General features: G+C 36.1%; 1 long non-coding RNA gene across 1 annotated transcript; it reads left to right on the top strand.

Annotated features, from left to right (window-relative positions):
- Positions 1-4,108: 4,108 nt before the first annotated feature.
- Positions 4,109-63,626, top strand: LOC146400023 (uncharacterized). The gene is made up of 3 exons (XR_014815896.1): positions 4,109-4,637; positions 53,179-53,248; positions 60,277-63,626. It is a non-coding gene; the product is annotated as an uncharacterized LOC146400023 (long non-coding RNA).
- Positions 63,627-112,802: the final 49,176 nt, after the last annotated feature.

The raw sequence follows: 112,802 nt of genomic DNA, 5'->3' as shown, positions 1-112,802 counted from the left end.
TCACTTGCCCCAGTATAATAAAGAAGTTATTTGGCAGAGCAGTAATCTAGACCAAAAGAAATCTCAAGGTAGTAACAACTGCATTACTGACATAATGTTACATAACACACACATTGATTTTGTGTATCTATGGTTACAGGTAATAAATATTTTTACATAAATTGACAAAATTTTCTATGATGGGCAGGCAGGCTTTGTGTCAAAAACATATTCTGAAGCCACAAATTATTTTGTGCTCATTACAACATACAATTATTTCTTGGCTAGCTTTTATGGTATATAGTTTGAAGGCAGCAACAGTTTGTGAATCAATCTGTGCAGTGAAAAGCTGTTGAATAGACAGTGAGATGAGAGAAATCAAACAACCTGCCTATAAGACTTCAGTAATTGAGATAATGGGATGTAGCTTTACTTCAGTGTAGCGATATAGCGATAATTAGTGATAATCGTAGTTAGATTTTCAGTTAGTAGGATTCACTGGTACCAATAATAAATGTTCAAATAGGAATCAAATCTACTTTCCCCCACTCATTTTCTAAAGATACTGACTAGTTTGCCCTTCAAGTACACTACCCTTGGGACTTGGAAAGTAGTTTTAAAAACTTCCTTTGATATCAGAGGAGGTATTCACCCCATTTTAATGACAGCTACAAGTGAAAAAAATATATTTTAAGAAAAATTTCAAACTGAAAGCTCTATGGTAGATAGAAATATTAAATACCAAATGTTAACTTTGTAATCTGGAAACTCTTCTTATGTGTGTATGGGGAGTGTTTGTGTTCTGGAGCAACCTCTTTTCAGTATAGTTGCATAAAGGTTTAAGTGGATGAAGCTCTTAGGTAAAAATTAAACTGAGATTGTAAGGGTCAGAGGTAAAGGGGAAAAGAGATAGCACTTTGCTAAACATTGTCATACACTGAGTGGATAAATAGAGATAGATTCCAAAGGAAACCTGGATAACCGTGCTTCTAACAGAAGAGGAGATGTGTGTGAAGAACCAAGAATTTTAAAGGTCATAACCACTTACATGCATATACCATGTGTCTCTGATGCTAAGAGTGCTGGTCAGTTTATTGTGGAAGAAGAACATATTTTGTAGAAAATGAAGAAAATAGAATTTTTAAGCAGTTTTCTTTTTTAAAGATTACGTGATTATAGCCAGGATAAAGCAAAATACTCAGATATTTAGTGTATTCTACTGTAGGGGAAAATTTATATCCAATGAGAATAAATGAATGGCATATATACTTTTGCATTTTGTTCTTTTTTCCTCATTTCAGGGGATGGGAAGCAATTGCAGTTTTCAAGGAAGAATCTTTTTTGAATCTCAGACTGCATTCTATTTGAATGAGACAAAACTTTTAAATGGCCACATTCCTTTTTTGTGTCAGGTAATTCACTTTTAATTGGTAATAAAAAGGAAAATGTACCTTTCTTGACACATATAACCCCCAAAGAGCTATTCAAATACAGTATATATACTCTAAATTAAAATATTAAGCTCTTGTAATATATATTGAGAATGTAAAATTTAAATAAACTAATAAAAACTTGCAAAGGAGCTTTTATTTTGTGAAATGTAGAAATTACCCCTTCAATCTCTTACTTTAAGTGTATTCTGTTTAAATAAAATTTGAATAAACATATTTAAAGGAGTCTATATGTCCTTATTGTGTTTAAAAACATGGAATTCATTTAATTATACTATCTTTTTTGTTTGTTTGTTTGTTTTGTTTTTTGTCTTTTTTCCATTTCCAGGCCTGCTCTCTCAGCACATGGAGGTTCGCAGGCTACAGGTCTAATCAGAGCTGTAGCTTCCGGCCTACGCCAGAGCCACAGCAACTCGGGATCCGAGCCACATCTGCAACCTACACCACAGCTCGCAGCAATGCCAGATCCCTAACCCACTGAGCAAGGCCAGGGATCGAACCCTCAACCTCATGGTTCCTAGTCTGATTCGCTAACCACTGAACCACAACGGGAACTCCTAATTATACAATCTTAATTATTTTCTAAAAAAGTGTTATACACAGTATCCTGCTTTTTAAAATAAAAATGTTAACCATGCAGTCATATGGTTAACAGATTTTGTCTTTTTACCCAAATTTTGTCCATAGGTGAACTCTCCAAGTAATTGACAGTCTAGCCCAGTGACTATCCACTGGGGGTTCTAGACAGACCACCTGTATTTTGTGAGAGAGGAAGGAGCCTGGATATTTGAGTACTGAGTTGGGTGTCATTGAGGATAGAATCGTTTATGGTGCTTTAGCCCCAAGTTGCTGCTGAACATTATTCCACCAATTCAGAGATTCCAGGAATGCCAGCAAACCAGATGGTAGAATCGTGAGGACTGAAAGAATAGAGTGAGGGTTCTATGAGGCCTTACACTGAATTTTCTGGATGAACTTGATTTCTAATTTTATTTTGTGTAACAGACCTTAGCAGGTATCTCATAGGTACAAGATAGTCTACAATGGAGCTATAGAAATTAAACTTTTTTTTTTTAAATGATGCAATCTCTTCTCTAAGTATCTTTTCATCTATTGGGAGAGTTAAGTAAATTAATGACCAAGGTAAGAAGCAAGGTAAGTCAAATATATATTTAAGTGAGAAAATATGATTTTGTTGAAAGAATTTTAAAAATCCTCTAGAGAAAATAAATCTGCAAATGGCTTTTCAGGACACCTAGACTTTGACTTGAAGATAGAAATAGAAGGAACTCCTGAATCAAAAATGACCTAGGGCATAGGGATAGAAAGAAGTGATGTCCTGGATGCTCCATTGCCTCAATCCATAAAAAGATTAGGGAATTTATACATTAGGCATTTAATTTCTACTTAAAATTATTAGGAAGGAGGAAAAGAAGAGGTATAAGAAGAGGGGAAAAAAATGAAGTAATGAAGAGAGAATATAAACAAACCTCCAAATTAGAATTAAGTGACTGTCAGAAGTAAGTTTGCATTCCAGAAGAAAGAAATAACTCCCAAGGAGAGTGGCTTAGAAAACCTCAAAGTAATATCTTGATATTCTACATTTTCAGAGAGTTTTGATGGCAAAGTATTTTAATAATGAAGTAATTTTCTAAACTCTCTAAAACTTAACAGAAAAATAAAGTAGTAGAAAATACTAATTGTAAAATGTGTTAATGCTAAAAGTATAAAAATTAAATATTAAAAAACCCACATAAAATAACAAGCCAAAAATTCATAATAAAATAATAGGCTAGAATAATGGAAAAATCCCTAATAGAATAGTCTAACATCCTACAAATGGAAGCAGAGCCGTAGCAGGTCCCAAAGTCTCTCTTATTCCATTTTTTCTATCCAAACATCCAGTTGATCTCAGAAAAAACATTGCTGATTAAAGTTGTGTCAATAGTACTAAAATTATGAGAGACTTTATAGCATGTTGTTGAAAAATAGAAAACCCTCAAGGGTTTGTTCACCTCATTTTGGAGGGATTTCTGGAATCACCCTGGTATTTAGTTTTTCGGGTGAATGTTGTTTATGTTCCTTTACGACTTGCTCCCCTCTGCTAAAGTTCTTATACTCTGTATTTTAAATGGTTACTTCTTTGATTCTCTCATTAAACTTGAGTCATTTGAAAGCCAGTCTTGAGTCCTAGTCACTACTCTTCCCCTGGGGCCTTCCCATATATTAGATTATCAATTAATCCTTTTTTTTTTTTTTTGGCCACGCCCAAGGCATGAGGAAGTTGCCAGGCCAGGGATCAAACCTGAGCCACAGCAGTGACAATGCAGAATCCTTTAACAGCTAGGACAGTGGGAACTCTGTTATCTTTAAATACATAAATAACAGACACCCACCTAGCCAACTCCCTAGTCACCATAAAATGTACTTCTTGTTTCACAAGAAAAAATATAAAAAGAAAAGGAAAATATAGTCTATATTTGGTAAATCATAAAAATTGAAATCAGTACCACAAAAGAAGTATTTTATTATCCTTTAAAAACTTTGTCTGAATAAGCTTACACTTCCTCCTAATGGCCTTCTCATCTCTTGTCACTCTGCCCTGCTCGGTAGTACATTTCCAACTTTTCGGTGAATTCAATAGCCAATAGGACACCTCAATTCACAGGTGGGTATTATTGGGCCAGCACAAGGGCTGCATGCCTGTGCCGATAGTGGGCCTAGTGGGCAGCTGTCTTCTGTTTTCCAAGAAATTCTGGGGAGATGGTAGAGGCAGAATAAGGGCCCGCCCCCAAAATGTCCACATTCTAATCTTTGAAGCCTGTGACTATGTTATGTTTCATGGCAATAGGGAATTACAGTTTTGGGTTAAGGATGTAAATCAGCTGATTTTAAGATGATAGTATTTTGAATAAGCCAGGTGAGCCCAGTGTAATCTCAAGCGTCCTTTAAAGTGGAAGAGGGAGGCAGAAGAGGTCAGCGTTGAAGAGGGATTTGAAGGTGCTGTGCTGCTGCCTTTGAATCCGGCAGAAGGGTGATTACAAGTCAAGGAAGGTGGGCACATCTAGATGCTGCAAAAGGCAAGGAAATAGATTTTTCTCTGCAACCTCTGGAAGGAACACAACGCTTTGACTTCAGCCCTCTGAGACCCGTTTTGGACTTGCGACTTGCAGCACTGTGAGATTGCTTGAAGCCACCAAATTAGAGGTAATGTGTTAAAGCAACAATAGGAAACTAAAATAAGGAGTAGGCAAGTAAAATGACCATGTTCAGAGCTGTTGCTACATATTGATGTCTTTTAAGATAGAGTAAGAATTCTCTGACTTTAATCCTTAATATATTTGAATCGCTTAATCCTCACTTAAATGCATTTGGGCTCCCAGAATTCAGTATGCATGTCTCGTCTTGGACCTTGTGTAGATAAATTGATGAGAGAAGGTAAGAAAGGAAGAGAGATTTTATTTCCCAGTTCTTTGTTTTTGAGTGATGCCACTAGAGCAAGAAAAAAGTGAAAATATAAAAGCGTCTGTTCTAATGAGACCTATTTTGCTGAAGACAATGATCTAAATTTCTTCTGGTGATATACTTAATCCTGGCTTTAGTTATTTGATAGTTTGTGATATAATAATATTTCCCTCTTTTCGGGACACTTAAGACAATTTCTACTTTTTGCCTGTAGAAGTAAGAAAATAATAAAAGGTGGCTGTAAATGAGAGGTTTAGAGTACTTCTCTCCAGTTAAATTATTTGTTATGTCTGCCCTACATTTTCCTGCACATTCACTTGGCAAGTTCAGCTTCAACGGGAGCAATAGCTGAACAGAGTTGGTAATGAACTGGCTCCTATGCTCTGGGTCAGAGCCCTACTTTTGCTTTTGGATTGCTATCCCAGTTTGAAGCTTTTGAAGAGTATGCTTGGCAAATGCTAATCAATTCAAACTGGTTTACATTTAAATTATTAGGTGTTTGGAGGGAACAGTAAAATACTTTGCAAATATTTTACAGTGTCAAAGACTTTATGGGCCTCTTAACTTATTCATAGATCAGAATTTCCCAAGTCAAAGGAAAGTTGCCAGCTAGATGAAAACTTAGCAAAGCTTTACCTTGAGTCCTTTTCCTATGTCCCGGCCTTTACTATTGTGAGTTTTACACATAGCTATTATTTACCACTCACATACATGAGAGAAATGGATCAAATTAGTGGTCTTTTTGATACAGTTCAGTGACAAAGATTCTCTCCTTGAACTTCAGGCCCCCCTGAACTCTTCCAGCTAGACCTCAACTTTTGGACTTCTTTGTCTTTGCATTGTCTAGGTGTAGCAAGAATCTTGCTAATTCAATTTAGCTGGATTTTGCAGCCTCCAAATCTGATCACTTATGATATCTAATTAGGTTCCTTAGCCCCCAGCTTCCCCCACGTGACATCTGATTACCCTGCCTGTCTTCAACAAGAATGTCCCCTTGCCCTGGATGTTGTTTCTTAGTAATTTTCCATCACTAATACTGGTCCTTAGCTATAAATTCCATTTGCCCATGCTGGCTTTACAGTTGAGTCCAGTCTCTCTCCCCTGTTGTAAAATTCTATGAGCCAGCCAAACTTCAGCTTTACTCTGCAGGCAAGCAGACCCATCGACTAACACTGGATTTTGGTCAAGGCAAGTACAGCATTTATTGCAGGGCACCAAGCAAGGAGTCAAGGAAGCTAGTGCTCAAAAGGCCTGAACTCCCTGATGGCTTTTAGGAAAAGATCTTTAACAAGGTGCGAGAGGAGGTTACAGGGTTTAGGATCAGCTCTTGGGCATTCTTACTGATTGGTGGTAAGGTAATTGGAAGTCTGACATCATCAACTCTCTGGTTGCAAGAGGTCTGAGGTCTCTGTGCTGGTGGTTAGCATGCAATTAACTTCTTCCACCTGTGGGGGTTTCAGTATCTGCAAAACACCTCAAAGGACATGGCTCAGAATGTTATCTATAGCCCTTGAGGAGGAGCTAAAAGCTCCTGACTTTGTTTAAAGGCTAAACTATTACTGTTTTGTCTTGCTTGACTCTTTCTGCATTTTCTCACTTCTCTAATTAAATTTATTCTTTGGAACTTGGAGAAGGTCTAGGAGGCTAAGGTTTTTCTACAAAGAAGAAGCTGATAGAGAGCACAGATGGGGGAAGTCTGTCTCTGGAAGACCTCACAGGGTCCTTTTGCCTTACAATTCCTATGTCTATCCTGATAGCCCTCCCCTAGTAAAGTCTTCCTTACCTTGCTTTAACAAGTGTCAGGGAACACTTTTTCTTTAACATTAGTCTTTGGTATAATGACAGTACATTATCAGAGTGTAAGGACTGTCTCACAGTACCAGTCATATAAAGTAATATTCGCTGATGGAAATTCATCTTGCATTCCAACTGATAGAGATTAAATACAATCAAAAAATAATTTTTAAAAATCAGAATGTAGAAATATTGTTATTGCCGTGCAGAGATTTAAGAAATTAATGATTTGCAGTTCCATAGTACAGGGAAGTTGTAAAAGGATCCCCCCAAAGCCTACCTGAGTTTACCTGCAGCTCTAGAAAGTCCTCTACACACTGACCATCCTCTGCCTGAGAACACTCTCCTGCAAGGAGGCAAATGTGCTGAGGCATGCCTAGGCTCTACCCAGAAGCACAGCCTAGTAATAACACCAAGCTCAACTTTCAACCAACTGGGGATGGGAGTCCACGATAAATGTCCCAGCCTTCCTTGTTCTTAGAGGGCTGACGGTTCAGAGGTGTGGTTTCTGAGAGGCTTGTCAGAGGGACTGATTGCCAGTTGTCCACAGCAGTAGTCCCCTCACCAAAGTTCCCTTCATTAGCTTATCTTGGGCTTCTTATCCCTGTTTTCACTTTTGCTTCCTGGCATTAATCTTCCAAATAAATGACTAACACCCAATCTCAAGCTCTTCTTTGGAGGAAGCTTTGAACTCAAAGACAATATTAATGTCCCACTTAAGTTTGCTGCTTTTGGAAAGAGAATTATATATATCAAAGGTTAAGGGAAAGAGGCCACAGGGAAGGGTGTTAAATGATAAACTGAGGCATGTTAGAAATAGTTAAGTATTTATTTGAGCAAAAACCAATTCAAATTGGGCAGCATTGAATTTAGCAGATAGAATGGAGCTCTGAGGTGTTGAACAAAATGGAATACTTGCATAGACAGAAGGGAGCAGGTACAAAGTCAAAAAAAGCTGAGTGGTTATTGCAAGGTTATTAAGGCAAAAAAGCTGAGAGTTAGTGTAAGGTTACTTACCCTGAGTGAATGGCAGATATTTAACTAGTGCTGATGGGGTGATTCTTGATTGACTGGTTTGAGAATCCATTTCTGTGAGAGCTGAAACTACATTTAAGTCTCTATTTGGTGATGAGAAGCTTAACATAAGCAACTCCATTTGGGGCCTGTTTATGTTTTTAAACAAAGGTAACATAAGGAGTGTAGCCTACTGGGTAAAGCTTTTAAGTGGGAATTGGGTAAAGATGAAAACTGTGTTCAACAAACATACACCTGGTTGATAGAGGACTGTAGCCACTTAGGGCAAAGTGCATTGTTACCAAATGAGGAAACTACACTGGTACTGCCTTTTCATACCATCTTCCAAGAGAAGTGGCAAACTAAGATTTTTATATGCAGGCTTTTGTATACAAAATGCTGTGGCTAACAAACTAAGCAAAAACACATCTATAAATTTTGTTCAGCCCATGGGCTCTTAAGTACTCACTACCTTTTACTTAAGGATTTTTTTCCCTTTGAAAAATGTCAATTGTGTAGTCAGAGGAACTGTTTGTCTACTTCATAATAAGACTCAATACTGTGTAATCCTCAATTTCTCTGCTGAGAAATCTGATCAGTTTTGTCATGGTTTCAACTGAGATTAAATATGCCAAAACTCTTGAACAAATTTAATACATGCCTTTTAAATGCCTCTGGGTCAGGAAGCATCTGTGACTTAAGTCCACTGTCCTCATGTGAGTTATATTCTAACTGAAAGGGCCATTAAACAATCTACAGGCCATTTCAAATGGCAATATCCAGAAGTTATAATTAAAAACTTTCATGAGGCTGTACTAGGGGAACTTAAAAGCAAGTATTTTGGAGTTCCCGTCGTGGCGCAGTGGTTAACGAATCCAACTAGGAACCATGAGGTTGCGGATTTGGTCCCTGCCCTTGCTCAGTGGGTTAATGATCCGGCGTTGCCTTGAGCTGTGGTGTAGGTTGCAGACGCGGCTCAGATCCTGCGTTGCTGTGGCTGTGGTGTAGGCCAGTGGCTACAGCTCCGATTCGACCCTTAGCCTGGGAACCTCCACATGCCGTGGGAGCGACCCAAAGAAATAGCAAAAAGACAAAAAAAAAAAAGCAAGTATTTTATAAGATATAATAACTTTCATATATTATTAATGAGTTTGGGATATTTTTTATTCTTTACTCAGTTTTCCTAAAATTTTATTGACTCTTACGTTCACCCAGGGCTTGTCTAAAAGGACCTTACATACTAAAAAGAAAGGGACAAAAAAATTATTATGGCAGATTTTTGTTGATACTATATGATGTTCCTATTTTTAGCTATTGGTTGAAGATAAATCTCCTTATGTTCATACAGCCAAAAACTAGGAATTGAATATAGGCTTTTGACTCTCTACAAAGTATTTTTTTCACTACTCACTGCCTCCATGCCTTTAAGGTAGGGTAGTAATGTGCAAGGAATGAATGAATATCTTGGGAATATTACATTTACCTAGGATTTGGGGAAAAAAATTTTATGTAAAAACCAACACAAATAGCACATACATGTATAAGTTGGAACAATATTAAAATGAAACTTCACCATGCTGTATAGTAGAAAAGAAAAATGTATTGGGAAAATTTAAAAAAATTAAAATTAAAAAAATAAAATAAAATGAAATCTTAAGTTTACAATAGGTCCCTTAAAATACTCCCCAAAAGTTCCCTAGTTTATGCAGTCAGAACTTTGAAAAATACTCTGGGAAAAGCATGACCCTCAGGCAAATCTTGACAAACAGCTAGATCTTATTTCTAAGCAGCAGACCTACTGGTAAATCTATTTGGATGTTCCACAGACATCACAGACACAACTATGCTTGAATCTTACCACATTTTCATATGACAACCTTTTCTCCTCTCTGTATTTGATTTTTCACTTAATGGAAATGGATGACCATTCCTTCATACCTCATCAGTCATCCATTCTTTTCAGTTTTGTTCAAATCTTTTCATTCATTCTTCTCCTTCTATTCCCACTGCTGTTGTCTAACTTTCAGTCCTTAAGAAATAAGTTCTCATTTGAACTTTTTTGCAGTAATTACCTAAGTTAGCTCCCTGCTTTCCCTTTGTTCTGCTTTCAATGATCCTACCACATGATGGAAGAGTTATTTCTAGACTACCAACATTTGGGGGTTCCCTTCATGGCTCAGCAGTTAACAAACACGACTAGGACCCATCAGGACATGGGTTTGATCTCTGGCCTCACTCAGTGGGTTAAGGATCTGGCACTGCCTTGAGCTGTGGTATTGATCGCAGACATGGCTTGGATCCTGTGTGGCTGTGGTATAAGCAGGCGGCCATTGCTCTGATTCGACCCCTAGCCTGGGAACTTCCACATGCCACAGGTGTGGCCCTAAAAAAAAAAAGCAAAAATAAATAAATAAAACAGCAATATTATTCTAACACCTAACATTGACTGTATACTGAATAAAGTTAATTTTTTTTCATATAAATGGGAATAGCTTCAGGGTTCTTAGATGGCAATGTCATTCTCCTGCGTTAGAATAAGCTATTTTGACTGGAGGAAAGAACAGAAATAATAGAAATACACAGCATTCATCTTACCAAATCACAGTCCAGTGCTAGCTAGCTGCATGAGGTGTGTGATAAGGATGACCGAACCTTATCCGCCACATGGATAGGAAAGCGTGGAGTAATAGCTGACCTAGAACACTTCCAGCACAACTCAGAGCTCTCCAAGCAATCCCAAGGTCTCTCCCTTCATGTTTCCTTTACCCTCTAACATCTTTTCAATCTTAGAAAATGCGGAGCTTTTAATATTTTACTGTTTATTAGAGAATTGGTTGAGAGATTGCAAGCTTGTTTCACTGCCTCTAGTCATTAAACACATTGTGACTTATAATGGAATTGGTGCTAGAAATAATGGACAAAATAGGAGTTTAAAGCACTTAGCATCTGTAGAGAGCTGCAGATGGGCTAAACAATATTTTCAAAATGTTTATACATATTTGTAACTTTTACTATGCTCTATAGTAACTGCATGCTGAGAGCTCAGTTCTCACATCCATGAGGAATAAGTTGGGTTTTGCCTTGTAATATTTTAGATTACCTTAACAGATGCAGTTCTAAATATCTGGCATTTATTTTAAAGTTGTTAAAGCAAAGGTAACTTTTTTTTCTTGTTCTCAATATGTGTATTCTCCCTTTTAGAGATTTTTTTTTTTTAACAGAAAGAGGCAAAGTTTGTCTAACTCACACTTATTCACACACATAACACACGCCACTTCACACAAAATTGGCAAAGTCAATTTAATTGAAGAATGTGATAATCAGGTATAGCCTATATTAATTTCAAGTGCATTCAACTATATAGTATAGAAAGGAATTTAAAATAATGGAAACTTCTCATTCAGTTATTAATTTGTTGTTTATTTTCATACAAGAACATGCAGGCAAAATAGAAGTTCCCTTTCATTCATGCACCTGGAAGATCAGTGATGATCTTTCAGTAAAAAAATAATTTTGTTACTTGATAAATGCATAAGCTAAGGTTTCTAAATGATCCTTTGGTTTTAAGCAACTTCCACGTTTGCTGCTAAACACACAGTATTAACAATGAAAAACAATGACATTTATAAACTAAAGAATGACATTTATAAATTCAAAAATACACAACTCTTTAGATCTAATATTGATTTTATCCTCCTCATTTATAACTGCTCTTAAACAGAAAATTTCCGTCAGCTTTAAAGACAGGGTGATAGGCATTTGAAAGTAGAAAACAATAACATCAAATACTGCTTCCTAGTTTCTAGTCCATATATTTTTGGAAAAGCATAATGTCTTATTTTATAGCTATTAAATTGTTAGAAATTACCATTTCATTTTAGAGCTATTTTGGAATTTTACTTCTTTGAATTTAAAAAATAATTTTTAAGATCTCATTTTAATTTTTTCTGAGTCTTGGGATATGTACTTTAGATATGTAAACAGAATTTTCATTCTCTGTGTCTTTATCTGGACAAAAGTATCATTTAATTTCATTTTACTTTTAATTCTCTAAGCTAGTCCAAGTAAAACTTTGTACATTTTAGAATCAAAAAATATTTAGACCTGTAAGAACCCCTCATTAAACATATTTTGAAAAAATGTGCCTAAATAGCTTAAATTCGTAGACTACATTCTCACAGTTATCTAGGAACAAAATAGCCACATAAGGAATTCCCGCTGTGGCTCAGCCTTAAGAACCTGACATAGACTCCATGAGGATGCAGGTTCAATCTCTGACCTCACTCAGAAGGTTAAGGATCTAGGCTTGCTGCAAGCTGCAGTGTAGTTTGCAGATGTGGCTCAGATCCAATGTTGCCATGGCTGTGGTATAGGCTGGCACCTGCAGCTCCAATTCGACCCCTAGCCTGGGAATTTCCATACGCCACAGGTGCAGCCATAAAAAGAAGGAAAATAAAAAATAAATTTAAAATGAAAAATAATAACACCCACCTATTCCAAAACTACTCCCATCTCTACAAATAGTTCAAATTGTTTAAAAAAAAAATGTGAAACAATAAAACGAATCCTAGTCAAGTCTGCATTATCCAATAAAGTAAAAGCATATGGTAAAACAGTTATTTCTAAAACATTTGGTTTTGGAGATTGCTGTTTAATTTTAGAGGCAATTTGTATAATTATGTTTTATTAGCAAATATTAAAATTACTTTGCTTCTCCTGAATAAACAATGCCTGATAATAGGGATAAATGAGGCATGGGGTTGACAAAAGTTGGCAAGGATTTTCAGAATAATATGTCTTAGATAAAATGCAAAACCCCAAATCAGGTAGTTGAAAGTCAAAATTGTAATAACTCAAAATAATAACCACAAAAGAACCTAATATGCACATGCTTATATTAAATATTAGGATTATTTATTTTAAAAGTATAGGCTTCCAGATTCTTTGGAGATTTTTTTTTTTATTTAGAAAATTTGATTAAGAAACCTTACAACCAGGTATGGTATTATCTAGTCAAAAATATAAAAATAAAGTTATAAGTTATTAGGTTTTTTTTTTTTTGTCTTTTGTCTTTTTTAGGGCCACACCGCGGCATATGGAGGTTCCCAGGCTAGGCATCTAATTGGAGCTGTTGATGCCGGCCTACACCAGAGCCACAGCAACACAGGATCCGAGCCGCATCTGAGACCTACACCCCAGCTCATGGCAATGCTGGATCCTTAACCCCCTGAGTGAGGCCAGGGATCGAACCTGCAACCTCATGGTTCCTAGTTGGATTAGTTTCTGCTGCACCACGATGGGAATTCCACAAAAGTATTAGATTTTTAAATAAAGGAATATATTCTTCCTTATTTTAAATATGTTTTTAAAAAAATTGATCTGAAGCAGGTTTTACCAATAAAATAGAGATCTTAATTTAACACTTGCAAGAGAAAATACCTCATAGATTTTGTAATATACTCACTTTTAGCTTCTCTGTACTAACGTAACATGGATTGTATGTAAACTAAGGTCAACAGTCATTTACAAGGCTTGTTGTCAACTTTTGGTTTGCATGGAAATGACAGGAAAGTGTCTCTCCTCTCTTAGACCATGTCCTATGCTTGCATGGTCACACATCCCCTATTCCACTTTTCTGTTCATGGTGTCTGGATCACTTGCTAGGGATCTTTCAGTGGGGTAGCTATTGCATTTTTGACCTTCTCTATCAAGTTAGGTTTCAAATATTGTCATTTATCATTTATTTTATATTTGCTCATGTTTTTTCATTTCCTGTCAGCACAGAAACCAAGCCAAACCTCCGTCAGGTGCAGGAATCACCAGGGCCTTGTAGTGTTAGGAGAAGGAGATGGGGAGCTGGCACAGAGAGAGGCCAAGATGATGAGTCTTGGCCTGTGCAATTGCGCTGTTGTTTGTTTCAGCCACTGAAGGGTACCAACAAGCTCCTGGAGGCGATACCTGGACTGGTGCAGATTTCTGAGCACTATGGGAGTGCTCCCCAAACACAGGTTCTAAACCTGTGTTGCTTTTCCTTAATTCACTGTGTTTGGCCATTTTCCCCTAAAGTAAAACACCATGCAACATTTGTTTTGTTGTGATGGGCTTCCTCCTCCAGGTAAAAATTGTGTTCATACCAACTACTCCTTCACTACTGCTTAGCCCTTTCTCTTAACATAAGTACTAGATGAGATTCTACCTTTCCTCACAGCTATTTTATTTAGGAGTGAGATTTCCTTTTCCTGCCAGTAGGTCTTTCTGAAAACATCCTGTTCTACTCCAGTCTCTTTACCGTTAAATCTCAGAGAGCGAGAAGTGGAGATTTCTGTCTAATCTCCCACAATTAGGCCTGACGGTTCCTTCTTTTTCTACTGAGTCTAGTAAGTAACCTCAGGAAATCAGTCATGATAAAGTCATAAGAGGTTCTATCCTACTATTTTGCAGGTTTCCTATACCCTAGCTCCTCCTTGTCACAATTCCATAATGTATATCTACTTATCTGCAGCGTGTACATATCTTGGAGTGTGCGTATATACATGTATACATTCATGCATGTATACAATCATAAATACTGCTTGATCAAGGGAGCATCTTTTATTCCAATATGTGTATACTCTTCTGGCCTTGGTGAAGACTGTAAATTTAGGAAAACTTCTCTTTCTTCACTGCTTCTCATCTTCTTTCAGGGTCTCCTTTTCAATGCCAACTATAAATGGTTGCATTTGACCAAAAACTCTTAACATTTTCCACTAAAGCAGAACTTACTAGTCTCCAGGATCAAGAAAGTGATAACACATACACAAGAAAATGGGAGTTACTGTCATGGTTCAGTGGAAATGAATCTCTCTAGTATCCATGATGATGCAGGTCCAATCCCCAGCCTTACTCAGTGGGTTAAGGATCTGGCATTGTTGTGAGCTGTGGTGTAGGTCACAGACACAGCTCAGATCTGGCATTGCTGTGGCTGTGGCATAGGCCAGTGGCTACAGCTCTGATTCCACCCATTTCCTGGAAACCTCCATGTGCCACGGGTGCAGACCAAAAAAAAAAAGAAGACAAAAAAAAAAAGAAAGAAAGAAATAGATAACACATTCCATGTCTGCAGGGAATATTTATAACCAGATCTTACATATTTAGGGATTGAGTTTTTACAGAGTACTTCCTTTGAGAAACATCCTCGGGTAGCAAAAAGCTCTCTGGGTTTACAGTCATCCTGACACAATTCCAAATTCCTGAGCAAAAGAAAATGATGAGAGAAAGAAAAGAAGGTACCAAATAAGAAACTGAAGACAAATGAGAAAAGGAAACTTGTGCTCTGGTTATTATTGTATTTGGACTCTATCATTTGGAAACTAAATTGCATGATAGGGTATTTATAACTACAAAAGTTTGCCATGTACTTGAGCAGTATAAATAATAAATATTGAATATTTAAGAAGGTGGGCATAGTGAAATTTTAAGGAAAATTTCGGGAAAATATATAATGATTTCAATGTTTAAAATCTTTGCTGCGTAACACATCAGATGTCATTGGAAGCAAATGCCAATGAAATTTCTCACTGCTGACTTTAATACAAGGAAGCATCATCTGTGACCATTTCCTTCCATGAAAAAGAGGCTGACTAGGTCCTTGGGTTTCAAGTTCATGGTTTCTAAAATGGAATCCACAAATAGAAGCCAATTTAAATAAAAATTCTTGAAGTAGTAAAAGAAACTGCTTTAAAAGTAAGGATAATGACTGTTATTTCATAGAGCAGATTGAAATGCCTTACACGGACTTTTCTAGTAAGTGGCCTGAGGTGACCTCTAAAAATGGTCCACTATTCACTTGACTCAGAAAACCCCACACAGTCATGCAAATCAGAGATTCAAATCTTCGTGTTCACATTAAGAAGTCTTATGACACTGCCCAGGCCGTTAAGGATATGCATATTTGAAAAGCCACCAAGTATTGGAAGGATGTCACTATATAGAAGCAATGTGCGCCATTCCATTTTTACAACAGTGGAGTTGGTAGGTGTGCCCAGGCCAAACAATGGGGCTGGACAGAAGGTCAGTGGCCCAAAAAGAGTGCTGGATTTTTATTGCACATGCTCAAAAATGCAGAGAGGAATGCTGAACTTAAGGGCTTAGATGTATATTCTCTGGTCATTGAGCATATCCAGGTGAACAAAGCCCCCAAGATGCAGTGTAGGACTTACAGAGCTCATAGTCAGATCAACCCTTATATGAGTTGTCCCTGCCACATGGGGATGATCCTTACTGAAAAAGAGAAATTGTTCCTAAGCCAGAAGAAGAGGTTACACAGAAGAAAAAGATATCCCAGCAGAAACTGAAAGAAACAAAAACGTATGGCCTAGGAATGAATTTCACAAAAATAAATGCAAATGAATTTTTTTAAATGTATTACATGAAAAAGACAATTCAAGAGAAATTTTTCTGTAACTAACTTGGGTTTGGAGTAGCTAGATCCTAATTGATGGAAGTTGACACAAAGAGTGGTTTTCATGGTTGTTTTTTTGTCAATATCTTTCTCAAATTTGTATATAGATATTATTTATTAAGTCTATGTACAATTTATACACACATCTAGATTTCTAACTTTTCTGTATTTGTATGTTTACTACCCTGGGTGCTATAGTGCATTTCATAAACACATCTCATGTTAATTTATACTGAAGTAAGTTTGGCTATTTGTTAAGCGTTCTTCAGTTCTAAAAAAATACATATTTTTAAGTTCTTAAAAGATATGTACACTTTGCTTTAATATCAAATCAGAAAAATGATTTTTCTTTTCCCATGTGGAGCTTGTTTAGTCATGTGTTAATTGTCTACTTTTATCACCATCAGAAACGTATTCTTTGGGAAGTAATTCAGAGTAAGTAAATTATCCCCATTACTGTGTTTTGGTAACCCAAGTGTTAAAGTTTAGCAAATACCAAAATCTGCATTTGATTTCTAAGCTTTTCATGTTTTTACCAAGTGTCATCTTCAGTGCCATAAATAATTTAGAGTTCAAAGTGAACTTTGCCAATAAGTGCTCAAGAGCTCCAAATCACATTTATTTAATTTGTTAATATTTCCTTCATACAACCAAACTCTGAAACTGTTGCAGTTGTCCACCAGTCTTCTTATAAATAAAGCCAGATATGAGCTTTCTTCTTGCAAGGGGTAGAGGAATAAATTAAACATCCAAAGTGAATTGATTATAGAACAATCTTAATATATATTCTTACTAATGACAATATGATTATCTTACTATATGTGATTCATATAGGAAAATCTGCACTTAACATGGCCAAAACCAAGAATATGAATGCTCAATATTTATTGATTTAGAAATAGTGTTTTTATTAATAGGTTATTCAAGAGTGGCATCTAAAATGTAAGAGAGTTAAATTTACTGTATTTTGAGTCAAAGTGTACATAACCAAACTGCTGCCCTTGAAAGAACAGAATAACGATTTAATTGAATATTTCTTAAAACAATGTCTCATGAATAATCTAAAATATTCACTTCAGCACATTGTGAAAAATGACATAGAAGGTTCTTGACAATAGTAGGAAACATTTGGTTACTTTATGATAGTGGTTTCCTGAGGCTAAAAAGCAGCCATTTCAAATTATTTTTTTTGTTTGTTTCATGTGTATGACCTTGAAACAGTTGTTAGAATGAGACGGGATCTAACAAAAAATCTAGATTATACATTCATTTAATGATTGTGAAGAAAGAGGTTCAAAACATTTTCTCTTTGCCCAAGTTATAAAGGCAAACTGTAACTGCTTTAGAATTAAAACCCCAGGAATCTGGTGGCCTGCTCTGGCCGCTCCACTTCACCAACTCATGCAAGGTTTCTGAAATTCTAAAACCCTTCTTTTAAGAGTGGGTACCACAGACAAGTTTAAGATATCCTTAGCAAGGTGCCATTAAAAAAAAAAAATAGTAATTCAAAAGATTATCTAACTTTGTCAGTCATTTAAATATCTTACTTGAAACTAAAATATGGAAAATTATTTCTCTTCCATTTTAAGTCAGATTAGAAAATACAGGATTTTTGGAGTTCCTGTCATGGCTCAGTAGTTAATGAACCTTACTAGCATCCACGAGGACACAGGTTTGATCCCTGACCTTGTTCAGTGGGATAAGGATCTGGCGTGGCCATGACCTGAGGTGTAGGTCACAGATGAGGCTCATATCATACATTGCTGTGGCTCCGGTTCGACCCCTAGCCTGGGAACATCCATGTGCTGCCAGTGAGGCCTGAAAAGACAAAAAAAAAAAAAAAAAAAAAAAAAAAAAAAGAAAGAAAATACGGGCTTTCAATGGACAAGACAAGAAAGCAGGAATTGCAATACTCATATCAGATAAAATAGACTTTAAAATGAAGGCCATTAAGAACGACAAAGAAGGACACTATTTAATGGTTAAAGGATTTATTCAAGAAGAGGAATTACAATTGTCAGTATATGCCCCTGATAGAGGAGCACCCAGATACCTCCAACAAATACTAACATACATAAAAGGAGAAATTGATGGGAATATACTCATGGTAGGAGACTTCAACATGCCACTCACAACAATGGACAGATCCTCTAGACAGAAAATCAATAAGGAAAAAGAGATCCTAAATGACACAATAGAAAAGTTAGACTTAATCAACATTTTCAAGACATTACATCCAAAAAAAAAAAATCAGAATATATATTCTCCTCAAGTGCACATGGAACATTCTCAAGAATTGATCACATCCTGAGGCACAAAGCTAACCTCAACAAATTTAAGAGTGTGGCAATTATTTCAAGTACCTTCTCTGACCATGATGGCATGAAATTAGAAATCAACCACAGGAAGAGAAATGAGAAGAAACTGACTACATGGACACTAAACAACATGCTACTAAAAAAGCCAATAGGTCAATGAGGAAATCAAGAAGGAAATTAAAAAACACCTCAAGACAAATGAAAATGAAGACACAACCACTCAAAATTTATGGGATGCCACAAAAGCAGTGCTCAGAGGGAAATTCATAACAATACAGGCCTTCCCCAAAACAGAAGAAAAATCTCAAATCAACAATTTAACCTACCACCTAAATGAATTAGAAAAAGAACAAGAAAAACCTAAAGTCAGCAGAAGGAAGGAAATCATAAAGCTCAGAGAGGAAATCAATAAAATAGAGGTTAAAAAAAAACAACAGATAAAATTAATCAAACCAAGAGCTAGTCCTTTGAAAAGGTAAACAAAATTGACAAACCTCTGGCTAGACTCACTAAGAAGAGGAGAGAAAAAGCCCAAATAAAAAAAAATCAGAAATGAAAAAGGAGAAGTCACAATGGATACTACAGAAATACAAAAAACCATGAGAGAATACTATGAACAACTGCATGCCAACAAATTTGACAACCTAGAAGAAATGGACAACTTTCTAGAGACTCACAGCCTGTCAAAACTGAATCAAGAAGAAATAGATCAACTGAACAGACTGATCACTAGAAATGAAATTGAATATGTCAAAAAAACACTCCCTACAAATAGAAGTCCAGGACCAGATGGCTTCACAGGTGAATTCTACCAAACATACAAAGAGGAACTTAAACTTTTTCAAAATGTTGAAGAGGAAGGAACACTCCCAAAGACATTCTAGGACACCACCATCATCCTGATTCCAGAACCGGACAAAGATACCACCAAAAAAGAAAACCATAGGCCAATATCTTTCATGAATATAGACGCAAAAATTCTCGACAAAATTTTAACCAACAGAATCCAAAAACATATCAAAAAGATCATACACCACGACCAGGTGGGATTCATCCCAGGTGCACAAGGATGGTCTGACATATGCAAATCAATCAACATCATACACCGCATTAACAAAGGAAAAGTCAAAAACCACATGATCATCTCAATAGGTTCACAAAAAGCATTTGACAAAGTCCAACATCCATTCATGATAAAAACTCTTCCCAAAGTGGGTATGGAGAGAACATACCTTAACATAATCAAAGCCTTATATGACAAACCCACAGCAAATATAATACCCAGTAGAGAAAAGCTGAAAACCTTCCCACTAAAATCTGTAACAAGACAAGGATGCCCACTCTCACCACTGTGATTCAACATAGTACTGGAAGTCCTAGCCACAGCAATCAGACAAACGAAATAAAAGGCATCCAAATAGGAAGAGAAGAGGTAAAACTCTCACTGTATGCAGATGACATGATACTATACATAGAAAACCCTAAGGACTCAACCCAAAAACCACTTGAACTGACCAACAAATTCAGCAAAGTAGCAGGATATAAGATTAACATTCAGAAATCAGTCATATTTCTGTATACTAAAAATCAAATATTAGAAAAGGCATACAAACGTACAATACCTTTTAAAATGGCACCCCCAAAAATCAAATACCTGGGAATACACCTGACCAAGGAGGTAACGGTGTATGCTGAGAACTCTAAAACATTAATCAAGGAAATTAAAGAGGTTTCAAAGAAATGGAAAGATATCCCATGCCCCTGGGTTGGAACAATAAATATTGTAAAAATGGCCATACTACCCAAAGCAATCTACAGAGTCAATGCAATTCCTATCAAATTACCCATGACATTTTTCGCAGAACTAGAACAAACAATCCAAAAATTGATATGGACCCACAAAAGACCCAGAATTGCCGTAGCAGTTTTGAGGAACAAAAGCCAAGCAGGAGGCATAAATCTCCCAGACTTAAGACACTATCACAAAGCCACGGTAATCAAGACAGTGTGGTACTGGTACCAAAACAGACATGTAGACCAATGGAACAGAATAGAGAACCCAGAAATAAACCCAGACATTTATGTATTTGGGAGGGTTTGGGAGCCTGGGTTTAACGGATGCAAACTATTGCTCTTGGAATGGATTAGCAATGAGATCCTGCTGTGTGACACTGGAAACTATGTCCGGTCACTTATGATGGAACATGATGATGTGAGAAAAAAGAATGTATACATGTATGTGTAACTGGGTCACCATGCTGACCGTAGAAAATTGACAGTACACTGTGAATCATTACAATGGAAAAAAATAAAAATCATTATATATAAAAAAGAAAAAAGAAATATATATGTATTAAAAAAGAAAATCGGGCATTTTAAAATGGTTAGAACTTGTTTACTTACTTATGTACGTGGAGTCATCTGTTATTTTCTTTATCTTATGTGTAACGAGAACAATGCTTAGCATCACTGCCAACTCTCTCTAGGCTTCTTTCTCATTTATAAGATATTTGCTGATATTTAGGGCTTTCGTGTGGTCTAGCTATGAAGAGGCATGTATAAATACCTATGCTGGTTTCAATTAGTATTACTAAGTGATTGGCTTTACCGAATCATTAGCTCCTAAGATTATCTACTTGAATTACTCTTTTCCATTAAACATCATTTCTTTTCACATCCATAAGCTTTCTAGCTACTCCATCTCCCGAATTAACATTGAGAATTCCAGTATGAAAGGGGAAGACTAACACAAACCCTCTTAAACACCTGCAATAATGAAAGCACTATCATAGGTGTTTCATATATTATTTACTTTGATTCTCTCAAGTGTCCTATCAGGTGGGTATGAAAGTCTCCCATTCTCTTCTCATGGGCACTCAGTTCAAAGCAGCTGACTTGACTAAAACTCCATGGCAATAAAAGAAGCTGAATTCAAATTTAGCTTTGCCTCCTTTTGAAGTCCATCTATTTTCTGATCTATCAGGTGACATCAAAATCCAAAAGATCATGTAATTTTAAAGATTTTAAAAAGAAACTATTTACTCCTATGGTAGAAAAACAAATTTTGTTAAAATACGTGAAATTCAAATATATCATCCAACATCAATGAACAGCAAACTGAGAATCAATTTCTGAAATTTCTGAATGTTGTTCCCAACTCTCCTGAGCTGTAAATTTTAAGATAGGACTTAGGATTGTTGAATTTCTGTCTGATACAACTTCACATGCTTTGCACTTCCCTTCCTTCAGCAAGTCAAAAATGAACACTACACTACACTACACTACACACACACACACACAGAGTCATCTGCCTCATTTCCCTCATGAGAAACTAGAGCTTTCTTTGTATGGTAAGACCCATATGAATCATGATGCAACATGGCTTGTCCACCTATCAAGTCCCTTTTCAGGAGTTCCCATTACAGCCTTCAGACCACTTTTTCCACCTTTTTGTATGCCCTGATCAAATAAGTCCCAATTTCTAAACATTGAAAATGAGCTCATGAAATTTCTTCAGCTTTCACATGAATAAGATGAGATATTGGCTTTCTTAGCAATATGTTCCTGGTGATAGCTAAGCACATTGCACACATTCTAACAGTTACAATAACTGTATACAATAAATCGTGGTCCCTCCCCCTAATTTTCAAATGGGTAGCCCCCAGAAAGGCAAAAACAAATCACACAAAACACCGGGATTAATAAGAGAAGATTCAGGAATGCCAGTCAGAACTAGTAGGGATGGTCTCACATTTGACCTTATAGGATTAACTTTGGAAAAGCAAACTCCTTAGCTGGTCAGACGTGAGACCAGGAACATCACTTTGGAGACTGTCCATAAGCAATGTGGAGCATTTTATCCTCTCCATGTCCCCAACTTTGCCCAACAAGAAAATAAAAAATTGGATACTGAAAACTGTGTGTGGAAAACAGAAACCTGTGATACATGATCATTGCCATCACAGTGTTAGTTCAGGTTAGTCTTACTGTCCAGGGTCTCTATAACAATTTTGGGCACTTTATTTCATAAAAGCAACTCCATTGCCATTTTCATTTCTGTTTATTAAATGTGCCGTCATTTGAAACAATGATAATTATGCAAAACAAAAGGAATACAAATCTCCAACAACTTTACACTCAAAATGTATTATATATACTGTCAAACTTTCCAACTGATGATAGAAAAATCATTTTAAAGTTTAGTTATGATGCATGTTGTTTAGGAAATTTTGGATTGGTTCTATTAGTGCTCAGATGGCTGTAATGAAGACAGCTGCCGGGGAAATTTGGCAGGTGTACAAATGAAGTTAGAAACATAAGTGTTTATCACTTAGATGCTGCATATACCTACTGTTCCTCTTTGCCAAAAGATAACAATTCCACATTTTATAGGCAATTGTCATTCCTTTTTTTGTCCCAGAGGCTTGCCAAAATTCAGTAAGTTTATTTTAGTGGAAACCACCTTGCTGCACTCAGCATCTTGCCTAAGCAAAGTTCCTTAAAATAAAATGAGCAGGAGCAATTACTGCAGCGTAACAAAGCCAAAATGATCATGAGCCCATTTCTTTCCAAATGAGCTCATTACTATTAATTTCTCATATCCTTAGAGAATATTTGGAAGCACAAGTTCATCAGGAAAGTGAAAGAAATGTAAAAACAAAGTTGGTAAAAATATCTTCCCTCTTCAAAGCTGCATCCTAAGTAAGGCAATCCCATAGGACCCTGACTTGCCAAAGCACAGGTCTGAATACATATTTTAGATGATTAGCTGTGCATGATTCTGGGATGTTTTGACACTGTTATCAAACAGGAGCTAAATGTTTGTAGAACCACCTTAGTAAATACACATAATGAAACAGTTTCCATTCTCAAAACTCAGGACTTTCCCTCCTTGGAAATCTAGTGAGACTCTGTAATGGCAAAGAATATTAATAGTAGATACCAAAAGTTAAAGATAAATGGTTACATTTAGAGACTCTCACTGTGAGTGAAATTCTGACAGTCCCCACCCTGCCCGCAGGATGGCTTGTGGCTGTATAGTGTGCATGGGCTGCATGAGGCTAGAGTGAAGGCTTGAGGTTGGAAGAGGGGGGTGTATACAGTATTTGCTTTCCTTGGTTCCTCTTCACACTTCTTTTGAACCCCAGCTCCTCCACTTTCAAGCTGTTTCACATTGGACTTTTACTCAACTCTTAAGTATGCTCCATTTTTTCCTTTGTAAATGAGAATGGTTATAGTTCTTGCATTATACAAATAAAATATTAAATGTAAAGAGCCTAGAGCAGTACCTGGCACATGGTAAAAACCAAACAATTGTGGTCATTAATTTCATGAATTGGGACAGCATGTCCTGCTTTCTCCATTTCTTTCCAAATGGAGAGCATAGGAAGGTAAGCACAGATCTGCTTCCCTGCATTTGAAAAGTGGAGCAGGATGAGATGGGTTTGGGAGCCACAAAGTGGGAGAAGTGGCAGACTGCATGCATGAGTTTTTGATGGAGGTAGGTATTCTTTCCCTATGAGCTAGATCTACCATGCTTGCTTTCTTCCTGTTGTCTTTTTAGGGCTGTACCTGAGGAATATGGAATTTCCCAGGCTAGGGGTCTAATCAAGAGCTGCACCTGCTGGCCTATGCCACAGTCACAGCAATGAAGGATTCAAGGCACATCCATGACCTACACCACCTATGCCAATGCCAAATCCTTAACCCACTGAGTGAGGCCAGGAATCGAAGCCACATCCTCATACATACCCAGGATCATTACCGCTGAGCCACTACAGGAACTCCTAAGGACAATATTTTAATTCTCCCCCAGCCACCTCTTGTTCCCTGTCATGAATCTGTCTTTCTCCAAATGATTCTTTCTTTCTCAGAAGAGAGAATTCAATTGTTATCAAAACTTCCAGCCCCTTTTCCTGGTGAGTTGACTTAATGGAAGACAAGATGAAGCATCCAGGCACCCAAAGCTAGAATGCTGCTGCTTAGCTCTCTGTGAGCAATGCTGTTAATTATTTCTAGAACAGAAACACACATTTCAAAGTAGTGGCTGCTCCTCGTTAGTAGTATTTAAGCTGTTAGAGGTAGTAGAAAATGGAAATTGAGAAAGTATTGTCTCATTTAAAAGCTAGGGGTGGCCAAGTATTAGAAAAGCGTCCCGCTAATGATACATGCATGTCAAAACCCAAAGCAGAAAATTCCATTTAACATTTGACTTCCAGTGCCTGAGATTCTAGTTTTTTGTTTGTTTATTTGTTTGGTTTTTTCTAGGGCTGCACCTGCGGCGCATGGAGGTTCCCAGTCTAGGTGTCTAATCAGAGGTGTAGACCAGCCTATGCCACAGCCACAGCAATGCTGGATCCGAGCCGTGTCTGCAACCTACACCACAGCTCATGGAAATGCCGGATCCTCACTGAGCGAGGCCAGGGATCAAAACTGCAACCTCATGGTTCCTAGTCGAATTCATTAACCACTGAGCCACGATGGGAACTTTGAGATTCTAGTTTAAATGTTTATATAGCTTGACATCGCTAGAGATTTTCAAAGCAAATGCTTTAAACCAAGGATGGGGTGATTCTTGAAATGTGCATACATTTTTCTTTATTCTAGAAGACTGAAAAATGTTAAATCAGAAATGATCTTGTCTTAGCCTACTTGACAGGGATTGAGTTACTAATAATATCAAGTATGTTAAGCGTTGAATGGAAGCTTCCATCCCAGACTACACACTTGCCTAACATCTACAGTGTTTCCCAGAGGATGGCCTTGAAGAACACCTTGCAGGAAAAGGCTCTGCTCCTGATCAACCAAAAAATAGAGGTGGTTTTGAATAATTTATCCAAAGCTGTCAATTCACAGGTCTTAAAATACTCTTTCAACATGAATACCTTGATAGGTGAGCCAATTCATGGCTTTCCTTTGTGCTCAAACATTTTATCTCTGGGAAATATCCCAACAGTGGCTAAAACCTTTGCGTAAAGGAGAAAATATGGGACGATTATCTAATAATGCAATCTCTGAATTTTTTAAAAAAGATTGTACCTGAATTTTTTTAAAAAGATTGTTCCTTCTCCTCCCCCTCCTCCTCCTCCTCCTCCTAACACTACTTAGTATTTCTTCGTGGGCATCAAGCAAATGCATAAAATGAGATGCATTTTACAGAGAAGGGTTTCAAACTCCAGAAATTTAATTCTTAAATTCAGTGCATTGCTCACATTTTATTTGATTGATTTTTTTTTCATAATATATATTCCAAGGTGCAACTATTGTTCCTCAGCTATAAACAAAGCACATTATGCAGCTTTTGCCTAACTTCCTGGGTAAACCACAATCCAGTCCAAATGCTTTCTATACATGATTCAAGATATTCAAACTGCAAATTAATTCTCAGTCATAAATGTTGGAAGAGAGAAAGTTGAGACTGCTCTGCATGATTCTGTTTATTAGACATTATGATGGTACAATATAAAATGATCACATAGAAAGTAAGAAAAAAATCAATCTGGGTTCCAGAGAGGAAAATCAGGGTATCAATACGTGCAAGAGTATAAGAACATGGCACAAGTGGCTTTCAAACTTTTGACCTCAGACCAAAACCAAGAAATAAATTTTACTTCATTATTCAGTACACAGTCGCAAGCACACATAAATGAGAAAGATCTGAAATACAATTTTCATGAAATAACACTTGCCATTATTACCTGTGATATATTCTGGTATTTTCTATCTTATCCTATCCCATGTCATCTCATTCCATCCTATTCTGTTCTGTTTCACTTGTCTTGGGATGACTTAATTTTCCACATATTGACTATAGTCTTTGTTGTGGACCTAGGTGCCAGTATTTGCCTTGTCAGTGTCGGACTCTTCTCGTTTGTGCCCTGGAGCTTCTCAACCACATCTACTTAGGACTAGATGAGAACAACATCAACTATTTTGATGCATAAAACTAAAACTGTGAGGTAATTACCTCATTTTTTGAATATTCTTCGATGAGGGCACAGGAGTCAGTGGAAAGATATTCTTCCATGCCTCTTCCGAGGCACAAGACTCATGGCTTTTCAGAGTTAGACCAGTGAGCTCTAGCCCCTGGTGCCCATCATAATGACCAGGATATGATACCTGTTAGTTTTTTCTCTTCTTGGTTTCACAATTCTGAAGTCCCTGACTACTGTTTCTTGGGATCAAAACCCAAATAATTCACTTGCTCATATACTCGAGACTCGATATCACCCTTTTTTTTTCTTTTACCAGCCTAATATGTATTTGGGTATGGCAGAAGAATAAAAATTTGGAATATGCAAGCTATGGCAAACCATTGGCAAGTCTGCAAAACAAAGGAAAAGAATATTATAGAGGAAAAGGAGGAAGGTGGGAGGATCTGCTTTGTTTTCTTTAATTTTAATTTTTTAATTAAAGTAGAGTTGATTTACAATGTTGTGTTGCTTTCAGGTGTATAAAAAATTGATTCAGTCATACATTCACATATCTCTACTTTTTCAGATTCTTTTCCCTTATAGGTTATTATAAAATATTGAGTATAGTTACCTGTGATCTATATTAGGTCCTTGTTGGTTATATATTTTATGTGTAGTAGAATGTATATGTTAATCCCAAACTCTTAATTTATCCCTCACTCTTCTTTCCCCTTTGGTAGTCATAAATTCAATTTCTCTATCAATGAATCTGTTTCTGTTTTGTAAATAAGTTCATTTGTATCTTTTTTTAGATTCCTCATATAAGAAATATATTCTTTATCTGACTTAGATCATTTAAAATGATAATCGCTAGGTCCTTCCATCTTGCTGCAAATGTCATTATTTCATTCTTTTTAATGCTTGAGTAATACTCCATCACATACACACATGCACACACACGCACACACACATATATATAATACACTTCCCACATCTTCTTTATCCATTCTTATGTCAATGCTTGCTTAGGTTGCTTCCATGTCTTGACTCTTATAAACAGTGCTGCAGGTATATGTACCTTTTTTTTTTTTTTGGCTGCACCTGTGGCATATAGAAGTTCCTGGGCCATAAATCAAATGTAAGCCACAGCTGCATCCTACACCACAGCTGCAGCAGTGCCAGATCCTTAAGCCACTGTGCCAGAGCAGTAACTCCCATACATCTTTTTGAATTATGGTTTTCTCAAGATACATGCCCAGAAATGGGTTTGCTAAATCATACAGTAATCTCTATTTTCAGTTTTTTAGGAACTTTCGTACTGTTCTCAATAGTTACCACTTGACTTTAAAAACGCTAGTTGTAAATTGATTTCATGATTTATTAATATTAGTTGGCAAAACAGTGATCCAACCTTTGGGAAGGAGAACTCAAGTGAAAAGAATGAGTCCTAGGTGATAGGAGAGATGAATTTCGTTACTCAGAAAATTTGCAAAATACCCATTGGTGAATGATACTCAAGAGGCAAGGGTAGCCCAGTTAATAAGAAAGTATTATCTATCCCTGTTTATGATATCAACTCCACTCACTGCTACCACCTTTGTTACTTCATGTGAAGACAGGATGTACATCATGCATTTTAATTCAATTAAATAAGTATTTACAATGCTGAAGGTTGGAATGTTTCTAGAAAAGAGCTGAAACATGCCTCTTCATAATAAGAAGTTGAAACCTTCATAGGCTCTATTGGTGCTTTTAAACTTTTGGTTAGGGGAAATGAGGGGGTTGTAAAGGAAATAAAGAGAAATGACAGTGTTTGTGTATGTATATATGATTAGAAAAGACTGAAATACAATGTGATGGTTTGAGTTAAAATTCACGGAAAAAGAAATACCTAGAAAAGGAAAACAGAGAAGCCAGTACGGAAAAAACTGAACAAGTGTCAGGAATAAAAATTTTACCATCACATTCTTATTGTACATAAATACCCAGGGAGTTAGAAATAAGACAGACATGAAAAGGAGCTACATATGTCCACATAGGCATTACAGGGCTTCTCTGATGACTGAGGAAATTTACTGGCCACAGGGTTTCCTTTTTTATAAATTTTATCATCTCCTCATTGCCCATCAGTCTGCAATTATTTTTCTATGGGTCTCTAGAATTTTTTTTTTTTTTTTTTGCATATTGTGAAAAGTAATCTACTGTCACTGATGTGTGTTAGATGAAGGAGTCTTACTTCATTAGTATTCCAAAAGAGGCCCATAGCACCTAACAAACTCTTGCTAGGATGAGTTTAAGTAAAAAATAGATACGGAGCCTTAAAAGAGGACACTGATTGCTTTAAGCTTTTATCACTTTTTGGTCAAAGGGTCCAAACTTCCAGTTATAAGATGAATAAGTTTTAAGTAACTAATGTACAGCCTGGTGATTATAGTTAACAGTACTGTATTATATACTTGAAAATTGCTGAGAGGGTAATCTCTAATGTTCTCATTACGAAAAAGAAACGGTAATATTGTGTGATAGAGATGATAGCTAACACGGTAATAATCATTTCATAATATTAATGTATCAGATTAAGGCATCGTACCCTTTAAATTTGCATAATGTTATTAAATTTTGTCTCAATACAACTATAGAATAAAGTTTTATCTCTGATCCAGAAACATAATGTCCAAGGGTTCAGATAAAACTCCTAGAGCCCCATCATTATATTTGAGGAACTATGACGACTAGTGGAAAGATCAGAGGCTAAAAAACATACGCAAACAGTGCTGATAGATCAAGGGTCTTGTCATCCATCTCTACCTAAATTTCAGCATACTTAAAATAATTGATGAACACTTACAAAAGATAGGGGGAAAAAGAAAAAGCAAAGATATCCTCGTCCTGGTTCAGCACAGGGCTTACTGGTGTCTTGCCCAGTGCAGTGGCATGCAATAAGTGCTAAATAAAGTCTTGCTGAACAATAGAGTGCTGCTGTGGGCATTGCTTCTTAAGAGGGATGCCAACAACTGGGAGTAAATCCAATGATGGACAGTGAAGGTACTGAAGAGTCCAAAGGCCATGCCCTGTGAGAGTCGTGGAAACAGCTGAATTTATTAAGCCTGAGAGAAAACATGAAGACAGTGGTGAGGGGGTGTACCATGACTTGGATTTGGAGGTCATATTAGAATATTAGTTTCCCATTGGCAGAAGAGGCCCATTGGAGGAAATTCAAAAGGAGAAGATAAACTTTCACTTTCAACTTAACAGCAAAAATGTAAGCATTTATTATTTGCTAAACAATGTACCTGGTGCTGAGGTACAAAAGTATATGAGACCTAATATCAGTTCTCAGAGGTTTCAATCAGGTAGAAGAGATGGTATCTAAACTATTAAAATTAGTAAAATGTGATCAAGTAATGTAATATACTAAGAGAGAAGAGAGGATCTGGAGATTAATTCATTTAAATACATTTAATCAGTTAATGAGTTACCTTGAGAGGCACAGAGACCCCAATGCAGCGGCCATTTGAGCCAAATGTCATTGGACTCAAATGCATTTGGACACGGACAATAAACAAAATTGTTTAAAAGCTGATTGCGTTTAAAACAACAGAATCTAAGGTGACTGTATTTCTAAGAATGTGTTTGCTTAATGGATTTAATTCTGAAAAAAACAAACAAAAAACAGCCATGAACTCAATAGTAATCAAAGAAAATTACTGTTGTTTTCATGTTAGGCTGGGGTTGCCAGTTTATGATCCATAGTCTAAACTGGGGGTTGGAAAACTATGGCTCATGGCTCAAATCCAGGTGTCTGCCTGGTTTTGTAAATACAGTTGTATTGGAACATAGCCATGCTCATTAGTTTATGTATTGCCTATGACTGTTTTTACATTACAAGAATAAACTTGAGTACTTGAGTGAAAGAATGCCTTGTCCTCAGATCTAAAATACCTAGTATCGGGCTCTTTCCAGAAAGAGCTTGCTGCATGCTGTTCTAGCTACCTGTTACTCATGTTGAAGCAGTGGAGGGAAGGGGGATTATAGGGTTAAATGCTGGACTGGATTATTTTGAACTATACCTTACAGTTGTGATTATTATGGGTTTTTATTGCTTGATCTTGAGCAAATTATTTTGCTAATATAGATAATCAAGTTCTTACCTGTTAACGAGTAAAAATAATACTAACTCTCTGAGAGTTATGAAATTATCAGTGTAATCAATCCAATTCAATTGGATCATGTGAGTTTCTTCTTCCAACCTAAAAATTACATTATAAATATACAGATTACTTGGGTTTCACCACAATTTCCGCTCAAAAACATATTTATATTGATTAAAAAACAGTTGACCTGATGGCACTACATCAGCAGGACCTATATGATAAAATAGGTAATGCTTGCTAGATATTTAATGTTAAATTATTGAGAATTATGCAACCATTACTACTCTTGGAGTGCCAGCAATGGATGTCTTATTATTATGTGAGTAGAGAGATACCGTCTTCTCACTATTTTGCTCTTACATTGATTGATCTGCCAAGCTTCCCAGAGAAATTGAATGCTGAGTTATATTTTGAATGCAGATAAGGAAGTAGGAATTGAAAACTACTATTTATACAAAAACAGGTAAGTTAAAACAGATAGTGTTATAACATTAGAAAGAAATCCATTTATCCAAGCCTCAGCATTCAGACCCATATTCTCATAAATAGAATGTTTTGCTAGAAATGTGAGATTTGATTCTCCTGTGGGCAGCTCTAGGAGCCAGCCTCCAAAATGGCCCTTGATGGTCTTCATTTCCTGATATTCACACCCTGGTATTGTGCCCTCCCATATTAAGTGGTGCTGACTTGTGTCATCAAGAAGATACTGCACAAATAATGGAATGTGGTGTCTAAAGCTAGATAATAAAAGACAATGAGACTTCCAGGTTGCTCTCTTGAATCACTCACTCACAGAGAAGCCACGTTTTATCACAGAGGGATACTCAAGCAGCCCTGTGGAGAAACACTGTGACACAGAAATGAAACCTCTTGCTAAGAGCCAACAGCACCTTTCCAGCAACCTTCAGATGATTGCAGGTATCTTGACTGCAACGTCAAAAGAGACTTCAAGCCAAAACCACCTAATTATGATGCTTCCAGATCCATGAATTACAGAAACTGAAATAAATAAAAATGTTTATTGTTTTAAGTCACTAAGTTTGGAGATAAATTGTTATGTTTTAGTAGATGACTAAGATAGCAGCAATACCCTATGTTGAGCAGTTACAGAGCCCTGCCTCACTGACAGAATCGATCCACCCTAAAGAGCCCTTGGTACCTTGGAGCAGAATGTCCCAGCCCAATTGTGGTACAGCAACTTCATGCAACAGGGATGAAGACCCCTCTCTCCGGGTATCTTCAGCCCAATCAGGGTGCCTGTCTTACTGCCTAGAAGGATACAACAGGAAACATTTTGAACTCAGAGCCTGGAAAAGATACCATTTCTACTCATTTAAAGCCATATGACATTGGATGTGGCACATAACTCCTAAACTTCATTTCTATATAGTTGAAATGAGCCTTTGCCGTTTTCCAAGTCAAATAAGGGAACACATGTGAATATATGTTTGAAAACATCAAAGAGTTATGCCCACATCAGTGACTGCTTTTCCTTGGCACCTTATATAAAAGATGAATGCTGGCTCCTTCTTAGTTATAAATATTGATAAAACTACCCATTTTTCTTGGTCTGAATCACTGGACAAATGGGTAGCTCATAAAATTATCTTCCATACCTGATGTTCCCTGCTATGTGGGTACCTGAATTTATTCAATTCAGATTTAGCTCAGAAGTTAGAGTATTCCTTTCCTATGGTAATTGTCCTCATGTTTTCTAAGCATTTTCATGCTGGCCTGCCATATCTATCCAATTTCATAAGATCTTATATGTCCACTCTTATTCATTTCTTTGCCCTGTGCTATGAACCACTCAATGTTCAACACCTCTGAAAGAATAAAAGGCACACACTTTTAGTATATGTGCTCATATATCATGAATATAAAAAAAATTCTGCAATATTAATTGAACTCATTTATTACTTTGTGTAATATAGCAAACACTACTAATTCTGTGTCAGGCTCTATTCTGTATTAGGCTCTATTCTAGCTGTTGATATAGCTGTGAACACAGCAAAAATCTATACTTCCACAAGGCTTTTAGTTTATTAGTGAGTGAATGCAGGACATAAATTATATAAAATACATAGTATACTAGGTGGTGCTCTTAAAAATATGAAGGAATTATAGGGAATGCATGAAAGGTGCATTTTTAAATAGAGTTGCCAAAAGTCTTCATAGGGAAGGTGATGTTTGAGCCAAGACTGGCAGAGTCTCCAAGGAAGAACATTGCCATCAGAGGAAAGCCGGAAAAAAGGCCTTTGTTTGCAAGCATGTCTGATTTGTCTAAGGAAGAGAAAGAAGGTTAATGTGGATGAAACAAAGTGAGATAAGAGAGGTTGTAAAAAATGAGGGTAGAGGTTTTAACAGGAGTCAAGATCTTTTCCAATGATTTGGCTTATTTATGGAGTGAAATGAGAAGCCACTGAAGAATCACGAGCAGAGGGTTGATCTGATCTGATTGATATTGTATAAGAAGCACTCTAACAACTGTAATAAGAGTGAGGAGGCTTGATGGGGAAGGGGAAGGGGAAGGAGTGGAATGGACTGGAAATTTGGGGTTATAGATGCAAACTGTTGCATAATCTGCATTACTGTTTATATCTGCTCTTAATTCTTTTATATTCACCCTTAATTCCCTCAGTGTTTTCACTATCTCACTCTTGAACTGAGGGAACTATATCCATTCACTTGCGATGAAACATAATGGAAGATAATATGAGAAAAAGAATGTATATATATATATATATACATATATATATATGTGGGTCACTTTGCTGTACAGTAGAAATTGACAGAACACTGTATATCAACTATAGTGGAAAAAATAAAAATCATAAACCTATGCTTCTGCAATTGGGCACACTAAGTACTTCATTTGAAGAAAAATGTCTTTACTAGATTTCCAGAAGACACACTCTGAGATATTCAGAGGGTATCTCAGTCCTCCATTGAACCATTTAATTTATTGTTGCAAAATCTAATCTACTTTTGTAAATAAATCTCTGTGAAAAATAATTTTAAAGAAAAAGAAGATGATTCAAAAGATTTTTGGCATGAGCAAATAGAAAAATGGGTTTGCCTTTAAGTAATGATATAGATTACAGGGAAATCTAATTTTAGAAAGTAGAACATAAGGGGTTCATGTTGTAATATGTTAACTGGAAAAAGCCCACTAGACCATTAGATGTCCAGGTGAAAATATCAAATAGTTGTCAGGAATTGGAGTTCAGGGATAAGGTCTGGTTTGAATACGTTCATTTAGAATTTGCCTAGATTTAAATAATCTTTAAGTTGAGATTTATGGGAAAAATGTGTTGATTAAAAAGGGAAGTGGTCCAAAGATTGAGCCCTGAAACACTCCAATTTTAGAGATAGGCAAGTAGAAAAGAGTGCAGCCAAAAAAACACCCAAAACAAAATAAAACAAAAAAACTTCAGAATGAACAACCTGTGACTTAGGAGAAAAACCATTGTGCATACTGGAAGCCAAGTTAAGGCAGTGTTTTAAGGATGAGAGACTCTTTAAATCTGTCAAATGCTTTTGATAGGTCAGTAGATGGAGACTGAGAATAAAAGCAGTACAGAGCTTATTGGTGACATTGACAAGAAAAATTTTAGTGGCATTGGAAGCATGAAAACTTGAATGGAATGAGTTCAAGGTAAAAAAAAAAGCAAGAGAAATTAGAGAGTGCTAGTGAGGACTAGTATTTTGAGCAGCAGAACATATATGATGTATTATCTAGGGAAACGAGAAAAACCCAAGGAGAATTGTTTTAAGATGAAAGATACAACAATATTTTGAGTTCATGAGAAAATCTTAGTAGAGTAGAAAAAAGCAATGATGGAGCAAAGGGGGAAATTTGTAGAAGCAATGTGCTTGAGTGGCTGAGTAGAAACTGCTATGCAAGTGGAATGCTTGGTCATTATTTGGCATACAAACACTTTATGATAAAAAGACCATTCCTAGGCACAGACAGAGATAGTAGGCATATGCATTTTGTTGGGGCTTTTTGGAATTCTCTTGTGGTGCTTCAGCATTTAAGAAAAATTATCATGCTATATCATGGACTAGGAATTGGCATAAAAAGTAGATGTTGGAGATTTGAGAAGAGAGAAGGCAATTTGAAATAGTTACCCAGGAAGATGAGAGAGCTAGATTGAGGAAATACAATGTGAATTTCAGGCATCCTTAAAAGCTCACTTGACATTTGCAGTCATATTTAAAGAGATGTGGTGTGTTTTTCTCCAGTATATTTAGCTGTACTGTCTGGGCAGGAGTAGAAAATGAGACAAGTTGGATGTCAACAGATACATATAGGCTTTGTGAAGAATGTAGAGCAAAATGAGTGAAAGGCAAGATGGAAAGTGGAGGTCAGGGAGTGGTAACAATGACCCAACATGGAATTTAAGCAGGATAAGGAGGGAAGTAGAAATTATGACAATGGATGAGGATAATAAAAGGTGGTGGGGTCAATGGGTTATAGACCTATGAGTTAAATAAATTGTTGGAGTTGGGATTTTAGACCAGATGAACTCGAACGATGGGATGTGGTTGTTGGAGGGAAATGAATGTTCATAAATGGAATTTGGCAGAACTATAGTTATTGGTAATGACAAGTTCTAGAGTGTGAATACCTGGAGACACAGGTATTCAAAGGATGTCAAAGAACGTTAGACAAAGATATTGAAAGGACTGTCTATGTGAATATTGCAATTCTTTCAAAGTACGGCAAGAGTAGTGTCAGAGAGACTGTGAAGCAGGAACTAAAATTTTCAAGGAAGGAAGGAAAGCGATGAGAAAGCCAGATACCAGCTGCAGCAAGGAGGGATACCAGACAGGATATTCTCAAGACATGGAATTGTGGGAGTAAAAACTGGATTTTTTTCAAGAGTAAGAAGCAAGAAAGTGGCCTGTTGCACCTCTAGGAGAGGAATATGCAGTATGTGAATAAGCAAACCTATGCCACTTGAAATGACTCCAGGGGAGGCTGATTACAATTTTTGCAAAAAGAAAAAAATATTGAAGAATGCAAGGGGTTTTGCTGATGATCTACGGTCAGTGGAACAATCAGTTAAATATTTTCATATTCCATTCTTTAGTAACTTGATTATATATCCAAGAAAATAGGCGTAGAGGAGAAATAACCCATACATGTGCAGTTATTCTTGAAGCAGAGCTCAGTTCAGTTGTATTAATTATTCACCTTCAATGATGCCCTCATGACCCAGGTGATAGATTTGAGGGCACAGTCAGAATAACCTCTGATCTTTCTGAACCATTTTTAGTTCTGTAGCTTCATAGTGTTTTTATGAGAAAGAGCGGCATTTTCCATTAGCCTAGTCAGATGGAAAGTAAGAAAATGGTATAAGATTTTGAGAATAAAATAGTAACTCTGACATCAAATGCAAATTTGGCAAGCTGATAAAAATATATCAAAAACAAACAGAAAGATAATAAAGATGTGAGAACCTCTGCTAGATGAATTCTAGCATTATTTCCCCCATCTCTTTGGACTTTGATTTTTTCTGTATATAAACTGTGAGGGTCAGACCAAATAAAACCTAAGGTCCTGGCTCTAAAATTCTAATATCTTTACCCACTGACAAAGAGAATAATTTTTAAGTGCTTTAATGTAATAATAACTTTCCTTTATTCTACTCTGCTTTAAGGTATTTGAAAATTGTTTATGTGGTTTAAAAGTTGGAATTCTCAGCTAATATTAAATAAATATTTTTTCTTTAGAAACCAAGTGAAAGAATGACATAAAACAAATGCCTATACTGAAGAAAAAAGAATAAAATTTATCTTTCTCCAACCCTCAACAAAGGAAAGCATTTCCCTAGATATTTCTCTCCCCTAACCATTCTATTTAATATCAGCAATATAACTATTTTCCTATTAATATGAAACCAACATGAATCTTTGAAAAAGTATAATAGAAATAATGGTTGATACAGATGAAAGGAAAAAATAGTGTAATATTAAAAATTTTTGAAAGAAACCATTTCTGTGAAAACTATTGTAAGATTTCACCCTTCATCTACCTCATGAGGTGGATATGGTCCCAAAGCATACTCTGCACTGGGATTTTTCAGCACCTTTTATGTTAAAATTTAGTCTTTCCTAATGCATGCACTCAAATTATAGCCTTTGTGAGCTGATCATACTGTGGATAACTCTCAATAATGCGGGAATACAGTCTAGAGCCATAGGATCCAAAACAAGCTCAGAAGACTGGCTGCCCATCAGGAAATTTTTTCTTGTAAGTCTGCAGTAAGATAAGGACTTTTGTAGAATGTTCTTGATGAGACAAGGACCTTGTACCAGAAGATAAATAACCCACTTCATGAGGCACACTCTTAATTTCCAGCTGCTTTTTTTTTTTTTTTTTTTTTTTTTTTTCTTAGCATCAGTGTATTGGTTTCCATTCAGGCTCACTCATGGAGTTTGTCATAGAGGAGAACTTGGCATAGCATGGACAAAGAAAGTAAATGCAGAGGGCTTTCCTGCTAGCTACAATGTTTCATCCCTCCAAATTCTTCATATTATAGCATAAGTTAATTACAGATTAACTTTGTAAACTCCTTAATGTTGGCATTGTTCACTGCTAGATTCCCAATACCAGGCACAGAGCTGGACTTTAATACGTGTCTGTTGAATTAACTGCAAAAACAGAAATAAGCACGATCCTTAAGATGGTTTATTCCATCATATCCAAAAGCCATCTTTACTATGAATTCATATTTGTTTTCAATTTATTTTTCTTTTACAGTTTATGTAGAGAAATATAAGAACAAATTTCATACTAGAATACATATGTATAAAATATTTATCTCCATCAATTCGGAGTAGATGCTAAAGAATGAAAATATTAACATCATGACTAAGTACTAATTATTTATTGATGTTTATAGGACTTCCAGTACTATGTTGAACAAACATGGTGAGAGTGGGCATTGCCTTGTTCCAGATCTTAGAGGAAAACTTTTCAGATTTTCAATATTGAGTATTATTGTAGCTATGGACTTGTCACATACGGCCTTTCTGTTAAGAAATATTCCTACTATATCCTCTTTGTTGAGGGTTTTATTATGAAAGGATGTTAACTTTTATCAAATGCTTCCTGTGCATCTATTGAGGTGATCATATGTTTTTTATCTTTCATTGTATTTATGTGTTATATTATACTGATTGATATTCCAGGTATCTAACCATTCCTGTATGCTGGGGTAAATTCCACTTGATCGTGGTGTGTTACAATTTTATATTGGGTTCATTTTGCTAATATTTTGTTTTTTGAATTTATGCTCAGCAAGGATATTGGCCTGCAGTTTTATTTTCTTATAATGTTCTTGTCTGGTTCCCCCAAAACTTTAGTCTGAAAAAAGCAACATAATTTTAATATCTTACGATCTCTATGGGTCCTAAATTCAAAAGCAGCTTGGATGGACATTTCTGGCTTCATATTTTTAATGATATTGTAGTTAGATGTTGGTCAAGTCTGAAGTCATTGGATTCAATGACTAGAACAGAAATATCCAATTCCAAGGCAGCTCACTTATATGACTGGTGAGTTGGTGCCAGCAGTTGTCAAGAGACCTCAGATCTCCATCTAAAGCTTCCTCAAGCTGCTTAAATATCCTAATATGGCAGCTGGTTTCCCCTAGAAGTGAAACAAATAAAGCTGTCCTTTTTATGACCTTGCCTTGATTTTTAATCACATTCTATTTATTAAAAATCATTCACAAGTCAGCCCACATTCAAGGGTAGGCTCCTCCTTTTAAAGAAAGGAATGTCAGGAATTTGCAGAAATATTTTTAAATCACCAAGATTATTTGGGAGATTAAAATTTGCTCATTTTTTACTTTACTTAAAGGCTATTTAGTCTACTAGCTAGTAAATTCATGAAACATAATTGGCTTTTTCAATAAATTGATCTTTTTTTTCTTTATTTCTTTCCTTTTTCTCCTCCTCCTTCAACTCCCCACTTCTCTAAAATCTGATGCTTTGCTCAACTGACCACCTCAGTTGTCTATCTGGAAATCTAGGAGGCATAACTTAAGTACTTCTTCCAAGGTCACCCAACATAATGTGGAATTCATTCAGAGTTTTCCAAGTGACAGATTCAATTCATATTATTTTTAGTTATTTTGAAATAACCCATCAACAACAGCAACTTTAACATTTTTTCCAAGGCTTTGTGATTGTGAATATAAGATTCAGGGAAGTGAGTTCCTGATGAATATGGGGTTGGGAAACTTTATGAAAACTTAAATTGACAAGGTCAGAGAGAGATTTTGTCACCCAGATAGTTTAAGTCTGGATGCATGATGTGGTAAAATAAATTGAATTGATGACTACATAATGCACTATAGACTTTTCAAATAGCAGGAGCAAAAGTCATTTTTTCTTTTATTTCTTATTTATTTTAATTAATAATGCATGATGGTGATCTCAGCAGTTTAGCACAGCAAGTTCCAAGTCTCTCATTTTCTATCTGCAGTAGAGCGATGTGACTCTGCCATCGATACAGTTTGCGGCATTTGTTATATTATAAAACCAAAATCATATTTAGCATGGCTAACTTTTTGAATCTCTCTATAGCAAAAGGATACATTGTTGTCTTAGGCAAAGAGATGATGTCATGCCTTGCTTGAGATAAAGTGATAAAGTTTATATACTGAGCAGAAACAGGGGTTGAGAGAGCCATTCTCTGAATATTAAGAATGTCAGAATGTCATATCTAAGCCATAATAAAGAAAAATAAAAAACAGTGATTCTTTGATAACTGCTATATGTCCTATTATCATATTTCATATTTAATTTCTAGTAAGTTAGATTTGGAAACTAAAATGTTTAGCCAAGACCAGCAAAAATTTTCAAACCTATAAATATCTTTGCTTCTCTCAACCTAGGTTTATGCTGCACTTTTTTTTTTATTACTCAATATGCTGTACTTTCCAACTGAATTTCAGTGCACATGGATCAAAGACTGGCATCAAGAGAAATTTCTCTGACATTGAAGGTCAGAAACTTCAAAAATAGTGCTAATAATATAAGAAATAACAGAAAGGAGCTATCCAAGAATGTCTCTGTTGAGTGTATATCCAGACAGCTGAGGACTTTTCCCAGAGTTTAGTTATTAAATAGATATTCTCATCTCAATTTGCATTGGAAGACATTTTAAGTGATTTCTTATGAAAAAGTATTTTGTTCCCAATTGCTGACAAGCAACATGATTGTCACTTTTATTCTATGCAACTTATAAGAATAGGAGTGGCCTGTGGGCATGAAAGCAGAGCTAACTTGTTATTATAGCATAGTGCATCCTAATATAAGATAGTTCAATATGATAGACAGTTTAATAACTTACAGAAAAGAAATTACCAACCGATAATTAATTTTTAGACTCATCCTCCCTTTTAGGGCTCTGGATTTTAAGAGGATTATGGAGAAGTTGAAAAGTTTCATTCAAATGTTTCTAAAGAATAAAGAAATAGTAATCTTTTTGAGCAGGCTAGAGAAGATTACTGCAGGAATGTATCACTGAGTTTATATTTAAACATTTACCAGAAGATGCATTTTAGATCGTGAAAAATTCTGCCTGAAAAGACTGTCTGAATTAAATAATTGAGCCACCCAGAAAATTATTCCAGAACAAAAACGAAAAATTCAAAGGCTTAGGTAATTCTTGAAATCTGAAGAGCTAATTCCCATTGCTTTTTTTTTCTCCTCAATCTTTTCCCTAACACGGAAGAAAGAAAAACTCAAACATGTAACCTAGGAAAGACAAGAGAAGCCCAACCTGAGCTTTATCAGACTAGGCAAGAGCAGAGTTCACTGCTAACAGGACACATTGCCATCATTTTTTTTTTTTAATAAAGAGAAGAGGGTCTGCTAATAAAATGGAGGCTCTCTTTGATGAGCCTTTTCCTAATTAAAATCTTTGTGATTTGGCTGAATATGGAATCTATTGACATAGCCTACAGAGACGTGGGCAGGAAATAGTTATGCTATAAAGTTTTGTGCCATTTTAGGTACAGTAGAGAACGGAAGTGCTGTTTAATATTGCAATCCAAGAAGTATCAAAAGAAGGCTCAAGGTCAAAGACAATCTGAAAGCTTCTTTCTTTTATGTAAAAGACAGGTCAGACCATACTATTCCTCCCATTTTTATTTTTTTTTTTCTGAGTGGGAGAAGCGTATAGAAGAAAGCAAAGAAAATATTCAAAGTGAAGATACAGACAGGCAAAGAGAGAAGACCCTATACTTTTAAAGGGTCAAAGAAGAATTTTAAGCAGAGTGTACAATGAAGGCACAAATGGTGTTACTGATTCCAACAGTGTCCAGAGCAGCTAGAACCAGAGAAATATTGGTAACAAAGTCTGAGCAATTGCAGAAAGAAACAGTTATAGAACAGCAGCACTGAGAGCCACACAAGTGGGACCAATAATGCAAAACTCGGAACAAAATACAAAAGGGATTCAGAGAAGAACATCTTGTTTACACAGCAATTCTTCCTTAAGATGTTGATTTCACCACAGTAAGAGACTGAAAGAGTGAACGTGTGTGTGTGTGTGTGTGTGTGTGCGTGTGTGTGTGTAGAAGTGAGCAGATGCTCCTGAGAGTATGTGGTGGATTCAAAAGGCCATACTTTTAATCTTCCTTGACTAGGAAGGGAAGAGGTTTTTGTGAGGTTAATATAGTATTTTTGGTGATAATGTACAGCCCCTGTTGGTTCTCATCAGACCAGAGGAACAGTGGAGACAGGATATTGTGAAGCCTGGCTCCTAAACATGAGACCCTGAGAGCAGCAATAAGTTTCTTTATGGCTAAATTTGCTGTGAGTGAGATTCATCTCTGAGCCTCTGAGAGGAATCCTTGCTTGAGAGAATGAGGGAAAAGGTGTTCATTCGCTGTATGTTGGAAGTAGAAAGAGCAGTGATGGGATTTACTGTGGTTTTAGGAGCAAACCCACTTGTGTTCAAGCACCTTGTAAACCTCAACGATTCTGTTGCAGAGCAATAGAGAGATTCAAACTCTTCATGACTGGGAATCTCTGTCAACCTTAATTTGCTTTTACATAGTCATAATGGTACTCCTTGCTCTTGAATGTTGAACACATACCCATTCACTATATAAATTATGCTTAGTACTTTGCTGTCTGAGTTTTATTTGTACAATGAAAACAATGCTAAAACTTTGGAGACTTTTAGACAATCTTTTAGAGGTTTCTTTTCTAAAGGAAAGGGGAAAAAAGTAAAATGGCAACATAAGCTTGAGAGTATATCAGAAAAAAAAAAAGATTGACGTGATGCACTGTAAAATGAAAAATAAAATGAAGGAATGATAATTCCTGGCTCCTATCTCTCAAATCTTGAAAAAGAAGGTAGAGACAATGATATTTGCAGAAGGTGTAGAGGAAATTGGATAGTCCTCAAAAATCATTCCATAATATGCAATTCCTGCCTCTTCTAACGCTTTTTGTTTACTTTTTTTGCCTCTCTTCTGTTAACTCTCAATTCCATTTCTTTAAATGTTAAACTTTTGTCTTTTGTCTATCAGATATATCTTAACTTTACCACTTAAAGATAAAATTCTTGACTTTTCCTATTTTTCTTACAATAAGTATTGTTTTATTCTAACATAAATTCTTAGTTTTAAACTTTTCTAAATTTTAGTATTTTGTTTTAATTTTTGGTTATCTCTTTGTCATTTGTATCAATCCTGTTTGGTTTAAAATTTTGCTTTCATATTGCTTTAAAGTTTTCCCTTTTCATAACCATATTTCTTCTTCTTGAAGTTATCAGTTTATTATCTTTATTTTCACAATTTATCTGGATCATAGCTGAACAGTGGAGAGAATATCCATCATGTGTAGGCAGATGATATCTTTCTTTTTATACAAATTTTTATTAGAGTGTAGTTGATCTACAGTGTTGTGCCAGTTTCTGTACATCAAAATGACTCAGTCATACATATATATACATTCTTTATGTTTTATTTTTCAAGTGTAAATAGATGAGCAAGAATATGATTTATTTTTCATGTTTACTAAAAAACAAAATAATATGGCATGCAAGGTAGGGATGTGAGCGGAGAAAAGGAAAATTCTGTTTTGTTCAGTTGAGTTGAAGGTAGCTATGAAATAGCTAACTGCAGACAGATATCCATTTATGGAGCTCAAAGTAGAAGTTCATGCTGGTAGATATCAGCTTAGAAATCGCCAGCCTGTAATAGGTATTTAAGCTGGGAATGAATGAGTTTAGAGGAAATGGAGTTGGTTCAAGACTGTGCTTTTAAGGAAACTTCCCTTCAGAAGTCATGGAGAGGAATCCAGCCAAAAGATAGGAAAATCCCTGCCACTGAATTAGGAGCAGCTTATTTCAGGGTAGCCCAGAGGGGCTAATAGTTCAAGAAAAAGTCAATGGACAAATTTAGTAAATTATGTTGAGAGATCAAGAAAGACAAGTTCAGGTAAGTGTTTGTTTTTTTCCCCAAGGAAGTTACTGTACCCCTGACAGGAGCAGAGGAGTGATGGGAGCATTTTGGAAGGATTAAGGAGTGAGTAGAGAATTTTATCCTAAGAAACTCCTCCCCCAATCTCTCTCTTTTCTCCAGGAGTAAAACTCATGACAAAATTTATAAATAGTAGTCAGACAAGCAATAATAGCCTAAATTAATCGATAGGAAAAAGAAAAAATTGTAGGACTCTATACCAGAGTAGAAAGAGAAATTGGCATAGATCCACTCCTTCCATATGATAATTTTGACTGTCAACTTGGTGAGCTAAGGGATCCCAGACAGCTGGTAAATCATAATTTCTAGGTGTATTCGTGCGTATGTTTGTGAAGGAGATTAGCATTGAATCAGTAGATTGAGCAGGGAAGATGGCCCTCACCAATGTGTGTGGACCTTATCCAGTCCTTTGAGGGCACAAAGAACAAAAGCCAAAGGAGAGTCAGACCATCCTTCTCTCCTCAGCTGGGACATTCATCTTCTCTTGCCATCAGACATTGAAGCTCTCAGTTCTTGGGCCTCCAGACTCTGGGTACATCAGCAGCCTACCCATTTCTCAGGCCTCTGGACTCCAGCTGAGTTATACCACTGCCTTTCTCATTCTCCTGCTTACAAACAGCAGATCTTAGGACTTTTTGTCTTCCATGATGACATGAACCAATTCCTATAATAAATCTTTTTTATGTATATCAGTATGTGTCTTATTGGTTCTGTTTCTCTGGAGAACACTAACCAAAACATGCTGGCATTTGCACAGACAATCCTGAATAAAACTACAAAATCTTGAGTTAAACCACTAATAGTGGTATGTTTTTCTTTTTCTGATTATGAAGCAAAGGAAATAGCATCTGTCAAGGACTGTAGAGTGCTGGAAAGTAAGGAAAGAAAACGAAGAAAATGACTGATAGGAGGAAATCATGACTATATATTGCTTGAGAAAAGAAATCTTGAGTCACAAGGGTACAGAATTAAGGCAACACCTAGTTAAGGCAGATTTACTGGAGTCTAATAAAGCTTAAGCTTCAGATTTTCTTCACTTAGGTGAGTCCTTTCTGAGGCACTAAACGTAATTTTGTTTTCATAATTTTGTATAATGTTCCACAGCAAGAGCCCTAAAATTTGTATAAACTCACTGAACTTCCACTTAGCCCTTGTCTACAACGAAGAAGAGTAAACCTCGGTAGTACATACCAAAAAACAAACAAACAAACAAAAACCCATAAAAGAAAGGGCAGAGATTCTGCAAATGGCACCACAATCTCTACCCTTCATGACGGTTCCCTGTCTCACAGAAATTGAATGGAGACAATCATCCAGCCTTTATAGCATATCTCAGGGAGAAAATAAAGCAAAGCTGGCTTTAATACTGCAGGAAGAAAACCAAGTTACTTTCACAATTACCTGAGCAAAAGCATGCCCAGATAGGGACAAACCATAATAAGAAAGAAAAAATAACTGCCATGGCAATTAAGAAAATACTCTATGGTAGACAATTCCAGATAAGAAAGCAAGCACTGTAAAGCAAGAAAAAGAGCCCATCCAGAAGGAATCACAGCTTGAAGGAAGTTCTTCACAATCGTGTCATATTTAGAACAAATTAAGAAAGGTGGTTTCTATAAAGTAAGAGCTCCAAGATGAAATAAGGTAACAAATGGCTTAAAAATGATTGCAAAGGTAAAGGGAGATAAAGATTAAAACATCATAACAGAATTAATACATTAATTAGAAGCAAAGAACAAAAACGACACAACTAAATATAAGATTGCTGATATAAAGGATTTGAAATAATCACAGTAGATAAAAAGGAACTTAAACAGAATGAAACAATTGGACATTGATATTATAGTAAAATAAACTGACATTAGGTATAATTTTTGTTCTTAAAGTAGAAAAATCCAATATTAAAACAGATGATTATTTTAAAATTTAATATATTCCCCAAAATAAAGTAGTAATTAAACCTACAGATTGAAAGAGAACCCTATTTAAGGATAATTGGGTATAGAAATCTCAAGATCAAACTATATTCTAAATCAGATATTTAAGTAGTATTTTAAAGAAAACTTTTTAGGGCATCTAGAATTAAAAATCAAATCACCTACAGCAGGGGAAAATCAGGCACACATCAAAGTTCTCAGCAACTTTCAAAGCTAGAAGACAATGAAGTGGTTTCCATAACACTCTTAGAAAAGTATTACCCAGCAATATTATACCCAGCCAAAGAACATATCAGGTACTTTGCAACAGGAATATATTCTCAAATGTGAAAAATATCAGGAAATACACAAACCTGAATATTCTTCTTGGAGGGAAAGATGTTTGACAAAGAAATCTAGAAAATTAAGAAAAATGTGAAAGAAAAAAGCTGGAGAAAAACAAAAGCTCAAAATCATTATTGGTAAACATTAAAAAAAAACCCAAACTGATTATAAACAATATTGAGAATAATTATTTTTATAGAAGTCAGTCATAGGTTTGCAGAGTATAGCATTTTAATAGCAAAATTCAAATGAAGTAAAATATATAAAATGCATACAATATGATTCCATTTTTATAAAAAATATTAAGTATTCATATTAATATATAGAGAACGATACATGCATTTGTGTAAATGAAGATGATTTCAGGGGAGTGGTGTTTGGAGATTTTTTTTCAAAACTTTCATCTCCATCATTTCTTTAGAAAAGTTGAGTACTTAATAATTTGTATTTATCCCTTTGAAAAACAATAAAGTGAGTTTTTAAAAGTCAAATAAAATGGCTCAGATCCCATGTTTCTGTGGCTGTGGCATAGGCCAGCAGCTGCAGCTCCAATTCGACCCTTAGCCTAGGAACTTCTATATGCCATAAGTGTGGCCCTAAAAAGAAAAAAAGAAAAAGAAAAAAAAGGGAAAATAAAACAATTAAAAGTATAATTTCATAATGTTAACCAGCATTAACTAAGAGTGGCAGAGATGTGAATTTTCTTTTTTGTTTTTTTTTTCTCTCCTGTGCTTTGAGGGCATCCCTCACCCCACTTTCATGTTGAAAAATTTATAAAACACGCGTGAAAATAAAGTGATAAAAGGGGTAAATGTAGAGAGTATTTGAAAAGATTTGGTTATGAGTGAGTTGGAGAAAATGCTATAGTTGGAAGGAAATGTGGACTCAAGTCAGGGTTTTTATTAAAATAAATGAAACATTTTTCTATTCTGACAGGAAAGATCCTAGATAGTTAGAAACTGATACTGCTGGTGAGATGGAGATAACTAAGTGAAGGACCAGTTTGTTAAAGAGGTTATAAAGAATGGAACCCACAGTTCTAGCTCTAGCAAATAATCCTTAGAAACAAGGAAGGCTAATCATTCCATTGTAACAAAAGAGAAGAAGGAAAAAATGGGTACAAATGTAAACAGGTTGTAGGGTTAGGGATGGAAAATGGAGGTAATTGGATGGTGGTGGCTTCAGTATTCTTAATGCATTGTGTATTACCTGAAAATACAGTAGTAGGAAAGGATGTTGTATTATAATAAAAATACTAGTTATTATAACAAAACAAATCCCAAATTCTCAGCAGCTGAGAACAAAAGACATGTATTTATTGTGTACAGAAAATCACTGTAAGTGTTCCTAATAGGCAAGTTGTCTTCCTCATAGGAACTCAGGTCCCAGGTTCTTTCCAACTTGGGACTTCATCTTCTAGGTGCTCCTTGTGCTCTTCCATTCAATTAGCAGGTCAGGAAAGAGAAGGATTGTATGCAGGAGATTGTTATGGGCCAGTTCCAAGGTGATACATATATCTTCTGCCTACATTCCATTGGCCAGAACTCAGGAACATGACTACTTCTAACTGCAAAAGAAGCAAGGGAATATAGTCACTTGTGAGTTCAGGAGAAAAAGAAAATGATTTGGAGAGACGTTAGCCAATTTCCACCTTAAGATAGTGGTATAATATTATTTCAGGTACTGGGGAAGTCAGTCTGATATGTAATATGACTATTGGGCACACCAAGTGCAAATCAAAAAATCTTAAATTAACAGTGTTAAATCTGCAAAGGAAAATGTCAAAATGTATAGCAAAAATTTCTTGGTTCAGGTGGGTGATTTCCTCTGTCACTACAGGACAGTTCAATTTAGCTATAGAAAAGGAAGATGGCAGAGCTCATCGAGACCTAGTGTTTTCCTAGATGAGTAAAATGGAGAATCTTACAACCAACTGAGAATACTTTCAAAAGAGAAATGTTATTTATGGACCATAGAATCCAGACTGATCTAGGAAGCAGATGGGTATTGAAAAAGTGACGGAGTTAACACATTGGCTATCTCAATGAGGTCAGATATTTGTAGCCAAAGAAATACTTGATAGAAAAGCTATAAAAATGAAGTTGTTGATCTCACAGTGCATTACTTTAAGTCTCTATTTTAAATGTTTCTGGTGATAACAGGGTTTATGCATATTATCATAAGATGGAATGACAGCAATAGAATGGATGAAAAGGTCGTTGGAAAAGAGAACAGTAAAAAAACTGAAAGGCCAGGGAAAAGGATTTGTGCATACTGAAGTTTTAAAGAAAAATGACATAAATAGGGAGAAAATTGTTAGCTATAAGTTTTAGCCTTGGGTGAAAAGAAGACTGTTAGGTAGCAGCATGAATGAGGATGAAGTAATTTATCCAGAGGAATGAATCAGAAAAAAATGATGTTGAAGTAATGGATTGTAAGGAATAACAGAAAAAAATTCTAAGTGGTATGCCTCAACCCTGTGGTGAGTGAAAAATGAAACAGCCTCAAGTTAAGAAAAGGAAGAAGTTACTCTTATAGATAGATGGGGTCATACAAGGCAAGGAGGACAAAAGAAAATTCTAAGAGGGAGTTAAAAATACTGGGGAGCTTTCTGATTACAGTGGGTGATCTTGTAGTTGTGGAGGGTTTGTGAAGAAGTTTGTGTGGATGCTTAGGTCAGACAAGAGGATATCAAGCATGGAGATAAGACTAGAATGGAATATAATATATAGCCTAGAAAGCTCTAACATCTGGTGGTGACAGAGAAGAAGAGATAGAAAACATGATGCAAGTATAAGATTATAAGTGTTATAGGCAATACTCTTGATATTATTCTGTATTGTTCTCTGAGGAGGTGACTTCTGGCATGAGTAGAGAACACAGAAAAATAAAAGAGACAGATGTGAGACTATTTGCAGGGTAAAAGAGTTATTGGTGATTGACCAGAAGAGATTAAAGAAATAAAAAAGGATGACTTTCTCATTTCTGGTTTAAACAATGGACTAGCTATTGATGTAATCATCAAATGTAGGGAACATTTTCCCAGGAGCATAGATGATAGGGTCTGGTTTTTATGTTTTTGTTTTTTGTCTTTTTAGGGCCACACCCACTGCACATGGAGGTTCTCATGCTAGGGGTCGAATCGGAGCTGTAGCTGCCGACCTGCACCACAGCCACAGCAATGCCAAGTCCGAGCTGCATCTGAGAACTACATCATAGCTCACGGCAGTGCCAAATCCTTAACCCACTGAGCGAGGCCAGGGATCGAACCCACGTCTTTATGAATACTTGTCGGGTTCGTTAACCACTGAGCCACGAAGGTAACTCCAGTCTGGTTTTGTTTTTGAAAGAGGAGAAGGATAAATTAATCATTCAAACGCAGATGGAGATGTTGAGTTAAATAACTGCACGAAAGTTTAGGAGAGCTCCCTGGGCTGCGAATATAGAAGGATGTCAACATTTATGGGTTGAGTGGAAGGAGAAGACAAAAAAGACTCAGAAGGCACAGCCAGAGAAAGAAAAGAAGAGCCATACCGCAAAAGGAGAGCTAAATCAACAGGGAAAATGTCAAGAGATATATAAGCAAGAAAGTTCAAAAATGTCAATTGATGTTTATGACATGGGACACATATGGTTTCTACTTCTGTAATTGCCTAAAATTTTCTGGGATGAAACTCTACCAAATTTTCAGATTTTCTAAATCTTTCTACTAAGCACAAATATATCTTAATTTCATCACTATATACATAACCTATTTTTTAAAAGATTGCATCAGACACAGTAATTTAAATAACACAATTATCAGATAATATATTTAAGTAGAGTAGTTTAAAAATGCATCGCCCTCTGCAAGTGCCATTTTCAATATAGGTGCCAGTTCAGTTTTTTAGAGTATACTCCAAATGCTCACCAGTAGTGGAGAAATAATCTGTAAAGTAAACTAATCCATCACAGATAATCATCATGCAGCATAGTTTCTACATGAAATACAATACCTATGGGAATTGAGTATAAGACCTTCTGGATTAGCAATACCAATTTCCATTTCCTAATAAACATTATTATACATATAGGAAATATACCTTAAATGACTATTTTTGTTAAAGGCAAGAAAAGTACCACCACTCAAAGTAACAAAACTATAACTCATTCAGGAAAAAGAATTTAACTTAAAACTGCTAGAGATCCTCTCAGTTCCTCAGATTCTTGTTGACAATAATCGGAGTTTACCAAAGAGAAGCTGAAGTTGAAGCAACAGGAAATCCTTTGACGACTTAGGAAATGCCTCTATCAAGTATGACAGCTTTATTAACACTCCTTTTTTTTCCTACAAAATTACATGCAGCACAAATGCCTATTTATTATTCACTCAGTACTGTAATGACTTATGGACCCAGTAAATTCAAAATTTGCTTTACAATGCAGGGCTTGATGCCAAGTATGTGTCTACTTTTTAGCCCCTTTTCCCCCTTCTTTTCTGTTTCTTAAGACAGACTGAGATTCATACTATATTTATTCCACTGCTGAAATGCAAGGCAGCAATCTGCTTGGGTGGTTTACAGGGAGTCCCAGATACTAGCTCTTTGACTGTCTAGAATATTTTCAATTTGGGAGGTCATAGAAATCAACATTATTATACTTTTATTCTCATTTTTTCAAGGATCATCAGGCAGCCGATACAGTATTGGAAGGTCAGTAGGGTAAGGTGAAATGCAAAAATCCTATTGGCCAAGTGTATGAAAATTTGTAAAGCTTTCTTGACTTTGGTCATTGAGTCAACAAACTTAGCTACAATAGAAATATGCAGAAGAGCTAAGTAAGTATACTTTCTCGAATTTGCAAACCAAATTCAATGGCAAGAGTTTTTTGCAAAATAAATCCTCTTTCTAAATGGGGCAATCCTTTACATTTATCCTACAAGGGTTAATTATTTCTTTTTAAAAACAACACCAAAGGGAATATTTTAAAGCAGTGTAGCTGATTAAAGATTCCTCTGAATGATATATTCCAATTGTAATAAATTAAATAAGCTTTATTAATTGCAAAATTATGGATCCACCTGACTGGCAATGGAGTATAGCTGCAGAGAACAATAGCACAAATGAACATTGTAATAAGACTGTAGTTTGAGTCCCACCTCTACCAATGTGTGTATGACTTTGATGAATTTATTTAGCCCCTCTGTGTCGTAGGTTCTTCATTTGTAAATGCCAATAATAGTGACATCTTTCACATGTGGTTGAGTAAGGATTAGTTAATATAGGTGAAGAATTTAAGACCAAGTTTGGCAGGAATTAAGCTCTATCTGAATACTAGCTACAATAAATATTAGCCAGAATGAATTTTTTCTCTCACTTGCAAGAAGATGGCCTCACTTTCTCTTAAGTTTTGGCAATTAATTTGTTGGGCAGAGTTCTACCATCACCTATTGCAGAACTTCTGGAAGGAAATTCCAGAGGATGTAAATGGAATCTAGGGAACATTACTTACAGGTTTATTCAATGAGCATTTATTAAGTGCCTACTATGTGCCAAGTGGCTCTTACTTTGTCAAGCAGAGAAAATCAATAAGTCTGTGCTTGAGGCCTGTCCCATCATATTTGCAAACATATGATGAGATGGGCAGCATCAACATATGATGGGGGCTAAGGTGTGTGTTTGCCACATGGGCTATGGAGAGAACAGTTGAGTCTGTTGAAAGGAGGCAGGTAAGGTTCAGACAGGGGTCCAATCTGGACAGCCCCTGAAGCCTGACTATAAACTCCAGCCTATTTCAGTGATTAAACATGTTAGTTATCAAGGGACATTATTAAAAAAAAAAAAAAAAAAGGCTCTGCCCTTTAAAATTAAATGTGTCTTGAAATCTTTCTTGCAATTTTAGCTGAAAGCCTGAGGCTCGCACTAGCTGTAGATGACATGCTTCTTATAATTCTCACAAAAGTCACTGATGAATATAGAGCATAAGTGTTTGGTTGGATGAAACCCATTATTCCCCATCCCTACATTTCTTCACAAACAAGTTGCCACAAACTATTCTCAAGGATAAAAGGTTGCAGAGGGCAGGGGAGCTACAGTCAAATTTGAATATCGAAATGGATTTAAGTGACAGAAACCTATCCATTAACACTTAGTTGAAGGGTAGATGGAAACGCAGACAGTTGTCATAGCATGTAACTTTTTCTGTAGTGTATGCTTATGTTCAGATACACAGTTTGAACATGTTTGACTTGGCAGGCACATCCCACACACTCTGAGGGCTTGCGGCAGAGAAGGGAAGCCAGGCTGCTCAGAGTAGACGGATCCCAATCTCTTATCTCGTGACAGAAAGGCTTTTTATTTAGTTGTAGGAATGCCAACATGTAAAATGAGGAGCAGCTGGAGTGACTTAGAATCATCTGCAGATACTTTGGGACACTGTTTTTGTTTTGTTTTGTTTTTGACAAAGAACAGCAAAAAATATCATGGCTGCTTAGAGTTAGGAGGTAACTTATCTACCCCATGCCTCTCCTCTGCAGTTAAAAGACAAAGGATCCAAACCCTGGAAAAATCAAGTACCCTGAACAAAATCACACCTCTATCTGGAACCAAAATCAAGGCTAGAATCCAGATTTCTTGGATTCCATTCTTGTTTTATTTCTACTACACTATGAATTCTTCCTGATAATTATGAGTGAAATATGGAGAACCATCATGTTCTGCTCTCTGAGACCTTCTCAAATTCAGGAACACAGCTCTAAGCATATATTTTGTTCTTTCAAATGCAGCAGAATATAGCTAATAAATGTCATTGATACCTTCAGACTTTTAATGTATCTATAATATGTGACTATGATTTTTTTTATATATAGCTATTAAAATGTCTCCAAAAGCTCATTTCTTTCTAAAGTTACATGTTTCATACTAGGAGTAATTGCTTTTTCAGATTTTACTAAAGTTTTATCTTTCACAATAAGAACAAATTTGGGTCTATTTTGAACATCCGCTGAATCAGATTCACAAATCACTTTTTCTTGTCTTCTCATAGAACTTAACAGTGGGCTTGACAACTTCAGTTTTCTAAGCCACCACATAATTTGACAGTCCATTTTGAATTTATCCAAAATGTGAATTTATGGATAAATGCATTAATATTTGTACTGAATCTCTACCACCAGAAGGTAGATTTCTTTTCAGATTCATTTTCCATAATGGAATACAGTTCTGTAGCACTTTGCTAGGATTTTATAAACTATAAATATAAGACAAGAACTCAAATCCAGAGTGAACGTTGGTGCTCTGTGGTCATCTCACTCACTAACTAAAGCTCATTCCTCCCTACTAGCCTGGTGCTGTAAGTCACTCTCTCTCACAATTAGGAAAATTAAATATTGCTATTTAATATATATGTATAAAATCTCTCAGTGATCTAAGCAGTGTGTTAAATGTGTCTCATCAAGGTATCCTCTTATTAAATCCATATTCTAGCCTGTACCTCAGAGAGCGCAGCATTTCCCCTGTTTCACAGGTGGAAACTGAATTAGTATGAAGTTTGATTACATAGAATATGTCCCCATGTACCTTTTTTAACCTGTATATATAGACACAATAGACAAGTTTTGCAAATCAACATGGTACATTACATAACAAAATCCTTTCCTCTCCCTCTTTCAACTAAAGAACTTTTAGCTGTTAGGTAGACTGAGTCTCTGAAGAAAGCCTTCAATGACATATTCAGAGTATTTTTAGAATGATGTAAAAAAAATTTTCTAGCAAGTTCATTCCTATAGGAGAGAGCTTATCTCTATGATCACCTCCCCAAATTTTCTTTTTGCAGCTTTTCTCTCTGTTGTTAGGACTTTGATCTTTTTCTAAAATAGTCTTTTTTATCTCTAGGTTACGTGTCTTCAATGCAATTGTCCCAGGTTCCTGCTGATCTTCAAGATTTTTATTCTACTTCTCACTGGTTAGTAGTGATCTCTTTGTACTGAAAATATTCCTCTCTCCAATAAGCTAGTCTTTCTATCATTATCAACATAATTTAAGCTATAATTGTATTGATGTTTTGAACTTTGGATGATTTATAGATTTGGTAGTACATGGAAGAGGTTGTGAAGAATAATCTTTCTTTGAGGCCATAAATTATACGCAGTCTTTTAAAATTTCCAGAACTCAGATTGTATAATAAATTTGAGCTTATGAAACAATCATAAAAATAATTGCTTCTTAGTGTTTGCATTCTATATTTGTGCTAATGTTCCGTACATGTTCATAAATGAACTCCCAAATTTAGGAGATGTGAAAAAAGGTAACTTTTTGCATATTAACGGGGGTCTTACCCTTTCATTGTCTTGTTCCACCAAGATAGCTGTCCAATCTTTTGGTATTTATTAGTAGAATGAGAAGCTTCCTTATGACTTCATAGTGCATCAAAAAGCAGAATTTTTAAGTCTTTAGTTACATGGGAAACAGCAATTTGAAAATGAAAAATTTTCTTTTCAAACATCATTGGAAAAAATGATTGACTTCATATAACACAACGCTTTGGAAAAAATATATATCTTATGGTTTGAAACAAGAGTGAGAGGTCTATTTTTAAAAATAATATTGTATTTAAGATTGAAATGTGTTATAATATGTATTTCCTTGGTGTTTCTTCAAAAATGGGCAGGATATATGATCTAAATCAGACTGAACAGATTATTTTCTGGGGCATTTGCTGAAGTTTTCAAAAGTAAAGCTAGTGTTTTGGGGTTGCAAGTGCTATTATTAATCTGGATTATTATAGCCATCACTGCTAGAAGATTGGTGCCTAAAAATAAAAAGGACCCCTAAGAGATGGAGATCAGAAATGGAAGAAAGAGATCTTGTTTCAGCATGCTGCTCACTCCTATACTTTTAATTTATGAAAGTCAAGATATTCCCATCATGGCTCAGTGGAAACGAATCTGACTAGCATCCATGAAGACATAGGTTCAATCCCTGGCCTCATTCAGTGGGTTAAGGATTCAGAGTTGCAGTGAGCTGTGGTGTAGGTCACAGATGTGGCTGGGATCCTGCATCGCTGCGGCTGTTGTGTGCCAGCAGCTACAGCTCCGATTAGACCCCTAGCCTGGGAACCTCCATATATATCCAGGGCCACAGTAAAAAGACAAAAAAAAAAAAAAAAAAAGATATTCCACTTATCACTGAAGCAAAAATAAACAATTAATTAAGATTTATCTGTCATGGAACATCAACGACAGAAAAGAGAAACACCAAGGTGAATAAATAAAACAGTTAAGCCCATAGAAGGGGATATAACACAAGAAGTAAAAGAAAATTTAAGAATTATAATATTCTTAGAGTAATTTGAGAAGTTACTATAGCTAGAAAAATAATAAAGAGAAAACAAGATTATAGGAATGAATCAATGTATGAACAATAAACAGTTGAAATGTCAATGCCAAAGTAAAATTTTACTGGAGTAAAATGATAGAATAAGTAAATGAAGAATAAATACTACTACATAAGGTAAAATCAAATTTCTATAATATAAAGCAAACCCAAGAAAATTATAGGAATCAAGTAGAAAGCATAAAGGATGTTTTCAGAAAATACAGAATCTTAAATGCAAATCAAAACTATAATGAAGTATTACTGCACACTGGCAGACTAGCCATCATTAAAACGTCTACAAATAACAAATGCTATAGAGGGTGTGGGAGAAAAAGAAACCCTCCTCCACTGTTGATGGACTGCAAATTGGTGCAGCCACCAAGGAAAATAAAATGTAGGTTTCTCAAAAAACTGAAAATAGGAGTTCCCGTCGTGGCGCAGTGGTTAACGAATCCGACTAGGAACCATGAGGTTGCGGGTTCGGTCCCTGTCCTTGCTCAGTGGGTTAACGATCTGGCGTTGCCGTGAGCTGTGGTGTAGGTTGCAGACGCAGCTCGGATCCCGCGTTGCTGTGGCTCTGGCGTAGGCCGGTGGCTACAGCTCCGATTAGACCCCTAGCCTGGGAACCTCCATATGCCGTGGGAGCGGCCCAAGAAATAGCAAAAAAGACAAAAAAAAAAAACAAACTGAAAATAGATATGATCCTGCAATCCCACTGCTGGGCATATACCCAAAGCAAACTATAATTCAAAAATATGCCTGCACCCCAAATTTCATTTGAGCACTATTTGCAGTAGCCAAGACTTGGAAACAACCTAAATGTCCATTGACAGAAGAATGGATAAAGAAGATGTGGTACATACATACAATGGAGTATTACTCAGTCTTAAAAAAGAATGTAATAATGCCACTTGCAGCAACGTGGATGCAACTAGATATTATCATACTAAGTGAAGTAAATCAGAAAGAGAAAGACAAATAGGATCTGACATCATCTATACGTAGATTTTAAAATATGACATAAATGAACTTATCTACAAAACAGAAACAGACTCACAGACATAGGGAACAGACTTGTGGTTGCCAAGAGAGAGGGAGCTGGGAGAGGAATAGATTGGAAATTTGGGATTGGCAGGTACAAACTGTTACTAAAGTATAGAATGATTAAACAACAAGGTCCTACTTTATAGCACATGGAACAGTATTGAATATCCTGTGGTAAACAGTAATGGAAAAGAATATAAAGAAGAATTTGTGTGTACATATTTTTAAAAGAAAATACATCATCTCATCCCCAGAGGATTAAAAAGAAAAGACTGAACAGGAAAATTTTTTAAAGAACAGAGAAAGAGAGGAAAAACTAAAGAATGGTTTTCCCAGTGTGAAAAAAATGCCCAAGTCTTAAGATGGAAAGGAAATATCAAAGACAAAATCGAAATAGAGGGAAAAAAAAAAAAAAACTTGTATGTAGGTAGATATTATATTGAAGTTCAGGATTAAAAACATAAAATATCTTAGAGGCTATTTATTACAATTCACCCTCTGCAATCCAAAATTCTCAGCATTTGCATAGGCAAAATATTCTCATCCCCTTCCAAGGTCCCCCAAATTCTCATCTCATTAAAGTATAAGTTCCAGAATTCAGAATCTTATCATCTAGATCAGTTCCAGGTACGTATAAAACTTCTCTGATGTAGTTCCTTATTCAAATTACTGAATTACTATAATCATCACATTTCATGGAAGGGAATAAAAATCTTAACTATTTAGTATAGCCACACAACAGGTCCTGGGAAGACACTGACTAGACCTCTTTGGGAAGTAACACAGAGATCTAAGGCCACTTATGAAGCTCCAAGTTCCTAGACAGAGCTAATGATTTGGGGGAAAAAAAACAGGAGGACTTCTTTTCAAAATTAATAGCATATGACCTCTTCAAAAAAGGAAAATAAGAAATCAACATCAGGCTTCTCATCACAACCAGGAAGTCAGATGAAAATGAAAAAAAAAATCAAATACATGAAATCAATATGATCACCATCATTTTACAATGTTTTTAGAGGCCATGGCCAATGTAACATAGTAAGAAAATGGGGGAAAATGTGTCTTAGCCTAAGAAGCTGACCTTAAGGTAAAAGTTCTTGTGCTACTATTTTTTTAAGGAGTGCAATCATAAAGAAGCAGGAGTAAATAAAGGAGAAAAATAATAAGTACAAGTTTTTAGTTTTAAGCAACACTTTTTGCTTAAAACATCACTTAGTTTTAAGCACAAATTGGTTGCTTTGTCTCATAGACAATTCTGGTCTGGGAGAAAAATGGAGTTAAGGATTTATCCAATGACTCCTATGACCCATTGGTCTCCCATAGGAAGTTAACACACCTAAACTTTTTGTTTTCACATGCTCGAGAACTGAAGCATTCCATACTTTCATTATGAAGAAGGAAGCACTGAAGTCTGAAGCCAGGGGTGAACAAAGGGAGCATTAGACAAGACTGGAGGTGAATGAGTGAAAGAGGATCTAAAGCAGCACATAAGTTGTGTCTCACACAAATGGTATAAGTATTAAAAAGTAAGAGATAAAACTAACATTATTTACAGAATTTATGACAACTTAGAAATCTAAGGCACATCAGAATCTGATACGTGGTTACTTCTGAGGAGAAGATGGAATTTAATGGGGACCAAAAGAGGATTTTTATTTTATTCCAAACATGCTGAGTTTCAGTTCTATAATGGGTAATTTCACTGTATAATTATTATTTAATATGAAAAAAAGTTTAATGTATTTTTAAGAGGGCACAATCCTAGGGGGACTCACATATTTATGATTTTTATCTCCAGGAGCCTCACCAGGTTCTCATGGTTAAGATCAGAGAAAAGTCCCCTTGAGCTCTAGAAAGGTATAAGGAGGAAACTAGTCATTTCACAATATTCCTAGAGCATTCAAGTCTCCTTGTTGGAAGTGTACTCTCAAGGTAAACTACCTTTCCAGAGCCTTATCTGGCCTAGGGGAAGAGCTATTGGACCACACCAAGCATGCTATCCTTCCTGTCTACATAAGGGGAGGAAAAAAAAAAAAGACTAAGAAACTCTTCTGAAAGTCATATACCAGATGTGAAGGATCTCTTCAAAACACTGATATTTAAGCAAAATATTACAGAATGCTTCACCTCCCCAGTGCCTACCAACACATCAACAGAGCCCAATATAATAACAGTGGATTATAACTAAGAGAGGTGAAAGACATAGACTTTAATTTAGAAGGAGTTTCTATGGAAGCTCAAAGATAAAAACAAGAACACAAGAAGATAAACATAAAACCTCATAGTAAGGTCTGCTTATCTCCATTCATATTACCTGATTCATCTTGTCTGGCTTTAAACAAAAATGTTATAATGCAACTAAAAGATGGAGAAAATACAGTTTGGGGAGACAGAGCAAGCATTAGAACAAGATGTAGAAACGGCAAAGATTTTGGAATGATCAGACTATGAATTTTAATGTTATGATTAATATGCTAAAAGCTCTAATGGAGAAAATTGACAACATGTAAGAACATATGGGTAATGTAAGCAGAAAGAGAGACACACTAAGGAAGACTCAAGATGGACTGCTGGAAATCAAATCATTATAACAGAAACAAAGAATGTCTTAGATGGCCTGGTTAACAGACTCAACACAGCAGAGGAATGAATCGGTGAGCTTGAAGATATGTCAATAAAACTTGTCCAGCTGAAAAGTAAAGAGGAAATAACAATAGCAAAAAAGAAGAATTAAAAAAAGAGAAGATCTAAAAACTGTGGGACAGTTACAAAAGGTGTAACATGCAATGGGAATAACAGAAGAAGAGAGAAAAAAAGCAGAAATATTTGAAGTAATATTGCCTAAAAAAATTTTTCAAACTCAATCACAGATGGCAAACCTCAGATCCAAGAAGCTTAAAGAATATCAAACAAGATGAAAACCAAGAAATCTATACCTAGGCATATCATGTGCAAACTGCAGAAACCAAAGACAAACAGAAAACTTTGACCTATACAAGCAAAGAATAAGAATTACATCATACATTTCTTCAGAAATCATGCAAGCAAGAAATGAGTGGAGTGAATTATTTAGTATTGAAAGAAAAAGAAAAGGGTGGATCTGAATGAGTTTGAGTTTTATTAACTCAATGGGATTAACCATTACTAGGTTTTGAGATAAGAATGTTAAAACTTCTACCCTGTGGAGGTTCAAAATATGATATCTATCTTGAGACAGAGGAGCCCATGAGTTTGAAGCAGTCCCTCTTGGAGAACTTTCTCTTAAGTGTCACAAAGCTAAAGAATATTTCACTCTGCCTTTAAAATATTTCTAACCTAGTCCCCTGCTTCCCACACCACAGAAGTCAGCAAATATCCCAAGATAAAAGCTAGCCATGCATTTATGATTCCTTAAATATCAGTTCATAATTTGAGAATACATAATTGTTTAAAGCTCTGCTGGCTTCCCCTTCCCCCAGCAGGGATCCTCTACCTAAACGAAACTAACCACAGTTCATACCTGGCAAATATTCCCAAGAAAGATAGTTTTCACTAATCCAGAGTACTCTGATAGTCTCAAAATTATTTTTATTTATGTTATCCTTTTTTAGTTTCAGTTGTTACAGTAGGACCTTTTGCCTATCACAGTTTGTTACATCCAACAAAGAAGCCATTTAATCCTTTAAAACATAAATATACAATACATATGAAATATATCAATGTATATATGTTGAAAGTCATTTGGATCCTGGAATAGAAGCACAGGTTTATTCTTTACTATCAAAATTAAAACACATATACTGGGTTACAGACTTTTAAATGTTTCACAAACATTGATATATGATCAAGTGTGTTTAAAGATCAATTTATGAAAATTACTGTTACACTGCTCCAAACGCCAATAGTTGATTTCTTAGCATGTTCTCAATTCTACTTCAGAAGAAATTAAGATTTTCTATTGTCTTTGCTGAAAAGTATTGGTAAATATGTAGAATCTGACTTAATAGGACATAGTCACAGAAATTTGCACCTGTCCTTAAAGATGTAGCAATGTTCTGCATTAGATGATTTTTTTTCTTTAAAGAATGGTGAAGTATAGGACCATTAAAAAAAAGATAAGAATCACGTTCCTTTTGCTGAGAATAGTTTTACTTCTTTAAACAAGTAATGAACATATTAGTTTTATTCTTGTTGAATTCATGATGTTCACAACTAATAGCCTAGTAAAAGAAGTGTATTGTTTTTTAACTATTCAAGTTAAACAAATTATCAAGATCTTTATCTTTCATAAAGAAGCCTAAACCGTTTCTATGTCCCAGTACTTCTCCATATCTTCCAGATGTTCCCATCACCAAAATATTTTGAATATCCACTCCTTTATGGTAGCTTCATATTTCTCAAACTTCAGTAGTTTTTTTTTTAATCTCTTGTCTTATTTTACTTTCTTGGAGCTATTCTGTCAAGCTTTTTGTGCTGTTTGAAAGGCGCTCAGCTATCTGAACATCTGGAAATAAAATTTTGCAATTAGCAGTCACATTTTCATCACTGGAAGTCTGTTAGTTTATGAACATCTTGTTCTTGCCTTTCTACTAGGTATGTTGAAAAACTGCACCATCTGGGTCCAAAGAAAAGAATGAAAACTGAGCATCAGAATCTCATGGCATGGATGCCCAAAGCATCCTTATGCCTTATTTTACCTGTGCATTTGTTCTACCTTTCTTGGACTAAGTGCTTTCCTTATTCCATATTACTGAATTGCCATTGACACAAAATGAGTATTAATGTCCTTGCAAAAATTATTTAAAATTTAAATGCTTTGATGGAGCTCTGGTTCTCAACATGAGTTCTGAATTTTAATAAGAGAACATATTTCTTTTGTGTATCTAGACTTGTTTTGACTTGAAAAACAATTTAGAAATCATAATTTCTCTTGGCTGTCACACAAAAAATGGAATCTACTTTAATTTATGAGCCTCTAGGCTACTGTATCTCAAATTCTGACTCTCTTATTCCAGAAATAGAGAAGATCACATTGCTGTATATTTATGATACTTTGTCCTGAAATCTTGCAGGACAAAATATAAAATGACATCTTATTTAATTCCTTTAAATGATTAGAAATTTGATGAAATATTAGATTGATTTTAAATGAATCATTTATATGCAAATTCAATTTCGTACTTGGGATTTTAAGTCAATAAATGAAATTGAAAATAGTTGAATCCACAGGTTTTCAAATTGAGGTAAGCAGATCACCAGTAATTTCAAAGCAATCTTTGGGTGGGGATTTAATAGAAACAAGGGTGGAGGGTTGTGAATAAAATAAGCAAGCAGGGGTCCTCTAGGCTTTCCCATCATGATCAGAGAAGACTGGCTTTTATCTGTTTTGCATATTCAGTTTTTTGTAAGATTTTCCAGGACCTTAACAAAATTAAAATAATTAATATTATCAATGCCTCACTCTGGAGATTAAAAAAGAGAAGGAAACCTGGAGATGATGAGGTTCCCCAGAGGCTAATTCACAGCTAATTCATGAGCAAGTTAGGACAGTTTCTCCTAACTTTAAGTTTTATGGTCATTCAAATGAACCAACTGGAGAATTGAGGAAAGTACACAAAAGTATAAAGAAATATAAGAAAGCATCAAAGTTATAACATCATTTAAATTGATGAAGAATTTTGAGGCATTTATAAAATGTGCCACTTTTGAGGAAAAGAGTTGTTTTCATTGTTTAAAGATTTAAGTATAGTTAATTTACAGTGTTGTGATAATTTCTATTGTACAACAACATGAGTTGGTTATATATGTATATACACATACCATTCTTTAGGAAAAGAGTTGCTGTTGCTATAGACAACTATAGCTTCAGTTCTGGAAATCTATGGGCATGTGTGTGTTTTTCTTTTAAAACTAGCCAAATAATTATATATGTGGTAGGATTTCTAATAGAAATATTTGCAGCACTTTTTTCTCAAAAGTTCTTTTTATCCCTCAAAACCATTCTTAAAGTCCCCAATATGCTCAATAAGCATCTCACCAAAAAAATTTTTTTTAAATGCATCAGAGTTAATATTCATTATCTAAAATGATACTAGCTATTCTAACTTGGGCTAAAAGTCTCAAACCCACTAGGGTAAATGAACAGACAAGTCTTTTAGTGAAAGTAGAAAAGGCAATAATAATTGAGTACTGTAACTCTACCATCAATGTTATAAAAGTATATAACAAATGGAAAATGTATCACATTTTAAAGTAACTATTTTACCAGTTTAAATCATTTACTATGAATGAAGGAATTAGCTTTTCCACAATATTCTTTAAAATCTAACAAAGTTTTAGCAAATCTATCAGCATGTCTGTTCTTAAAAGGAAGACTAGAACTAGGAAGTAGAAATCTCTTTCAAATAGGAAAATGGGTCACAAAGGACGGTTATTCCCACGTCTACGTCATTTTACACAAAACAGTAGTACTGGGAAACAATATATGCAATTTGGGCTCAAACATGCATGTATTATGATGAAATCATACATTCAGGAGTGATAGTGATTTAATTAGTCATTAACTATCCACTTGCCTTACAACACTGCATAATTAGACAATTAATATGCCCTAAAGATTACATTTTGTACTTTTGTAATATCCCCTTGAAGTTGATAGGGATTTAAACAGATAGCTTAATCATTTGATAACAGCACACATTTTCTTGTATTTTTGTACTAACTTATATTTCTTTTGTATCTCTAATCTTCAGCCATCTGTACTTTATGATATACATCTACTGAGTAATTAACAGCTATAATAAGTCTTAAAAAAAAAGTCTATCAGTAATCAAGTCTGAGTCTTCTCCAGAGCAATTCTCCATAAGCCTAATGACCTGAGATGGTTTTCTTTGAATCTACCAGTGCATTGGACATCAATACCAGTGTTTTTTTTAATTGGAAGAAAAAAAATAAAATTCACCCTCTTAACGATTAAAAAAATTTTTTCTTTTTTTTTTCTTTTTAGGGCCATGCCTATGGCACATGGGAGTTCCCAGGCTAGGGGGTGAATCCGAGCTGCAGTTGCCGGCCTATGCCACAGCCACAGCAATGCAGGATCTTTTTTTTTTTTTTTTGTCTTTTTGCCATTTCTAGGGCCGCTCCCTTGGCATATGGAGGTTCCCAGGCTAGGGGTCGAATCGGAGCTGTAGCCACCAACCTACACCACAGCCACAGCAACGTGGGATCCGAGCCACGTCTGTGACCTACACCACAACTCACTGCAACACCGGATCCTTAATCCACTGAACAAGGCCAGGAATCGAACCCTCAACCTCATGGTTCCTAGTCAGATTCGTTAACCACTGAGCCACTATGGGAACTCCAGCAATGCAGGATCTTAGCCATGTCTGAGACCTCTACAGCAGCTCACAGCAACCCTGGATCCTTAACCCACTGGGTAAGGCCAGAGAGCAAACCTGTATCCTCATGGATACTAGTCAGGTTCACAACCCACTGAGCCACAAGAGGAACTCATCTTAACCATTTTTAAGTGTACAGTTCAGTCATGCTATGTGTTTAATGGCTACATAACAGATCTCTAGAACTTTTTCATCTTGTAAAATAGAAACTCTATAGCCATTAAGAAGTCAACATTTCCCCCCTCATTACCCAAGTCCCAGAAACTACAATTCTTTCTTTTTTCATGATTTTTACTATCTAGATATCTCATATAGCAGAATCATATAGTACTTGTCCTTTAGTTATTGACTTATTTCATTCAGCATAATGTCTTCAGATTTTAATGATACTGTGCCATGTAAAAGTATTTCCTTCTTTTTCAAGGCTGATTAATGCTCCATTGTATGTATATACCACATTTTCTTTATTAATTCATCTGTCAGTGGACATATGGGCTTCTTCTAGCTCTTGGTTATCATGAATAAAGCTGCAATGAAAATGTGTATAGATATTTCTTTGATATTCTGCTTTCAATATTTATATATATATGTATATACCCAGAATTAGAATTGTAGGGTCATGTGGTAGTTCTATTTTTAATTTTTTGAGGAGACTTCATATATTTTTCATAGCTGCTGCATTTTCTATTCCCAGCAAAAAAATGCACAACTGTTCCAATTTCTCCACATCTTCATGAACATTTGTTGTTGCTGTTGTTTTGTAGTTATCATCCCAGTGGGTATGTGAAGTGATATCTCCTTGTGATTTTGATTTATATTTCTCTAGTGATTAGAAATTTTAGTATCTTTTCATGTACTTCATGGCCATTTGTATATGCTCTTTGGAGAAACGTCTATTCTGGTGCTTTGTTAATTTTGTAATCAGGTTACTTTTTTGTTGTTGAGTTGAATAAATATCAGTTTTATTATAAGTTTTATTAGCTTTTACAATATTAATTTATATCCATAATAATAGGGCAATTAGCTGTTTTTGGATATAATATTATTACAGTTGGGACACGCAGCAGATAATTCTATATGAGCAAATCTCAGCACACTGAAAAATTTTTCATCATCACAATTAATGTCTACACAGTGTTTATTCAAATTATTACGAATTTGTATTTTCCAGATTGCAGTCAGTAAATATTCCCTCTTATTTCCTTCCATTCATGGGTCTTTGGTAATAGACACATCCTGGAAAATGAGAATCAAAGTAAATAACCATATTAATATTGTTTCCTGTGATCCTAGTCAGAGCTCCTATCATTTTATCCACTTTGAAGGCATAGACAACTCCTGAATAAGTGTTTGTTAAAACAGCTGTCATCCAGCTCACTACCTAGTTCTTTATAAAGGAGGGGGCAGGGTGTCAACAGAATGCTTCCCTCCATGTGCATATGAGTCAAAGTTTGGGAAACTGTTACTCTTTTTCTCCCAGCTTCTCTCAAGTCACCAAAATTATATTAGCATTTCCCTTTGTTACATGCATAGACTCACTCCTCCACCATCAGTAACAATCTCTACTTTCTTTTGTTTATCATTAATTTTCATCTAAACCTTTCTCACTGAGATAAGCTCAGGCTTTGAACCTTCATGTTGCGGTTAGCAAGTTGAAACCTCTCTTATTCCATTCTCACTTACAGGTGGTCAGATTGAAAACATATATAGAAATGGGACTATCACATTCCCTAGACTACAAAACATTTACAACCATCAGCCCCAACTTGGCAAGGCATGGGGAAGAAATGATCTATCCCATCAATTCTTTTGGAATGTTTTTAGTTAGGTTCAGATTAGTAGATATATTTTCTTATTTTGGAACACTGTAAACTCTTGGAGACTAGCTCTAGTCTAGGTACTATTGAGATTGGCATTGAAAAAATTGTGCTTATATACAAGAGAAGACTTGTATACAAGCTCCTGTGCTGACCCCATCCCCCTACCCCCAATTTCACCACAAATTCATATCAATTTAGTTAATGAAGACCCATAATTAAACCTCTTGGTATTAAATTGCAAAATATAATGCTAGAAGTTTGTAAGCTAGCCCTTTAAACTTGGTCACCATCCATCATTTTAAACAGATATTTTAATTTACCATGTCAATTAATCTACTACCTTGAGAATGATAAGGAATATGAAATATTCATTGAGAGTAATGTTTGTATACCCATTGTTGCACTTTGTAGGTGGAGAAGTAAATGCCTTGATCTGATGAAATGTAACTGGGAGGGTCAAAATAGTATAGTGACTATTTTCTTTTGCCACACCCACAGCATATGGAAGTTCTCAGTCCAGGGATTGAAACCTGGATCCTTAACACACTGAAATGGGCCAGAGATTGAACCCATGCCTTCATAGTGACCTGAGCCACTGCAGTCAGATTCTTAATACACTATGCCACAGCAGCAACTCCTGTTTTAGTCTATTTATGATGTTAACATTGACTCTTTTTTGTCACAGTCTTTTAATAGTAATAACAGCATTAGCTTCAATTTACTGGGTATGGAAACCCAAACCCAGAATATGGATCAAGTCCTGTCAGTGTCCATTTACATACCCTTTCATATCCCCAGCAATAGGAAAAAGTAGAAGTAATTTACTTGCCAACTATGTACAGGCAAGGATGAACTATAGATTTTGCCTTTTCTGGTTGTTAGAAGTTTGACTTTGGCGGGACTCGAGTATATGCCACCATTTGGCACGTTTTTGAATGACCTGAGTTCCCTTATGTCTGTTCATGCTATGGACCTAAGCTTCCACCTCAAGAGATCAAATTAAAGGGTCAATTTCTTGATTCCAGTCATCTTCAGATCCTGGCATAGGGTTGTTTTGGTTAAGTATCAGCATGCCTTCCTTTGATTTTATCTCAGAATTTCCATAAAGATTTTCAAAGAGTGGTATCCCATATAAAGGTCCATTTCTCAGCCCATTTGGTCCATTTTGCAGAACAAATTGTAAGCCCAAGTGTCAATTACCCAAATAGTGGGTGTTTTATTTGTTTTTAGTTCTTATATCATTGTAAGAACAGAGCTCATAAGTGAGCTCTTCCAAGAAGATTTTACTGTTTGATGTTTGCAGGGTAGATCATTTTTACACTGAGTCATGGCTCTTGCTTCTGGAACTTCCCTCTGTAAACTGGCCAATTGCCTGGCCTTCTTAAGCAATTGGTCAAAAAAATGCCATTTAGCAATAGCTATGGTTAAGTCCTTGGGCTGTTATGGGAGAAAAGAGACTACTTGCTTATGAAAACAATGACTTTTTCTTGCAGAAAAAAAGCATCCTCATGTATATACCATTTCTGTTCCATCATATTAGGGAGCTTCTTCAGGCATTGCTCTCTGTTGGAATGCATTTCTGATAGCACCTATGGTAATAGGTATTTCAGATTTTCATACAGTCTTAAGCATTTACTTCTTTTGGCTGTAGACACTCAGAAACTGTCTTTCAAGAGGAGTACACCCAAAAAACCACATCTGATAATTTTCTAGTCCAAAAGACAAGACAGGTTGCCACTAAGTAGTAGGAGGTATAAGCTTTTGTGAGAGACTCCAATTGGCATTAACATAGGTGACTAACATTTGTTAATGTCATTTCAGCCTTAGGACTATGTAGTGATAAAATAATAGCTTGATTTATAACCTTGCGTAGTTCTAAGAAGACTTGTTTTTGCTCAAGCCCTCAGTTAAATATAACCTTTTTTCAATAATTTTTAAGGATTCTAACCAACAGTATCCCAAAGTGAGGTGTGCGAATTCTGACAAGTCAAGAAATTCCAATAGGCCTTGTTCATGCTGAGAGATGGCCAGTGAAAATGATTTATGTTTAGTGATCTTTGATAAGTCATAGATTGCTCCTATCCAAGTAATCCTTAAAAGCCTCACAGTTTATGTGAGATTCTGGATTTTTGTGGGGTTAATCAATAATCCCTGATTATTGTGTGATTTATTACCAGAGTAAGGTTGCTTTAAGTTTGACATTCAGCTTCAGAAATAATTATAATGTCATAATCATAGTATATTAAAATCCTGCCAGTTATATTAGATCCAGGTTCCACCTCATTACAGTGTGACAATAAAAGAGAGAGTTCAAATATTCATCAGTTGACTAGCGTATCATATCACAAACTGAGAACATTGGGGATACTACTATATTGAGTTTCAGAATTCACCATTGGCCTCTTAATCCCATCAGCTTGCTTTATTGTCCACACCAAGCTATTGTACAATGAATTTTTGAGCACTAATACACCTGGATTTAACATTTTGAGTTGGCTTTTGTAACTCTAATTCAGTTTTGCATGTTTAATTAGTATTTCACAGAGAAAAAATTATATTTTCATTTTTACCTGGTTAGGAGGAATTTTCATTCAGATATTATGTCTATACCAACTGCCCATTCAAGTAATATAGACACCACCAGGACATATATTTATTTTATCATACATTCCAAATTTTATCCAGACATTAATTTTTCCCTACTCCTGTAGCATCTCCATATCCCCATAAATTAATTCTACACCCAAAAGGCCTTTAGCAGGTCTAGACAGTACTCTACGCTTTTACTCCTTTATTTAATAGAACTAAAAAAAAGTTCTATTCAACCCTTAAACCATTTCACCCAATATTGAGGTAACTTATTGGAGACTGGATCAAGGGACCCTGACCTTCATGTCAGTTTTATTCTTACATTACAAACAGTGTTTAAAAAAAGAACATTTTGGCATTAATAGTGGAGGCTCATCAAAACTTTTCTTGGTTATTGGTGTAAGCTAAGATTGACCATATCTGCCTTGAGGTTTTCACATCCTAGAAATTTCAAGGATAGAGAGCTGTAAGTTCTGGAATTTCCTATAAAATTCCACCAAGCTTTTGGTGAGCATGCTGTCAATCTTCTCCTTTTGCATATCATTTATAATTAACCATATCAAGATTTCCATCTGTTAAGGTCCTGAATAGCTACCTCCTTTTATTATGTTAAAGTCCCCTATGAGGAAGCTGGGATAAAGGATCTGTGACTGCTTCTTTTACATTTTCCTGATGTCCCAAGAGCAGAGTCACTTACATGCCTTGCTAATAGGATTCCTTTGGTTACAAGTATAAAATTAGGGGCCGTAGGTGTAGATGGTCACAAGCAGGAACCTGTTGGCCTGAGACTTTCCTCTCCTATTGAGCAACACCAGGCAGCCTGGTTTGTTTAAAATCCCTGCCCCATCCATTCCCTCAGGCGATATCAACATGTAAGGGCCCCAGTAGCATAAGATAAACCAAGAAGACCAAAAAAAAAAAAAAAAAAAATTTAAACTGTCATTGGAACAGCAGCCCACAAAACTAATTTGGAATCTGAATGCTAAACAGAGTGACTGATTCCTAAAATAGAGGATTTAAACTGGAACCAGACCCTCCTAACATAATGGACATAGCTTATTGGATACAAGCAACAATGACTTATCATAGTAAGAACTAGAAAAATTAAAACTTGAATAAAAAAGACAATTATGTGAACACCAAGATGAATCAGATGTTGGAATTGTCAGCAATTTAACTGTCATTCAAGTTAAAGTTGTTCATAAAAACACTTAGGAATTCTTGCTCAGTGGGCTAAGAACCCAACATAGTGTCCATGAGGAAGCTGGTTCAATCCTTGGCCTCGCTTACTGGCTTAAGAATCCACCATTGCCACAAGCTGCAGCAAAGGTCACAGATGTGGTTCAGATGGCACATTGCTGTAGATGTGGCACAGGCCTGCAGCCGCAGCTCCAAATTGACCCCTAGCCCAGGGAACTTCTAAATGATGAAGGTGTGCCCATAAAAAATTCATTTGTTCATTCATTTAAAAAAATAAATAAGGAGTTCCCATCGTAGCTCAGTGGTTAATGAATCCGACTAGGAACCATAAGGTTTCGGTTCGATCCCTGGCCTTGCTCAGCAGGTAAAGGATCCGGCATTGCCATGAGCTGTGGTGTAGGTCACAGACACAGCTCGGATCTGGCGTTGCTGTGGCTGTGGTGTAGGCTGGCAGCTACAGCTCCAATTAGACCCGTAGCCTGGGAACCTCCATATGCTGCGGGTGTGGCCCTAGAAAAGACCTAAATAAATAAATAAATGTGTAATATCAATTATAAATTGTCTTGAAACAAATGAAAAGACAAAACTCAGGAAAGAAATAGAAGCTGTTTAAAAAAAAAGAACCAATGGAAGAAAATGGAAAATAGGAACTGAAAATTTCATTAACAGAAATTTAAAAAAAAACTTGCTGGATTAGTTCTATACTAGACTAGAGATGACAAAATATAAAATTGGTGAACTTCAGGACAATCAATAAAATATACCCAATCTGAATAATAGGCAGAAAAATAGACTGAAGGAAAAAAATAAGCAGGGCTTCAGGAACCTAGGGACCTCCATATGCCATGGGTGTGGCCCTAAAAAGACAAAAAAATAAATAAATAAAGAATGAAGAGGAAGGGAATTCCAAGCACAAAGAGTCTTCTGTGAAATGCTTTGGAACTGTCCCTGAGAGAATGGAAATGAGAAAGCTGTCTTAGGCCAGTGGGACAGATCAACAGAGTCATGTCACTTGTAGGAAAAAATGGGCAATCTCAAGTGAAATGGACGTGGGGTAAAAAGGAAAGGAGCTTAAATAAGTAAAATTGGCATCACCTACAGAGAGTTTTACACTCCAAATCAAACTTACCTCTGAAGGTCTATGGGAAGCATTATGAACACTGGAATAGAATGAAGAAAATTAAATAAGACTATTCTGGAAGGAATGAGTAGGCTGATTAAACTGATAATTATGATCTTTAATTTTCACTGTCATGTGTGTACAGAAATTAATGCTGCTGATGGGATACTAAATAAACAAGGTTGTATTCTGGCAGTATTGAGTGGTTATTATGCTACTAGAATATACACTATTCTGGAGTTCCCATCATGGTGCAGTGGTTAACAAATCCGACTAGGAACCAAGAGGTTGTGGGTTTGGTCCCTGGCCTTGCTCAGTGGGTTAAGGATCTGGCGTTGCCGTGAACTGTGGTGTATGTTGCAGACATGGCCCGGATCTGGCGTTGCTGTGACTCTGGCGTAGGCCGGCAGCTACAGCTCCGATTATACCCCTAGCCTGGGAACCTCCATATGCCGCAGGAGCGGCCCTAGAAGAGGCAAAAAGACACACACACACAAAAAAAAAAAAAAAAAAAAAAAAGAATATACACTATTCTAAGCATTCTATATGTACTTCTTCAATACTCACATAACCTTATGAGGTAGGTATTATTTTCCCATTTTACAAGTGACAACTAAGGTACAAAGAGCTAAGAAAATTATTCAAGTTCAGCCAGATGTGGAGCTGAGTGGAGTTTTATACTTTCCTAATATTTGATGCTATCCTTCTATAGTCCTGTGGAAATAAAAGGCTTTTAGACTTTTCAAAAGAGCAGGAATGCACATTTGGACATGAAGAATATTTCAAATTTTGACTCAGTAGCTCTAAGGAATAACTGAGTTCTTTTTCCAAAATATTATCTCTTAGCTCTTGAGTTATATTTTCCAGAAATACAATTATATAAAGCAAGGCATAAGAGTTTCCCTTTCTGTATATATTTTCATTTTGTTCTTTCTATTTCTTTTTACCTGGAGCCTGAGTTAAATATTTAGTATTTTCCACAATATCTTTTTTCTTTTTGCATATAAGTGTTTTTCACTAACAACATATAATTCTTACTCTTGAGGGAGTTTTCTTTCAGTATTTCTTTTTTATTTTGATTTTGTTGAACACTTAAAATTTCTGAAACCTTTGATTTATACCCTAAATATGTAATTATACTTATAAATAAGATGTTTAAAAAATATCCCCACAAAATATTGCATCTTTTTTAGGATAAGAATATTTGTATTAGAAATTCTTTATTCCATTTGTTCATAAAATATATAGTTAAATAATATCTATGTGCTTTTTAGTTCAGGAGTAGTAGTTTCTCTGGTAATCTAAATTGGTTCTTCACTTAGCAAAATGCTCATGCTTTTATTCTTTTTACCTCAAGATAGTCAAAGTGTTGATCTCAGTTGAATGGCATTTCAGGAATATTTTTTAAGGTGCTTGAAAACCTTTTTCCTTCCATTTTTTTTTTTTACCATAAAAAAAGTAAATTATTCAGGAAGACATTTTTTAGTGAGTTCTTTCAATGTCACTCTCTTAACATGGCATGGCCTAACCATACTTTTCTTTGAAATGGTTAATATTTCAGTACTAATTTTTGATGTTCTGCAAACATCATATCGATTGCACACTATGTTTAATCAGCTTTTCTAAGCAGAAATGGTCTTTATCTTTTTATATTCTATAAGATGTTTTACCTGTAATTAAAGAGTCAGCTATACTGAAAATCACTGTACTTTGCTCTTTCCACTATTATTGCATCATTATTGATTGTTGGACTGCTTTTAATTCTCTTTTTAGAGTACATCATTTAAAAATATGTATTATATAAAAAAATCCCCAAAGTAGTGAATTATACCCATTTGGTTTTTCCCTAAACCTATTATTTTTGTATCAATGCTAATGCAAAAAATAAATTGAAGAGCAAAATTTTAGCCTGTTAGTTGATATAATTAATGACTTAGCATATTTAAATCATAGAATGGGTTGATACATCATAGAAATTTCATTCCAAATCTCCATCTTTTAAAGTTTTCTTTGCCAAGGTGGACCAATATCAATGAATCTAATTTTGCGGAAATTTTTTAGACATACGTCTTAATGAAATCAATCATTAAACAACTAGACATTTTGTGATTTTTTTTTTCTTAAAGAATTAACTCACAGCCCCAGAGCATATTAGTATATCAGGAAAATTACTTTCTTTCTCAAAGGCTAAATTAACCTACATGACTAATAATCCATAAGGGAAACTTGAGCAAATCCTATTTTGATATTTACTCTTTCTATATTATCTTTGCTCTAGCTTATTGATTCATGAACCTAAACAGAATTAAAATAAAAATAGACACATTAAGCTTCTCTGAGTCAGTTATTCCACATACCCTTAACCTTAATTATATTGGTTTGCCCTTCTCCTGTGGTTGTTAAATATTATAGTATGCAAAACTATTCCTGGTGCTATTGACAAATATGTCAAACCTTGTGTCATCAAAACTGATCTGAGTGTTCTGTACCTTGGCATGTGCACTCAGATCTAGGCCTTGAGGTCAGGTCCATGAAATTCTGTGGGAGTCAAAGAAAAGGACAGAAGAATCTGAGTCTCAAAGAGGATGTTTGAATCTAGTTCTTGTGATGGCAAGATGAGAAATTCATTGACGTTAGTCCAAGAGAGATAAAATTTATTATAAAGAGGATGAATCCATCAGAGTCCAATAAGGAGGAAGGAGTCACAGCAATTTGACTGTACACAAATTTTAGTATAAAGAATTGTTTAATTATAGTAGGGGGTGAACTATATACAGAGAACACTATGGGTTAACCAAGGGCTAAGGAGAAGTATACAGTGAAGGACAAGGTTGGACGGGGGGATTCCAGGGTAGGCTTTGGATCTTTTTGGAGAAGGTATGGTTGTAGCCCTCTGGAAAGATGGTGAGGTGACTTAGGTTAGAGCCAGTACACGGTGGCTGGGCCAGCAGGATATAAGGTCACAGCCAGCCAAGGTTCCTAAGTGAGGGTGTACAGAGAAGTGGGGCAGGCCTTCATTGGAGAATTAGAGCCTATGGAATCCCTGTAGAGAGGGCCCTGAGAAGCACCCCTTGCAGGTATGCAGACAGCTGAGGTTGGGGCAAATGCGCAGAGTCGTCAAAATACAAGTGCGAATCCTAGAGTGCTTAGTGTTCATGGGCAGGGCTATGGGAAACATCTAGCCAGGGCATAGGCCAGTGGGCAAGCACACTGAACTGGGAGGATTAAGTCCTTATAGTTCCAAGAGAGAGGACCACCCAAGTCATCAGTGGGCTGTGACTGCAAGGTCACTTAGGGACTGGAGGTCAGTAGATATCCCTACTCATCCACCACTGACAGAACATACAGCAGGAGCAAAAAATAAAAAACAAAGTAAAAGACAGCACCCAGAATCAAAAATCTTCTTCTTCCCTCATATCTTTCCTGGGTCCTCTACTACTACATGAGTTCACTGTCAGGAGGAAATGCTTGAAGTCAAATTTATTATTCAGAGCAGGTACCGAAGGGTGAATTTAGAGCTGAGAAGCAATAAAATGGTAGTTGGCACAACTGTAAATGGAATGAACCTATAACTAATACTAGAAAATCACAAGCAATAGAGTCTGCACTTAGGGACCAGTCCCTTTTTTTGGTTTCTCTTTCTCCTGATTGTAGGTCTTTTCTCAAGTATCTCTCTTCAATCTCTTAAATCTGATTGCTCTCATCCTCGGTTTCCTTCATCATTTTAACTTGTGTATGACCAGCATATATATCGGCAGTCTCTCTCTCTCTCTGTGTGACACATTTCATCTTCAACTTCCATTTCTAACACATGTATTCTACCAGGACATAATACCCCAAGTTGTTAGAAGCAAGAATCTGTTCAGTAAATTTTATAGATTAACTGTCATTTAGACCACTACTAGTCCAATTGGTTCTGTACCTAGAGGTAGGGTCACATGGTATAAGACGGGACTCCCAAGAAAATCTTTTCAGCAAGAGTCATAGCAAAATAGTTCCCCATTGATTACAAGGGGAGGAGGCACAGACTGAAGGACATGATTGGTGATGGTGCTATTAAATTTGGTATGTCTCTCTCTCTCTCTCTCTCTCTCTCTCTCTCTATATATATATATATATATCAAAATGTTTCATATCAACAATTAGTTATATCTAGGCATTTTTATATTTTATTCCTTCTATATATGTTATGAACTATATCCGTAAAATAACATTTTTCCATCTCATAAAACCTTTTCCTGGGCCACCTCAGTTTTTTCATAACTTTTCTTTTTTATGTGCCAACATCAAAGTGAATCTAAGAAACTTAATTTACAATGGAAGTATTTTATCCTGGTTCTTCTTTGACATAACTTTCTGCATTGGGCAAGATCTTTATAGTTCTGAAAGAAGGAAACAATGCAAATCAGTTTAAGTCAGAAAGGGAAATTTATTATCTCATGTGTCTGAAAAACACTGATCACGGATGGATCCAGACTCAAATATTGTTATGCATTTCTCAGTTCAGCTTACTTTTGAAATGGTGTCATCTGCTATAGTCTCTCTCTATGTGAGGGTCCTCACTCTTCTAATCTTCTATCATTTTTAAGAGTGTCAGAGCAGATGCAGGCAATGGTTCCTGCCCGCAGGATTGACAGTCAGTAATGGAAGCCTAGGAAGACAAAGATCAAGTGACCCATGTAAAAGCAACAGAAGTTTAAATTTTTTTGCTCATGTTATTTTCTTTCTGCGGATTTCTTTAGATTATATATAAATATAGGATCATCTTTTTAACTGAAAGGGCAGCTAATTTAAAAATAAATAACAATCTTTTATGAATTACCTTTTGATAAGTTGGATGCACACTTTATGTGATCTCAATTGGGGTAGAAAACATTTTGTTTATTTACTGCTACTTTGCCATCCTTTGCAAAAATCTCTATAACAGTGGTTCTCAACCAAGGTAGTTTTGCCTCCCAGGGGGAAATATAACAGTGTTTTGAGACATTTTTAGTTGTCACAACTGGTTGAGGAGATGATTATTGGCAGCTGGTACTAGAGGCCAAAAATCTTCCTAAACATCCTACAATGCCCACAACAGCAGCCCACAGCCCACAACAAAAGACTTTCAGCTCTGAACATCAGTTGGGTGAAGTTGAGAAGCCCTGTTCTGTATGATCATGCCCCCAATTCTCTCTCCTTTCCTCTCTTCTCCCCACTAATCATATGTATGAGAGCAGAAAATCCTTTTTTTAAAAAAGGGTGTATTGGCCATCAGTCTCATGGATGTTCCTAACAGTCATGTGGAGAGAAATCAGACACTGGATAATTATGTCTATGCATCTTCATCTCCTTATGCTATTCCCTGATCAAAAATTCTGATTGCCTTGGATAAAAATATTCTCAAAAAACTCTGGTAATTACTCCCCTAAGTGTATTTCTACCATATCCTCCCACATAAAAAAAGAATCAAGTAGTATAAAAAAGTTCTGAGAGTTCATGGTAATTAGAGAAAACATATTCAACTATTATACAACTTGAATACTTGACTTTTGTTTTACCCTTTGAATTTTATCAGAGTAGTTGATTTACAATGTTGTGTTAGTTTCATGTATACAGCAAAGTCAATCAGTTATATATTCTTTTTCAGATTAATTTCTGTTACAGGTTATTGTAGAGTATTAAGTAGATTTCCATGTGCCATACAGTAGGTTCTTGTTACTTACCCATTTCATATATACTAGTGTATGTTAATTCCCAACCTCCTAATTTATCCCTCCCCTCCATGTTTCCCTTTTGATAACCATAAGTTTGTTTTCAAAATCTTTGCCTGTTTCTATTTTGTGAATGTTTTGTGTAATTTTTATTAGATTCCACATATTATTGATCTTATATGATATTTTTCCTTCTCTGACTTCTTTCACTTAGTCTGATAGTCTCTAAGTCCATTCATGTTGCTGCAAATGGCATTATTTTGCTATTTTTATGGCTGAGTAATACTCCATTGTCTTTTTCATGGCTGTGTGATATTCCATTGTCCATATGTACTACAGCTTCTTTATCCTTTCCTCTGTCCATGGACATTTAGGTTGCTTCTATGTCTTGGCTATTGTAAATAGTGCTGAAATTAACATTGGGGGAGGAGGTATCTTTTCAAATTATGGTTTTCTCTAGGTATATGCCCATGAGTAGGATTGCTGGATCATGTGGTAGTACTATAGTTTTTTTTTTTTTTTTTTTTTTTTGTCATTTTGCCTGTTCTAGGGCCGGTTCCCATGGCATATGGAGATTCCCAGGCTAGGGGGTCTAATCAGAGCTGTAGCCACCAACCTATGCTTGAGCCACAGCAACGTGGGATCCGAGCCATGTCTACAATCTACACCACAGCTCACAGCAATGCCAGATCCTTAACCCACTGAGCAAGGCCAGGGATCAAACCTGAAACTTCATGGTTCCTAGTCGGATTCATTAACCACTGTGCCATGACTGGAACTACAGTACTATAGTTTTTTAAGGAACCTCTGTACTGTTCTCCATAGTGGTTTGACTAATTTACACCCACACTAAGAGTGTAGGAGGGTTCCTTTGCTCCATATCCTCTCCAGTATTTTAAAAGATATATTTAATCATTTTTAACACACAACAAACTTAATCTAATAATATAGATATTTTGCTGTAGAAGGTAAAAAATAATTTGAAATGTTTTTGGAAAAGCACCAGCCTAAATTGGACAATTCTCATCTAAGACTAAAATCATATGGTTTATAATTAAAGTATAATTCAGATTACTGAAAAATGTACCAAGAGTTTAAATCAGCAGATTCTCTTGAGAGTATTTTCAGCTATAAGATAAAGCTCATAGTTCAGTAAGTCCCTTTTTTTTTCCTTCAGAAAATAAAAAACAAAGTTCTATCTAACTGCATTTGTCGAACTTACCTCAAACTCTAAAACAGAACTTTAATAGCAACTATAGAATAAACTTTACCATGATTTTTCAGTTTAGACTGTAAGATGATATAACCTTGCTTGCTACCTGAAAAAACAAAAAAAAAGGCATGGCAAAAATTCCCCCCAGCTACATCAATTTCACATATAAAGTAGAAAAAATATCTTAGGTAAGTATCATGTTCCATTTACATTAATTGACAGGCATCTATTAAGCACACCAATACTCATGGCCTGATGGAACTACTGAAAATGAAATATTACAAAATTAATACCTATCTTGATAATTATCTTAATGATAATCATTATCATATCATTTCATTAGAAAGAAAGCCTCCAAGCTAAATCTTATGGCCATTTAATAGAATGATAAAATAACAGGTCCATTCATCGGAGTGTACATGGTAAGAGGTAGAATGGTTAGGTGAGTAAGTTGGGATGGAAGGCAGGCAATCAACGAGTTCAAGTTGAACTTCCATTTTGTGCAACCAAACAGTTCTACTGAGCACAATAATTACCAATTATGGGAATTCTTGTTGTGCCACAGCAGAAACAAATCCGACTAGGAACCATGAGGTTGTGGGTTTGATCCCTGGCTTCACTCACTGAGTTAAGGATCCAGCGTTGCCATGAGCTGTGGTGTAGGTCACAGATGAGGCTTGGTTCTGGCGTTGCTTTGGCTCTGGTGTAGGCTGGCAGCTGTAGCTCCGATTAGATCCCTAGCCTGGGAACCTCCATATGCCTCTGGTGCAGCCCTAAAAGAATAAAGCACAAAAAAAAAAAAAAAATTACCAATTATGATTATCAGAATGTAGACTTCAACAAGATCTCTTCATTGTGACCTATTCAGTTATTTAATATATAAAGGCAACTTAGTGGGAATAGAAATATTTTCTCCTTGTGTCTACCTTAGCTACATACATTTTTTTCATCAAATATTTATTGATGCCCACTCTGTTTCTAACCCTATATTGTTACTGGAGATACAGCAGTGAATATCATTTTCTACCCATAATTTTTAAATTCATTAAAGATCTGATGTACTTGCCTGCTGCTCAGATTCCCCCTTAGGGGGATCATTCCCTCAACTGCCAAGTGTTTTATCCACTGAAGGCCTAGACCTCAGTCCCTCTCTGGGAGTTGCCTTTGATTTAAGAAGTCTGCCTTTTTAATTTAATGGCCATTCTAGAAGCTGTTCAGGTGGATGATTGTTGGGGCAAAACGAAGGCCTGGCCATTCACACAACTGGAACTACATGGCCTGGCTTCCAGAGTTCCTCCTTGGAATGGCTGAGCCCTATTTGTGATTTCATCACAGTTCAACCTCACCTTTTACCCAGTCCAGCTCTTCTCACCCCTCAGAGATATTCTTCCTTAAATTAACCTCACAACCAAAATCTCGAGTCTTTCCCAGAGAGACCAGCCCACAGTACTTGTTTTATAATTAGTATAATTTTATATAAAACACTTTAAATTAAAATAGTTTTGATTTATTCCAGAATTATCCAAATAAAAGTTAGCTTAAAAATAACACTGTTTAAGTGTGAAAAGTAAAATGGTACAGTTTTATAAGAAAATGTAATTTTTATAAGTTTGAGCCCAGAAAAATTTCTTAGTAAGACTCCAAAATCATTAATGTTAGATGGTAACTGTACAAAATGAAACACAAAGCTGCAAGACAATAACTGGAGAAACTCTTAAATTGTAACAAACTAACTTGTATCTTCCCTGTTTCTTATTCCCTCAAGAACCTGTGCTAAAAATAGAAACTACCCCCTTCCCTTTTAGAACCAGCTGCTCCCTAAGCTGCTGGGAGCCTGAGTCCTCTCTGCTCAATGCTCCCAGCCACTCTGTTGTTGGATAAACCTGTTTGAGATCTCATTGTTCCCCTCTGCCTCCTTCTTCCCTTGCCGTTTCTCACAACTAAAACTAAAAACGATTCTAAAGTAGGAATGTCTTTTCATCAAGAAAAGTAAGACACGTAAGATAGTGAAAATAATGGAATCCACAACCTAGAAGAAAGTATTTCAAATCATGTTAATAGTAAAGGATTACAGATACTGGGATTAACACTTAACATTAATAATTTTTAAAAGTCAACCCCTAAAAAAGGACAAAATAGATGAATAGCCACATCATAGAAAACTTTCATAGTAAATAATCATATGAAAAAGTGTCAATCTCAGTAGTACTCAGCAAAACATTAAAATCCAGACGATGTTAATTTTACTAACTAGATGGGCAAAATTTAAGTCTGAACACTCTTGCTTTGGTAAGGATGTGCTACAGGAGAATTCTGATAAACTGCTAGCAGGAATGTTAATTGGTAGGATCATACTGGGAAACAATTTGGCACTATTTTGCACAGTTGAATGTGACAGTAACCTATGATCTCCGAATTCCATTCTGTGGTTCATATTACAGACACTTTTCTGCCTGTGTAATGGGAGATACATTGCTCATAACAGGAAAAAAAAAAAAACTAGACAGAAACAGTATGTTCATGAACAAGAGAATGGGGAAATAAAGCATGACAGTCAGTCTATGAAAGATTACACAACAGTAAAAATGAATGAATTGCAGCTACACAAAACGATACAGATGAAGTTTAGAAACATTATGTTGAGTGAATTAAAACTCCTATATGTAATATTTTTCTAAAGCTTAAAAACTAGTAAAACTAAACAACATATTGTTTAAGAACATACATATGTGGTAGAACTTTTTTTTTAATTTATTTTTTCCCCTGTATAGAACTTTTTTTTAAGAAGTAAAAGCAAGACATTAATAAATATAAAACCCAGCTTAGTGCTAATTTTTGATACAGTGGCACAGGGTTTAACAAAGGAGGCAAAAATAGGTGATTTCATCAGTATTGATAGATTCAAGTTCTTGAATTGGGATTTAAGGTTCATAGGATTTTATTACCTGCTTTATGTCTTTCCTGTATGTTACCTGCATACTCTTCTGTGAGTATTAACCTTACATAATGTTTTTCAAAAGAGAATTGTCCACATAATTTGGATACTAATTCAAACAAACCAGCAAAGAAATATTATGAGACAATCAGGGAAATTTGAACTCTCACTAAACATTGACTGACATTGAGGGGTTACTGTTAATATTTTAGTTGTGTGTGGCTATGATTTTTTAGAGTTCTCTTTTAGAGAACTAAAATATTTACAGGTTAAATGATGTAATGACTAGGATTTGTTTCAATATAATCTGGAGGCTAAAGGGGAAGTTTACATGGAACGAGACTGGGTGTGCGTAGATCATTGTTGAACTGGATATCAGAAAAATAAAGATTTATCAGATTAGTCTTTCTACTTAATGTTAGTTTTAAACTTCTATACTAAAAATTGAGCAAAAGAGAAAAATAATTACTTCCAGGTAAAAGTTTTTATTAAATGACTTTAACTCTGATTCTATTGAATGATGATTATTGATTATTCTCTTTTAAAAAATGCCACTTGAACAGAAAAGGCAGGATCAGTTTCCTCTCCTAATGTTCCTTTTTGTCAATAATGTTATGGTACTCTTAATCAGCCCAACTTAAAACTGCCAAAAATCTATTTTATGTCAATGTTCAATGCCATCAAGTCCTACTGAATGTCTTCCACTGATGGAAAGACTTTTGTCATCTCATTTCATTTTTGAAACAGCCTGCCCTATCTGTAATTTTCACCAACTCCAAAACCCCTCCTGGCTCTCATGTTTCTTCCCTACTCCAACCACAAAGACCCTCTATACATGAGCCCTCCTAGTCTCACGCCCAACCTCTTCTAGACATCTTCAATAAGTAGCTAAAAAGCTATTCCTTCTAATTCAAAAAATATTTATCTCTCAAGCCCCTTCCTCTCCAACTAAACCTTCCCTGATCATTCTAGACTTCAGTGACTCCCTCCCACCATTGAAACACCTTCTTCCCTTGGCATTTTTAATGCTGTCATGCCCATCTGAATGTCCCTTTGAGTCACTAACATGTCCTGTTTGGTATTCTTTTCAGACTGCTGTTTTATTTGATTCCAAAATGTTTGAACCCACAAGATTCTTTCCTGACCCATTTCTTTTGTCTACGAAGGAAGCATATCCTGTCCCATGTTTATTATCTAAACACCAGTGACTCCAAAGTCTCTATCTCCAGCTCTGATCTCTGTCTCTTAAAATCCAGAAAGCAGAGTAATTGACGATTCTCCTTATATTAGTCAGCCTTTGTTCAGGAAACTATTAACCACTCTAAGCATTTCATAAAGGAAATGACTTAATTCAGGGAACTAGAGATGTATACAACCATCAGCAAGACTGGGGAAACCCCAACTAGGAGTGAAATGGGGATGGGCTCTCTGGAAGCCACTGGGGAAAATTCTATATCTGCCATCTCCAAAGACCATGCAACTGCTTTCCAACAAAGAACAGTGCCTCCTCCTCCTCTTTGTTCGCCTTCCAAATCACACACATTAGTCCCCTCACTAGCCAAAATGAAACTAGTAACTGTTGAAAAGTAAATTGAAGTAATGTGGATTCCATGCTTTCAGTCATTGCAAAACACAGACCAATTTAAAAGGAGTTCCCATTGTGGCACAGAGGAAACAAATCTAACTAGTATCCATGAGGATGTGGGTTCAATCCCTGGCCTCACTCAATGGGTTAAGGATCCAGAGTTGCTGTGAGCTCTGGTGTAGGTCACAAACACAGCTCAGATCTGGTGTTGCTGTGGCTGTGGCACAGGCCAGCAGCTACAGCTCCAACTCAACCCCTAGATGGAGAACCTCCATATGCCACAGTTCTGGCTCTGAAAAAAAGCAATAAATAAATAAGTAGGTAGAGATTACTGTGAGACAATAAATAATATTCAGATACAAGCAAACTTCTTACTCCCTTGCCTTTATAATTTGGTAAATAATATTACAAAATATCCATTTGTTTAAACCAAATTCTAAGATTTAGTGCTGATTTTTTTTTCTTTCCTGTTTAACTCACACCCAACTCACCAGCAAGTTCCATCAATTTATTCCTGCAAACTGTGTGGAGTCTCCACCTTTTTTGCCATCTCCACTGATGGTTTTCTTGTTTGGGCCTCCAGTCTCACCTGAATGATTGCTGACTGCACTAGTCTAGAATTTACAGCCTATCTTCCACTGGTGTCTGCCTACAACAAATTTGTGAATATTCAAGATCATGCTATTGTTCTTCCTAAGAACTTTCTATAGTTTCCTATCACACCTGGAGTTTAATCTAAAATCCTCAGTTCTAGGTTTCTGGTTTCTATATTTCAACCGTTATGTTCTAGTCACACTATCATTAAATTCCCTCAAATTTACCAAGTTTATTACACTGACCTGCAATATTATCCCCCCATTATTCACATGGTGGGTATTTTGTCATTTACATCTCAGCTTAATACCTCTCACTGAAAGACTTTCTTTCCCAATCTGAAATTACATCTGGCACTTTAAATCACTTCATAGCATTAATTTCCATCAGAAATTAATTCCTTTTTGTTTATTGTCGATCTCATCCTGCCGCATCAAGCATTACACAAAGTCCTTTTTGATTTTGTTTACCACTGCAGCATAGTGCCTTGAACGGCATATGGAGATAAAAATTACTTAAGAAATATGTGTCAAATGACTAACCACTCTAGTATGCATGGTTATAACTGTGCCATCTTTAAAGTAATAATGATGTTTCTTACGCCATTATATCTTACTGATTATATCAATCTTGGTGCCATAATTGGCCTGTGACTCTTTCTAAGTGACCATTCCTTGTTGATAACCTCTGCTAAAGGGTCCTTAGGACTCTGTCTTGATCCACAGTATATCCCATTTCCTTGTATACATACTGGTTAATATTTTAACTATTCAAACTAACCAAATATCATTATATGGAATGTATGAAATGAGATAGCAGTGTTTCTGTCATTATTTTCTAAAAGATGTTGTAGAGAAAATGTTAAATCCAAATCACCAGTAATGGCCATTAATCCTAAAATAGAGATTGATTGAGTCAATGGAATATTATTTTGTTTTCGGTTAAAATTCCCTGTGTTAAACATTCAAAAAAACAGTTGAAACCTTTTTGTAAAATAAGACATTGCCATCGTACCAGATGGTATCAAAGGAGTGTGTCTGAAACAAAGACAGCCAATTTTCAGACTGACCTAACTTGTAAAATTATCTGCTAGAGGAGATTATATCTCTTATGATTTACAAGTAAGAGATAAAGAAAGAGTAAACAGCAGTGAGACCTGAACCTGAAAGTTCATGATATATGAAGCCAGAAGTGGGGTGGGGGTGAACATAGATTATGTTCAAGCCAAAGGCATGAGAGAATAAAAATTATTCAGTACTGAAAAAATATGTCTGAAAATAGGTTAGCAGGACGGAAGAAAAAAGAGTGAGACCTGACCTAAGTTGCTACATGATGTAAATGCTTCAGTGCTTAAGTAAGGATCTACAAACGTTTACGGTCCAAGTTCCCTGAGCTGACTTGGAATTCCCTGGTCATAAACCTCGAAATTCCTGTCTTCCTGGGTGTATGTATTTATAATCACTTCCTCATAACCTGGAGAAATTTGGCTGAATTTCCCTTCTTTATATCATTATAAGTCTGACTGGACAGTTCATGCCTCTAAGTTCCACATTTTTTGTCTTATCATTTAATCATTTATTTGACAAAGATTTATTTAGCAACAGCTATGCATTAGGCACTCTTCTAGGTTTTAGGATAGAACAAAAAGACAAAAAACAAATCCCTGTCCTGAAAATCACATTATAGAAAGGGATGTGCCATAAAGAAGAAGAAAAAGTAAGAGTTTTAACTAGAGAAACAAACCCCCCCGCCCCCACAGCTGAAGAGGCAGCCAAGTGCCTGTCGGCAGCCTTTGCTTGCCACATACCACCCCTCTTGTAATCCTGTAGCAACTATGTACCTCATGTCCTTGCTAGCAACCCCACTAAAGGTGCACCAAGCATTGCTTGTCAATTTTGCTTTTATAATCTTGTTTGCTCAGCTTCTTAGGCAGGAACTCTGCTTGGGGAAGAGGGAGGGCCAGAGCTGCTTGGGGGTGGGGTTGGGGGGAACAAGACCTGGAAGTCTGTATTGTATAAGAGCTACCCAGAACAGAAGTTCCTGTTGTGGCGCAGTAGTTAATGAATCTGACTGGGAACCATGAGGTTGCAGGTTCGATCCCTGGCCTTGCCCAGTGGGTTGGGAATCCAGCCTTGCCATGAGCTGTGGCGTAGGTCGCAGACGCGGCTCGGATCCTACATTGCTGTGGCTCTGGTGTAGGCTGGTGGCTACAGCTCTGATTAGACCCCTAATCTGGGAACCTCCATATGCCATGGGAGTGGCCCTAGAAAAGGCAAAAAGACAAAAAAATAAAAATAAAATAAAATAAAAGCTACCCAGAACAAGGATCTGGTGTTCAGACTCTGGAAGCAACTCCTTTGAGCCTGCATCAGTGCTGAATAAATCTGGCTGTTCCACATCTCTGAGTGCTACTTGTCTCTTTCAGCTGCCATGATTTCTGTACCAAGTACTTCGTAAGATAACAGTAATGCTAAGGAAAAAAAAAAAAAAGAAAAGAGAGAGAGAGAAGAAGACAAAACAAGGGGATATGAAATACTGAAGGAGCGAAGAGACGGCAGGTATTGAATTTTAGATCAAATGGCCAGAGTAGGCCATAGGTAGACAGTTACTTTTGAGTAGACTTAAAAAAAAAAATAATAAGAGGAGTTCCCACTGTGGTGCAACAGAATTGACAGTGTTTGTGCAGTCACAGGAATGTGGGTTCAATCGCCAGCCCAACATGGTGGGTTATGGATCTGGCATTGCCACAGCTGTGGCATAGGTTGCATCTGTGGCTTGAATTTGATCCCTGGCCCTGGAACTTCCATATGCCTTGGGTGTGGCCAAAAAAGAAAAAAATTAAAAAACAAAACAAAACATTACTATGAGCTTACCTGGAAAATTCTGGGCAGACAAAGGGAAAAATAAACATTGAAGCCTAGTGCCAGGTGGGCTAAAAGAATAGCAGAATAAGCAAAGGGAAGAATATTAGGCTATGAAATCAGAACCATGGGTTGGGGAAGGGCCAAGACAAGGAGGGGTAAGATGTAGAGGGCAGATCATACTGAGCCTTTTCAGTCCCAGTACAGATTTTGGCTTTTATTCTCTGTGAGGTAGGTTGCCACTGGATGGTTCCAAGCAGATATGTGCAATGTTCTGACAGGTTTTAACAGCATCATTTTGGTTACTGTGTTGGTAACCACAGGTGTCTAAGGATAAAGAGAATAATGAGTTACTAGGCTGTTTCTATAGCCAAGGTAAGACCTAAAGGGTCAGTTTTGACTAGGCAGACCATGGTGTTGGCCAAGATGGTGTTGAGAAGCAACCAAATTATGCATGCATTTTAAAAATATTACTGGAAGAATTTGCTTTTAGGTGGATTTGAGGGGTGAGGGAAAAAAAGAATCAAGATTTGGGGTCTGAAATGGGAAGGTCATAGGTAGCAGGTATATCAGGAGCCCCAATTTAAGCATAGGCATGTTAAATTTAGGATGTCAAATCTAAGTGGAAATATCAAATGGGCCAGTTAAGAGAGAGAGAGAGATCTGGAGTTCTGGGGAATTGTGTGGATTGGAGAGATATAAATCTGATCTTCGGAAAGACAGACAAATGGACAGACTGTAAAGCCATGAAACTCGGTAGGATTCCCTACTCACAGCTTCACATTTAGAGGCCAGTGAGATGAGAAGGAAAGTAAGTGAGATGAAGAAGTCAGAAAGGAAAGAAGAAAAACTAGCTCATAGTTGATATCCTGAAATCTCAGAGAAGGAAGTGTTTCAGAGAAGAGTAGTCCTCAATATAAAATGATGCTGATAACCTACCTAAAATAGGGGCAGATACTTGGAAGCAGATCAGATATGCTTGAGAGAGCTAGAGTAAGTTCTCTTTTGAAAGTTACTATTTTCTTCATGGATAAAAAGCAAAGCCATCAGCTGAAAGTAAGGATGAAGGAGATATTATGCTTTCATTGTAAATTTGCAATTATAATGCTTTTTGCTTATTGATTAGATACAGTATTTATTGACTATGTAATGGACAAAAAATTCTAAAAGAGAGTGGGACTTTTATGTGAAAGCTAAAATATGACACAAATCAACTTACCAATGAAACAGAAACAGATTCACGGGCATAGAGAACAGACTCATGGTTGCCAAGAGGAAAGGGGATGGGGGAGGGATGGATTGGGAGTTTGGGATTAGCAGATGCAAACTATTCTATATAAGATGAATATACAACAAAATCCTACTGTATACTATAGGGAACTATATTAAATATCCTGTGATGGGATTAAACCATAATGGAAAAGAATAGGAAAAAAAATGTATGGAATATGTATAACTGAATCACTTTTCTGTACCTTAGAAATTAACATACCGTTGTAAATCATCTATACTTCAATGAAATAAACATTTTTAAAAAGAGGGTGAGAAGATAAGGATTAGAGGGCCTACTCTAGTCCTTATTATGTTAAGTAAGTCACTTACTTCCTCTACTCTTTTAAGATTCCATTCTCTCATTAATAAAATTAGGCTAAAAATAGCTGCTTAGTAGAGGGAACATATCTCTGATTGATAGAATTTGTGGTAAAATAATTAGGAAATGATGAGTCTTGAGTATTTAGTACCTTTGTTTCAAATATAATTTATGTGATTATAAGTTATAAAACTTAATATTTAATTTTATTAAACTTATTTCTGAAAACTTAGCAGTTGGCTCCCAGGAGCTAAGACAGGCCGGCTCCAGACTGCTATAGCTACTTCTGAGTTTAGTAAGAATTGAATAAAATACTGTATGAGGAAGAGCTTAAAAATCTATATATTAAAAAAATCTATATATCCCAACATCAAGGGTCATTTTTTTTTTTTTTGAGGTATTTTAGAGAAAGTGAGAAAAGCTTCAACCTTATTTCCACTGGGATTTATGACTTATCCTCAAACAGAGAATAATTAAGAAATTAATGAACAATGACTTAAATTTCCTTAGGTGAGATAGGGAAATACTCTCTCATCATAAAAATGGAAGATTTCAACATTTTTTCACTCAAGGTCTAAAAACTTGAACAATTTATCCTTTCTTTTTTGTAATTTTACAGTTTAAATATGCTTCTCCCTATAGATAGAAGGACCACCTATAGAGCTTCTAAAAGTTTCATTTAAGTTATGTGTCATTTTTTTTCTGGAATATTGGGTAGCATTCAACTTTAAGACTACTTTCTACTAGGCAAAAAGAGATACAGTAAAAAGAGTTAACTACTAACACTTGAAAAAGTGACACATTTTTATATATGTGTAGAAGGTACCCCATGTTTTTAAATTTCTATGTTTTATTGTCAATTTGGGGCTCATATAGTGTTGCAAAAAGTAGAAAAATAAATATAAACTAAATGGTTATTTAATAACTGTGGCTTTAGTTTCACAATTTATGAATAAAATTAGCCCATTTTTTAAAAAAGGAATTTTTTTTCTGTTTTAACTTTTAATAAAATGCAACTTTAAAAAATCCCTATAGTGCAAGTTCCCTTGTGGTGCGTGGTTTAAGAATCCAATGTTGCTGTAGCTGTGGTAAGGGCTTGATCCCTGGCCCAGTAGCTTCCACATGCCATGAATGCAGTGAAGAAAAAAAGTCCCTCTGGAACGACTAAAGGTCATCATACATTCTATTTTGGTAAATAGATTGTAGTTAGAGGAGATGGTATCCACTGTACTATAAACTTTTCAAGCAAGATTAGAATAAATCATCATTCCTCCTCATCCCTTCACTCTGCCCTACAAATTTGAGAAAGACAAATGTAGAGAAAAAGAAATTAGAGGATGTTAGAGTCACATTCATATACAAATCATAACTAATATGCACATGACTTAGTAACAGAGTACAGCTTTTCTAAAATGAATAATATTTATCTTATTTTAAACCAAATTTTTAAAAAGTATGTTAGTAATTCCTTGACCTAATAATCAATTTATTACTGATATTGGGGTTTATTTTTGTTTTCAATATGCTTCATCTCATTTTTTTTTTTTTTTTGCTTTTTTTAGGGCCCCACCTGCAGCATATAGAAGTTTCCAAGGCTATATGCCACAGCACTGCTGATTCTGAGCCTCCTCTGCGACCTACACCACAGCTCACAGACAATGACAGATCCCTGGCCCACTAAACGAGGCCAGAGATCGAACCCACATCCTCATGGATACTAGCTGGATTGTTTTCCTCTGAGCCACAATGGGAACGATGCCCCTGTGAGTCTCATCTTCAGAACCAACCTGGTGATTTCTCACTGCCTATACAGGTTTTTAAAATGCAGTGGTAACATAAAAGATATTTTATGTCCACTTAAAAAATAGCAAAACCCTATAAATCAACGATAGTAAAAAACTGAATAAAACAACAACAAAACTCAAGGAAAGAAACAATATTTCAATAAATTCCTCAGAAATTAAAAAGAAAATGGAGGAATTTCAATTATTTCTTTCTAGAAGTAAAGATGACCTTAAAAGTAAAGATAGATGGAAATCTTACTTGTGGTCCAAATCCAATGTTACATTTAAAGCTTTTTTTTTTTCAGATCTACAAAAAGAAATCTGTTTTTTATTATGTTTCTGTCACAAGGGCAATACTATCTAGAAAATTCATTAACAAAAGTATGCAAACAATCCAGGACTTGATGTTAAACATATCAAAAACTCTAACCATCCATGAGAAAATTTTTGCACATGCATCTTTGAAGGCAGTGTCAAAATAAGGGAAGTTTTGCTGTCTGTCTACTAGCACATATATCTAGACTATATAAATTGTGTATGAGAGATCAGAAAGCTTTCCTTTTCTGGCACGGTGTCAGCATTTAGGATTGTATTTATATACGTTCTTGGAAGATTTTCTAATATATATAAATACATAAGTTTAAGTCGTATTCTTTTCAAAATTGCTTTTAAAGTATTGACATTATTACATTTTTATAATTTGAAGGAAATGTCTCCCACTTCCTTTAATTTTTTTCCTGAAAGCGGTTTAAAAGACAAATCTTAGTAGATTACACTAATTCAGTGTAGAATATCAGCCTACCAGAGATTCTTAACCTTTTCTTTCTTGTGCCATGGATATTTCTGATATTTGATTACAGCCTAAGTTCTCAGAATGATGTTTCAAAATTCATAAAACAAAACATATAGGACTATAAACAAAACCAACTATGAGGACTCTATAGGACTATGACTTACATAGGACTATAAACAAAACCAATGAAGTTATATAGATATTTTTAAAAATTGCATGGCTCTAATTAACACATTAAATGACAAGACTTAGCAATATGTAAAATAACTACCAAAGCAGTGATGAGCATAAACAACACTGTGATATCACCAAAAACTGTAATGTGATTTTTAAATATCTCTGATATTTAATTCATAATTAAATTATAGGTACTACGACTACTGTTGCCTGCATTTATAATTGAAGGAAATGTAAATTTCATTTGGCAGATAATGAAAATAAGGGTGTAATTTATTCCCATACAATTTACACAGCCCTTGTAATCTATTTATGGATCCAGGAGTTAGTGAATGCGAGGTTATAGACCCCTGATAGAGACTCTTATTTTATTTTATTTTTTAAATTTTTACCAGTTTATTTTTTTATTTTATTTTTTTACAGAATAAAATACATATATTTAAACACAGTCACATTCACACAGATTATTATATCATAGATCTTAAGAAACAGATTAAGTGACTCCCTCTGAAGAAGTGTAATGGAAAATATGCTGAGACAAATACGAAATTTATTCTATACTTTATCCCATTTTGTATGGCTTTCATCTTTACTATTTAGTATTACCTATTACATTTCAATTTTTCTTTAAAAATTAGCATTATATTAAAATTGTGTATATTGTGCAACTAAAATTTATAAAGAAGAAAGCCTTATATACCATTAAGTATTTTATATAGCATAATAAAAGGAATAACTTAGCTGGTAAGAATAACAAAAATAATACACCCTCTGAAAATAAGTAAAATATAAAATGCATAAATTGGTTAAAAAACTGTGTAACTATATAAATATGTCCTCACAATTTCTTACATCTTATTGATTCTTCAATAAAGGCATTACACCATTCTAGGTGATGTGATAAACAAGACATTATAGACCTTACATTGTACCATGGAGAGAAATGGTTATTAATAATACAACTATAGAACTGTATTATTTAATTTTACAGTTGCATTATTTACCTATAATTATCATAAATTCTTTGATGGAGAGGAAATCAGAATCAGATCTAAGAAGACTTCAGCATTCCAAGAATGATATCAAATGACCCCCTTCATGGTGGATTATGCACTTATTTACTATGAGATATATTTCTTCTCCAGAGATTCCTTGTTTATGTATCAATTGTAGATTTTTGGTTTGCAGTTATTCTGAAGTTTTGATATAAGAGTCTATGTGTATATGAGTTGTTTTAAGGTGTTGGTCTCTTAATTGCAAGTGCATCTCCAGTGTCCTGCATTTGTACCCACCTCTTCTTATGATTTCTGATTTTGGTGGTATACTTGTGCACGGACGATTTCGTATCTTTACTGTATATATACCTTTACTGGTGAGCCTTGTCATTTGTGGAATTTTTGTTTCCTGTTGCTGTCTTTTCTTTTCTGCCTAGAGAAGTTCCTTTAGTATTTGTTGTAAGACTGGTTTAGTGTCGTTGAATTCTTTCAATTTTTGCTTATATGTGAAGGTTTTGACTTCTCCTTCAAATCTGAATGAGAGCTTTGCTGGGTAGAGTAATCTTGGTTGGAGGTTTTTTCCTTTCATCACGTTAAGTACATCATGCCACTCGCTTCTGGCCTGCAGAGTTTCTGCTGAAAAATCTGCCAATCACCTTATTGGGGTTCCCTTGTATGTTACTTGTTTGTTTTCCCTAGCTGCTTTCAAGATTTTTCTCTTTGTCTTTGATTATGGTTAGTTTGATTAATATGTCTTGGTGTATTCCTCCTTGGGTTTATTTCATATGGTACTCGTGCTTCCTGGATTTGAGTGAGTGGTTCCTTTCCCATGTGAGGGAAGTTTTTGGCTATTATCTCTTGGAATATTTTTTCTGTCCCCTTCTCTCTCTCTTCTCCTTCTGGCACCCCTATAATACGGATGTTGGTGTGTTTAACATTGTCCCATAGTTCTCTGAGACTCTCTTCATTTATTTTCAACCTTTTTTCTCTTTTCTGTTCCACATCCATAATTTCTTCTAATCTGTCCTCCACCTCGCTTATTTGTTCTTCTGCCTCCTGTATTCTGCTGTTAGCTGCTTCTAGTGAATTTTTTTATTTCAGTTATTGTATTTTGCATCTCTTCTTGTTTAAGTTTTATATCTTGTATCTCTTTGGTCAGTGTTTCCTGTAAGTTATCCATCTTTGCCTCCAGTTTATTTCCAATGTCTTGCATCATCTTCAGCATCAACAATCTAAAGTCTTTTTCCTGGAGGCTAAGAATCTGCTCATTGCTTAGCTGATTTTCTGGGGTTTTTCCTTTCTCCCTCATCTGAGTTATAGTTCTCTGTCTTTTCATTTTTATAGGCTTTTGGTGTGGTGACCTTCTTACAGATAATAGGGTTGTAGCCTCTCTTACTTCTGGCATCTGTGCCCGTTGTGGCTGAAGTTGGTATGGGGGTTTGCTGTATGCTTCCTGATGGGGGGGGTGCTGATGCCTGCCCACTGGTAGGTAGAGCCGATTCTAATCCCTCTGGTTGGTGGGGCTTAGTCTCTCAATGGGATTAGAGGCAGCTGTGTGCCTGGGGGGTCTTAAGTAGGCTATTTACTGAGGGGCAGCCTGTGATTCCAGTGGATTGTTGTTTGCCCTGGGGCTTCTCAGCCTGACTGATGGGTGGGGCCAGATTTTCCCAAAATGGCCCCCTGCAGAGACAGGCAAGGTGCTGAATATTCCTGAGAGCTTTGCTTTCAATGTCCATCCCTCACAAGCCACATTCACCCCTGTTTTCCCAGGATGTCCTCCAAGAATTGCAGTCAGGTTTGACCCAGATTCCTATGGAGACCTCGCTCTGCACTGGGACTCAGTGTACATGAAAGTCCATGTGCACCTTTTAAGAATGGGGTCTCTGTTTCCCCCAGTCCTGTGGAGCTCCTGTATACAAGCCCCACTGGCCTTCAATGCCAGATGCTCCAGGGGCTCTTTCTCCCTGTGCCAGGTCCCTACATGTGAGGGTTTGATGTGGGGCTCAGAACTCTCACTCCTGTAGGTGAGTCTCTATGAACCAGTTAGTTTTCAGTCTGTGGAGCTTCCCACCCCAGAGGTGTGGGGTTGTTTATATCACAAAATCACCCCTCCTACCTCTTGATGTGGCCTCCTCTTTTTCTTCTGGAGTAGGGTATCTTTTTTAAGGTTTCTGGTCCATTTGGGTGGAGATTGTTCAGCCTTTAGTTGTGAATTTTGTTGTTTTTTAGGAGAGAAGTTGAACTCCAGTCCTTCTATTCTGCCATCTTAATCCTCTCTAGAGACTCTTATTTAAAAATATCTTCCTTGGGAGTTCCCTTCCTGGTACAGCAGAAATGATTCTGACTAGTATCCATCAGGATGAGGGTTTGATCCCTGATTTCACTCACAAACACAGCTTGGACCCTGTGTTGCTATGACTGTGGTGTAGGCCTGCAGCTACAGCTCCACTTGGACCCCTTGCCTGGGAACGGGTGCAGCCCTTAAAAAAAAAGAAAAGAAGAGAAAAAAAAAATGTCTTCCTTGTAATAGCTGCAATTTAGAGTATCTCCCACTAAACCATTTAGTCTTTCAGATTCCTTTTATAATGGATGCAGCTTTGACTCATTCCTTTTTTTTCTTCCTATCCCTTTAGCATGTGTTTGACTCAAATGGAAAACTCTGTGAATGCTAGTCGAGTGGCCAGTTTGAAAAGAGGCAAAAATGTCTCATTTTTTCAATTTACATAGCGTGACTGGAACGTAATGTTCTGGTGAGGAAGTCACAGCTCGGATTCCCGACTGCATACCAGTTACCTGTCTGCTTAACTTTTCATTTTAGGAAGCTCTTCAATTTCCCTGGACTAGATGTATTATGAATTTTTGCTTCTAAAGAGAGGGCTGAACCTTCAAAAAGAAGTATAAGACCTTGTTAAAAAAAGAGGAAAAATGAGGTTTCCCATGTATTTACCTTGATGAGATGCTTTGAGGAGAATATATAAGGAAGGAAGCTGATATGCTACGAATTTAAGACATTTGGTTCTAAATCACAATTATTATGCAGTTAAACCCCCATCTGATTTTCTGAAATTTGGTCCAGCGACTTTCATGTTTATATTATATAAGAGAACTTTTAAAATATTTTCCCAAATTATAAACATTATTGTAAAATTTTATATATTCTTTCTTCTCTGATAAGCATTTGTTGCTTGTCATCTACATGCTATCAAAATTTGGTGTATGATGATTTCCGTTTGTCTGTAAAGAACAAACTTAAAAAGATTAGCCACAAGAATTCCATAAGAGACCATGCCATTCCTTAATTATACATAACTTCTCTGCTATGACTCTTTCTAAGAGAATGATGGAAGTGTCTGTCATTGTTGTCAGTACTACAATATTCCCAGATGGAAGAAGCTGTTACACTACAGGCCTGAAATGGGCTTGTTCATGTGGATAGTTCATACAATTAATTTTGTGGCATCTTGAAACTGAAAGCATAATATGAAATCAAAGATAGGAGAGTGAAATAAAATCATGTCATAGCAGAAAAAGTAAAGACTAACTTAAGAATCAACAATTCAAGATCTAGACCCTCTTCTGATATGTAATGGATTTGTCATCCAAAGTTTGAAACAAGACATACTCATCACAGAATTGAAACCCTCAGATGAAAATAGCGTCAACAAGTAGTTTTTGAAAATCTGCCATATTGAAGATACACTGTCAGACCATTGGTGTTATTTTAAAAATTAGAAATGATGCTGCCTTTGACAACAATTCTCAATGTATATCTTCATTAAAAATACCAGTTATGGAGTTCCCGTCGTGGCGCAGTGGTTAACGAACCCGACTAGGAACCATGAGGTTGCGGGTTCAATCCCTGGCCTTGCTCAGTTAACCGGCGTTGCCTTGAGCTGTGGTGTAGGTTGCAGACGTGGCTTGGATCCAGCGTTGCTGTGGCTCTGGCTTAGGCTGGTGGCTACAGCTCCGATTCGACCCCTAGCCTGGGAACCTCCATATGGCGCGAGAGCGGCCCAAGAAAATGGCAAAAAGACAAAAACAAAAAACAAAAAAACACCAGTTATATTGGATTAGGGGCCTAACCTACTACAGTATAACCTGGTCTTAACTAATTATATCTTCAAAATCTCTATTTTCAAATAAAGTCACATTCTGAGGTAATAGGGGTTAGGACTTAAGCATTCCTTTTCTTCTTTTATTTATTTATTTATTTTTTGACAGAGAATACACAACTCATTAACATTTCAACTGTGTTGACGTAAAGATGCTTTTTTCCTCATGGACTTATATGTTCAATCTTATAACAACAATCAAAAGGATAGTTAGTATTCTTTTAGCTAAAATTAACTGTAACCCAACTTAAAAAGAAAATATTTTGAGGGGAAGCTCATAAAATAAATGAAGGTCACTGACTCAAACGGCGGCTCTAGAACTCTCTCTCTGCCTCTCAGCTTTGCTTTCCTCTGGGTACCTGCTATATCCTCTCAGGCTTATCCTTAAATCCCAAGGTATGGTTACCTGAAGCTCTAGGTCAATAATCTTAAGTAAAGAATTAGAGAACCTGCCACATTGTTTAATAGAAAAATCTACAGAAGGATTTTGAAGGACCCTGTTTAGAGCCTGTACAAATGACTCTGCCTGTTAGAAGGTGCTATATGGTCACAACCAAATCTAGTCATAAGCTCGACCCTTTTGTCCAATGGATCAGGTCTGTTTCCAAAACAAGAGGAGAAATTTGTCTGGATAGATATATTAGCTTTCCAGAACTGTCCTAACAAAATGCTATAGTCTTTAACAAGAGATATTTATTTTCTCATAGATACGCAAGATAAACATCCAAGATCAAGGTGCCATCATGGTTAATTTATTCCAAGACCTCTTTCCTTGGCTTGTGGATAGCGGCCTTCTCTCTTTCCTCTTTGTGCTCACAAATCTGTGTCAAAATCTCTTACAAGGACATCAGTCATACTGGATTAAGCCCCGCCCATATGTCTTCCTCTGACTTTAATCACCTCTTTAAACATCCTATCTGTAGAGACAGACACATTCTGTGGTACTGAGTGCTAGGACTTCAACCAACACAGGACTTTTAGGGGAGTATAATTCAGCTCATGACAATAGATAAAGTCTGATAAGATCCAAGAAGCATTTGCTAAAAAACCACTGTGTCCTGTGTAGCAGGCCATCTGCTAAACAAAGTATATCACAGAATCTTTCCAAGAATCTCTCAAGATTGACAATACCATTGCCCAAAATTTTACATGTGAATTTATTATTTTTTTATAATGAATTTTTATTTTTTCCATGATAGCTGGTTTACAATGTTTTTTCAATTTTCTACTGTACTGCAAGGTGACCCAGTCACACATATGTATATCCATTTTTTTCTCACATTATCTTCCATCATAAGTGACTAGACATAGTTCCCAGTGATACACAGCAGAATCTCATTGTTTATCCATTCCAAAGGCAATAGTCTGCATCTATTAACCCCAAATTCCCAGTCCATCTCACTCCCTCTCCCTCCCCCTTGGCAACCACAAGTCTGTTCTCCACATCCATGATTTTCTTTTCTGAGGAAAGATTCAATTGTTATTAGATTCCAGATATAAGTGATATCATATGGTATTTGTCTTTCTGACTTACTCCACTTCGTATGAGAGTCTCTAGTTCCATCCATGTTGCTGAAAATGGCATCACTTTGTTCCTTTTTATGGCTGATAGTATCCAATCGTGTATATATACCACATCCTCCTAATCCAATCATCTGTCAATGGACATTTGGGTTGTCTCCATGTCTTGGCTATTGTGAATAGTGCTGCAATGAACATATAGGAGCATGTGTCTTTTTCAAGGAAAGTTTTGTCTAGATATATGCCCAAGAGTGGGATTGCTGGGTCATATGGGAGTTCTAAAGTTTTCAAAGGTACCTCCATACTGTTCTCTGTAGTGGTTGTACCAGCTTCCATTCCCACCAACAGTGCAGGAGGGTTCCCTTTTTTCCACACCCCCTCCAGCATTTGTTATTTGTGGACTTAATGATGGCCATTCTGACTGGTGTGAGGTGGTACCTTGTAGTACTTTTGATTTGCATTTCTCTAATAATCAGTGATGTTGAGCATTTTTTTCATGTGCTTGTTGGCCATCTGTATATCTTTGGAGAAATGTCTATTCAGGTCTGTTGCCCATTTATCAATTGGGTCTTTGGCTTTTTTGCTGTTAAGTTGTGTAAGTTGTTTGTATATTTTAGAGATTAAGCCCTTGTCAGTTGCATCGTTTGAACTATTTTCTCCCTTTTTTTTTTTTTTTTTTTTTGTTGTTTTTGTTTGTCTCTTTGCCATTTCTTGGGCCGCTCCCGTGGCATGTGGAGGTTCCCAGGCTAGGGGTCTAATCGGAGCTGCAGCCACCGGCCTATGCCAGAGCCACAGCAATGTGGAATCCAAGCCGCGTCTGCAATCTACACCACAGCTCATGGCAACGCCGAATCCTTAACCAACTGAGCGAGGCCAGGGATCGAACCCACAACCTCATGGTTCTTAGTCGGATTCATTAACCACTGTGCCATGACGGGAACTCCTCTCCCATTTTTTAAGTTGTCTTTTTTTTTTTTTTATGGTTTCCTTCACTATGCAAAAGCTTGTTGGTTTGATTAGGTTCCATTGGTTTATTTTTGCTCTTATTTCTGTTGCTTTGGGAGACTGACCTGAGAAAACATTTGTAAAGTTGATATCAGAGAATGTTTTGCCTATGTTCTCTTCTAGGAGTTTAATGGTGTCTTGTCTTACATTTAAGTCTTTCAGCCATTTTGAGTTTATTTTTGTGCATGATGTGAGGGTGTGTTCTAGTTTCATTGATTTACATGTGGCTATCCAGTTTTCTCAGCACCACTTGCTGAAAAGACTTTTTCCCCATTTTATGTTCTTGCCTCCTTTGTCAAAGATTAACTGACCGTAGGTGTTTGGGTTTATTTCTAGGTTCTCTGTTCTGTTCCATTGGTCTACATGTCTGTTTTGGTACCAGTACCACACTGTCTTGATGACTGTGGCTTTGTGTTAGTGCCTGATGTCTGGGAGAGTTATGCCTCCTGCTTGGTTTTTGTTCCTCAGAATGGATTTGGCACTTCTGGGTCTTTTGTGGGTCCGTATCAATTTTTGGATTTTTCTGTTCTAGTTCTGTGAAAAATGTCATGGGTAATTTGATAGGAATTGCATTGACTCTGTACATTACTTTGGGTAATATGGCCATTTTTACAATATTAACTTTTCCAATCCAGGAGCGTGGAATATCTTTCCATTTCTTTGAAACCTCTTTAATTTCCTTGATTAATGTTTTAGAGTTCTCAGCATATAAGCCTTTCCCCTCCTTGGTCAGGTGTATTCCCAGGTATTTGATTTTTTGGGGTGCAATTTTAAAAGGCATTGGATTTTTGTATGCCTTTTCTAACATTTGATTATTAGTATGCAGAAATATGACTGATTTCTGAATGTTAATCTTATATCCTGCTACTTTGCTGAATTTGGTGATCAGTTCTAGTGGTTTTGGGGTTGAGTCCTTAGGGTTTTCTATATTTAGTATCATGTCATCTGCATAACAGTGAGAGTTTTACCTCTTCTCTTCCTATTTGGATGCCTTTTATTTCGTTTGTCTGATTGCTATGGCTAGGACTTCCAATACTATGTTGAATCACAGTGGTGAGAGTGGAAATCTTTGTCTTGTTCCAGATTTTAGTGGTAAGGCTTTCAGCTTTTCTCCACTGGGTATTATATTTGCTATGGGTTTGTCATAAAAGGCTTTGGTTATGTTAAGGTATGTTCCCTCTATACCCATTTTGGTAAGAGTTTTTATCATGAATGGATGTTGGACTTTGTCAAATGCTTTTTGTGAACCTATTGAGATGATCATGTGGTTTTTGACTTTTCTTTTGTTAATGTGGTGTATGACATTGATTGATTTGCATATGTCAGACCATCCTTGTGCCTGGGATGAATCCCACCTGGTTGTGGTGTATGATCTTTTTGATATGTTTTTGGATTCGGTTGATTAAAATTTTGTTGAGAATTTTTGTGTCTATATTCATGAAAGATGTTGGCCTATGGTTTTCTTTTTTGGTGGTATCTTAGATACCTGGTTTTAGAATCAGGGCGATGGTGGCATCATAGAATGTCTTTGGGAGTGTTCCTTCCTCTTCAACATTTTGAAAAAGTTGAAGGATGATGGATATAAGTTCCTCTTTGTATGTTTGGTAGAATTCACCTGTGAAGCCATCTGGTCCTGGACTTTTATTTGTAGGGAGTGTTTTTTTGATATATTCAATTTCATTTCTAGTGATCAGTCTGTTCAGTTGATCTATTTCTTCTTGATTCAGTTTTGGCAGGGTGTCTCTAGAAAATTGTCCATTTTTTCCTTGGTTGTCAATTGTATGTCATTTGTTGGCATGCAGTCGTTCATAGTATTCTCTTATGGTTTTTTGTATTTCTGTAGTATCCATTGCGACTTTTCCTTTTTCATTTCTTATTTTGTTTATTTGGGTTTTTCCTCTCCTCTTCCTGTTGAGTCTGGCCAGAGATTTGTAAATTTTGTTTACCTTTTCCAAGAACCAGGTCTTGGTTTTGTTTGATTTTTTCCGATTGTTTTTTGAATCTCTATTTTATTGATTTCCTCTCTGATCTTTATGGTATCCTTCCGTCTGCTGACTTTAGGTTTTTTTTGTTCTTCTTTTTCTAATTCATTTAGGTAGTGGATTAAGTTGTTGATTTGAGATTTTTCTTCTTTTTTGAGGAAGGCCTATAATGCTATGAATTTCCCTATGAGCACTGCTTCTATGGCATCCCATGGATTTTGAGTGGTCGTGTCTCTTTTATCATTTATCTTGAGGTATTTTTAAATTTCCTTCTTGATTTCCTTATTTACCCATTGGTTTTTTTAGTAGCATGTTGTTTAGTTTCCATGTACTTAGCTTTTTCTCATTTCTCTTCCTGTGGTTGATTTCTAGTTTCATGCCATTGTAGTCAGAGAAGATACTTGAAATAATTTCTATAATCTTAAATTTGTTGAGGTTAGCTTTGTGCCCCAGTATGTGATCAGTTCTTGAGAATGTTCCATGAATGCTTAAGAATGTGTATTCTGATTTTTTTGGTTATATTGTCCTGAAAATGTCAATTAAGTCTAACTTCTATTGTGTCATCTAGGATCTCTTTTTCCTTATTGATTTTCTGTCTAGAGGATTTGTCCATTGATGTGAGTGGGGTGTTAAAATCTCCTACTATGATTGTATTCTCATCAATTTCTCCTTTTATGTCTGTTAGTGTTTGCTGTAGGTATCTGGGTGCTCCTATATTAGGGGCATATATATTTATGATTGTAATATCCTCTTCTTAAATGGATCCTTTAACCATTAAATAGTGTCCTTCTTTGTCTTTCTTTATGGTCTTCATTTTAAAGTCTATTTTGTCTGATATGAGTGTTGCAACTCCTGCTTTCCTGTCTTGTCCAATATCTTTTCCCATCCCCTCACTTCAATCTATATGTGTCCTTTGCCCTAAGGTGAACCTCTTGTAGACAGCAGATTGTAGGTTTTTGCTTTTTTATCCAGCATCTTTTGATTGGAGCATTTATTCCATTGACATTTAAGGTAATTATTGATAGATATATATTTATTGCCATTTTAAACCTTGCTTTCTGGTTGATTCTTTTTATCCTTTATTCCTTTCTTTGGTTGGTTGGATGCTTTCCATTTATTTTATGCTTGAGTACTTTTCTTTTTAGTTTTTGTGAATATAATGTTTGCTTTTGATTTGTGGTTGCCCTGCTTTTTAAGTATGTGAACCCCTTCCTGTATCTGCTTGCTTTAACCTGACAGTCATATAGGCTCAAACACATTATTACAAAAAATCTATATTTTCTTACTTTCTGTCCCTACATTCTCTGACTTTGAAGTCCCTTTTAAATATGTTCATGTTTGTCCTTTTGCTGTTTCTTGTGTTTATCATCACTTTTACACTAGTTTTTTTTTTTTTTTCATTCCTCTTTTAGATCTGTATGCTGGCTTATTTAAGTGATTTCTTTCTGATTATGGCTTCCCCCACCCTATTTCTTCTTACTTCTTTTTTTATTTAGAGGAGCCCTTTAAGTATTTATTTTAGAATGGTCTTAGTTTTCCTGTATTCTTTTGCTTTGTTTGTTGTAGAAATTCTTTATTTCACCTTCTGTTTGAAATGATATTCTTGCTGGTTAGAGTATTCTAGGTTGCACATTTTTTCCTTTCAGCACTTTAAATTTATCTTGCCACTCCCTTCTGGCCTGCAGTATTTCTGTAGAGAAATTAGGTAATAGCCTTATGGGAGTTCCCTTATAATTAACACTTTGCTTTTCTCTTGCTGCCTTTAGAGTCCTCTCTTTAGCTTTGGCCATTTTTATTGTACTATGTTTTGGTGTGGGCCTATTGGGGTTCAATTTGTTTGGGGCTCTCTGTACTTCCTGTATGTTGAAATTAGTTTCCTTTAGATTTGGGAAGTTTTCCACATAATTTCTTCAAGTATATTTTCAGTCCCCTCTTCTTTTCTTCTCCTTCTGCAATTCCTATTATGCATAGATTGGCACACTTTATATTATCCCATGGATCTCTTATATTGCTTTTGTGTTTTTTCATTTGGTTTTCTGTCTGCTGTCCTGATTGGTTAATTTCCATTATTCTATCTTCCAAGTCACCAATTCATTCCTCTGCATTATTCATTCTGCTCTTTAGTGCCTTTAGCTCAATTTGCATCTCTGAAAATTAATTTTCTAATTTTTCTATGTTCCTCCTTATATTTTCTAGTTGCTTTCTAAAGGAATCTGCATTACTGTTCATATCTGCTTTAATTCCTTGGTATTCAGCCTTAATTCCTTCAGTATTTTCACTATCTCCCTTTTGAATTTAATGTCTGTCAGACTGCAGAGGTCTGTTTCATTGTTTGCTGCTTCATGTGAATTCTGTTCCTTTAACTGGGAATGGTTTCTGAGCTTCTTTATCTTGCTTATGTTTTTCTTTTTCTGTGAGTTTAGGGAAGCCAACATATAGTCTTGGAGAGCTACTTCTGTGCAAGAGCACCTCTTCATATTTTATGGGGAGGTTATTACTTATTTTGGGGGTGGGAGTTTGAATATTTGCTGTCTCTTTCTTCAGTGTGGGCCGGCTGTTACCAGGATGCCAAGTGTGTTTCCAGGGAGAAGGAGGCATTGGGTAGGGCTAGTAGTCAGTGCCTGTTTGCTGGGCTCTTCACAGCAAAAAGGACCTTCACAAAGGTGGCACAGGCTATTCCAAGTTGCCGGACCCTGGAAAGTGGTAATAAGCCTTAGACAGATTTACATGGTGCCCAGAGCATTTGACAGTGGCAAGGTGTGTGAATTCCCAGGGGAGTGAGAGCAAAACAGATAGTGTTCGATTGCAGTGGCCTCCTCTGAGATGATTGGAGCCACAAGTTGTGCCCGTTCAGGGACCCCTAGTGGTAGTGAGCCACACCTATCTCTGGAGTCAATGATAACTGTGGTGGTTTGCCCACACCACCTGCAGACCATGCAAGAAGCACCCCGTCTCACTTAGCCCACACAGGAAGTGCTGCACAGGCTGCTCCTAGTTGCAGGATCCTGGGAAATGACAGAGATCAAGAGTGTGGGCACTGCGTGGAGCATTTGGCAGTAGCAGCAGCAGGGCCAGTGTGTTCCCAGGGGTGCAAGAACAATAACAAGTGGTGTCTGTCACAATGCCCTCCTCTGTGGTGCCGTTAAGGTTACTGGGGCCCCAAATGGGGCCTATTCATGAAACCCTAGTGGTGGCAGACCATGCCCACCTCTGGAGTCAGAGATAACTGTGGTGGTTTTCCCCCACCACCTGCAGACCATACAAGAAGCACCTTGTCCCACTTAGCCCCCACAAGAGGTGCTGTACCAGCTGCTCCTAGTTGTAGGGTCTTGGAAAGGACAGTGGTCAAGTGTCTGGGCACTGCCCAGAGCATTTGGCAGTGGCAGAAGCAGGGAAGGTGTGCTCCCAGGGGAGCAAAAGCAACAACAGATGGTGTTCCATCAAAATCTCCTTCTCTGTGTTGCCCTCTGAGATGATTGGGGCTGCAAGTTGTTCTTGATCAGTGTTCCCCAGGGATAGGGGGCCATGTCCACTGCTGGAACCAGAGATAACTGTGGTGGTTGGCCCCCTCCACCTGCAGACCACACAAGAAGCATCCTGTCCCAATTAGCCCATGCAAGAGGTACTGCACCAACTGCTCTTAGTTGCAGGGTCTTGGGAAGGGACAGTGATCACACATCTGGGTGCTGCCCAGAGCATTTGGTAGTGGCAGCTACAGGGTGGGTGTTTTCCCGGGAGGAGGGTGTAAGAGCAATACGTGTGGTGCTTGGTTGCCGTGCCCTCTGTTTTTGCCAATCCCTGAGGTGACTGGGGCCACAGGTGGAGCCCACTCACAGGCCCCCTTACCTTTGGCCTCCAGGATGACTGCCTTGGCCCATACTTGCTGCCTGCTGATCATGCAAGAGTCACCACATCACACTTAGCACCCCCTGCACTGACCTTAGTCCACCCAAGAAGTGCCTGGCCACCTGTAGCCTGCACAAGAAGTACCCGGCCTCCAGTGGCCCAATAAAGTGGCTTCTTGCCACCTGGCACCTGCACCAGAGGCACCCTGCCCTCTGAGAGCCCATGTGTGCACAGGGAGATTCCTATGGCAGTCTACCCTCCTCCCCTTGCCCTCCCCAACAATGGCACCTTGCTTCTCCTGGTGGACTAGACCTCCTCCCAGATTCCCTCTGCTGTGGCATTCCAGTCCCCAGCCCATGGCACATCTCTCCCCTGCCCATGGCACACTGCTCCTTAGCCCTTAGGCTCCCACACAGCCAACCCTAGTCCTCTCCCCAGAACTGACCTCCAAAGCCTAAGTCTTGGTGCCCAGCCCCCGCCCAAGTGTCTCAGGCTTTGGTGTCTGGGCTGGTGGTGCAGATGATCTGTGTGGCTCTCACTCTACTTTGCCCTCCTCAGTCCAGCTGCTGCACTTTTCTTGACAACTTTGTGGCCCCTCCATCTAGGGTGATCTCCCTGTTAGTTAGGTGGCTTCCCAGGGTGTGGCTTCTTTTTCTCTTTCACAGCTCCCTCTCAGAAGTGCTAGTCCCATCCTGATTCCTTCTTTTGCTCTCTTTTTCTTTTGTTCTATTCAGTTATGTCAAGAGTTTCTTGCCCTTTTTTGGAGGTTTAAGTTCTTCTGCCAGCTTTCAGTAGATGTTCTATGTGAATCATTTTATATGTAGATTTTTTTTTTTAGTATATGTGTTTGTGGGAGAAGTTGAGTGCAATGTCTTACTCCTCCACCATCTTGATCCACCTCTACCTATGAATTTAAAATTTGGAAAAATTACCATTGTGGCTCAGTGGGTTACAAACCCAACTAGTATCCATGAGGTTGTGGGCTCCATCCCTGGCCCTGCTCAGTGAGTAAAGGATCTGGTGTTGCCATGAGCTGCAGTGTAGGTCACAGACATGACCTGGATCCCATGTTGCTGTGGCTGTGCCATAGGCCAGCAGCTGCAGCTAGGATTTGCCTCCTAGCCTGGGAATTTATGTATGCCACGGGTGCAGCCCTAAAAAAAAAAAAAAAAGAAGGAAAAAAGAAAGAAAGAGAGAGAGAGAAAGAAGGAAGGAAAGAAAGAAAGAAAAGAAAAGAAAGGAAGGAGGGAGGGAGGGAGAAAGGAAGGAAGGAAAGAAAGAAAGAAAGGAAGGAAGGAAGGAAGGAAGGAAGGAAGGAAAGAAAGGAAGAACAGAAAAGCCCATATTTTGTTTGTGGTAATGTAGGAAATCTGAGATTCAAACCTAAGTTTACCTAGTTCCAAATTCTACATGCTCAACAACTGCACTATAAGTACAGAATTCATTTTGGGTTTTTAATTTTGGATTTTGGGTTGCATTTGTTTTTATTTTTTGTAATGGTGGGGAGTTATGCTAAAACAAAGAACAAATTTAAATCCTATGGTATTTTGCATTACAGACCTTTGGGGGCCTTAGAGAAACTCTTACAAATTTTCAAATTGCCTCTTAACAATCTTAGTTCATAGCTGAAAATGAGGTAGATAATAGCGAGGAAAATTAAAAATAAATTTAATTTTTAAGAAAAGTTTAAAGAATATATTCAATTAATAGTGTGGCAAAATTTTATTTTAAGTGGAAGCTTATCTCAGCCTATATAATTTTATACGTGGAGAGCTGCATTAATTGGTGTCATGGAAGGCTTATCTTTTGGTCAGCAAATGAAGACCATTTCAGTTCAGTAGTATCATAAAATGAACTTATATGCCAATGGCCAAATTTCTGTACATTTTATCTCAGTTGTAGAATTTCTTTTTGTTTATACTTGTACTTCCCAAATGCAAAACTGTAGAAAACCTTTTTTAAAAAGTAGTTTTAGAATCCCATTGCAAAAATAAACTACACATTAATAATATTCAGTAATAAAAACACATTGTTGCTTTTTGTAATGCAGCTACACTAATCTTTTGGGGAGCAGAGAGAAGTTTGTGGCTGACAATAATATCAGGCTGATTATTATGGAGAAGAAAGGGGGGAAGAAGGCCACATTCACTTGTTTGTTGTTGATGATGTATGCTCGAGATCGATATCTGAAACCTCACATAACACAAGAAGACTAAGCAATTTTATTTCATAATAGGTTGTGGAAAGTGACCACACTTTGCATTTCCTGACTTTGTGGTAGTTTGGGGCTTTCAGTGGCTCCATCAACATAAAGAAAATGAGAGTCTAGTGATCTTCACCTTCATAGTACTGCAAAAATACAGGGAAAAACTAACAATCAGGAGGAAGCAGACAGATCTATATGTAGTTCAAGTTTCAGTCCAACCTCCATCTGTGTCTTCATATTATTTCAAAGTGCTTAAAACTTATAAATGTTATGTAGGCCAAACTATTAGCACTTGGAACTTATTACTTCTAGAAAAATTAATGATGTTGCATTGTCTTTGAGCAGAGGGAGGGAATGTTCTTTTGAATTCAGTTTGTTGAACTAATTACCCTGAGTTCATCATTTAATTGATGATCCTTTACTATTAGACTAGATTTAAGTTCAGAATTAATAAATTTATGATCTTCTCAGCTCAGCCTTTTGAAAGGATGGGGTTGACATGTCTGATCATTTTTTTGTGAAGGTGACCAATCATACCTTAATATATAAATTATGTAATTTATAACATCATTTTAAAAAATTATTATAGTTGATTTACAATGATCTGTCAATTTTGGCTGTATAGCAAAATGACCCAGTTATACATACATACAAACATACATACATACATACATCCATATACACACATACACACACACACATATATATATATATACACATTCTTTTTCTCACATTATCCTTCTTCATCTTCCATCGCAAGTGATTAGACATAGTTCCCTGTGCTATACAGCAGGATTTCATTGCTTATTTACTTCAAATGCAATAGTTTGCATCATCTTTAAAGTGTACAATGTGATTTGATGTACATCCCACCAAGTTAATTAACATACCTACTAACTCACATATTTACATGGATTTTTTTTGAGGACTCAAGTTCAACTCTCTTGTCACATTTTAATTACACAATGCACTGTTGTCAACTATAATCAATATATTGTAATTAGATCCTCAGAGCCCAATTCATCTTATAAATAAAAGTTTGTACCTTTTTACCAGTCTCTGCCTGTTTTCTTCACTCCCTTACCCCTGGCAAACCACCATTCTACATAGTGGATGTACCAGTTTCTATCCTCCCAATAGTGTACCAGAACTGCCTTTTCCCCACATCTTCATCAGCATTTATTATCTTTTGTCTTTTTTGGTTATAGCCTTTCTGAAGGTATAAGGTAATTTTGTATTGTGGCTTTGATTTTGGATTTATCTGATTAATGATGTTGGGGACTTTTTCATGTACCTGTTAGCCATTTACATGTCCTCTTTGAAAAAAAAAGTCTATTCATATCCTCTGCCAATTTTTTAACTGATTATCTGGATTTTTTTTCTATGGAGTTGTATGGGTTCCTTGTACATTTTGGGTATTAACCTCTTATCAGACATACGGGTTGCAAATATTTTCCCCCATTCTATAGGTTGCCTTTTCATTTCATTGATGGTGTCCTTTGCTGGGCAGCTTTTTAGTTTGATGTAGTCTTATTTGTTTAGTTTTACTTTTATTGCTTTGGTTTTGGCATCAAATCCAAAAAAAGTCATTGCTAAGACCAGAGTCAAAGAACGTACCCTCTATGTTTACTTCAAGGAGTTTTAAGGTTTTAGGTGTTATGTTCAAATCTTTAATCAAATATTTCAAGTTCGTTTTTCTGTATGGTGTAAGATGGGCATTAGTTTCATTCTTTTGCATGTGGATATCCAGTTTTCCCAGCACCATTTTTCAAAAAGACTATCCTTTCTCCATTATATATTCTTTCCTCATTCATTTAAAATTAATTGCATAAATTTATTTCTGTGCTGTCTGATCCATTCCATTGATCTGTGTTTATAACAACACTGTTCTATTTTAATTACTATAACTTTGTAATGTAGTTTTAAATCAAACATTGTGGTGTCTTCAACTTTGCTCTTCTTTCTCAAGGTTGCTTCAGCTATTCAGGGTCTTCTGTGGCTCCATATGGTGTCTGATCATTCTTAATATTCCAATGATCTAAGATTCTGATTAAAACCAAGAGAGCTGCCAGGGTGGCATAATAGGATATTGTATATACACATATATATTAGGATTTGATGTTGGAAAGTTAGTAAGATGTTATTAGTATAATAGTAAGACACATAGTGTTAATAATAAGATAAAATGTTAACATGTTGACTTTTATTACAAGATAATATAAACTAGTATTTGATTTCTACTTTACTGATGTGATAGCTATGATAGAAAAAAAAAATTCTAGAATATCCAAGCAGTGCAGAAATAATAGAAGTTAATGAAATGTCAGCACGCTGCCTGGAACTCACAAAGCACAACCATGTCAAGGCCCTTGAAATGATTACACTTGATGATCCTTATGACTGAGAGCTGCTAATGACTTAGCCTTTAAGGTACAAAAAGAAAGAAAGAAAACTCTCCGTTGGGGCTCTTTGAATTTGGTTTCTGTCTAAAATAGAGTTTCTAGCTCTAAGTTTCCCAAAAAGGTGTAGCTGTGTTGTCATCCTGACTCAAGAGCAGCATGTTGGCACTGTTACTAATGAGAGGAATGGAAGAAATCTGGATTATCATTGATCAACCTTGACTAGAGGCAAAAAAATCTTAGGCCCACATAACCAAGGTGGTAAATAGTTCTTTTATATCCTGGTCCTACATGTAAATATAGTGACACAACATTTAGATATGTATCACCCCAAGTAAACTTTAGAATCTGCTGAAATTTAATATGGCCCTAACTGAACTTTATATCTGACCTTTGGTCTACACTGAGAATAAGCAATAAAGGACCTTGTTTCCACCTATTTTAATTTTATTTCATGATTCCATCTCAGAAAGTTTTAAAATGTATTTAAGTGCCTGATGTACATAACCCTATATTGTTTTGATTAATATGTTGGCAGTTTTACAAAATGTTTGTTTTTAATTACCAAAAGGAGCCAATCCATATTAAATATTAAATGGTTGCATTTTTTTAAAGCTCTGGCTGCTTATTAAGCTAGAGTTAGCTATAAAAACATTTTTGGCTTCCCTACAACAGAAGAAAGATTTATCTAAGCTACACTATTAAAAAATCCATTTCGGCTGTCAACAAGTATGTCAAATATCAACCGAATGTGATTTAAAGATTCAAAGCCATAAAAGAGAAATATTCCTTGGACTGTTGTAGAATCTTTATGGTTTGAAAGAATCAGAGGAGAGTGACAGGCTGGCGCAAGGACAAGAAATAATCAACAGTTAACTGGGGTAGTAGTTTGAGGGCTGATCCTCTTGTATGTGCCTGTTTCTGGCCCAACCGGCTATGACCTCCTTTTTCCCATCTTCTGTTCCATTTATGTGTGCATTCCTGGTTAATTTCTATGCCAGTTCACCTTTACAATTATGCCTTTATTAGTCTCATTTTAAGTGTATTTTGTACTGTAATTCCATTTTTCTGTCCCCCCAGGACTGCTTTCCTTCTATCAAATACACAGGCATCGATCATTTGCCACAACTTCTAGGGATAAGTGATAAGAATTTGATTCAGGGCCCTAGAGACTCACAAACTTGCAGTCATCCGGTAAAATGATTGAGGGAAATCTAGACCATGAATAAACCTTTACAATGTCATCTTTTCAACTTATTTTATTCCTAAACCCTCCAAATACACTACTAAATCTTCACAGCCTCTTTTTTCCATAGGTCCAAATTATTAGTCTTCTTTCAAGAATAAGTAAAGTAATATACCTTGATTTTCTATCTATTGCCATATCCATTAGCTAACTATGTATATAATAACAAATATGAGTGTGTTATCTTAGAAATTAATTCTTTGACTTCTTAGTAAATCAGTAGTACTTATCTCATTTTCTATTAGACTCTAATATCTTTTTAAGGGTTCAAATTTACATTTTGGCAATAATTCCACACCCAAACAAGAAGAAGTAAACTCAAAAGGAAATTCAAGAATTTCTGTGCATGTGGGGATAAAGCACTAAAAATTTACAATTGAATTACCTTTGTGAAATTGAAATATTTACTTAATAATTGTGTTCAGTATTTTCTCCCTAATGTTTTACAAAAATGAAATTATGCCTAGTGTAGAGAATTATATTCATAGTACCCTGCATATTGGATGAATAAACACCTCTTGATACTGCTGCCAAGGTCATGGCAAAGCTGTCCACCTTTCAGAAAAGCTTCAATTCACAGTGAAGTGCTCCAGCAATGAAAAATATTCTATGTATCTTGTTACCTTTGGCCTCTTGTTCCAGAGGTGGCTGGAGATTCAAGTTGGGCCAATCCAGATACTCCATCCTAAGAAAGTGTAATTTTGAACCCAGGGACAGGGGAAAGGGTAGTTTAGAAGGTTGAATGGCAATGTTTTGCTCAGCAGATCATGGCTGGCTACTGCTGAGGCCACTGATGTTGCTGTGATCACAAAGCCTTTTAAATATGAATTATTCGGAGTTCCCGTCGTGGCGCAGTGGTTAACGAATCCGACTAGGAACCATGAGGTTGCGGGTTCGGTCCCTGCCCTTGCTCAGTGGGTTAACGATCCGGCGTTGCCGTGAGCTGTGGTGTAGGTTGCAGATGCGGCTCGGATCCTGCGTTGCTGTGGCTCTGGCGTAGGCCGGGGGCTACAGCTCCGATTGGACCCCTAGCCTGGGAACCTCCATATGCCGTGAAAGCGGCCCAAAGAAATAGCAAAAAGACAAAAAATAAATAAATAAATAAATAAATAAATAAATAAATAAATATGAATTATTCACCTCTTCTAGGAAGCAGAAAATAAATATCCTTCCAATATATTGTCTGCTGTGTTTCAACTAACATGAGGTAATAGTTTTGAGAATATTATAAAATAGTAAACTTTTAATGCTGAAAGTGATCTCAGTTAAGTCATTCAAACCTGCTATTAATGATGAGAAAACTGAAGCATAGAATAAGTATTGTCCAAATTTATGGAAAAATGTATTTATATATAAATAAGTTTATATTAAAGTTAGCATTTCCTCCTTTCGTACAAGTGATGACATGAAAGCTGGTATATTTAATCCTTTAAAGAATACTATCCACAAATCGATATAATTTATTTGAATTGAAAAATTGAACTAATATGACATATAAAATATTGCTTCCTTGGGTTTAAGGTTGTTAGAAATAGCACTTAAAAATGGTATTTGGTCATATGTTTGAAAGAGTATATAGGCTTTGTTGAAAATTCACCAAATTGTTTCTGAAGTTCATCAGACATGACCCCTCATATCTGATGTTGACAAATGGCCAAGATAGTAAGTGAAAAAAGGCAACATACACTATAAATGCTATTATTTTATGAGAATAAAAAGTATTTATGTTTAGTTATTGCATAGAGTGTCTCCAATAAGAGGAGTTATCTCTGGTAAAAAGTTAGAGGATCTGGGAAAATGTGTACAAAGAGACTTTTCTCTGTATTTCCTTTCAAAAATTTTGTAATACTTGTACATATTACCAAATACTAAAAGAAATAAAATTGATCAAGAAAAAGAAGAATGTGAAAAAAGCTAAGAAAATTGTAAAAAAAAAAGACAAAAATAATGAGGCGACATGTATTATTAAATGTTCATCTATAAAGCTACTTTAATTAAAACAGCCTATTACCATGAGACAAATAGATAATTGGCTAGGTTTCATGGAATAATGAATCCAGACAGAGAGGGGAACTTAATACATATTTTTCATAGGAGGATATAAAACTTTGAATTTATTAAGTCTTGATGGTACAATTATGTGTTGGTTTGGGAGAAAAATAACAAACAACTTAACAAAAGTAAGTCCCAAGTGGGTTTAATGCAGAAGTAGCAACAACAAAGAAATGATAAAAGTACTAGAAGAAAGTAAGTGATACCACATTTGTAACTTGGGTATGTTAAAATACACCATAAAAATTTTTTTATAAAGCAGATAAGAATTAATGAATAAAGATGCCAGCCAGAACTTAATGAAATAAAAACAAAATGACAGTGGAATTTCAGCCAAAAACAGCAGAAGTTTGTTCATAGAAAAAAACAATCTTCTAACAAGACTGATGGAAAAAAGGAAAGAAAAAATAAATTTGTAAATGGGACATAATTAGGTAAATAATAAAGGATAAAAATAGTAAACACAAGGAAAGAGTTCATTAAATTTAAAATATACGAAAAATGGAAAATACCTAGAAAAAAGAAATCTTACCAAAAGTGACTCAAAAAGCACGAAAACCCCTGAAATTCCGTATATTCATTAGTTAAATTTGATTATTAATTAAAATCATCTGATAAAGAAAGCACCATACTCAACTAGTTTTTTAGGACAATTGTATCAAATACTTTTGGAACAGATAACTGAGAAGATACATAGACTCACCTACATAAAGAAGAAAAGCTTCCCAAACTATGTTAAGACTATTATATTGCCAAACAATACTGTATAAACCACCACTTTATGCAGATACAACATCCTAAACAAAATATTAGCAAACTGAATCCAACATTATGTAAAGAAGATAATAATAACCAAATTATATTATCCATGGAATAAAGAGTATCAGTACTAGAAAGTTTCTAAATTTCACTTACACACTAGCAGATAAAGGAGAAAGGAAAAAAAGCCAAAAAAAAAAGGTCATCTCACTAGGTGCAGAAGACCTGCTGGAATATTCAAAAACCATGATGAGAACTCTTAGCAAATTTGGAATAGAATAGAACTCTCTAACCTAGTAAAGCTATCTATTTAAAAAAAAAAAAAAAGAACTTATAGTATTTATCTGATTCAAAGATAAAAAGGAGTTAGGAACCAAACTAGTGTGCCTACAGTGACCAGCTTGCTGAGCCTGCTCATACAGGCCCAAAGAGAGGTATACCTCCTCCATCCTTCTACATCCAAGACACTGTTGGTAGCTTGAAATTGGCTATAATAGAGTTACTTGCATCATTGAAACTGGCAAATACTACAAATCTAGCATCTCAAGGTAGAGGGTAGAGGAAAGTGGGGCTCAGGAAGAGAGAGATGATTTGTCAGAACACCACAGAGTAGAAGACATAGTTAGATTAATTAAAGGAGGAAAAAAATGAATGAGATAGCAGTTGGGTGAAAGAAATAAAACAGTCATTAATAATGATATGATTGCGCACATAGAAAACACAAAAAGTACATGGATCACCTACTATATTTAAAAATAGGGTTTAGCAAGTTTTTTGAACAAAAGAACAATTACTGAAAAGAAATGAACTGCAGGAGTTCCCATTGTGGCTCAGTGGTAACAAGCCCAATTAGTATCCATGAGGACATGGATTCTATCACTGGCCTCTCTCAGTGGGTTAGGGATCCAGCGTTATGGTGAGCTGAAGTGTAAGTTACAGACATGATTCAGATTCCACATTGCTTTGGCTGTGGTGTATGCCAACAGTTGAAACTCTGATTCCACCCCTACCCTGGGAATTTCCATATGCCACAGAAGTGGACCTAAAAAGCAAATTTAAAAAAGAAAGGAAGAAAGAAAAGAATTGCAGCTACAAATATTAACGCAAATTCAATTTTGTGAATATGTCATTGCATGAAAAATCAGGATACAGAGAATACAAACAGTTCAATTCCATGTTTTTAACAGTTCAAAAACAAGCAAAATTCAGCACTACGTTTTCTAGGAATATGTATATATGTGCTAAAATTACATTGTACAAAAAAATAAGGAATGAGAAAAGAATGACATTTCAAGACAATGATTCTCTATAAAGTAGAAGCAGGCAAGAGGATGTGATTAGGAAATGGAACACACAACTTTTTCATAAGAAAACCGAATGGAAAAAATAATAGGCAGGTAGGGAGTACCCTGGTGACCTAGTAGGTTAAGGACCTAGCATTGTCATTGCTGTGGTGAGGGTTTTATCCCTGGTCTGGGAACTTTTGTGAGCAAAAAAAAGAAAAAAAAAAAAAGGCAGGTAGAAAACTTTTGCAACAAATATAGCATATTTACTGTTTTATAAATGAGAGATATGCAATCTGCCAAAACAATGGATACAAAATCAATACAAAAAAAAAAAAAAAAAAGATGGCCCAACTCA

This window comes from Sus scrofa, chromosome 9, assembly GCF_054392235.1.
Source record: "Sus scrofa isolate SSC_HxYL_T2T_F1_AM1 chromosome 9, Sscrofa_HxYL_maternal_Yorkshire_Landrace_v2.0, whole genome shotgun sequence".
NCBI classification, from domain to species: domain Eukaryota; kingdom Metazoa; phylum Chordata; class Mammalia; order Artiodactyla; family Suidae; genus Sus; species Sus scrofa.
The sequence above is the reverse complement of the archived record's forward strand: the minus strand, read 5'-3'. Positions and strand labels throughout refer to the sequence as shown.